The 112,759-nt window shown below is 42.2% G+C and overlaps 8 protein-coding genes across 12 annotated transcripts; 5 read left to right on the top strand and 3 right to left on the bottom strand.

Moving 5' to 3' along the window:
* Positions 1–3,329: 3,329 nt before the first annotated feature.
* On the top strand, positions 3,330–12,501 carry atg4da (autophagy related 4D, cysteine peptidase a). 3 transcript variants are annotated; one of them, XM_070985804.1, is made up of 11 exons: positions 3,330–3,422; positions 5,352–5,619; positions 5,813–5,896; positions 6,252–6,425; positions 7,090–7,441; positions 7,550–7,614; positions 7,740–7,891; positions 7,980–8,058; positions 9,126–9,202; positions 9,379–9,498; positions 11,129–12,501. In XM_070985804.1, the coding sequence occupies exons 2-11, from the start codon at positions 5,403–5,405 to the stop codon at positions 11,306–11,308; spliced, it is 1,500 nt and encodes a 499-aa protein (XP_070841905.1). In that variant the 5' UTR covers positions 3,330–3,422; positions 5,352–5,402; the 3' UTR covers positions 11,309–12,501. The 3 variants fall into 3 exon arrangements, with proteins under 3 accessions (XP_070841905.1, XP_070841896.1, XP_070841914.1); XM_070985795.1 differs by having other exon boundaries at positions 3,335–3,713; XM_070985813.1 differs by having other exon boundaries at positions 3,352–3,499.
* A 1,150-nt stretch (positions 12,502–13,651) lies between these two features.
* LOC139338920 (transcription activator BRG1) lies at positions 13,652–32,765 on the top strand. 2 transcript variants are annotated; one of them, XM_070974275.1, is made up of 34 exons: positions 13,652–13,756; positions 14,317–14,570; positions 15,132–15,264; positions 16,219–16,749; positions 16,873–16,971; positions 17,894–18,152; positions 18,365–18,491; positions 18,614–18,787; positions 18,894–19,067; positions 19,159–19,332; positions 19,423–19,470; positions 20,124–20,254; positions 20,498–20,555; positions 20,632–20,741; positions 21,002–21,149; positions 21,278–21,441; positions 21,542–21,608; positions 21,780–21,890; positions 22,470–22,712; positions 22,814–22,927; positions 23,108–23,215; positions 24,037–24,123; positions 24,339–24,385; positions 24,481–24,647; positions 24,819–24,982; positions 25,294–25,521; positions 25,639–25,716; positions 25,837–26,055; positions 26,210–26,472; positions 27,346–27,454; positions 27,547–27,648; positions 28,187–28,319; positions 28,631–28,770; positions 30,777–32,765. In XM_070974275.1, the coding sequence occupies exons 2-34, from the start codon at positions 14,355–14,357 to the stop codon at positions 30,810–30,812; spliced, it is 4,962 nt and encodes a 1,653-aa protein (XP_070830376.1). In that variant the 5' UTR covers positions 13,652–13,756; positions 14,317–14,354; the 3' UTR covers positions 30,813–32,765. The 2 variants fall into 2 exon arrangements, with proteins under 2 accessions (XP_070830376.1, XP_070830384.1); XM_070974283.1 differs by lacking the exon at positions 13,652–13,756 and having other exon boundaries at positions 14,322–14,570; positions 25,294–25,554.
* A 5,716-nt stretch (positions 32,766–38,481) lies between these two features.
* On the top strand, positions 38,482–51,763 carry ldlrb (low density lipoprotein receptor b). Its single transcript, XM_070978050.1, has 18 exons — positions 38,482–38,738; positions 43,741–43,866; positions 44,372–44,494; positions 44,975–45,352; positions 45,681–45,803; positions 45,961–46,083; positions 46,358–46,480; positions 46,651–46,779; positions 46,928–47,099; positions 47,359–47,586; positions 47,741–47,859; positions 47,993–48,132; positions 48,448–48,589; positions 48,685–48,837; positions 48,928–49,119; positions 49,659–49,733; positions 49,879–50,039; positions 50,152–51,763. The coding sequence occupies exons 1-18, from the start codon at positions 38,657–38,659 to the stop codon at positions 50,188–50,190; spliced, it is 2,628 nt and encodes an 875-aa protein (XP_070834151.1). The 5' UTR covers positions 38,482–38,656; the 3' UTR covers positions 50,191–51,763.
* A 5,972-nt stretch (positions 51,764–57,735) lies between these two features.
* On the top strand, positions 57,736–63,094 carry ap1m2 (adaptor related protein complex 1 subunit mu 2). Its single transcript, XM_070983150.1, has 12 exons — positions 57,736–57,917; positions 59,786–59,942; positions 60,080–60,147; positions 60,242–60,372; positions 60,492–60,639; positions 60,772–60,898; positions 61,006–61,148; positions 61,595–61,666; positions 61,926–62,084; positions 62,244–62,369; positions 62,713–62,788; positions 62,925–63,094. The coding sequence occupies exons 1-12, from the start codon at positions 57,876–57,878 to the stop codon at positions 62,948–62,950; spliced, it is 1,275 nt and encodes a 424-aa protein (XP_070839251.1). The 5' UTR covers positions 57,736–57,875; the 3' UTR covers positions 62,951–63,094.
* A 464-nt stretch (positions 63,095–63,558) lies between these two features.
* Positions 63,559–66,214, top strand: cdkn2d (cyclin-dependent kinase inhibitor 2D (p19, inhibits CDK4)). Of its 2 annotated transcripts, none has more exons than XM_070980536.1 (3): positions 63,559–63,727; positions 64,096–64,252; positions 65,278–66,214. In XM_070980536.1, exons 2-3 carry the CDS (start codon positions 64,112–64,114, stop codon positions 65,629–65,631), a joined length of 495 nt encoding a protein of 164 aa, XP_070836637.1. In that variant the 5' UTR covers positions 63,559–63,727; positions 64,096–64,111; the 3' UTR covers positions 65,632–66,214. The 2 variants fall into 2 exon arrangements, with proteins under 2 accessions (XP_070836637.1, XP_070836647.1); XM_070980546.1 differs by having other exon boundaries at positions 63,571–63,727; positions 64,100–64,252.
* A 5,549-nt stretch (positions 66,215–71,763) lies between these two features.
* On the bottom strand, positions 71,764–77,213 carry LOC139343716 (volume-regulated anion channel subunit LRRC8C). Its single transcript, XM_070981490.1, has 3 exons — positions 77,174–77,213; positions 76,295–76,453; positions 71,764–74,224 (listed from the first exon to the last, which is right to left on the bottom strand). The coding sequence occupies exons 2-3, from the start codon at positions 76,433–76,435 to the stop codon at positions 71,933–71,935; spliced, it is 2,433 nt and encodes an 810-aa protein (XP_070837591.1). The 5' UTR covers positions 76,436–76,453; positions 77,174–77,213; the 3' UTR covers positions 71,764–71,932.
* Positions 77,214–79,500: 2,287 nt separating this feature from the next.
* Positions 79,501–91,191, bottom strand: keap1b (kelch-like ECH-associated protein 1b). The gene is made up of 7 exons (XM_070980124.1): positions 91,081–91,191; positions 86,352–87,599; positions 85,406–85,651; positions 83,301–83,977; positions 81,897–82,102; positions 81,043–81,219; positions 79,501–80,573 (listed from the first exon to the last, which is right to left on the bottom strand). The coding sequence occupies exons 2-7, from the start codon at positions 86,655–86,657 to the stop codon at positions 80,317–80,319; spliced, it is 1,869 nt and encodes a 622-aa protein (XP_070836225.1). The 5' UTR covers positions 86,658–87,599; positions 91,081–91,191; the 3' UTR covers positions 79,501–80,316.
* A 3,574-nt stretch (positions 91,192–94,765) lies between these two features.
* Positions 94,766–98,553, bottom strand: s1pr5b (sphingosine-1-phosphate receptor 5b). Its single transcript, XM_070982876.1, has 2 exons — positions 98,476–98,553; positions 94,766–96,719 (listed from the first exon to the last, which is right to left on the bottom strand). The coding sequence occupies exon 2, from the start codon at positions 96,456–96,458 to the stop codon at positions 95,229–95,231; it is 1,230 nt and encodes a 409-aa protein (XP_070838977.1). The 5' UTR covers positions 96,459–96,719; positions 98,476–98,553; the 3' UTR covers positions 94,766–95,228.
* Between the last annotated feature and the right edge of the window lie 14,206 nt (positions 98,554–112,759).

Here is a 112,759-nt window from a genome sequence, read left to right as displayed (position 1 = left end):
TATTAAAAATCTCCTGACTCTGACAGAGATTTGATTAAAAATGACTGATTCTTTGAAGCACTACAAATGTAAACTGATTCAACCAACAACAGCAACTTCACACCAAGGCAGAAGTTCGTTTATTTTCTTGTGCAAACTTTAGTCTCCATCAACAGTTTTGCTAAACGTTCAAGTTTATTCTCCACCATTTGCTAAAAGCTACACAGAGCTGCAAAGTGGGAAGTTCATTTGTGCAACATTGGCAATATACTTTTTTTTTTTAACCAAACCAGTCATTAATATAAAAAACATTTCTTAATGCATCTTACTGTTAATGCAATATCAGTTGATTTTAATCTATTTACATTTTATGGGAATGATTCTGTGAGCAATTCATCTCACAATGTTTGTCCCATACAACAACCAGTCAGTTTTGTAATTCGGCATTGTACTGTACTGCCCTCCAGTGGCTCAACATATCCACTGTTGAACACGTTTCCATAATATTGATAACCCGTTGGGGTGAGAGTCTCCAATAAGGCACAGACCACCAAAATATTGCAGAATGGATGTCATTAGCCATAGGGTTACTGAATATGCATCGATGTTTCTATTGACAAAACATTTGCAGTAATTATCAAATGAACACTTGAAACATGAATTTATTCCTTTTCTGTTGTGTTCTTCACATGACTGTTAATTACATCTTCTGGGATATTGATTAACATTTTTAAACATTCTGTCTTATATATTCTACTGATAGGAAGGAGTTCTTTTATATCGTGATGTAATAAATGAGTCATCAGGTCAACTCTGATCACCTGATTAAGAAAATTTAACTGTAATGTAATCTTATACAGCTGTCATGCCCACTTTCAGGCCTTTTCCCAATCAGTGGTGTCTATACTAGTGTTACATGTTTGAGAATTTCTTTTTTCTTTTTGTGACTGACAGAGAGAGTAGTATAAATGCACTTTATTTGGGAAAAAAATATATATCTTAATTTGCTGGTATTGTTTCTAAGTTACTTTGAAGAAAAAGTAAATATACTGTATACAAACATTGATACTACAAATGAACACAAAAGTCCAAGTGTAAAAACATTCCACATTTCTTTGTTCACTGAAAGTGTATTTATTTGTACCATGGGGCATTTTTGTTTGTGATAGATGTGATTCAAATGCAGACACCCGAAGTGCAGTATGTGGAATAAAATTCTGAGAATTGTTCCAAAACCTGCTGCCTCCCGCTCTTATTTTGACTGTAATCTGTAATAAAAAAAATCCTGCAGAAACTCTGATATAATCTGATCACATTAAACACTGTTGTAGCTGAGGTATGCATGCAGATAATAATAAACTCATAGTCACAGCAGGCAGCTGTAACTTATGCATTTTATTTCATTTTTTTTCTTCCAAAGACACATATAAGTGGTAATGTTATTAGCTACTGCACTGCAATAATTGCTGTGATAAAGTCACCATTAATGATAAGAGGCTTTTCCTGCTGTGACATGGCAAAATGCCTGCTGAGAAAAAGGTAGTACGAGATGGACAGATTTTTAACAATGAAGAAAAGTAAAAGCTGTGGATGATCATCAAACATGTCAGCCAAATCCAAAACACGAAAACACTTTTGTTCACTTTTTATATGGCATGAGAGCCATTATGTCAGGTGTGCACAAGAGAAACTTCCTTCATGTTATTTCGGTGAACATAATTTATAATTCAGCATATGTCAAAATACTGCACACATGTAGCACATGCCACTTATATTACCAATCATACATATTTTTGTAAATAACTATGATTTTTACTACAATGTGATTTGTAGTCTAGGCCAGGGGTCCCCAACCTTTTCTGCGCCACGGACTGGCTTCACAAAAAGCAATAATTTGCCGGACCGGCATAGAAATGAATAAAAACAAATTATTAAAACTACATCTCACCATACCCTGAATGTAGTTGTTGTAATTAGTGGGAGCCCTGCGCTTGTTTCTCTTCAGTGAGAAGGCTTCATTGCCTCATTTGCGAGCCTGTCGCCACATATTACGCACAGCGGGCTTGGTGAGTTAGAATCACCTGAAGCGATAAACCCGCATTTTAGTTTATTCTTAGTTTATTCTTTAGTTTATTCTAATAATTCTAGCAGTTTATTCTTACGTCTGCAGACGGCAAGAAGAGAGCCCAGAACAGGGAGAGCTGACGGGTTATTTGCAATACATTATCTTGTAAATAGGATGATATTGCCATCAGAACAATGTCAGCACAAAAGGCACGTTGTCCTGATGTGTTGTTCAATCAGGACAATGGTCGATCAGCAGCTTTGACCATGCGAGATGTTCCCTTAATCAGTAGATGAGTACATCCGTGGTGTCATGGTCAGCAGATTAACACATGCATCTAATCAAATGACATAGTTAATCATTTGCTTTAAGGTAGTGAATGCTTGCTGAGTAAAGATGAAATCATTTGTTTCAGACGAATGATAAGAAATCCCATTACATTTCTTAAATGCAGCTTTCTTTTTCTTGGAAGTTGTAAGCTCTTCTTTTTCTGTCTCATCATTTGGCCTTTTCCCCTTTCCGAAGAAGCTCTCCAAAGACGGGACGAGACGGGTTGTTGTTGTTGTTGTTGTTGTTGTTGTTGTTGTTGTTGTCATTGAGACAACTTCTGTTGTGATTTGGCGCTATACAAATAAAATTGAATTGAATTGAATTGAATTGAATTGAATTGAATTGAATTGAATTGAATTGAATTGAATTGAATTATCGTGTGTGTGTGTGTGTGTGTGTGTGTGTGTGTGTGTGTGTGTGTGTGTGTGTGTGTGTGTGTGTGTGTGTGTGTGTGTGTGTGTGTCAGCCCCAGGTACTGACCTCCAGAAGAAAAAACACTGATAGACTTATTCAAAACTCTGCAGCTCGAGTATGAGCCAGAACCTTGAGCACAGAGCACATTAGTCTAGTTTTAGCTGCTCTGCACTGACTTCCTGTAACTGTTACTATTATTAATGTGTGTGTGTGTGTGTGTGTGTGTGTGTGTGTGTGTGTGTGTGTGTGTGTGTGTGTGTGTACAGAGGAACAGGCGGATGTACCTGATTTTCAAAATAAAACTTCTTTCAGACTCTGATGATCAATAAAACATTGTTTGTTCAGTCTCTCTGGGCGGCCCCGTAACAAGTGGCCCACGGACCCGGTGTTTGGGGACCGACGGCCTACGCTACAGATTACATAAGTTAAGAGTTAATTACCCAATAGCACGCTGCTAAAGTCTATTATACAAATATTATCCAATCGGCTTTCTCACAGTTGTCAATTCAACCAATGGCATCGCGTCAGGAAAGGACAACAGGAAGTAAACACCCTCTGCTGTTAAAGGGAGATGCTAAAGCGGTGGCTGGTCAGGGAAGCAAAACCCGCTATGTGTTGGATTATCTTCGCAACAGTATGTACAAATTAGCTCGTTTGTTGAATGAATGGAGAAATGCTTACCGTCCTGACGTCAACTGTGTGTACTGAAAGGTGATTGAAATATTTCGTCTTTGGTCCGAGTCCGGCTTGAATGCTAGGTAGTACAGCTAAGCCGGGGACTAGCGTCTAACGTTAGCTAGCTTTAGCAAGCTAGTACACTGAATTTATCCGTGAAGACTCCAGTCGTGAGTGAAGCGAGACGAAACCAGTGAAATGATTCAACCCACTACAAAGTACCGACCAGCTTAACCGGCTTTTACAGCAGGTACGTAATTGTTAGCTAGTGACTCTTTACTTGTAAGTGAATTAACTACGTTTGAAAGGGGCACGGCTACGGCGGTCGCTTGATTATTAGGCTTGGATTTTATGTTACAAGAAAAATATCTGGTTTATTTGGCAACATTGACGTCGTGACAACAGACGAATGCATTGAAATGACTGTGGGGATGTTGGTAAGAAAGTATGGATTTTATTTCACCGTACGAAGTGTTTAACAGCTTGACAACTGCTGAATAATAACAGCCACCATAATCAGATGACTTTCACAGACGCTGAAAAAGCTGGACATGCCGGTTGTCAAATGTTAATCACATGATGGCTTTTTTTTTCCCTACACACAGCAATGTTCCCATCAGTGCAGCCAGTGGCTTCACACCGAGCTGCTGTTCCCTGTTGAAAGTGCAGCTCATCAGTTTCAGGGCAGGGTGGAAAAGTCATTGGTACTTTCCTTTGTGATGTGTGTATGGTGAAGGCAGATGATTCAAGTTTACACTGACATTGTTGTAGTTATTTATACTTTTTCAGGAAGTGAGACTGGTTATAGTGCTGGATTCCTTTACAGTGTAATAGAACCATATGCTTTTAGGAGTGTGAAACTTCATTCATGGCCTTGGAAATGCACTTTGACTTATCTTTGACATAATCTTGATTTAAGGTCTACTTACAAGCTTTTATGTGGGCTTCCAACAAGGGCTGCAAGTAACAGTTGCCGCCCATAGTCTCTGCAATATCAGAAAATTGTGAAAAATGCAATGCAGAGATTTTGCATTGTTTTTTGTTGGTCAATGGTCCAGTAAAATCAGTTTAATGTGACAAACTACTGTTTCCAAGGTCCAGGATCAACATTTCATACTCATTACAATCTGGTTCATCTCAAAGAAAGCAAAGAAAAAGTGGCAAACCTTTTCAGCTCTGCTGTCAATCATCTCACAGTCTTCATCAGCAGATGGAGCATGCTCAGTTGTCATGAGATTTGATGGTTTTGTGCAGCATGCACATCAGCATTTTAGCAGCTTCTACTAAAACCACACAGCCAAGAAATGAGCTTCTCTGCAAGTTATTCTGTAACATCAGTCTTTAACTTGGTCAGTCACCATCTTCAACTAAATGAAAAGGTGCAAACATGAATGTTAATCAACTGGATCAACCTTATATTTTATATATTAAATGTTCTTTGCCTTCTGGAGAGCATGAGATTGAACAATATACACAGAATTGCCCCAAAACAGTACTATCTAATAGACTATCTAATAGGGAATTTGCTGGAGAAGCCACTTGATCATAGCCTGTCATGTAAAGTCAGACCTTCATTCAGATAAGCAATGACTCCACAAAAAACCTTTTAACAGGAAAAACGCCTTAGGAAGAGCAACAGAGGAGGATACTGTTTTCAGCAAAGCAATATATGTCCTATACAGGAGACAGAAGTACAAACAGTAAAATCATGAAATGGAGAAGCAGAAATGTTAGCAAATATTTGGCAAGAAAGCACACACATATAGTATTGAGTAAATAGTCAGTGAAATGCCGAAAGTTAAAGAGTTTCAAACAGTGTAAAAAGTGTTTGGAGTGAAGATTGTCAATAATTGACCTCATCTCTACTGTCTCTTCTTTCCCCCGTCAGTTCTGTGTTGCAATGAGGAGCAGCAGAGTCCAGCTCTGAGGGCTCAGAGGCATGAACTCCATTTCCCCCAGCGCAGCGCAGTACGTAGGGGGAGTGATGCAGGATGAGCTGGGGGAGAGCCGGAGGCAGCAGCCCCTGGAGCGGCAGGCCAGCTTTGGCCTCAGGCTGCCGCAGACAGCAGATCCCAGCAGAGAGACAACCGGGGAGCCTGATGAGATGGACAAGCTGAAAGCCAAACTGATGTCAGCGTGGAACAACGTCAAATATGGTTTGTACTCAGTCTGAAGGAAGAGTGTGTGGGCGCCTCTGTGTTGAATATTTGTTTTGTAAAGTCTGGCAAGATTTAGTTTTTCATGATCAACCTACTGCAGAACTGTGTGACAAACATCTGACAAAGCCTCAGTTGTTCTTCTGTAGCTGCTACTATGCAAACATCCATTTTCCCGGCTCTCTTTCTGTAGGTTGGACTGTCAAATCGAAAACCTCCTTCAACAAGACATCACCGGTCACTGTCATGGGCCACTCATATCTGCTCAACAGTGAAGGTAACCTCTAAACACACGAGCATATCTTATCTTAAAAATTCAACGTGCGTATCAGTTGTTTGTGTATTTCCGTTCTTGAAAGCGAGATGCCATGAAGAGCAGGCTGAAGGTGTTGTAGTGATGTGTGTTTTGGTGAACCACAGTGGTGTAAACCCTCATCCTTTTTAACATCAGAGAACAAAACTTCCCCCCTCTTTCATTTCACAGACACGTAAAGAGATCTTTTTCATGTCTTTCAACGTGTGGTGAAATTTATAGACAGTTGTTTATTTGAATCAACAGAGTGGGAAAGCTCTCCCTCACGTTCTCTTTCTTTTTCACCTGTCTCGCCCTGCACCCCTTCACCTCCCCTCAGACGAGGTCGAGCGTTTCCGTCTGGCTTTCATGTCCAGGATTTGGCTGACCTACAGGAGGGAGTTCCCTCAGTTGGAGGGCTCCACCTGGACCACAGACTGCGGCTGGGGCTGCATGCTGCGCAGTGGGCAGATGCTGCTTGCACAGGGGCTGCTCGTCCATTTGATGCCCAGAGGTTTGTCTCTCTTCCAGTCACACATACAGTTTTACTTTCACCCGCAGAAAATATAGGTCAGTTTTCAGCCAATCTGGGGTTTTTTTCAACGATGAGTCGATGTTGTCTTTCTTAATTAATGAAACACTAACACTAAGTTATCTCTCAATAGTGTGATGCATAGTACAGTCTCTTCATAAAGCAAGCACTGTTTTAAATTGAGCAGATTTAGGTGAATAAGTTGTCTCATGATGGATATTTGGACCGATCTGATCTCTTTTCATTCATCTCTTTGTCTAATTTCTGTTTTCTTCCCACTTTTTATGTCTCGCTCCAAGTTTTTAATTACTCTGTTTTGCTCGGTTTGTTTCTGCTCTTCATCTCTTTCCTTTTGTCTTCGTTTATTATTGTTACTGTTTTTTATGCCTTCCTAATCCTCTTTTATCCTCTCCCAGTTTCATTTCACTGCAGATAGTGTTTGTCTCATGGCTCCTCGTGTGCTGCTTCTCATTCGGTCTTTAGTAACATTTTTGTCATTGTGTATTCATGCTGATAAGTATGCATTCAGAAGATGTCAGCTCTGATTGTTTAAAGCTCAAGACTAAAGACTTTCTACAGTAAATTCCCCAGATCTTTAGCCTGGCTGTACTTAATTGCTAAATGCAGGCCATTTTGTATTCTGTAGACTGGGCTTGGCCAGATGCTCAGCAGCTCACCGATGTGGACTTTGAGGTGTTCAGACCACGCTCCCCAGCCCGGGCTGGAGGGGTCCCCATCCCCTCCTTTGGCTCTCCACGAGGATCCAATACCCCTGAAAAGCCCCTGCCACGTGATCAGGCACCCAAATGCAGCCAGAAAAAGAGACCCGAGTGTGCGAGGGACAGGCAGGCAGAGCCCATCCACCACAGGCTGGTCACCTGGTTTGGGGATCAGCCCTCCGCACCTTTTGGGATTCACCAGCTGGTGGAAATCAGTAAAAGTTCAGGGAAGAAGGCTGGTGACTGGTATGGCCCCTCGATAGTGGCACACATACTACGGTAAGCACACCTGAAGAGGCAAGGCACTACTATTTCCTTAAATGCTTCCCATAGTTGCCACCTTTTACCTTTTAGCATTGACTGGAGTTATAAATACATATCTTTCAGGAAAGCAGTTGCCAAAACATCTGCAGTCCACAACCTGGTTGTGTATGTGGCCCAGGATTGTACAGGTGAGATTAATAGACATAGAGAGTCTTTCAATTTAACGTACTCTTTAGAAATACCTCACCTGTCGAGATTCTGCCGTGTTTCTATGTGTGCATGTTTTTTCTCATCATGTTTCTGTGCACTGCAGTGTACAAGGAGGATGTGGTGCATCTGTGTGACCTGTCGCTGAGCCAGACTGCCCCTGATCCATCCAGCCAAGCCTGGAAGTCTGTCATCATACTGGTGCCTGTGCGGCTGGGAGGGGAGGCTCTCAACCCATCCTACATCGAATGTGTCAAGGTCTGAATATTCTGCTCACATCTGTAGACCCCTCTGTGTTTCCTAAACAATTGTGTCGCCTAACTTAAGCTCGCTCTCATATTTCCAGAACATCCTAAAGCTGGATTGTTGTATTGGAATCATCGGAGGGAAACCCAAGCATTCACTTTACTTCATTGGCTTCCAAGGTGAGAACCAGATGCAAGAGAATGAGAAACGTGTTCATTCAGGACAAGGTGGTCGTAGTAGCCACATTTTTGGCCCTATCTGCCTGACACAGGAACTTGTAGTATCATTAAGACACAGTATTATTAGCCCGCAGCAGAACATGTTGCACTCCCACTGCCTCCCTTTAATCTTGTTGCTCCTGTTTGTGTCATGCATGATTCACCTGTCAAGGGTTGGTTAACTGAAAACTTAGGCTAGGTAAACATCAGCAGAGAGACGCTGCTGTGCTTACAGCAGGGTGATAATCAGGAGTCTGTTGTTGCGGGGCTGAGTGAAGCCGAGGTGGAGCAACAGCGACTTGAAACCACCACAAATAGCAGTCGCTCTATTTATTATGTATGTATGAGTCCTTTTTTTTTTTTTAACAGTCACAATAATGGCTAATGATAACAGGCCGATTAAACCCTTCACAATACTTTCAACAGATAATGAGTCCTGTATGGTTTTTCAGATTTAAGTTTTTGTTTCTGTGAGTGATCCCCCACTTGATTTTGGGCAAATAGAAATGCACCCCCCTTCTCCTGATATATGGTATGAGAAATAAGACGTCTAATTATTGCATAGGGGTCGTGTGTAAAGCTGCCTTCTTCAAAGCTGTGTAATTGTAGTTTGACAGAAAATACACTTGACCCTCGAACTTGTCATCCAAGCAATCAACATCCAGCACTTCCCAAAAATATACTTGCTGCTGATCATTGATTTCCCCTTACTGGAACATTGTTCATCAACAAAACTCACAATAGAAGTGAAATTTGTTTTGGAAACCAAACCTTGTTACACACAAACACCTTTTCTTTGGTGCCAAAAATTCAGTGATTGTTACAGGAAACGGCAGTTTATGGCACTTGGCACGAGCATCAGCATTCAGTGGTGCCAGCTGCTGCTGGGTCAATGGGGGCGAGATCTAAGAAGAGGAAAGCAGCAAATATATAACATTCATCTGCAACCTGAGGTTGGCAGGTGGTGATTTTATGCTTTAATGCCATATTTTAATTCCTCTTCCTGACTTTTCCTTCTTGTACGTTAGACGAGCAGCTGCTGTATCTGGACCCTCACTACTGCCAGCCTGTGGTAGATGTGTCCCAAGTCAACTTCTCACTGGAGGTTTGTTTCTCTCTCTCTCTCATTGCAGTCTGTCTTTTTCATCTCTTTTCCTCAGATCACGTTGGAGTTTCACCATGTGACGTTCATGCTCAATAGTGTTTTGGCTTTACAGACCATTAAAGATAACAGATGTCCTGTCATTACCTTTTATTGACCTCCGTCTCCTTCTGTCACAGTCGTTCCACTGTAGCTCTCCCAAAAAGATGCCCTTCAGCCGCATGGATCCCAGCTGTACCATCGGCTTTTATGCCAAGAACAAGAAGGACTTTGAGTCTCTGTGTTCTGCTGTTAGTGAGGTGAGTTTTTACAACCTCAGCCTACTATCAAACTCTAAAACCAGAGAAAAAAATGCATTCTGCAGTTGATCTGTAGCTTATGAGACTTGAGTTCCACAGATCAAGTGGGTATCTTCCAAAGTTGCAGTGTTTTCAGTCCAAATCAGCTCAGTGTCTGATACTAAAACTCCCACTGGAGTTTTTTGGAGGTATTTTGTGCTAAAAGCACTCACTTTGAAAGATATCCACTTCATTTATCTCTGTCTGCTGAAGCCTCATATTGAGCTCAGATAAACTTTTGAATGCATTTTTGCACAAACAGCTGTGGATTTTGTCCTCATCACTTCAACCTCGCGTAATGCTCAGCATGAACAAGAGGAATAATGAAAGAAAGCTCAGGGAAACCAAGGCGTAATATGACTCTCCCCTTCCCAGCTTGAACGGCTACCAGCAACAAAGTTTACAGCCCTCAAAGTGGTGGGCCAAAAGAAAAATAACAATAATAATAATGATACATTTCTGAGCTCATGTTCCAAAGTGATTCACACAAAGCAACTTGGTAACATGCTAATCATAAAAACAATGTCAGTAGAGTAGTAAACAGATAAAACAAATAAAAGCAACAAAAGGACAGTCAGTAAAAATCAAGTAAAAGCAGGAAACTCTCTGATAAAAGTATGTTTTAGAGGAGATTTAAAAGAGGTCAGTGAGTCTGCTGAACTGATTTCCTCAGGCAGCTCATCCATAGCTTCAGAGCTCCGCCTGCGAGCGCTCTGTCACCTCTAGTTTTCAGCTGCGCCTCAAAAACAGATAAGAGACGCCTGCCTGAGGATCTCAGGCTGCATTCTCGCTCGTATGTAACTAAGAGGTCAGATATGTGGCATGGAGAGAGGCCACGGAGAGCTTTAAAAGTCAACAGTAAGACCTTCAAATCTGTTCTAAAACATACTGGGAGCCAGTGCAGGGAGGCTAAAATAGGCATAAAGTGGTAATTTCTCTCGGATCTTGTTAAAAGCCTGACAGCTGAGTTCTGTACAGTCTAGAGATGATTAATAGATTTTCATTTGAAGGAGATGAAACTGTTGCAGAAGTGGAGGCATGAGGAAATGAAAAGCTTAAATTACCATCAAACCACAGCTTCTTTGCGGCAGGGCTGTGTTCTGACATAGAACCAGCAGATGGCATGATTTGTCCTGCCATGTGCTGGAGGCCAGTCATTACGATCCCTGATTTGCTTGAGTTAAGCTAATTTTAAAGTACAGCTTAATTAAACAACATACAGTTAGCTATCCAAAAAGTAAGTAAGAAGGCAGCTTTCTTAAGCAGGCTTCTAAGAAAAAGAAAAAAAAGGAAAGGACAAGACAAGAATGTAAACGGGTCACCTGATTATTGTTATAAGATGTGAATTCTTTAAGTTGTATTTGCTGTTTTTCTTTCCCTTTACATCTTATAAATTGAATGTCTTTGTTGGGGGTTGAACATAAAACAAGAAATTTGAAGACTAATTGTGAAAGTAGCAGACAGATTAATTAATAATAGAAATAGTAATTGGTTACAGATCTATTTTAATTTTGGCTCACAAACTGTGCAGAGATATTATTGAGTGTTGTAGGTCAGTTTGTGTTGACCAGGTGTGTTTATGTCCTCTCAGGCCCTCGCATCATCGAAGGAGAAGTACCCCATCTTTACCTTCGTGGATGGCCAGGGTCAGGATTATGGACTTGAGGGTCACAGCAGTAATAACAGTGGACCTGCAGCCCACATCCTTCCCCCGGGCAGACTGGGGAGGAGTAACAACAGAAGAAACAGTGACGAGTTTGTCTTCTTGTAGGCAGGATGCTCTCTCAGTCCTCAGCTGCAGGGGGCAGAAGTGGACACCTCATTTCCTGTCAAAGGGAAGGACTTTGATGCTGTTGCTGGTGCAGCTGTAAGGTGGACACGACTCGTCTATGTTTCATTGCGTGCACAGGTCAAGGGAAATAAAAACTGTGCGGCTTCTGTGATCACCTTTGTGTGGCTGGGTATTGTAAGCTACCAGGCATGAATGGGTTCTGGCTGGAGTGTTGTTTTACCGGGCAAAGACGTGATTTCAAAATGCATCATGATTAAGAATGTTTCAAGTACTTGAAGTATTCTTGATTCACTTTATCGTACACCTAAAAAGCCTCAAAGTCAAGCATGTATGAGTAAAATCGAGTACTCCAATTACACTCAAGTACTGTCTTTGTCCTGGTGTCAGCTGGACACGCTGAAAGTGATGTGTGGTTGACATGATATTTAATTAGCTCACTGGTCAGGTGGGGGTTTGCCTGATGTTGTTCTTGACTTGTATTATGCACCATCTGCTGTATATCTTATTTTTCATTCTTAACATTTATTTATCAGGTTTACGAATGTGTGTTTGTGTGTGAGCGAGTGTGGCGGTCATTGTAGTTTTTTCTGTTTGTCTATAGTAAGTGTGATGATGTGTTTTGGACTCTGTTTTTCACTGAGATTTCAGATTCTTCCAGCAGCATCTGGAACAGCTGTAAATTCACTTTTGTGTTGCAGTCTGGCCCAAATATCACACAGATGACTGAGGCCTTGATCTCCAACATTCTCTGGCTCTTTATTACAGATAGGTAAGAATATGAAACAGTCCCAAACATCTGTGGTTTCACTGCTCCTAAAAAGCTACCATAGCTCCATGGTTGGGCTTGAAGACAAATGTCCCCTTCAGTTTGTGCGTATCTTTACATGGTAAACTGTGGCTTGCCACATGAAGCAGAATTAGGAAGTTATGTTGGGATACGCTTGTTAAGTAAAACCCAGAACAGTGCTTTTTGCTGAAGTTCAGGTTCTGGGTTTTGCTTGATAAAGTCATACAGTCAATGCGACCATCCCAAGCTGAACTGAGTTTTTGCCTGAATCTTCATGAGTTTTTGTTAGTTTCCCTTTTTTTTTCATGAAGGCTACTACTGCAAGTTGCACTACTACTGTTAGGTTTATTGTCCTGATTAAACTTCAGACACTGGAATCACATGTTACTTGTGTCTCATGCTTATTAGATTTGTATTTTTTGAAGGTATGTCTTGTTCTTGCCTGCTCACTGTAAAGTGCAGAAGAAGCACCGTCTGTCTGATGTCACTGTATAATCAGACAACGCAATATTCTTCAGAATGTAGCTCCCACAGAAGGAGGAGTGTCTTTACCAGTTTTCTTGTCATTCATTCCAAAAGTAAATTGCATAGTATGTCATGTTTGATTACTTTGAACTCAACAGATGTTCAATATCTTGACATCTAGGACAGGAAGGCCTTTATAACAAATATACGGACATATTGATGTCTCATATTTGTCAGTGACTGTCCCATCTTTCATTAATCACAGTGGTGAGTGAGTGCAATCGTGTTGAATCAAAGGGCACTGTGGTAAATGGCATCCAGTGGTTTAACGTGGGCTTATTAGAGATTATTACAAATGAATGAAGGCTTTGGATTGGATGAACCCTTTCTCACTCCTTCCAGTCCATTTGAAAGATTTGTTCTTCAGAATTCACTGCAGATAACTTGGAATAAAATAATGTTTGTGTAAATTCTGAAAAGGCCTCCAAACTTCCCCAAGTGCGCCAGACTTCAAAAGGGCTTGACTGTCATCATGCTGTGATGTTACAGGATGTTACAGGAGTCAAATCAGCGGTGTACGGTAAATGTTAAGCTGTGACATGTAACTGTAGTTTATCTTCAGTTTATATGATGTTTTACAAGTCCAAAGAAGAAGTACTGCAGCTGATCATTGCAGTTCAGTGATGTGTGTATTTCTTATTTTGTGGGTGATGTTTGGCAGAACTCTGAGATATGTTGCACAATTATTATCCTTACTGGGTTCCTAAACCCCAATTCATCATGATCTATCAGCCACACGCATATCAATTAATGACACAAATTATACGATAAAATGGGAAAAGTTAAAGATTTGATTATTTTAGCATTGAAAGGTTTTCTAAAAATGCTTGCTTTAAGCATGATAAAAAAAATCTTGCATACTCGCTTTCTTCTATTCCTTCAGGTGTGTAATGAAGGTAAACTTTGAGTATACCTCTAAAGGACTGTTTACAAACTCTGTATAAGTCAAACAATCTACAGTTGATGTACAGCGTGAGCGAAGCCTGGCTGTCGCTGCGCACGCATGCGCACTGCCGGCCAGCCGTGACTAGACATTCGGTCATAGGAGCGGTGGAGGGGGCGCGCGAGCCACGTCGGTGAAACAAATCAACGCTTGAAGGCAGATTACAAAGAGGGTGAGTGGACTAATTGCGACAACTGCTGCGGTTGCTTTTATCTCCCACATATACAAACACGGGAGCGCAGAAATTGAGCCAGGACTGCCTGTCCTGTTGATGCGGGTAGGTCAGTCGCACAAGCAGTCCGCCATTCCCCTTTTTATATTTAACGAGACACCCTTTCATGGTCTGAGTGAGGAAATTCTCAGTAGCATGGGCTCATGTGCATAATTGAGACTGTTTGCCTGTGTCCAGTGCAAGTGCATTGATAGACGCTGCAGCTGCGATTGCATATGCTTGCAACGGGTGATTTGGTGCAGCGCAGCAGGAGAATGTCTTCATCCGAAAGGCGTTTGACAAAATTCACTCATGTCTGCAAAGATTGTGCACCCACTTTGCTTAGCAGAAATGCAGAGTTGAAGGAAGATGTGCACCTTCACTGTCAGAACATTTTTATAAGGTTTGTGTACTGACACCACTAAATTCTTGCATATAGTGCATTGCCACACTTTTGCAAATTTCCTCTTGGCTGTCACTCCCTCCCACCTTCTCTCTGTCATGTCTCTCCGTTCTGTCAGGTCCCTGCTGCTCATTCGGGAGCAGGAGATCCAGGGCGATGTCAACACCTGATCCCCCAATGGGAGGCACCCCTCGCCCAGGTCCTTCCCCTGGCCCCGGTCCCTCCCCTGGGGCCATGCTGGGCCCCAGCCCGGGGCCCTCCCCTGGCTCCTCTCACAGTATGATGGGCCCCAGCCCTGGCCCTCCCTCCTCTGGGCACTCCCAGCCAGGGCCCTCTGGATATGGCCAGGACAGCATGCACCCTCTGCACAAAGTAAGGGCTTTCAAACACCCAGTGCCCCACTGAGACACACCGCCACTCTTAATTCCACTCCTTTAGGAAACAGAGTTACAGTTGCTTTTGAATCCATATCCCACAATTGGTGTGTTATTTATGCATATCAAGGAATTTAAACATCCCATTCATACAGAAAGGGGTTGATCTGTGGACTGTACCGTGCAGCTGGAAGGCATGGAGTAAAATATAAAACTTCATTAACTGTGGACTTTCAAGGCAGATTTGCATATTATATATATTTTTTTTTTGACTGCACAGTCACTTTAATCTGTTTTCAATTCATTATCAGTTTATCCTGAGTACAGAAAAGTTAAAGACATTTTCTTTATGTCTTTACTATTTTATAATCGGGACATGCTTCCACTACATTGTAACATGTACACATTTTAATAAATGCGGCCGCATAGTAATCCACACATGATGAAAAGTCTAACTGACATGTGCTGAAACTGTCGCTGTCATCTCTATCAACTCCTGACATTCCTGCCACACAGGAATTGACAGTTCAATTTTAACACATGTGAATTCCTCCTGCAGCCCTTGGAGAGCATGCATGAGAAGGGCATGAGTGAGGAGAGCCGCTTCAGTCAGATGAAGGGACTGCCTATGAGGCAGGGCGGGCACAGTGGAATGGGCCCCCCACCCAGTCCTCTAGACCAGCACTCGCAAGGTAGGCATCCTACATAGATGCCTCTTACACAATTTCATCCGTTCTAACATTGTGCAACATAAGTTGTGTTCTTATTAGTGTGACACGTCTGCAGTGGTGTAGTCATGCGGTCTAGTCATATGCTATGGAATGAGCCGGAAACTCTTTAAATCTGAAAATCCTGAAATCATCAGCAGCTCAGTCACAAAGGCAGTGTTAACAGTTGGGAACCAACTTTGTAGCGTGGCCTCTGCATGCAGCCGGTTGTAAGGAGGGGGCAGAGGGAATAACACGAGACAGTCAGTCAGGCAGACAGACTTAGTATTGTGAATCAGAGATAAAAACAAATGATGCAATAACAGTCTGGTGAGATTTGAATAGTGTAAGAGAATAACTCATTGTTTATCTGGCTATGCTGTAGGCTTTTGTTAAAGGAACAGTTTTGACATTTTGGTCAGTCAGTTTATTTGTGTTGGTGCTATGAGTAAGATGAGAAGATCCAAACTACTTTCATGTCCGTATGGTAAATACGAAGCTACAGCTAGTTAGCTTAGCATAAAGACTAGAAACAGGGGGAACAGCTAGCCAGGGTCCATCCAAAGGGAACATATTCCACCTGCTAGCACCTGCAAAGCTCACGTATTTTGTTTGCTTAATTGAATTGACTTGAAGCGTAATTTGGAAATTTCCCACTGTGGGACTAATAAAGAATATCTTATCTTACCTTAGTGAGTGTTTTTACGGGAGTTCGTGTTGGAATATTTCTTGGTCACATGCAGTAACCTTCTGGAGTCTTGCCAGTTGTCTGGCAACTTCACAGTGACGACAGAACTCCTGGAAGAGAAGTGTGCCAGGCATGAAAGCAAACACATATTTCGCAAAATGTCGAATTACTCACCCAGGTGAGTAAGTGTCTGCTGCATCCACCCAGTGCCCTGTCATGGACCTGTCTGTCTTTCTCTCTGTGTCCTCCAGGTTACCATTCTCCCTTAGGGGGCTCTGACCACTCCAGCCCTGTCCCTTCAAATGGTCCTCCCTCTGGGCCTCTTATGCCATCATCCTCTTCTTCCTCCTCCTCTGGTGGTCCCGGCTCTGCCTCTACACCTTTAGATGGCCCCAGTGGAGATCAGCACACTCTAGGTTCCAATAACCGGTCTGGCCCTCCAGTTAGCTCCGGCCCAGGCCCCAGCCCTGGATCCAGTCTTGGCTCCAGTGTCCCCACCCTCGGATCTGGCCTTGAATCTGGAGGTCCGACAGGGCCTACTCCCTTCAATCAGAACCAGCTACATCAACTCAGAGCCCAGATCATGGCTTATAAGATGCTGGCCCGGGGGCAGCCCCTGCCGGACCACCTCCAGATGGCTGTCCAGGGGAAGAGGCCAATGCCTGGGATGCAGCAGCAGCAGCCCATGCCCAGCCTGGCTCCTGGAGCTGGAGGTGGACCAGGGGGTGGACCAGTAGGACCAGGGCCTGGGCCATTGGGCTCAGGCTACAGTCGAGCTCATGGTGAGCATGCATGGGGAATGTCTGGAATTCCAATATTTATACCTGTCTGTTACATTGAATCTTCATAGTGTAGTTAACTCTGGATTTTAGACATTAGAGAACCTGTACTTATTGTTTCTGTAGGAATGATGGGTCCCAACATGCCTCCTCCAGGCCCATCTGGTACTCCAGCTGGGATGCAGGGACAAAACCCAAACGGACCTCCCAAGTCCTGGCCTGAAGGTATGTGGTGCTGCTGAAGGCCTTGTGAACCTGTCAGCCTGTTTTGCTGTTGAACTATTGTGAGTTTCTTTGTAGTGACCCAGCATTGTTATTAGAAAATTCCAGTTATTATCCCTCATTCAGGGAAGAAAAGTAATCATTTGAGAGGATTAGAACAGCATATGCCAATATATGAAGCTGATTCTGACCTTTTATTACATCTGTAATTTAAGAATTTAAGGGTTAACAGCTTTCATATGATGTTCACACCACAGGTCCTGGCCCAATACACTGTAATAACAAAGACACTCATTGCCAGCAGATTCTTGCATTCATCCTGTGGTCTATTACGTATCCTGTAATTTATTCCAAGCAAACTGTTAAAGGTGCCCTGTGGAGTTTTCTTGGAAGCAAGGTGTTTCGTACATGATGTGTTTGTTGCTTCTCACCAAAATGTGTTGGGTTTTTCCTTGAGGTCAAACAAACTTGCCGACTACATTTCCTTTCTTAGAAAACTTTTGAACGATTTTTCATATTTTTAAAATCCTGCATTGTTTACATCCATGTTTATTTGCTAGCAGTCGTCTTCTTCCCTGTCTTTGCTGGTGCTTGGCACCTTTCTACCACCAATTGTTGCTAAACAGAAAGGCACAAAACCAACGGCATGTGTGTCTCAGTGCCTGCATGTGTGTCCTCACAGGTGTGCACCATACAAACAATTTGAGGACCCACTTTAAATAGCTTTACTCCATAGTGCTGTTAGTGGTCATAAACTCCACAGGTTACCTTTAAACATAAAATGTCTAACTTCCTGCGTAACAGAAGATTTTAGGTTTTAGTGTCCCGTGGTTTAAAAGTTGCTTGAGAAGAGAAACATTTATATATAAACATTTACAGATTTTTGATGACATTCGACATATTGTCCCACTTCGCTTCCCTCCAGGCCCCATGGTGAATGCAGCAGCCCCCTCCAATGCACCCCAAAAGCTCATTCCCCCTCAGCCCACAGGCCGGCCCTCTCCTGCCCCCCCATCAGTGCCCCCCGCTGCCTCCCCGGTAATGCCTCCACAGACCCAATCCCCGGGCCAGCCAGCACAGCCTACTCCCATGATGCCTTACCACGCCAAGCAGAACCGCATTACCCCCATCCAGAAACCCTGCGGCCTCGATCCTGTGGAGATACTGCAGGAGAGGGAGTACAGGTGTGCCTGGGATGCACAGTTTCCACCATCTCATGTACTTTTTTGAATTTAACTTCAGCTATATGAATCTGCAGGATTAAGGTTACCGTAATATGGTTGTGTTCAAAACCTTCAAAAAGAAGTACATGATTACTACATTTTTTTCCTTGTATACATAGGAAGAATAATACATAAGGAAATAACTGCAGCTCAGTACTGTTGGCTTCCTTCAGGTTACAGGCTCGTATCACTCATCGTATTGCTGAGCTGGAGAACTTGCCGGGCTCTCTGGCTGGTGATCTTCGTACCAAAGCTACAATAGAGCTCAAAGCCCTCCGCCTGCTTAACTTCCAGAGACAGGTATGCAATTCACATTTTCACCTTCATCTGTAAACTTCACAGCTTCACATTTTTGCATGCTGTGATGGTGTTAATGATGAGTCCATGTTTCTTTATCTGTCTCTTCTCTCCGCTATCCACAGCTGCGTCAAGAGGTGGTGGTGTGTATGCGCCGTGACACGGCTCTAGAGACTGCCCTTGATGCCAAGGCCTACAAGCGAAGCAAGCGTCAGTCTCTGCGAGAGGCCCGCATCACAGAGAAACTGGAAAAACAGCAGAAGATTGAGCAAGAGCGCAAACGCAGGCAAAAACATCAGGTAGAGGACAGTTGTTATCTGCCATAACATTAAAAGTTAAATGTGTTTTCTGCTCTGTTTTGTCCTTATTTATCTGTCCTTCACCTGTACTGCACTCTAATCGTAGGAGTACCTCAACAGCATCCTGCAGCACGCCAAAGACTTCAAAGAGTACCACCGCTCCATCACAGGCAAAATGCAGAAACTGACCAAAGCCGTGGCGACCTACCACGCTAACACTGAACGGGAGCAGAAGAAAGAGAATGAGCGTATTGAGAAAGAGAGGATGAGGAGGCTTATGGTATGAAGACACAGTTACACAAGCATACACATGCACACTTACCACTATACACACCCTCCTACACACACTGTGTATGTGTCCATCCTCCCAGGCTGAGGATGAGGAGGGCTATCGTAAACTGATTGACCAGAAGAAGGATAAGCGTCTGGCTTACCTACTGCAGCAAACTGACGAGTATGTCGCCAACCTCACTGAGCTGGTCAGAGCTCACAAAGCGGCGCAGGCTCTCAAGGAGAAGAAGAAGAAGAAGAAGAAAAAGAAGAAGGTATGGAAAACAGCAGGAGAGGTATATGCAAGCACAGTCTGCACCTCCGATATTAGAAAGTTTAATCGTTGACATCTTCTTGTCTTGCAGTTGGAGATTGCTGAGGGTCAGACTCCTTCCATGGGCCCTGATGGAGAGGTGAGCAGATGTAGCAGTGATGGTAGAACTTTAGAGACATTAAACATTACTGTGTATATTTTCCAGTGAGTAGTTAAAACAGATATTGAAGGTCACTGATTCTGTTTATTAAAATACACACTCGCTCTTTTAACTTACTAGGTTGACAATGGAAACCTGATTCTTTGTTTTGCAGCTCTCTGTAATCTCTATAGAGACTTCCTTTAAAACACAGCATAGATCAAATTTCACGCAAAGCTTCAGGGGGTAATGTTTTACTTTTTAGTGCAGTCATGGCAAAAAGCAGAATCTGCATCTGCTCTTTGTTTCCAGGATGATTTTATGTTCACAATTACTGTACAACATTTTCATTAACCATCATATTATACACACATATTTCAAAGCCTATTGATGCAACAGGTGTAAATCTGTCACAGGTGACAACCTTTGGGATGGCAAACTTAACAGTCAAACAAAACCTCAGAGAGAAAATAAAATGTGTGTAAAAGGTGTTAAATTGGCCAGACGGCAGCAACGTTTTCATCACTGATGTGAATTGCACTTAAACGAACAGCCTCACCATCTGATGCTTTGTCTCATGTAATTTAAACCCAGTCAAATGAAACCAGTCTCACTTACTAACTAACTAAGCAACCAGCTGTCCTCCCCTGCAGCCTCTGGATGAGACGAGTCAGATGAGTGACCTGCCTGTGAAGGTCATCCATGTAGACAGTGGGAACATCCTGACAGGAGTGGATGCTCCTAAAGCTGGACAGCTGGAGACCTGGCTGGAGATGAACCCTGGGTGAGACTGGCTGGAGAGAGGAAGAGTGAATTGTGTGTATGAACATGTGTGGAAAAGAGGTGTATTTTTAGTCATGGAAGATCTTTTATTGAAGTAAAAGCACCGGCACAGCAAAGTAAAAACACTCTCTTAAAAGCAGAAGTCCTGCATTCAAAATCCTACTCGAATAAAGGTAGAGAAGTTTTAGCTATCAAATACAGATACAGGGGCTGTTCATTTAATTTCAGCATGTATTTTGTCCAGTTATGAGGTGGCTCCCCGCTCAGACAGTGAAGACAGCGAGGAGGAGGAAGAGGAGGAGGTGGGTTGTTTTGAAAGACATGTTTGAAGCCAGTTTCACATTCCCTGCTCTGATCACTGACCAGTCTGTCTGGCAGGAGGAAGAGGACGAGCCTCAACCATCTTCTACTCCGGTGGAGGAAAAGAAGAAGATTACAGACCCTGACAGCGAAGACGTGTCAGAGGTGGACGTCCGACACATCATCGAGTGAGGACATATATTGAATATTCTACTTGAAAATAGTTCTAGTATCAATTATGTTCACAGGACCACCCCAAAAAAATGCACGTGCTTTTAAGGTTCCCACCAAATTATTTCACACCATTTTTAAGATAACACAAATTTGGGAAAGAGATGATGGCTCGTATGGGGTTCGAACGCTCGACCTTGGCGTTATTAGCACCACGCTCTAACCAGCTGAGCTAACCGGCCATCTTGAGTGATGCTCTTGTCTCTTTGCTCTGCAGAAATGCTAAACAGGATGTGGATGATGAATATAGTGGTGCAGCGTTTGCCCGAGGGCTGCAGTCTTATTATTCTGTGGCTCACGCTGTCACAGAGAAGGTGGAGAAACAGTCCAGTTTGTTAATAAATGGACAACTCAAACAGTATCAGGTGAACAAGCACAACCAGATCAGTTACATGATACTCTCTTGCCATGCACGAAGACGCTTTTGACATGGGATAAAAATACGTTGTCATGCTTGACAGACTTGCTTGCTTATCCTGTCCTCATCTATCAGATTAAAGGTCTGGAGTGGCTGGTTTCCCTCTACAACAATAACCTGAATGGGATCCTGGCGGACGAGATGGGTCTAGGAAAAACCATCCAGACTATCGCCCTCATCACGTACCTCATGGAGCACAAACGGCTCAATGGACCCTACCTCATTATTGTACCCCTCTCGTGAGTTAATGCTCATCGTTTATATATGTTTGAATCCTCCTTCAGTCATGAAGTTCTTTACACGAACATGACTAAATTGTAAAATGTCTGTCATTGACAGAACTCTCTCTAACTGGGTGTATGAGTTTGACAAGTGGGCACCGACAGTCGTGAAAGTGTCCTACAAGGTGAGTTTTTGCAGCTGCACAACCCAAATTCACTTGTTAATTGTCTTGTTTTCTCGTGTGTTTCATATAATGTTGTATTAAGGAAGATGATTTTGATATTCAAGATGTTCAAGTTACTTTACCTTTATGTTCTTGTTTTGTTTTATATTCTTTTTTTTTTTCGTGTTTCAGGGGTCTCCTGCTGCCAGAAGAGCCTTCGTCCCTCAGCTGCGCAGTGGAAAGTTTAACGTTTTACTCACCACTTACGAGTACATCATCAAGGATAAACAAGTGCTGGCCAAGGTGAGACGGGATGGACAAGTAAACACAAGCAGAAGGACACACACCAGCACACCCAGGCAGCCGCAGTGTAATGCTTCCCCTCTGCACATGTACACAACAACATTCTGTTTCTTTTTATGTGTTGTTTGTTAATCATTTGATTTTGCTTGCGGTTTCAGTGTGTTTTTGTGTGTCAGCTCCCACTTCCCAAATCCCCAAAGTCCTTAAAAAGTATTTGATCCTGGCCAATCTGACCTCCCCCTGTGCTGCGTCTCAGTGCTTTCTCCTAGGTGCTGCTGCACACTGACACTGCCTGTATACCGAGTCTCCCACTGTCCTCTGTGGCCGTCATGCTGCTATGCACTCATGTAGTCATGTAGGCTTCCTGACTGTGCTGACAGGTGGGTGTTGTAGTTCAAGTTTTTTCTCCATGTGGAGGCTCAAGGCTTCGGCTTGGGACTGAGCCAGCGTGAGTCATGAGGACAAACTGGACAAGAGATCCTCCTTATGACCACTTCCTGTCTTTCATTGGGTTGGATGCAGTGAGACAGGATAGTGGTAGCTTTGTCCAAAAGTACTCCCCTCCTCTCTTCTCCCCAGATTCGTTGGAAGTACATGATTGTGGACGAAGGCCATCGTATGAAGAACCATCACTGTAAGCTGACCCAGGTCCTGAACACCCATTACCTGGCCCCGCGGCGAGTCCTGCTGACGGGAACGCCGCTGCAGAACAAACTACCTGAGCTCTGGGCGCTGCTAAACTTCCTCCTGCCCACCATTTTCAAGAGCTGCAGCACCTTCGAGCAGTGGTTCAACGCTCCTTTTGCCATGACTGGAGAGAAGGTGGAGAGAAGGCTTGGTTGTAGCCACATCACAAAAAAGTGTTGACATCAATCGGGACGTCCACTGCCTTTTTTGAAGTTTCTCTTTCTTTTACACGGCAGGTGGACCTTAACGAAGAGGAGACCATCCTTATCATCCGTCGTCTCCACAAAGTACTTCGGCCCTTCCTGTTACGCAGATTAAAGAAGGAAGTGGAGGCACAGCTTCCAGAGAAGGCATGTTTCACTGCTTTCAGCACACACAGCAGATAAACTGACACACATACACACACACACAAGCAAACACACAGCACAGAACGATCCAGACGAACTGACGTGTCTTTTTCCAGCCTTGAATCAGCTGATGTCTTTGAACCTTTGTTCGTCTCTGTCCGTCCACTTCTTTCATTCCTTCAGGTGGAATATGTGATCAAGTGTGACATGTCGTCTCTTCAGAGGGTGCTGTACAGGCACATGCAGGCCAAGGGGGTCCTGCTCACTGACGGATCAGAGAAAGACAAGAAGGTGAGAGGATAAACACTGGAAGGCTGGGGGGTTTTAGGTTTCAGTGTCATTTTAGGTCGACGACACCAAAATACAAATTTCTGTAATTCGTCTGTCTGGTTTATGTTTTAGGAAATGTATGTGCCCACCTTCTGTCTCTTTATTTTTCCAACAAGAAGTATGATCAGACTACACTAGTGCATTTGTCTGCATAGAAAAAAACTATGACAACTTCTATCAAGACAGCTTTACAGTTCTGGAAGCTCCAATTTCAAGCATTAAGTTACTCAGACCCAGTAATCAAATCTCGTTAAGAGGTTATAATGTCTCATTAGATAATTAAGGACTAAAAAGCCTGAAACAAGTGAAATGCTCCATAAAACCTGCCTGGTGAGAAGATATAACTTGTCAGACAAAAAAACAAGCATATATTGGTTTGATTTAAGATGTTTCATCTTTTGCACTGTAGATGTTTTATATGGTCAGATTTAGAACAGGTGGCAGGTCTAGAATATAAACTGTGATCTGTGCCAGAAGTTTTGCTTTCACTGTCAGAAAAGATTTGAACTGCTAATTTGACATTCATGAGGCACTTTTAGGAAAATGTTCTCTATACTGTAATTAACTCAGTTTCACAGAACAGGAAAACAAGCTGCCTCACAAGATGACAAGCATGAAATACGAGCATGAAATTGGATCTTGTGAGGTCCTCGGCTCTCACATTAAATCCTTATTGCTTTAATGGATGTCAAGTCTAGAGAGTGACTGTCCTTGAATGGCGCTTTATGAATAAATGTTGACTGAAAGAATAAAATGGCCGTTGTGTTCTTTGTGTTTATCAGGGAAAAGGAGGCACAAAGACGCTGATGAACACCATCATGCAGCTGAGGAAGATCTGCAACCACCCTTATATGTTCCAGCAAATAGAGGTACTCAGTGTGAGGTTCCATGTTTCACTGTGTGGCAGATAGCATTGTCCTGTTAGCATTACAGACCAGTGTAAAATCTTAAAAGCAAATAGGCTTTGAAGCAGAAAATCTCCTTTTTTTCTCTTTTCAGATGAGGTTGACTTTGATTTAAGGCCACAAATGTGTTTGACTGTATGTGACTAAGTTATAGAAAAGATTTTTGATCATTTTCACAGGAATCGTTCTCTGAACATTTAGGATTCTCTGGTGGGATAGTCCAGGGGTAAGTGGTAATTCTACATTGGGACAAGATGACACACGCACACATTAACACAAATTTGTACCCCTTGTCACACAATCCATCTTTCTTGCTGTTAGCCCTGACCTGTATCGGGCGTCAGGAAAGTTTGAGGTGTTGGATCGAATCCTTCCAAAGCTCAGAGCCACAAACCACAAAGTGCTGCTCTTCTGTCAGATGACCTCACTCATGACAATCATGGAGGACTACTTTGCCTATCGCAGCTTCAAGTATCTGCGTCTGGATGGTGAGACCGTTAACTGCTATGTGTTTGCGAATTTGTCCTTTATTCTTATATTCCATTCATTCTTTTGTCTCTTTAACAAAACTTTTGTTGCTTACCGACTGTCTGTCTTACTTTGTTTTTTCCTTTATTTCCATCCTCTTCTTCTGTTTTCCCACCTGTCTTACATCTCAGGCACTACAAAGGCTGAGGATAGAGGGATGCTACTGAAGACATTCAATGACCCAGAGTCAGAGTACTTTATCTTCCTCCTGAGCACAAGAGCTGGAGGCCTCGGCCTCAATTTGCAGTCTGCTGACACTGTAGTTATTTTTGACTCTGACTGGAACCCACATCAGGTGTGATGCACATTTGTTTTAATTTACAATAGACAGCATCAGTGTCTGCAGAACACTTAACCATACACATAACAATAGACATGAACACAGTGTAGACATCCAGCAGCCCAGCCACCAGCTGTCGCTAATTAAACCTTTGTTAGCTTGTGATTTAAATTTTGCATTGTACTTAAAAGGAAAGCATGATTTAATAAAAAGTTCAAGCACACGATCTTCTTGACTTCTGCCTCCTCGTATGAAAGCAACAGGAAACCCACTCCTCTAACATTCAAACCTGATGCTAATTCTCTTTCCCCTTCCCGACCTTCCAGGACCTGCAGGCTCAGGACCGAGCCCACCGTATCGGTCAGCAGAATGAGGTGCGTGTGTTGCGTCTCTGCACTGTCAACAGTGTGGAAGAGAAAATCTTGGCTGCTGCCAAGTACAAACTAAACGTGGACCAGAAGGTCATCCAGGCTGGCATGTTTGACCAGAAGTCTTCCAGCCACGAGCGCCGAGCCTTCCTGCAGGCCATCCTGGAACACGAGGAGCAAGACGAGGTCTGGGGTCAGGAAGTGTGTCTACGCATGAATGTGTGTGCGAGCACCAGCAACACACAATTTTAAAGAGTGAGCTGTCTTATGCGCTGCTTGCCAATGCGTGTTTGCTGTATTCAGGAGGAGGACGAGGTGCCAGATGATGAGACAGTCAACCAGATGATTGCCAGGAGTGAGGAGGAGTTCGACCAGTTCATGGTCAGTGTTTTGAAGATCATTTATAGCTCATAAAAGTCCTCCCCTACAGACTAACTCAACCAAAATCCTCTCCGGACGTACTTGTTTCTTCGCCCTTTGTTCTTCCTCTCCCTCCCTCAGCGAATGGATCTAGACCGGCGTCGCGAGGAGGCCCGCAACCCGCGGCGAAAACCTCGTCTGATGGAGGAGGACGAGCTGCCCACCTGGATCATGAAGGACGACGCTGAGGTTGAACGGCTGACCTGCGAGGAAGAGGAGGAGAAAATGTTTGGACGAGGCTCTCGGCAGCGCAAGGAGGTGGACTACAGCGATTCACTGACCGAGAAGCAGTGGCTCAAGGTCGTTCACCTCATGGGGAAAGGGCAGGGCTGAGACGCAGATGTCAATTTGAAATACAAAATAAGACTTCTTTGCTTTCTGGAAAGAAGTGTTGACTCTTGTTTTGTGATTTAAATACCTTCATTTAATGTCACAGTCTGTCTTTCCCGCGCAGGCGATAGAGGAGGGCACACTGGAGGAGGTGGAGGAAGAGGTAAGGCACAAAAAAACAACCCGCAAGAGAAAGCGGGACCGCGACCTGGATCTCCCTGGTCCCTCCTCTTCGTCGGGGGGGCGAGGGCGAGGGGACAAAGATGAAGATGGGAAGAGGCAGAGGAAGAGGGGACGACCGCCCGCTGAGAAACTCTCCCCCAACCCCCCGGCCCTCACGAAGAAGATGAAGAAGATTGTGGACGCTGTCATCAAGTATAAAGACAGGTAGCAGAAACGAGCCGTACCACAGAATGAGTGGAACACACAGTACATGAGGAGTGTGAGGCCCGTTAAAGGCCTCAGCACCATGTGTGCAGCACAGCTGGAAAGTGATAAATCAATAGTTACACATTCATTGCTTCAGTGTGTTACTTCCTTACTAGATTTCTCTGTGCGCTCTCTGCATGATGAAGTTCAAATCTGACCATCATTTGTTAGTTTCAGTCCCACTTAAGGTCAAAAGAGAAGTGATGTCGCATTTCCTGAAATAATTAGTTTTTTCCATAAGCTGTAAACATAGTGTGAACACTTGTTCTGCTCTCATCAATTTAATTTGACACAGTTATCACTAAATTAAACTTTCTAAATAATATTGTCTTGTATATAGGTAAAGTTCTCCATGACATGTCACACAAATGGCATCAAATACATGGACACCGCTATATATCATTACAGGCTGATGAGTGAACTAAATAGCACCATGTTTGTTATTAATTAGTGGCTAAGCATGTGTTTTCACATCTTATATACAGTCTGTGCTTTGCAATGTCATGCTACCCTAATCAGCATAAAATTATTCACCATATCAAATTTCACATTAACTTAGTGTGAAATTAGTATAACCCTGTATCACCCAGCCAACAACAAACAGGAGAAACACTCTTACTAAATTTGAATCGTACTATGAGGATGAGATATTGGCTGACAGTGTTTTATATATGAAAGCATGGGGCGTGGTTATGAATACCTACCATTTATATTTCACCTGTAGTGTTTATATTTAACCAAATCACAGAGAATTTTCATACTATGAAGTCAGTCACTAATGGGGAGCTTTCAGATGTTTTTGTCTCATCCTGATGATGTCACTTCCTGCAGCACCAGCGGGCGTCAGCTGAGCGAGGTGTTCATCCAGCTGCCTTCTCGAAAAGAGCTGCCAGAGTACTACGAACTGATCCGCAAGCCTGTGGACTTCAGGAAGATCAAGGCGAGATCAGAGAAACATGATGGTCGCAGTGATTATTGACAGATTTAAAGGTTAACAGAGGCGCGTAACTTGCTGCTGTGTTGTCACTGTAGGAGAGGATTCGAGGCCATCGTTACCGCAGTCTGGGTGACCTGGAGAGAGACGTCATGCTGCTCTTCCAGAATGCTCAGACCTTCAACCTGGAGGGATCCCTGGTGAGACTCACTGTGTGCAGTATTCACTCATGAACACAGGAAATACCTGCTGTCCTCGTCTCTACCTGAGACTGTTCAGTCAAAGTTGTAGACACGCCATTTCTGATTTTTAGAAATTAAAACTGGGTCTGTCTTTTTTATTGCAAAAACTTTGACTTTGACTTTTAACTTTCACAAACCATGGCAACAACAAACATGACCCAGCTGTGTGCATCACTTTTTAGAGTCCCCTGGAAACAGCTTCTGTTGATGTCTGTGCCGCTTGCAGCATTTCTCTGTTTGGTTGTGTTTTCTCACGCTGCAGCATCTTTCTAAATAATCTGCATGTTTGTCAAATTAGAAGACAAAGATGTTTCTCCTTGTCTTAAGTTGCATGGTGTTGAGCTCTCAGGGCCACCATACCTATATCATGTATGGCAGATGACTTTTGACTGACTGAAATATCTCTAATCATGCATGAACTGTGGAGCGTTACTTGTACGTACACAGTGTTGATAATAATGGTCTGTTTTGTCCTGTGTTTCTCTCATGTGAGCAGATATATGAAGACTCCATCGTCCTCCAGTCAGTGTTCACCAGTTTGAGGCAAAAGATCGAGAAGGAGGAGGAAAGTGAAGGAGAGGAGAGTGAGGAAGAGGAGGAGGAGCTGGAGGAAGGATCAGAGTCTGAAAGTATGCATGTCTGCAGCAGAAGAGCAAATGTTTAGTCATTTTTTTATTTCTGTGTTTGGTTTGAAATAGTTTTTGAGTGCTAATTTGTTGTTTTTTGTTAAATTACTTTTAGTTAATTGTGTTTTACTGTATTGGTGGTTAGAATGAGATATGATGTCTTATTTCTCTCTGACCGTTTTTCACTTGAGAAAAACTCTTAAGTTACACTGTCTTAATAATACTAAAAGGTCTGTTCATGCTTTAGATTATTCTTAGTTTATTAAAGCCATAAATGTGTGTGTGTGTGTATCTGTGTGCACGCTTGTCTCCAGCTCGCTCAGTGAAAGTGAAAATCCGACTTGGAAGGAAGGATAAAGGTGGAGATCGAGGGAAGGGACGCAGCAGACGAACAGGACGCACCAGAGCCAAGCCTGTAGTCAGTGATGATGACTCTGAGGATGAGCAGGAAGAGGTAACTCACTGTGTGTGTGTGTGTGTGTGTGTGTGTGTGTGTGTGTGTGTGTGTGTGTGTGTGTGTGTGTGTGTGTGTGTGTGTGTGCGCGCGCGCGTGTGTGTGTGCGCGTGTGTCTGTGTGTCTGTGTGTGTGTGTCTGTGTGTGTGTCTGTGTGTGTGTCTGTGTGTGTGTCCTTACCAGAAACAGTTTGAGTAGAAGAAAACTTCACTTTTTACAGCTGTCATAGTTTTGTCCACACGACTCTGGAGGCAAAAGAAGTTTAGTCTTAACTAGTGCTGTCAAAAATATTGCGTTATTAACGCGTTAACGCAAATCAATTTTAATGGCGTCATTTTTTTTATCACGAGATTAACGCTCTTTGTGACCTAGTGAACTTGTAGTTTTTTATAAGCTGTGGCCACTGCTAGTGACGCAAGAAAAACTGCAGGATCCGATTGTAAACTGGAAACAAAACAATCGGCACGCCCCACGCACATGTTTGGTCTTGCCTGCTCGCTAGCTGTAACAGAGTGGCTACTGGTTTGTGTGGATGTCAAGTGCGAAACGCCGAATTGGATGCGAACAAGATTCTGAATGGAAAGTTTAGCTTCAAAAAGTTGCCAGATGGGTCGACTGACAAGACCAAAGTTATCTGTGTGTATTGTTACTTCAAATGTGAATGACTGCTCAAAGTGAGAATGTTAGTGTGAAATAACGCTGCATGTTGTTGTTTTCAATAGAAAACATTTGCACAAAGCAAGGCTATCCACTTTTGTGTTGATAAGAGTATTAAAATGATAATTAATGGGACATTTAGAATAGATAAAAATGTGCGATTAATTTGCGATTAATCACGAATTAACTATGACATTCATGAGATTAATCGCGATTAAATATTTTAATCGATTGACAGCACTCGTCTTAACACAACTACACAAAGTTGGTATTTAGAGGTCTATGCAAACACCCAGACAACAACAACTGTGATCCTTGGCTGAATTAAAAAATGTTATGTTCTTTCAGAGATGGAGGATGTTTTTTTTTTACATTTTTTAAAAATGTGTTTTAGAGGAGGGAACGAATGATTGATACAGACAGCTGAACTCGCTTTGTTTCTACCTGCTTGACCTTAGCAGACATCATGCAGAGATTCAGACGTGCAGAATGTTTTACAATTTCTCTTCATTATATTTGCTAAGATGGTTTTGGTTTGCGGCTGAACGGTGGCACAGCAGGTAGTGTGCGTGCCTCACAGCAAGAAGGTTCGAAGGTTCGATCCCCGGGTCAGGCGGGGCCTTTCTGTGTGAAGTTTGCATGTTCTTCCTGTGCATGTGTGGGTTCTCTCCAGGTACCCCGGCTTCCTCCCACAGACCAAAAACATGCTCATTAGGTTAATTGATGACTCTAAACTGTCCGTAGGTGTGAGTGTGAATGTTTGTTTGTCCTTGCATGTGGCCCTGCAATCGGCTGGCGACGGGTTCAGGGTGTACCCCGCCTCTCGCCCATTGTAGCTGGGATAGGCTCCAGCCCCCCGCAAGGCGGTATAGATAATGGATGGATGGTTTTGGTTTGCTTGCTTCTTTAATTGTTCGTTGGTTTGCAGGATTACTTAAAAACTGTTGACCACGGGTGGAAAGTAACTAAGTACATTTACTCAAGTACTTTACTTGAGTATAATGTTGAAGTATTTTACTTCATTATTTCAATTTTATGTTATTCTTCCACTATACATTTCAGAGAGAATTATTGTACCTTTCACTTCATTACATTAATTTAAGAGCTTTAAAGCTTCTAAATTTATGATCCATTGTTAAAGATTGAACTACCGAAACAAAACTATATGAAGTACAGTCAAAATAATAGCTCCATCTTGAACAACAGCGTACTGGTTTACTTGTATTGGAGTGTTTTTATACTGTGGTATTGCTGCTCTTATTTGATGATTAATGATTTGAATACTTCTTAGATCACTGCTGTTGACTGATTTCAGGTTTTTATACTTTTCTCTTTTCTCTCTTTTCCAGGAGCGCTCCCCCAGTGCCACTGATGAGGAGTCCTGAGCTGTGCTGTAATGTTGGAGAGAAGGGGGCAAAGAGCATCACATGTAGATGAAATGAAACATGCCATCTGTCAACTCCATCCACCCTCAGTCAGATATCAGAGGACTGAAATAGAAGGGAGGTTTGCAATACTGTAAATACAGCAACAGATACATATTATTATTTGACACATACAATATAAAATACACACATTAACTGGATCGTGCATGTTGACGCTTTAAACCTTTTCTGTTTGTCTGCTGAGGCTCAGTTGGGGAAAGTCTTGGCACAGCAGGATCAGATGAGCTTTTTCTCTTTGTTTGCTGCTTTAAGAGAATTTTTGAAAAGTATTCCTGAGACTGTTGTCTTCAGTTAACCTCAATTAACCACACTGCAGATAAGTTTCATTTTGGTACATTTCAGTGCTGTTTGAAGAGATTTCTAATCCTATTTCAGTAATTAGCTCAATATATTACGATAATTTCAACCAAGATAAATTTGCTATTATATATACTTTTTCAGTCCCCTTCAGTTCAACTTAGAAAGAACATTGTCAACACATCTTAAGTAACTGCAACACCTGCAACAATAATGCTTTACTTCAGGTCCCAATATTTAGCATTTATAATAAGTATATAAACCTTTAATAAATGGCTGATAACATGCTATCATGTAGTAGTACACAGCTTTAAGGACATTTTACTTGTTTATTAATGTAAATTAATAAGATTCTCCTGTGAGGACCTATTTTATATTATTACATCTTTAGCACATTGTCAGTTGTTATCTGTTTATGGACCAACAGGAGAACAAACATACTAATACATGCTCATATTTGCTTACAACTACATTGTGTGTAATAAATAATTTGTTAAATTCTTTAATACTGCTAATAAATGCTAAATAGTTGGGCTAAAAGTGAAGTGTTGCCATTACAACTAACTTAGTCTATAAGAAGTGCTGTTTAAACAAGTCACAAGGTTTCCTATGAAGCCTGTTTTTATCCAGATTTTTTGTTTTTGTGGGGGTTTTTTCTTATCAGTCATAATCAAAAATGAGTCCTGAGCTAGCCTGAGGAGGTAGATCTGGCTGTGAAGCGAAGTAAACATTGAATGTAAACAGAAAATGTTTTTAGACGGAGCTGTGTTTTTGCCCAGCGTGAAGCTACTACCTTACCTTCACCTGCCTTCCCTCTGGACATACATGTAAACAAACCTGATGTTTCACCTCTGCTTCACTGTGGTGATGTGTTGCAACAGCAGTCAGCCACTTTGGAGCCTCTGTGATTATCAAGGTGTGTGTACATCACATATTTGTGACCGGGGCTCGCTGTGTGAGTTGGAAAACACGCTTGCTGTGGCTGCTGGGTGTTTCCAGACTTCTCAGAAGCTCTTTAGCCACTCACCGTGGGTATTTGACTGAGGTTTAATGGAGTTGAGTTGAGTCCAGTTCACTCTCCTAATATTGTATATATGGCACAGTATACAAACAACCTGCTCCACCTTGCTGCTGCTTTCCCATCTCACTTCCAATATAAGCACTTCTAACTGTTGATTGTAGACTTAAAGAATTATGAGCTGGTAATTCATCAACGAGTACTGTAACTTTAATTGCTTCTCTTTCAGTTGTTGTGTGGTGATTTTAGGATTTCAGAACATGTTCAATGTACTTTGCACTTTTTATGTTTTTGATTTCAAGACAAAGGACCAGAGGGACAGTTGCTCCTCTCTGCTTGTGAATGCCTCATGGCTGTATGGTGTTGGATATACTGTATAGGGTATTTTTTAGAGTATAATGTCAGTGCACGTGTGTACAGCTCGCAAAGTTCAGTGCTGTGGTGGGTAACTAGAGTGAAGAACATACAACCAAAGCATCGACGTTTTCTCCACTAAATTATTGGGATCTGTCTGTGTTGTTGCTGTTGTGTCATTGTTGCTGGAACTCAAAACGTAGAAATAAATCACAGCAAAAGTGGATATTGTCATTTGCGTGATGGAATGCTGAAACGACATTGATCGGTCAACCGACAGGAAATTAAGTGGTGGCTTTATTGATAAATGATTTAAGTCACTTTTTCCATAAAAATGCCATAAATCTGGGAATTTGCTGCTTTTCTTTGTTTATATTTGAGTTTTAGACAGTTAAACTAAAAGCTCTTTTCTGACATTTTATACACTCATAAGCCAATTAATCAATAATGAAAATAACTGTCAGTTACAGCCCTCATGTGATGTATTTTATTTGTCCAGATGAATTTACTTGCATTTGTTATATTCCTAGTAGCTGGAGGTAAATGGGAAAGAATCCGAACCAGGTAGCTCAGGTCAAAGGTCGTATAAAGTTCTGCTGCAGTGACTTTCACTTTACTCTCAGATTTGATCCTTTAAGGATAATAAAAGCCTTTAAGCTTTGCTTTAAAATTTAGGCCGAAATAAACCCACAACAGCTCAATCTTCTGTTATTAAATCTGTGAGATGTAATGTCTCTGTTTGACCAATAGGAGGAGGTCTCGTACAAACAGGTCAGTCAGTCATGACACTGCTGCCCATGCAGCAGGACAACCTTTAAACATCTCATGATTGTAAACAGTTTTCCTCAAAAGTGAATTAAAAACCCAGTTTGACCTAATTCCCTCCCTCCTAGTGCCTCCAACATAACACAAAATATGAAATCAACATCTCCCTCGCCTCACGTCTCAGTTAGTTTGTACGAATAAACGAGTACAGAAACTCTTCATCCAGATGATATGAACAACCTTACTGTACTCTGTATATTTGTGTTTATTTTGTAAGGAGGTTGGCTGGCACAGAGAGAAATGCTTTGAATGGACAGTGTTTTGGAGGAGGGAACTCGGCACATGTTTGAATGTGTGACAGTGTGTGGTTTTCAACAGAACCTCGACAGAGAGGTCTGTGTTGAGGGTAGACGTGTTTGCTCCTTACAGGGAAGTCGGAAAGGAAGGGAAGCGGACTCGAATTCTAGGAACTCCTCATCTTTTCAGTAATTGAAAACCAGCTGTTAACATGTGTCGGGTGGGCAAGGCAGCTGCTCCCAAGGTCCTAAAACAGTACACATTGAGGTACCAGCAGCAGCCAAAGACTCAGGCTTCATTCACAGCCACTACAAATAAAAAGAGAAAATACAGCAAGCACATGTCACGTTCACATGAGCCTTGCTGATAAGACGGATCGCTGTCCACTGAAGTGCATCAGTCAGTGTGATATTTTCAGGCTTTGTTTGGACAACTGATTTTTTCTTAACCCAAACTGAATGTAAAGGAGTAACAACGACCAACGACAGACTTTTTTTGTGTGACAATACACAATACAGTTCTAATGTTTTGACTTTAATTTCATCTATGCCTGCTGGAATCTAGGCACCATTATCATTACTATCATCACAACTGTCCTTCAGGCTCGTGTGATTCACGTTGTAGGGACATAAATCTGTTTATACAGTCACAATGTGAGGACTCGCCTTCCTCATGGGGAAAAAACACAAGTCCCCATAATGTAAGTCAAACTATTTTAGAAGACTTGGGTTCAGAGTTTGGTAAGAGTTAGGTTTAGGCCAGAAGTGGTTATGGTCAGGATTTGTGTGTGTGTGTGTGTGTGTGTGTGTGTGTGTGTGTGTGTGTGTGTGTGTGTGTGTGTGTGTGTGTGTGTGTGTGTGTGTGTGTGTGTGTGTGTGTGTGTGTGTGTGTGTGTATTCATCAGATCTGTTGGCCCTGAGACATTGGACATGACTTTCACATGGCTGAGCACATGTTGTGAGGGGCAGAAAACAGACACAGACCGCAGGCACACAGTCAGTATTAGATAAAGTAGTATACGCAGTGAGGCCTGTTCTCTATTTGACATTAAGAGAGAGAAGTGGTGATATGAAGTGGATGATAAGGACACAACGCTCTGAAGGTTTGCCTTTGTAACTGGATGAATGTGTGTAAAATGACTGGTTAATTTCTGCTCATATAACCCCAACATGCTCTTTTCTTCAGCAGCTGAAAGTGTAATAATGATGCATAAGAATTAGGTGAAACTAAATTCAACTCCATGCGATTAACAGGTTACTGGTTTATTAGGAGAGAATGTTGGTGGATAAGCATAAGCTGTCCCACATGCTGTAAAAGGTACCGCATGCGTCGAAGAATAAGATTAAGATTAATACGATTTTTGCCTATGCAGCATTAGCATCCATGCACACTGTATCTGCTGTATGCAGATAATAAAACCATTTTTCTCAGCAGACATTTTGACGTGTCGCAGCAGGAAAAGCACAGGTGTAAATAATGACATGAATGATGGCTGAATTCCACTTGGCTGCTTCAGTTTCGGGGTCCTGTCTTACTGGGTCATTTGAATAGAGCAAAGCCATTGTTAATGTCATTAGTACCACATGCGTTTCCTCCTACAAGCTGATGTAAGTGTGAAAAAGTCATGATGTCTCTTTTCATGAGTCTCAGAGGGGAATTTTTTTTCCCAGTGATGTAGTCCATCAATTTATTTAAAAGTGTCAAATTTACAAAATGTGTATGTGATTCTCAGGCCTTCGATCATTAAAGCTGCAGTAGGTAACTTGTATAAAAGTAATTTTTTTTTGTCATATTTGATAAAACTGTCCCTATGCCCAGACAGCAGTACATGAAACATGTAATCTGTGAAAAAACGGCTCCATTGGTCCCACCTACTGCTCCTACTGTGATTTGAAAGAATCCACAAAACAACCAATCAGAGCCAGAGGAGTGTCTGACATCTGTCAATCACTACTCACACACGATGAAAACCGCCCCCTTCCTCCGCTCATGCTGCCGGCCCCTGCCCAGTCAAACAGCTCTGTAAGCAGCATCAGGAGGCTAGTGAAAGCTATGGCGGAGCAACAGCCACCTGCAAAGGTGAAAGTGCCCATACTGCCGCTGCCAACAACAGCATATATGGCCAAGACAACAAATAACCATAGAGCTAATATGGTGATTGTTACAGGCAGGGAATGAGTGCAGCGAAGAGGGCGGGGGAGTGACGTGGAACTTGTGTTGGTTCAAATTTTCAGGCTGAGTCTGCTCTCTTCTCCATCTCACCCACTGCAGCTTTAATAGAATGTAAAAGAAGATCTGATTCACATATGACTCAGATCCTCTTTGGTGACTGCCCTCTTCAAAAGTCAGTGAAGTTGAGATTTAAATCATGGGAAGTGTAGTTAAAACACACACACACACACACACACACACGCACACACACACACACACACACACACACACACATGTTGTGTTTATATCACTTACATACACTTACACATCTTACATAGACTTACATTCATTTCCTGGAGCCTTACCCTAACCCTAACCACTATCTGCCTATTCCTAACCCTGTACCTAATCTAACCTCACCTAACCCGTAACCCTATCCCCAGTCTGCACCCTAAAATTTAATGATGACATTAAGGGGACCTGCATTTTGTCCCCATAAGGGAGGTCAGTCCCCACCATGTGACTGTGTAAACAGATTTTTGTCCTGACAACGTGATAAATACCTGGTCACACACACACACACACACACACACACACACACACACACAGAACACTTTCTGCATGCCTCTTTGTGGATGTGTTCACAGTGTGTGTAGCGATGGTGGGTGTAGCAGAATATGTAATCCAGCCGCTATTTCGACATTCCAGGAATACCTCCCACAGCTCCTTCACTGCTTCCAACAAGAGCCAGGCACACACACACACACACACACACACACACACACACACACACACACACACACACACACACACACACACACACACACACAAACAGGATCCTCTTGTGGAAGCAGCTCCTCTGATTCACCCCTTAAATATTACCATGGCCATCAACCAAAACTTCACAGCCACTGTAACTCCATCACTCTTCCAATCTGTGTAGTCATAACTTCCGAATATTTTTATCGTGGTCCAAACGGAACAAACAGTCTGATTGTTTGGGAAAGTAAGGAAATCTCTGAATCACTTTCCCGAGATAAAATGCTTAGGAACTGGATTCTCCATTTAACTTATTGGAGCAGCAGAACAGGAGGGATAAGAAGTCAGAGTGCTCTTCCAGTGAAAACACTTCCCTTCCTGCTGATGATGATATTTTGTTTTGCAAATTTTTTTGCTTCTTACTGCAGCGATTTTACAGCCTGGCTGCAGGGAATTGTTCCCATCTGTTTGCTTTTGCGGACTGTGGGTACAGATTAACCTAATGTTTTACATTTGAATACTCTGGTTCAGTGCTAATGTATGATGCTGGAGCAGCAGGTCTCTCACTGTCAAATATCCAGGCTAATTCAGATTCAGCATCAGTAAATTCTGCTGTGTCACAGTCCAGTAAAAAGAGCCGAGGACATTTTGACTGGTTTTAATTAGGAAGGAGTCATCCTTGTCAGTGCATGTAAGTGTAAGCGCTGTGTTTGGCTTTTCCCTTGAAAGGGTTGATTCGTCTGAGTCTGAGTCAGTCAAATTAAATAGTTGTACACACACTCTTACTGTTGCCTCTTTTGGTGTGCCTGGATGTGTTACAATTACTGGCTACACTAAAACTTTACCATCAACTAAAGGGAGACAGAGAGAGAGAGGTGCAACCCGAGTTATAGCTGCTATCTTTAAACAATTAATTGTGTGTCATTTTTGTTTTCTCTATACACTTTGGCTTGAAGTGACGTATTAATAGCTGTTCAAATATTAATGATAGTAATACCTCGGTTATTACTGATAAGCTTATCCTCCAGCGGGGGGCCAGGTGTTGCCTTAAGGCTAAAATAACATTAATTGAATTATGTTTGTATTCTTCTCACAGAGGTTTTCTATTTGTACATTGCACACATACTTCTCATTAAAATTTGACCACACAGGCTCTATCAACCAAAACCAAAAGTGCTCCATCTCTCCCCCCAAGAGGCTTACAAACAAATCTAGTAGAAGTAGAGGTAGAAGTAGAAGTGTATGTGAGTCTGGCAGCTGTTAGGAAAGATTTGCCTCCACCTCATCCTTGTGGGAAACAAAGCTAGAGTATGCATCACCCTTTGGTTTACCCACAAACCCCTGCTGCTGCAGAGGGCCCTCAATGTGTGAGCACATGCTCACGTGCGGTTTTATGTTCACAAAGGGTTTCTTTCGTTGCCTTCTGCAATGTAAAATTGTGACGTTGATCCTGACTGTCAGGCGTGACTGGAGTTTTTGAAGACATGATCCAGCTATGGCATCAATACCAAAGCTGCTCCTTCCTACAGAGGCTGCACCAATGGTTGTCATGTAAAGTGTGAAGCGCCTTTGTTAATTGTGTTCAGTTTTTCCACTGCCTTTCCTTCATTCTTGCTCTTACACTCAAACACACACACACACACACACACACACACACACACACACACACACACACACACACACACACAGGAAAACACACCGGTTTGGGAGGAAGAACTGGGTGGATGGAGGGATGATGAAAGGACGACACACGCGCGCGCGCGCGCACACACACACACACACACACACACACACACACACACACACACACACACACACACACACACACACACACATAAACGCTTTCTTAGTGATACAGCAACACTGTGGCTCCTCCCCCGGCGGTGCTCACGTCCACTTTCAAACATCACCCCATTGCTCTGGCACCGCCCCGCTGTCAGCCTCGTTGAAAATCGTCAGATGCGACCCAGACCCGATAATATTTTGCCGGCGCTCGCCTTTTACGCACAGCCGCAGCGTGACTCTGCTGTCTGCCTCCACAGTCTCACCCACAGGCTGTGACGCGCGGATCCTGCGGTGAACTGCCTCCATACTTACGCTCATAGCTGACTTTTCTTTAGCTGTCAAAAAAGGAGACCAGGACATGTTTTGTACGTGGAGGGGATTCGTCGGACTGTCCTCATGTTGGTGTCTGCTGATACTGATTCATCTTTCGCCCCAAGCAGGTAAGAAATGTGATTTCCCCCGTTTCTCCTGTGTCCTTACAGAGGGATGCTCCAGTGTTTCGAAGTTTGCGAGGTTGATGAGCCGCACATACAAAATATCAAGGATATTGCCTGTGTCAATATTTAAGCCTCACATTAAATGAGAGCTGCACGTTTATTTTGACAGCATTTCGGTTTTTTGTTTGCTTTTTTGCGGGGAGGGTTGTCTATACATTATAGATGTAAAGGTTTCCATGAGCTCTTGCAGTGAAAATGACCAGTGAATTATTAGAGTTACTTTGAGAGGAGAAACATTTGGTTAATTCAGAATTTTACTTTATGTTTTTCTGTAAATTCAATAATTACAATAACTACGATAAGGAAATTAATAATAAAGTAATTTAAGCGATAACGCGACACAGTTTCGGCATATAATGAATGGAGTTTTCGCACCGCGCTGTGATTGGTTCATTTCGCTGTATAATATAGCCGAACAGCCAATCACGTTCGGCCGAGCAGCCGGTTTCAAGTATCAGGTGGGCGGGACAAACGCGGAAACGGGCCGTTGTCAGCGAGGAAGGGTGCGGCTAAAACATCAACGATTTATCATACCCCTCTGCTCTGCCCGCTGGAGGAAATGACATGCAGGGATGGTTGCATCTGGAAGAAGTAAAGGGGAAAGAGGGAGATGAAAGACACATAGAAGACAATATAAAAATAAGTGTACAAGGCTGGTGGAGAGAGAAAATACAAGATGCAAAGTCAAGAGAAAACCAAATTAAAAAAGGGTTTTAAGATGCTTTTTTAAAGATGTGTACTCTTTGACTTCTCTGAGATAAACACAATAAATTGTGGTTAGTTATACATATTCAGTGTTCCTGCTTCATAGAGAGGCACTAACCATGAAACAGATACGAATATCCAGTTCATATTGTATGAAACAAATCTTGATAGAATTAACCATGAAATATTGAAATCCTGTTTAATTGGAGTCTCACATCACAAAGTGATTATTACAATGTGCCACTGACTTTCACACAACTAACATGACTGGTGAAGGAGTGAACCTCATGCCCTGTAAGGCTAACAGTGTGCTGAGAATTAGGCTTCAGCCCCAGTCTGCCAGCTGCTCCACTAATCCCCCACACTCTCCTACAAGAGCTTTTTTAGATTAAAACTTCAGTGTTTTTTTTTTTTTTCTTTTTCAGTTCTTGGCACTCGGTTCCACTCATCAGATCTGCTGGTGTGTGTGTTAAAATGTTCATGTGTGCTTTCTTGCTTTTTTTTTTTAAGGTCTGGCTCTGGTTTGTTTAAGGTAAAAAAGAAAAAAAAAGAAAAGAAAAAGAAAAGCCACAGGTGTTTTTAGTATATGGGAGACTAAACTTTTAGACTGTGATGACTCAAAGGCATCAGTCATCTTGAAATACCTCTGAACAGTGGTGCAAGAAGAATTCAGATCCATCACTTAAGTAAAAGTACCAGTGCAACAGTGTGAAAATAGTTCTTTACAAGTAAAAAGTCCTGCATTCAAAATCCTACGTAAGAACAAGTACAAAAGTATCAACAGGTAACTGAGTGATAAATATTGTATATTATATTATTGGATGATTACTGATGCATTCCTGTATACAGTGTGTATATTTTTGCTGTTATAGTTGGTTGTGGCAGAGATAATTTCAATGATATCAAAATGGTTATGTTCACTTAAGAATAAAGAGTAATTGTCTATGATTTTGGCACATGAGCTTTTTTGTCATTTATTGTTTCCCCAAAAGCAAAGTAAACAACCAAAACAACACTCTGACCCAATTCATGAGACAAAAAAGAAGAAAAAGAATTACTGTCAGGAGCTGACAAATTCAGGCCCATTTCTACTGTCAAAGAAAGAAACTCATTTAAAATCAGCATGCTTCAACTGGCTCAGAACAGACAGGCTGACAAACAGCAAGATATTTATACTGATCACAGATCAGCAGCTGTCTTTCCATTAAAAAATGATTCAGTCATTCTTGTTTTGAGACAGAAAGAATAAAACAATTTGCTATGCACATCTTTTGCATGTCAAATCTTAATTTGTAAAGTAACTAGTAACTAGATGTGTCTGATAGAGTAAAAGTAGAAACACATGGAAATACTCAAGTAAAGCACAAGTTCCTCAAACTTGTACTCAAGTATAGTATTGGAGTATGTGTACATGGTTATTTGGTGTCACTCATACTTCACTTACACACTTCACTCGACATACCTGCAGGGGTTAAGATACTGACATGGAGTAAGAGGAAATTTGCAGCAGTTTGACTCGTCTTTATTTGTCCACATTGCTGTACAGCAGTATTAAGGTATGACCCGGTGCCCCCAGGGAACTCATCTAAAATAATTAAATGAATAAATAGAGCTACTGGAGATGACTGAACCAGCACAAACCCAGATCCAAAGCAGAAGTGAACAGCTGTTGGTCCTCGAGATGCACATGCATGCTGGTTATTTATTAACTGCTGGATCTATGTTTGAGTCGATAAACACACCTCTTTGTGAAGGTTGTTGGTGTGTTTGCACTGCATGCGTGTGCCATGAAAAGACAGCAATGCATTGTTAGCGGACAAAGTCACATGTGGTGACAAAGGAAGATTGTTGTAACATCTCGAGAGCGTCTGCCATTCATTCCCCTCGCTGCTGTCACAATCAGTTTTCATGCATTCTGAAGGGAACTGTAGCAGTCTGGTGTCTGTGTGTGAGGTAGTACTCAAACTGTCCTAGATGGCAGTTTTATGGCTGGATGGTTTGATGGTTGTCAGGTTCATACTGTGGCTATAAATAACGTCAGAGTGATGCATTTCTTTGCAAGAGGTACTGTTCAAAGCTTTCATCTGAAGTTTGCGGTCTTGTGTCTGGAGGTGTAAATGTCTGCAGCGTGTAGATCGTTCCACTGTTCAAATTAAGATGCAGTACTACCAGTTTTTGAGATCTGCTTCTGCTTCTGCACGTTTTTTGATATGAGAGGAAACTGTGGCATGGGTGAACCAACTGAATATTCAGAGTAGCTTTAGGGACCGAAAAGGTGCTCAACAAGACATCCAAATTGCTAAGAGGGATTACAAAGCAGCCTATTTGGTTTTGCTTGTTTCCAGTGAAGATTTGAAGTAGATCTTGAAATACTTATGGCTAATGCTCAGGACAAAACGGAGAATATCTTCTTCAGTAGGCAACTAAACCTGAACTTTCCACCACAAAGAAGACTTACTGTAAAGAAAAAAATGAAACCTCTTTTTGCTGAACAGTATTCTTGGGAGGCCCGTGACCCATATATGGAAGATTAGCAGTGGAAAATGAAAACACTGGAGGGTCAGGAAGTGCTCGTGTTTGACCTACTTTTGCCTCATCTTCTGCAGATGGAATGAATGAACAGTTCTCAAAAATGGAAAGTGAGTGAGAGTCGAAGGGAAACTCCAATGCCTGAGTTGCGTTGTAAATTTGTCATTGCGTATCGTCAGGGGCAGTTGGAGTGTGCTTCAGAAACTTTATTCCTGGAATCTGTGCTGGCCTCCCACGCCATCTGCATGTTTGTGGTTTCCCTGAAAGCATGAGCGTGTGGTGTACACAGGATGATCCTCTCTTGATCAGCCTAAGGTTTTCCCTAATCAGTGAAACCCAGAAATGAATGAGAATAACTGAAGGTGAGATTGAGTCAACCTCTCACTTGTTTCTGGTTCTACATTTTCAGAGCAGGAGGGAGGTGACTCTCGGTGGCAAGCCCAGTATTGAGAAAGCATCCTGTCCTTCTTTTTCACAATCGGTCGGACCTGCTCTGCTCATTTCAGCTGTCATCACTCCTTGACAGACTCCTGGTGACAGACTTCCTTGTGTTTGGAGTCTCCGCCTCGGCCTGTGGGTCACTGTGGTGATGCTGTTATGAGGAATGGTACTCTGGGGCCAATCAGCTCCTGGTGGTGTGATTGTTCGAACTCCTCCCATGCTATTGTCTTAAAGGCATAGTCTGTCATGTCCCCAGCCTCCTGGTCACAGGAGGGACTGGCAGTGCAGAAGGTTATGGAGGATGACACACACACACACACACACACACACACACACACACACACACACACACACACACACACACACACACACACACACACACACACACACACACACACACACACACACACACACACACACACAGTGACAGCTCAGCAGTGTGAATGGCCTGTGTTGGTTTCACATGTGCCTTGATGTTGATGCTCTGAATGGAGCGTTCACTGAGGTGTGATCGCCTCTGGACGAGACCCCTGGCCTCAAAATAACCCCGGGTCAATCTTAGGTCATACCTCTTCATACTTTTAAAGCTCAAGCTGAGTGGTGGAGCCGTTGACACTTACTTGACAGAGAAACGTGTGTGAGTCCTATTCCATACCTGAAATGTGTCAAACCAGTGAGAAGCAGGGGTGTGTGTTTGGGTTGAACTTGCTTCTTTTCATTTAATGTTAATGGTTGCTACTCTTCAGTCTACACCGGCAGGAGAAGGTGCAGATCAGATGATTACAGTAACATGTAATAACGAATGTGAAATAAAGAGAGGTTTGATTGATTTGTGGTTATGGGTGTGACTGCATGTTTGTGTCACGAGGAGAAAGACAAGACTTTTCATGGTGTGTTCTCACAAAGGAAGACTCCTCTGCTGGCATACTTCACAAGACACAAGTCTTTTATTACACCATGTCTCATTTTAACAGGAGTTAGGGAACTCCACAGTGTTGTTATCTTAATTTGGTAATCTCCCCTGAGTTAGGCAATGAGTAAAAGGTGTGTTTTTCACACTGTCAGTTATCTGAATGTCATTGCCCTTCAATTGTGATTCTTTGTGTGATTTTGAGTTGAATATTAACCTCACAAGGATATCAGTTCTTTGTGTTGACACAAGCTCGTGTCGCTACACAGTGATCACTCGCCGCAAAGTGTATATTGTGCTGTGAATGGCAGCAGCTTATCCTCACATCACACTGAACTCTGTAATATTCATTGTTTGCAGATGCAGCCTTCACATGCAGCTCCACTCAGTTTAAGTGTGGAAATGGGCGGTGCATCACCCGCAAGTGGGTCTGTGATGGAACTGAGGACTGTGGCGATGGAACTGATGAACTGCCTGCAACCTGCGGTATGGTATTTTATCCCTGAGCACCTATGATTTTGATCTACCTTGATAATAAAAAATAAAAAAAATGACACAGAAAAGTGTCATATCTTCAAATTTGAGAACCTGGAACCAGAAAATATTGGGAATTTATGCTTTGGAAATTAAGTATAAAATTAATCAACTGTCAGAATAGCTAATATTTAGAAAATGTATTATCTCAATTTACTATTAATCATCTTATTGTCACAGATCTACAAGTGAATGTACATAAATATTAACTACAGTCATATTAATAAAAGATATGAAAGTAATCAAGTCCATTATGATTACCTGAATGTTTGACCTGCTGACGGGCTCATGACATAAAATCAACTGCAGCAGTTACAACAGGCAATCACTGATGCCACTGTTCAACAGTAGTTTCTACAAGTGAATGATTGTAGTGTAGTGTAATGTAGTCACAGGACTTATCTCTCTTATCTTCTCTTAATACATGAAATCATTTGAGTCCTGCTTCTGTCCTCAGCAACCAAAACCTGCCTGCCATCAGAGTACAACTGCGGCCCACCCATGAACCAGTGTATACCAGAGGGCTGGCACTGTGACGGCAAAGCTCACTGTACCAACGGGGCTGATGAGAAAAACTGCAGTAAGTACTGCAGTTTGACACGTGTCTGGACATGCTCAAACATCACAAAATTAAGAAATAAAGAAAAAACAGTCAGGGTTATACAGGAAGACACACTATCCTATATTTTATTTAAGATAAGACAAACTTTATTGGGGACATGGGACATGGATGGAGATGCATAGTGTTGATCAGTCGTACACTTGACCAAAAGTAGCATTTTAAGCATTTTAAGGACTGGAATCAGGCGGTGGCTTATGTGTGTTGTGTGTGCAGATAAAAGTGTTAGCAGAATTAAATACAGTTATTTCACTTGTGGCAGCGAAAAAACAAGAAAGCAAAAAAATAGAGATCCTATTCCCTGACAGTAAATACTATGCTTTTATTAGAACCAAATAACTCTACTGTTGTCTTGTCTTTGGTATGAAATCCACATTTGAACCATTTCCATCCTTAACATCCAATTAACTGTCCTCTTCTCCCTCTCCTGCCTCACCACAGCGGCCAAACAATGCAAGCCGGACGAGTTTAAATGCGCCAACGGCCAGTGTATATCCACCACCTTTGTTTGCGACAAGGACAACGACTGCTCAGATGGCTCAGATGAGGTTTCCTGCCCCAAACCCACCTGCAGCTCTCGTTCCTTCCAGTGCAACAACTTGGTGTGTGTTCCAGCCCTGTGGCGCTGCGATGGAGACAAGGACTGTGCTGATGGGTCTGACGAGTGGCCGGAGAACTGTGTGGGCCAGAAGCCGGACAGACCAGCAACACGTTGCGGCGTCCATGAGTTCCAGTGTGCAAATGGGGATTGCATCCACAGCAGCTGGAGGTGTGATGGAGGCATGGACTGCAGGGATCAATCCGACGAGGTCAACTGCAGTAAGTTGGCTTTCTTGGAGTGTTTATTCCTTGGTATTTCATTGCATCCTCTTCTGCAAACCTATTTCTCTCTGACAAATCTCTGACTCTTCTTCAGTGCTCACTCAATAGAAAACTTAACCTAACAGATATAGACTATTCATGCTTGAGCATATACATAATATACCGTTGCTATCGACGGCTGCCTGCACATACTCAGTATCTTGACACAAGATGCACAGCAAATCATATCAGCGGGGATTTTCTCCTCCATCTGTGCCATCTCATTCCTCTTCCCATTTCTCACTGTCTCCTTTTCTTCTTTTCAACCATTTGTCTTATTTTCTAGGTCGTCCTACTTGCCGCCCAGACGAGTTCCGGTGTAATGACGGCACCTGTATCCATGGCAGCCGCCAGTGCAACAAAGAGTTCGACTGCAGGGATCTCAGTGATGAGATTGGCTGCCACATAGGTAACTCTCACAGACATCCAATCATGATTCACCGACACTTAACTGTCTACAGATGTTGATAATGTCTTTCTTAAACCAGTGGAAAAGTCTTAAGGTCTTTGCAAAGTAGTCTTAAACCATTAGATCACAATTCATTCTCGCCTGTTCCTCTCCACAGAAAATGCATGTGAAGGGCCGACCATGTTCAAGTGTGGTAGTGGGGAGTGTATCAGCATGGAGAAAGTGTGCAACAAACAGCCAGACTGCAGGGACAGATCTGATGAGCCTCTCAAAGAGTGTGGTGAGTGAGGTTTTATTTATCTGTCAGCCCAACAGCCAAAAATCATCAGACCAGGAAGTGTATAGGTATATACTGATATATAGAAAATGGAAAAATGAAACCACATCAGGGCCTCAAAAATATGATCGGAGCAGCTAGTCATGCAGCCTCGGCTGATTGGCCTGGATAGTTTGTGGTTTGAATGAATGAGTTCACCAATGATTAGAGCTACCATTAGGAAAAAATGGTTGCCATGAACACTGTTTGAAAGCTCTGCGTATCTGTGTCTCCACAGACAACAATGAGTGTTTGACTGGAAATGGCGGCTGCTCGCATGACTGCAATGATCTGAAGGTTGGCTTCAACTGCTCCTGCCCTGCTGGATACAGCCTGAAAATGGACAAGAAGACCTGTGAAGGTTAGAGAGGAGGGAGTCATTTGAAATGTATTTATTACATTCAAATTTATTTTAGAAGAAGGCTATGACCAGCTCTGAACATGCATTTTAAGAAACTCAGCTTTGCAAGAAAAGTTCCCAACTTGCCAGCTCTTAGTTTGTCCCTCTACCCTCTGTTCCTCCACCTGCAGACATCGATGAATGTGTTGAGCCGGACACTTGCAGTCAGATCTGCATCAACCTGCCTGGCACCTACAAGTGTGATTGTGAGGAGGGCTATGAGATCGACCCTGTGAGCAAGACATGCAAGGCTGAATCAGGTAATGCTCGAAAGAGAGGCTGTCCTTACTCAGGACTTCTTCTCAAGAGACGCTGCCTCATCTGACAATTGATGGATTGCTTATGGACTTGTAGGTTGGTAGTGCTGTCTGAAAAATGGTTTCTTCTATTCTCTTCTGCCTCGTCCAGGAACTGTACCCACGCTCTACTTCACCAATAGACATGAGGTGAGGAAGTTGACAGTGGACCGCAGAGAGTACGTCCGTCTGATCCCGCAGCTGAAGAATGTGGTGGCTCTGGACATGGACATGCCTAACAAGATGATCTTCTGGTCTGACCTGTCTCTGAAGAAAATCTACAGGTTAGAAAGACAAACTTTATCTGTCTGTGTCCAGTCAAAGATGGTTTAGTAGAGGTGTTTAAGTACGATCTTACCATTAGGTATGTGCTGCACCAGAAAGCTTTTATCTACAACTCTGTTTTGACTAGATGCCAGTCAAGACAAAATAAAGATTACTCTGTCATGTGTGAGAGACTACAGCGTAGGCTGGATTGCAGATTAAGTACTGTAATAGCTGTCTCTTATGTGAACCTCTCCACCCTCTTATGCCTCCCGATAGCTCCAAGATAGATGTGGCCAGTAACTCCTCTCACCACACGGTGGTGATCGGCAGTGGGATTGACTCCCCTGAAGGCATCGCAGTGGATTGGATCCATGGCAACATCTACTGGACTGACAGCACTTTTAAGACTATCTCTGTGGCAAGGACAGATGGCAGCAAGAGGAAGACCCTGATCACAGAAAACCTGGAGAAGCCACGAGCCATTGCAGTGGATCCCATAAACAAGTAAGCAAACACTTCAGATAGGTTGCAAATGTGGGACAGACTCGTAAAAATTGCTGAAATATATTTTTTGCCTTTGGGATTAATTGGAGCTTTTTGCTGATTGTGCTCAGGCTTGTGATTTGCGTTTTTAAAAGTTTGTCTGTGTCGTCTTTAGCTTCATGTACTGGACAGACTGGGGTGAGGAGGCCAAGATAGAGAAGAGTGGGTTGAATGGAGTGGATCGTGTTGCCTTGGTAACAGATAACATCATGTGGCCCAATGGCATCACACTGGGTAAGCAAAACATCATAGATGCTGTAAATGGCAATCAATAACTTCCATTCAAAGTGTGAGCACTTTGAATGGAAGTATGAGCACACACTTATGACCAGTCATTTACTTCTGCTTTATGTGCCTCTCTGGACAGATATGGTTAACCATCGTCTCTACTGGGTGGACTCCAAGATGCACACTCTGTCCAGCATTGACGTGAACGGAGGGACACGACACACTGTCATTTTCAGCGAGGAATTGCTGTCCCACCCCCTTTCCCTGACTGTGTTTGAGGTTAGTGATGAAGTCAATGTATCCGCAGATGAAAATGAAGTCACTGTCACAGTTGTGCAGTTTTAGAAATATTATCAGTGCATTTCAAGTCAGTTAGTAATCCAGTTCATGCATGGTCGGCCTCATCTGGCTGAAATGGTTTAGAGGCATTAAGTCAAAGCTGAGCGTGCACTTTATTCCCAATAAGTTTGGATCAGTGGTGCTAATTCTTAATCAGCCTTTGTGATTAATCCATTTGTGTATGAGGAAACGTCAACAAATAATGAATTAATTAAAGTAATCGTGTTACTCAAGCAGCATTCCTCTTTTGAACAGGAGAAAGTGTTCTGGACAGACATGAGCAACAATGCTGTTTTTAGTGCCAACCGCTTGACAGGAAAAGACATCACCAAGCTGGCAATGGACCTGGACCAGCCAGAGGACATCATACTGTATCACAACCTCAAGCAGTCAATCGGTACAGAGACATCTGGTATAGCTTAAGAAACAACCAGCTGTTATGACCACATCATGGTTTCTAATGCTTATTGTGCCCACTTTTTTGCCTTGTAGGTACAAACTGGTGCAAAGAGAGTGTCGATGTGAATGGAGGTTGTGAGTTTCTGTGCCTCCCTGCCCCCATGATCAACCAGCAGTCTCCTAAATTCACCTGTGCCTGCCCTGACAACATGATCATGGCACCTGACATGAGGAAATGTGCGACAGGTAAGTGTCCCCTGCACGTGGTACTACAAAGAAACTGAAATTTAACATTGAATCCTGACAGTTATTAACCATAATTTACTTTCCCCGCAGCCTCAGTTGCCTCTTCTGCCGAAAACAAAACTAGCGCACCGCTCCTGCCCAAAGCTCCCACCAAGCCTACTACACCCAGGCAGCCTGTCTCTACCATAACTACAACCACCACCAGAGCTACCAAAACAACCACAACTACCTCAGCTAACCACCCCATACAGGCTACACAGCAGCCTGCCGCAACTGCTCAAGGTACAGGGAGAAGTTCTGGATAACTGCTGGAAAATTACGTGTTTGATGAAGTGATAACCTGCACCAAAACAGACACAGCTGACAGAGACGGAACTATATGTTGTCTTTAGTGCTAATTAGCAAATATTAGCATGCTAACAAGCTAGATTACGATGGTGAATGAGGTAAAGATTGTGATGTTAGCATTGTGAACATGTTAGTATGCTGACGTTAGCATTTATCTCAAAGCACTGCTGTGCCAGGGTGCGCTGGTTATCTTAGCTTAGCATAAAGACTGGACACAGGAAAATTAGGTAACAAAATCAGGTACATCTGAAGTTCACAAATTAACACAAAACACCTCATTTGTTTAATCCAAACAAGAGTGTAAAAATGACTAGTTGTGGCTTTACAGAGGTTAAGTGTGGGCCAGTATCTTGACTGGCGCTGTCTCCACTGGTTGCTAAGCGAAGCTAACAATCGCTGTAGTTTCACACAGTATTTATCATATAGGCAAGAGTGGAATTGATCTTGTCATCTTGTATTTTCTGTGTTCGCAGAAAACAGACTGGCTGCCATGCCTGAAGAAGCACCCTCATCCCACCCTGTCGCTCTCTACATTGTGCTGCCAATAAGTAAGTGCCTCATTTCAGCTCCTCCTGCTGAATACTCAGCCCAACCCACTCAGACATACAGCTTAAAGGGCTGTTTAATTTGCACGCATTCTCATTACTTTGCTTGATCTCACCAAATGACACTCATTCTTTTTGGACTCTGCAGTGGTCATGGCCCTGCTGGTCTTTGGAGCAGCCCTGCTGTGGAGACACTGGCGCCTGAAGAACACCAACACCATCCACTTTGACAATCCTGTGTACCAGAAAACTACAGAGGATGAGCTTCACATCTGCAGGAACAGCTCTGAAGGCTACGTTTATCCTCAGGTATCTTCACTTTGATACCAAGTTACTTTATAATGAATTAAGTAAAGTCTCTATCAGAAATGGACTGTAATGTGCAACTTTGCTTATTCAATGTTACTTTTTTTTTTTGCAGAGGCAAATGCTGAGCATGGAGGACATGGATATTGCATGACCCAAAGATGAAGACTAGGCCATTTTTTTCTTCTGCTGCTGTTTAACATCCCTTTCCCTCTCCCCTGTGAGCTCATTTTGTGGTGTATGTTTCTGACCACAGCACTGTGCCGTCCAAGTCTGAAGTAAGAACTGAAAAAGAAAAAAAAAAAAAAGATCTTTCAAACTTCACTATGACAAAATGAAGCATAATTGCAGGAAGCCATTTAGTCAGACCACAGAATGGTTTCAAAATGAAGGACTACTGCACGGTTTCAGAAGATGATGTTCTTAATCCCAGAGTCTTTAGTCTTTGGAAGCAATGTGAAAACTGTCTGTCTAAGCATTTTGTTATTTAACGTGATACAGATGCTTATTTACTTTGCCACCAACGCATCCTGTCTTGTTGATTGCCTAAATGCATTTAACACAAGCCACAAGTTCTGCAAGTTTGACTTGAAAAGCCTGACATGTACTGTCTTAAGAGTCATGGGGGCCTCACATCCACACTTTGGCTATTTAGTAAAGTTTATTGGATGTACATAAATGCCTTACTGAACCCACTACTTTCCAAAGCAGTTTCTGGTACTTAATGCCATCGTGCTTTAGTCTGGGCAGCGATGGCCTTCATGATTATACTGTGGCCTTCTCTTCTCCTGCACACAGAGTTGCACATTTGTTGGCTCCTTTATCAGAAGCATTTGTCTTTACTGTCATCCATCATGGTCTGGAAGTCACACTTAAATCAGTGCTGTCGTGTTTTTTTTTTTTTTTTTTTTTTTTCCTTTTGTGATACACATTCAAACAAGGTCATCTGAGTGTGGAGAGTCACAGATGGTTTACATTGTAAAAGGAAAAGCTGCTGAGTTCTCGGGAGTCAACCAAAATGCAGAATTTTTTTTCTAATGAAGAAAGTCAAGCAAAAGTGATTGTAGGTGATTACTTATGATAAGAATGTAAATAGTTCCTGTAAATACTTTGTAAAACACTCTTAAGTTCACTCTGATGCTGCCTTTTTACATTTGTAAATTTTAATCAAGAAGTATTGTAAATATGAAAGAGATTCTTTTATTTATTTATGAAATTATATAAGAGAAGGTTTTTGATTGTTGGCACGTGGCTGTAAATACAGTAACACTATATGTTGGTGCCTACCATGGTGAATTATTTTTGTTCCAGCAAAGCCAGTCTAACCATTACATGGTACAGCTTTTATTTAACCTTTGGACACCTCTGCAGTTTTGTGTGTGCAACATCCTGTATGAAACACTGCTGCAGGTAGCGCTTTCCATTTCTAACAGTGTGCTACATGTTACAGAGAAATACTGAAGAAACTTTCCTCCACCAGTGTTCGTTTCTTTTTCAGTGATAAACCACATAATTTATTTTTGTTCCGCCTTTATGTTACTTCAACTTTTTGTTTTCACTGTGAGATTACGACACATACTGTAGTGCACAAAGCCAGAAGTTCTCCGTCACAGCAACATGTATGTATGGACAAGGATTGAGGCACGATGGCCTGCTTGTTAATGCATATTGTTTTGTTCATTTTTTTGGTTGTGTTGGTCTTTTTTAAATAAAAGAACAATTCTTAACCTGTCTTTCACTTGAGTGAGGGTCTATTTTACAACTGGGAAAAGTGGTGTCAAAACTCAGATCATATTAGAATATGAGATATATCCCCAATGTCCATCTTCCACACACTTCCAACACTGACAGAACATGATAACCTACTGATCCTTTTTGACCTTCACTTGATTGAACAGTGCAAAGACAATATATTTAATGTTTTCCTCATCAGCTTCATTGATTTTTGTAAATATATGATTCTTCTAAATTTGATGACAGCAACACGTTTCAAACAAGTTGGTTTAGGAGCAACCAGAGTTGTGGAATGCTCAAAAAGCACCTGTTTGGAACATCCACAGGTAAACAGGTTGATTGGTAACAGGCGATACTTTTATGAAATTGGTGTTGTACAAACTGATCTCAGCACTAAATGTTTTTCAGAACTCTCCACTGACAAATCATCTAAGTCTTGCCACAATGGATGTCCTTGAAACCTGTTCATGTTGGTAACATGAAAACATTGCCGTCATATCTACACCACAATACAAACATGCACACAGAGTGAATGAGTGCTTTAACTGATCACCATCAGATTCTTGTCCTTCCTCTGTGCTTTTGCCTAAGGAGCAGATTTGTTATCACTTCACCTGATGGGGAACTGTATGTTCTTGTGCTGAAGCCATCAAAAACAAAAGTGTTTCATCTCATGTGTTGAATAGTCCTAAATGTTATAATATCAACAGTCTCGACTTTTATATGAACTCTAAATGAATAGACTCCCCATTCTCCTCCACTCGTTACACACACTGTAATGTTCACTCTATTTCTGTGGGTAAAATGGGAAATATTTTACTTTTACTAATATTAACATCAATGGGTGGTTTTACTCTTGCCATCCCCATTTTAAATGACTGAAACTGATCTGGCTTTGGAAAGGATGTCATGAACAGTTTCCTTCATATCTCTCAATCCCTATAGCAGAAGGAGAAATGAAATAGTGATGTATAATTCAGCACAAGTAATTTGAAAAGACAGATATCAACTCATAAAAGGGTCCTGTTTGAACAGGCCAAAGTGGCCACCCATAAAAGCGAACAACCACCAGACATCCTCTTACTAATCTAATAAACCTCCTCCTTAAACCATGCCTTGTAATGATTCCTCTGTGTAATTTAAAAGCTGCAGCAGTGCTCTGTCTGCCACAGTGCGTCATGGTGCTCAGTGAGGAAGCAGTGTTGCGGCATCAGTATCAAACTGGGAAGTGATTTATCAACAAGATACAGCCACGCTAACAGAAAGGGAAGGTGTTTGGTTCTATGGGGTTCGAAATGTAGCAACCAGTAACATCACAAAGAGTTGTAGAGAAATGATCATATAAAACAGGATGTGCATGGGGGAGTGCATGCAGGACCCAGACTAGACGAACAGGACTTTCATGCCAGAGGTCAGTAAGTTGCAAATGTGTCACCTCAAAGCTGGTTGACTTCTTTCTCAAAGCTCCACTCTGATGACCCGAAGGAGTAACATTTATATCAGGTCCACATTTGATTTTATTGCTGTGTTGCAGCAATACACCTGTAGACGAGATCTTACAGAATAAAAGATAAAAGAAGGTACAGAAAGAAAATGTTTAAAAATTCATTAATTCAAAATATCTCATGACGCAAAGTTGAGTTTGAAAACAACACTTTAGAGGAATGAAAAGGCCTGAAATACACTTGTGTGTGTGTGTGTGTGTGTGTGTGTGTGTGTGTGTGTGTGTGTGTGTGTGTGTGTGTGTGTGTGTGTGTGAGCGTGTGTGTGATGTGAGAGAGAGCAAGGGACAGGCTGCATTCAGGAACATGCCGCACTACCATCAGCTTACTTCACCCTGTGGTATGTTGTCTGTCAGGAACTGGGATCCACATTCCAGCGTTAAGGTCACCATATCCAACAGCGTCTCATCTGATGAGCGCTGAATGGTATCTGCGTTGTTGTGACGTGTCCACTTTTCTTTTGATTGCGTTTGACTTTGTTAATAAAATGGTCATTTCAGCCACTGATGGGGGTAATTACATCAAAGCATCACCAGCAACATCATTGTTGATGGTTTGCTATTTTTAACAAATTAGAGTGTCATAATGTGTTGTACCCAGGAGACAATAGGCAGGTACACCTGGGGCTCAGGTGACAAATGACACAAGCTTGCTGTCTTCCTATTGGCAAGCTGGTGGCTAAAGGGTGGAGCTGCATGTCACACCACTGACTCGCAAGTGAAGGGGAGTGTCCTCAAAAATTGACATCAGATAGCTGAGGCTGGGGTGGGGTGGGGGGTGATATTCCCCTGTCAGGTTACCAGTGAGGATGCTAACTGTCCTGATGATAAGGTAACAACAAGCTCTCTGCCTGAGGGCCAAACAAGCTGAGCCACAGCGTCCCCGCCTGCGGCAGGCAGGAGGATGCAACTGATACTCATAATGGAAAAAAAATAAGCTGTTTGTTTTAATCTGCTGTACACTGAGAGTGCATCTACTCTATCAGAAAAAGGTGGTGAAAGTCATGAGCATCTCTGCTGGGTATCACGTCTCAGTTCCACCGCCAGCACTTGCAGCTTTTGTCAAGGCACGTTTCACAGGAAGTCTCACCAGTATCTCTTCCACTCTGAGCCACCATGCTGAGCTCTGACCCACAGGAGGCTACAGGATACAATTCAAATTCTTTCCCATGATACCATAATGTTGGTCTATGATGGATTTAAGGGATCTTTGTGTTGAGATGTTTTAAGAAACCCAGGTCAGTAAAGCCACTGAGGAATATAAAGGAGTAGACACATTGAGTGGGTTGTGAAAATTTGTGTTAGCTTTTGTACCCTTTTAGCAGTTTTCACCAATGAAACTTAGCTGTGTTCCAATGAATCAGTTGCTGCTTTACTAATACAAGAGTAGCAGTATTTTCTCTACCAAGCGGTTGAATTGGCCTGGATATGGATGAACTTCCGTCAGCCTAATATCAGATTACAGATTTAACAGGGTTAGAAAGATGATAGAAAGGGCCATAGATACACTTGTCAGCCTTTATTATTACTGAATTCAACTTTCAAAGGGATGCATGTTAAAATAATAATGTAGTCACATGTTTACAGTAGGGAAACAATAGCGCTAACATTAGAGTAGGTCTTTACTGCAGCAGTAAAGGAAAGAAAAGTCACGTTTTTTTCTTCTTGACCTCAGCGTTAATTGTTACCATATGTATGTAATGGACCTCAGCCACTATAGGGGGATCCTGCATAATCCAGATCACATGAACCAGTGAGGGAGAGTCAAACACATACTACACATAGTCAAAGCTGAAGAGAATACGATGTTGATAATGTTTTTCATTGATATGCTTTTCCTGTCACTTCAGACTGATTTGACATTTAAAACCCAAATATTTGTAGATACTAACCTTGACTGCAAAAAGTGAAAAAATGCTGACAAACTGGGAAGTGGGTCAGATGTTCTGGGTTCTATAAAATGGCTTAAATTAGGTGACTGATTTCTGATTTCACGCTGAACAAGTGTGTTTTGACTAATCCTTTAACAAGGTCTTCATGATGGTCTTCCCATAGCTCCTATCCCGTGTAAAGACAACGTGTTTAAGGTGTGGTTATCTCATTTATAGCTCAGATATGGCCATGTCTCATTAGATAAACAGACAGAACCAACCCTATGTGGACAAAAGGAGTGGGATACTGGAAATGATCTCCATCTGGACCTGAAAGGCACACATTCACATGCCTCTGTTATGGCTGTGTTATTCTTAGTCACTGCCTTCCTTCACAGGAAGCAGACATAGGAATACAAATCAGGATCTGGGGCATAATACACACAGAGAGGCCTGGGGGTGGTGGGGGGAGGGTGGCAGGGGGGCTTGGAGATCTTGTGGAACAAGCTTTATGGCTTAAGAAGCTCCCCAAGCATGTGAACGCTTAGTGTTCCTGCAACCCTGAGGCCAGAGGCTGCAGGTCACACAGTCTCAGATATAAGTAGAGCAGACCTTTCAGAGAATAAAAACCTTCCCAAACACATGAAGACACCCTTTCTTCCTTACAAGTCAGTTTTGTTGCCCTGTTTGACACAACAGAAATACAACTATGTACCCCAGTTTAACAAAGACTATTGTTCTTCTAAAAAATGGCTTAATTCATATTCACTTAATTCATATTCGTTGCTCAAAACACAGTTTAGAAGAGGGACAATACTTAAGAAGGTAAAAAAGTTACAAACAACAACAATATATTTCCCATATATTTATATTTGGATGTATAAAAAACAAATCTGTATTTCTTTTTTTGTCTTTTTCTCTCCTCTTATCTTACTGGACGTATCTTATTTCACCATGGACCATGTGGACACACTAAATAAGGAGGTTTGTAGAGGTGTGTCAAGGACAGGATCCCTCACCAGTTTCCCACTCTCCAACTGCCTACAATGTCTGATGCAGTCAAGCCAGGAGCTTCACTCTTGGGGACTGGCCCTGGTTTCTCTGGTGGTGCATAAGGGTTCTTGCCTGTGCTCAATCAGACAACAGTGTTTGAAGTGGAAAGAATGATTGACAGCACTCCCCTTAGTCACACTGGTATCATTACAGTACTCCATTTTTGAGTGTATCAAAATAGCAAATTCCCTCAAATAATGAGGCAGAGATGCTACGGCCACCAAATTAATGTTCAGTCTCAAGGATGTTTATGACTCTAACAGATAAAATGACTTTACAAGGTCTTTGACAGGGTATCTATTGTTTGTAGGAAACAGTAAGTTGTTATATAGTACAATCTCAGATGACAAGTGGATTCCTGATCAGAGACTCTGTAGTGAATGGATGACTCCTGTGTTGGTGCACAATGTTTATCTTATGGATATTGTTTGTTAAATTGCAGTCACATGGATTTCATATCACAGTGGTGTCACCAAACTCATAAATGTGGTTGAAAGTTGCTTTTGGTCTTATTTCTGAATTAATTTTCTATACACCTACACACATGACCTGTGAAAGACACATTTTATCCCAAGGATACTATTTCAATTAAAAGAATTGAGCGTAATTTCATTGTCCTGCACTTTTTGCTGTTCCATGTGGTTGAAAAATAAACGTGTTGAGATGCAGAATTATAGAAGCATCCTGTGTTCTTCTGTTGGAGAGAAGCTGTGCAACATGATTTTATTTTGATGGACTCTGAATCCAAAGTAGCTGAATGGAGTTCATCAGTTTTAGTATTTCCAGCTGTGCTTTTCCTATTGTCACATAACTAATGTCTGCAGTGGAAACAGTCCATTGTAGTGTCCTGTATTCTGACAGAAACCCCACATTACCATGGCAACATGATGACATAAACTGTGCCTTATTTTTCTACAGAGCTCTTTAAAAAACATTGCATTCTTTTCTTTTTGACCAAGTCTATAAACACAAGCAAGAAACAACAAAACACGTCAAACCCTCCACCCACAGAGAGAAAGAACAGGATCATCACATTCAGTCAAACCTCCTACGTCTTATTTATGAGCACAGTTTAAGCACACAGGCGTGCACAACAATAAATAGAAAGTAAAGCCGGGGATAGGCAACACTGAATTTTATTAAAAAAAAAAAAAAAAAGCATAGCCTTGAATAAAAACATTGCTGGACATACTGATACTATGCTTTTTGACAGCTGTTCTGTTTGCAGATGTGTTTTTTACTTTCATTGACCAGAGCAGGGACAAAAGATCTGCGATAAGATTTTGTCAGCTAAAATGTCTGATTATTATTCCTGCTGTGAGCCAAAAACCCAAACCAAACATCTTCCCACGGAAGAGTCAATGGATCAACATGCAGTTGCTCTTTAGCCCTGCTCTGATTTGTGGGCCTACAGCGCCCTCGGGTGGATATAACGAGCAGCACGCCGTCCTCTACCACCCTCTCTTTCCAGGTGAGCTGGTGAATGTTTCACCTGCGTGCAGTGACGTCACGGCACCTTCAGGAAAAAGACACGGTGGAATCCATGATCACCTCGGGCTGATGAAAGTGTCCACTCTGCATGAAATGAAATCAAACTGAAAGCCGTGAACACTCGAGTCGGACTTTAAACTTTATCTCCTTTGTAGAGTCGCATGTTGCGCTCCTGTGGCTCCAAACACGATGTCTGCCTCCGCTGTGTTTGTGCTGGATCTGAAGGGGAAGGTAAGATTAATCCTGGAGCACACTGTAGACACCCACGGTTGCTTATTTGGCTTTGCGCGACAGGTGTAAAATGACAAAAACTCACGCTTACGCATTATATTGGCTGTTTTTAATTACGTTTGTTAGCTGTTGCTTTAACTGTTAAACATTAATGCGTCGTTAAAAATTAATGAAGAGCTTGCGACACACTCATTCATTGGCCCTTTTCTTCTTTACTTCCGGATACATGTCTGCCAGTGGAAAATGCACGCTTCATCCTGAAATAACTTAAGTGGGAGTAACCAATTGTGCTTCAACACCTGTCCTCCAGAAGCTTTCAGCCATGACATTTTTGTCACCTGATTTTTGTTGTCACAGTGCCTGGCTCAAACATCCTTCTTCCCTGCAGACAGGAAATGTCACCTGACACTCAGGCCATGTAACAGAGAAACGGGAATGGATGCACACATGGTTTTAGATGTTCAGTGTGTGATACTCCTACAACACCATGTGTGACATTTCATTTGATCTGATCCAAGCAAGATGCTGCTTTTCTGACATGCACTGGTCTGTGACCTGCATTGGCCCATAACCTGGACTGGTCTTTAACCTGCGTGGGTCCGTAGCTTGCAGTGGTCTGTGACCTTATGTTGTTACATCTTGAGCAGGTTTGACCTGTTTTGCGTCCATCTAATCTTAAATCATTACTCTACTTACAGTTGAAAGTGTCTGCGGACTTAAAGCAGGCACTGACAGAACTGGTCTGCACTGTTATGCAGTTTTCCTGTACTAATATCATGTATCTAGAGCTGCAACCAGTGGTGGAGGATGTATTCAGATCCTTTACTTAAGTAAAAGTTCTAATACCTCACAGTGAAAAAAGTCCTGCTTTGAAAATGTTGCTCAAGTAAAAGTACACAATTATAATAAGGAAAATGTACTTCACGTATTAGAAGTAAAAGTATTCAAAGCTACTTTTTTTGTTGTAAAAATTCTGAAAATAGAGAGAAATACAATTACACAATTACTCAGAGCTCAAAGTGACAGAGCTTGTTTTGTCCAACCAAAAATACAAACCCCCAAATGATTAAAAACAAATGAAAATAATTAAAAGGAAAAGCAACAAATCCTCACTTTTGTGAAGCTGGAACTGTGATTTTTTTTTTTCTTTTTATTAAAAACTTGCAAGAGCCTTAAATTACAAAGTCACTGAAGTGGTCAAATAATTGTAGTGAATTAAAAAGTACAGTGTTTCCCTCTGAATTGTAGTGGAGTAGAGGGAAGAAAAAGTGGCATGTAGTATTTAAGTACAGTTCTAGCAGTAAATGTACTCAGTTGCCTGCTAATGATAAATGATAAAAGCTAATGATATTTTTAATTTTTGATTAATCTGCTGATTGTTTCCTTAGTTGATCATTTGGTCTATTGAATGTCAGAAAACAGTAAAAACCAAGATGATGTCATCAAATTACTTGTTTTGTCCCACAAACAGACACAACACCCAAATATATTTAATTTACTGTCACATTAGAGAAGGAAAAACAGCAAATCCTCATAACTGAGAAGCCAAAACTAGAAATTATTACTGTTACTGGGAAATAAAGTTCGATTGAATATTGTTCCATCTTCACTGGTAACGGCTTTTCCCTTTAGATCCGCAGTTCTGGTCCAGCAGCAGGTCACACGTCAAATTGTTTATTGTGACAGAGAGTTAATTCTACATTTGCCACATTGTTTCTTGTCATTTCTGGAGGAAGCGGAGCATTTCTCAGTTTCTTATTTCTCAGCTCTACTAAAGAGTAAAACTTTCCATTCTGTAACTACTAACTGCTATATTCAGTTGAACATGCAGATGTCTGATAACCATGTGGTGTTACTTCCCCGCTCAGGTGTTGATTTGTCGGAACTACAAAGGCGATGTGGACATGGCGGAGATCGACCACTTCATGCCTTTACTCATGCAGCATGAAGAGGAGGGCCTTCTCTGCCCTGTGCTGTCACACGGCAGCGTTCACTTCATGTGGATCAAACACAGCAACCTCTACCGTATCCTTGTCCTAGATGTTACCACTGCCTGCTCGTTATGATAATACATTCAACAGAGTTTCATTCATAGCATTGCTTACTTTGACTGTAACAAAACATTCATGTGTGAAATACTCCTTGACCTGGTCTCTGTGTAGTGGTGGCTACTACAAACAAGAACTCCAATGCCTCCCTTGTGTACTCATTTCTATACAAACTAGTCGAGGTGAGTCCCACATGCAAATTTATACTTGAAATGTTTGTTGTAAATATTTGTTGAACATTTTCAACACAGATAAAAAACTCTGCATGCTATGCAGGTGTTCACAGAGTACTTCAAAGAGCTGGAGGAGGAGAGCATTCAGGACAATTTTGTGGTTGTCTACGAACTGCTGGATGAGCTGATGGACTTTGGGTTCCCTCAGACTACCGACAGCAAGATCCTACAGGAGTGAGACCCTGCAAGACACACACAGACATGGCACATGTAGACATGGGAATATGCTGTGTATTTGGTAAAGAGTGTGTTTAATCACAGCTGGTAATCTCTTCTCATCACATCTCCGGCAGATACATCACTCAGGAAGGCGCCAAGCTCGAGGTGGCAAAGTCCAAGGTGCCGACCACCGTCACCAACGCCGTGTCCTGGAGGTCAGAGGGGATCAAATACAAGAAGAACGAGGTCTTTATTGATGTCATCGAGTCCATCAATGTCCTGGTAAGAAGGAGTATAGGGCTGATTTATTATCACTGAGAGCTGTGAGCCCCATCTTAAAATCTGATGATTTATTTAATTGTCTTAATACATCAGATTAGCGTGATTTATTCCCAAAGTATTTTGTTTGTTAAGGTGAATGCCAATGGCAGTGTGATGAGCAGTGACATCGTGGGCAGCATCAAGCTGAAGACCATGCTCTCTGGGATGCCCGAACTGCGGCTGGGCCTGAACGATCGAGTGCTTTTTGCTCTCACTGGACGTATGTTTACAGCCTCCGTTTAGCCACATCCGTCCGTCATATGTAGCTCATCTATCTGCCTTAGTTATGTCTAAGTAATAGCACTGATTGTATGGTTTTGTGTTCAGGTGACAAGGGAAAGACGGTGGTGATGGAGGATGTGAAGTTCCACCAGTGCGTCCGTCTCTCTCGCTTTGAGAGCGATCGAACAATCTCTTTCATTCCTCCAGACGGGGAGTCTGAGCTCATGTCCTACCGCATCAACACCCACGTTAGTCCAATACAGTACCTTTGTATTTGTCACTTACACCACGTGCTTTAAGCCTGAAGTCCTGTAATTACATATATGTTTAGAAGGTCAGAGTTCAAAAATTGGTGTTATGATGTTGCTCATGTCTTGTTACCTGTTAGAAACTGCGGGATATAGAGTAAATAAACATGGCTCTATTGATCCCTGGAGGGGAAATTCAAGACACACAAACACAAACTTATTCAAATTACTTTCAAAAGCACTTGCAGTACTTAAGGCTGTATGAAGTATATGATTTATTTTAGAATGTGCAGAAATAATGAGTCTAGTAATGCAACTCGAATAGTGCTATGCATGTGAACACATTATTTAATATGTCTGTTGAATAATGTGCATATTAAGAAAGGCATGTTTTTTTAATTGTAAAAATGGTTGTATGATGACGCCCTATCCTTCATTTGTGACAGGTGAAGCCTCTGATATGGATCGAGTCCGTCATAGAGAAATTCTCTCACAGTAGAGTGGAAATCATGGTGAAGGTACTGACCATCTGTGTTTTTGACTTGACTGACAACAAAGTCAGAAAACTTTTTATTCTGATCATTTTGTGACACTGAAGATGTGTCTGCCAAGAAAAGCCTTAAAGCACAAGAATCGGACTGATACTTGTGTCTCCAGTTGTTGTTCACTATGATACCATGAACTACCTTTAGAGTAACAGCTGATGGTGCCTTTGAGCACCAGCAAGAAAGAGGCTTTCACATTATAACATCCTGTGATATTGTGTTGCGTTTTTAGGCAAAGGGACAATTTAAAAAACAGTCTGTAGCAAATAATGTGGAGGTGAGGGTCCCCGTCCCCAGTGATGCTGACTCACCCAAGTTCAAAACCAGTACAGGCAGTGCCAAATATGTGCCTGAGAAGAACCTGGTGGTGTGGACCATCAAGTCTTTCCCTGTAAGTAATTCACACCTGCATTTACTTCAGATTATATGACTTTCTTTAATGTATAATGCATCGTATTTTACATTTTGATCTAAAATTTTAATATGTTCTGTTACGTCTTTCTGCTTATTTGTCTTATCCTTTCATCTGTGTGTGCGTCCGTCCATCCAGGGAGGTAAAGAGTTTCTAATGAGAGCTCATTTTGGTCTGCCCAGTGTGGAGAACGATGAGCTTGAGGGCAAACCTCCCATCACCGTCAAATTTGAAATCCCATACTTCACAGTCTCAGGAATACAGGTGTGTGTGCTTACAGGTCTTTAATGCCAAACAGCTGAAGAATATGGCCTGTGGTGGTATGAGTCAAGTCTGTATGAGAGAAAAACATATGATTCTGGATCTGAAGCATGTGATGTCTTATTTATATCAATATGGACATTTTTAAAGCTCTGAACATCACCTGAGAAACTCCCTGCTTTGCAGAGGGCGTTTCCAGCCCGTGGATAGTCATGTCGGGTCCTGTGAGAGCTGATACTGTGTGCTCAGACTGGCAAGCTAGATTTGATTTTAATTGGCGATGCGCATTAATGGTTCTTGCCTCAACACGCTGTGCCTCTCTGTCTCACTCACTCTTTTTCACTAGGTGCGATATATGAAGATCATTGAAAAAAGTGGATACCAGGCTTTACCGTGGGTCCGGTACATTACACAAAGTGGAGGTACACTGACAATGTTCCACTAGACTTCCATATAATGTGACACACTATTATCAGAACATATTGTACTATTTAAACAAGTGATCAGATTCACATGGATGTAGAAATGTGTCCTCACATTTGTTATCTTTTTATTTAGACTACCAGCTGAGGACCAATGTGTAAAGCCTGAGGGATCACTGTTTCCTCCTCACCTCCAGAGGAGCATCAATGATCACTCTGACTGGACTCAAAGAATGTCTTTAAATTTCACCTGCTCTGTTTAATGTCACTGATCTTGTTTTATCAAATGTGTGTACAACTTGATTTAAATGTTTCCATTGTTGGACCACTGCAAATAATTTAAATGCTTAATGAAATTATTCCTGTAAAACAATTTGTCATTAATAACCTTTGTATTTTTGTTGTGCCCCTTTGTTTTTCTCATGAGTTTGCTACATGACATAGGGCAGATTTTGTCCTCATACTGTAGAAATACATTGTGCAATCACAGTACTAAATTCCGCCTAAAATTAAAAAGTTACACCCGCCTTTTTTCAACACTTGATTCTGGAGAAATCAACCAAAGGTCAGAAATGTGAATGAACTGCCTTTGAAGACCTCAACGTATACAAATCGCCCGCTTTCTTTGATGCGAGCTCCGATTGGTCGATTGTCGCTGTTACCACAGTGATAGTGTAGTAACGGAGTTGTAACCCCGCCTCTTTTACCATCTATGGAAGAGCAACACCCTATGGGCGAGTTGTGATTGGCCAGCGCGTGTTCTCTCCAATGTTTGTAAATTGTAGTCAGGAGACACCGCTGTGTAGATCTCAGCGCGCAAATGTATTTTCTAATGTTGATAAATCTTCCTTGTTTGGATTGTATTTAAAATTTACTGGTCGTTAGAAACAGCGGGATTTGACTCTTGGCGACGTTGTGGACTGTAAGGAAACGAACACGGTATGCAATGCAGCCCCTCGGTTTGTTCTCTTTTTTATGCTAGCGGTTAGCCGTATGCTAATTGTTTGTAAGATTCAGTTGACGTGACGCGTCTCTGTCGACGGACCGTTTTCACTCAGCTTTGTTGTTCAGTGTGGTTAAACGACCTGGTTCAACATTACGTGTAACACTACGCTAGCACTTTCCGATAACATGGCGTCAACAGAGAACTGAAGCTTACGTTAGCCCGACGTTGTAGTAGCTAGCTGTAGCCGTCTTCCTGAATCCTGGTGTTACCTTTGTGCTGTTCATTACACTGTTATCACCATCACAAGGAGCCCGTGGCTGAGTGTCCGTGTTACTGTGGTTGTACATCTCTCACTGACCAGGCAGAGAGAGACTATAATGGTCCTTAGTCAGATGGATGCCGGTAAAGCTTTGACGGGGGCAGCAGCCAGAGGGAATACAAGCGAGGTGCGGAGGATCCTGGAGGAATGCAGAGTGCATCCTGATACTCTCAATGAATTTGGCAGGACTGCGCTTCAGGTGAGCAGCGATCTCCGGGAATGTGGATAAATGATCACATCGACTCATGTGTTGACTGCAGACATGCATTAGCGTTAGTCTCATCACGTTTCCTCTTGACGTAACAGGACATAAGGCTGTGTTGAGTTTCCTCTCGAACAGTTTCCTGTTATGAATATGTCACAGCACGGTGTATGAAGACATAGTGTTTTTTTTTTCTTTATGTTAGAATCTAGTAGTACCAGATCACAGTACCTGAGATGGCCTGGAAACCAGGTCAACTCCAGCAAGATGTGGAGTATTTGATGATTCGTTTAAAATAGAGGACACACACTCACTTGCCAATTTAAGTTATATAAATAAAGTTCTAATGTTTTTTTAGTCAGCCTTAAGGTCATTTTGGAGGCTGTACTCTTTACTCTGGTGCTGTGGAGCAGTGTTTTTATGCTGAGAGGTGTTTCTAATATTTTGTCCACACCATTCATACAAATGAGGGTAGACTAAATGGCGAGCCTGCAATTAACATTTGTTTTCTCTGTCAATTATGCAGTTGATTGTCTTTTAAAAGTCTGAAATGTCAGAAATGGAGAAAAATTCCCTCAGACCTCAAAAAGTGTTCATTTTGTCGAACTAACAGCCCAAAAACCAAAGATATTCATTAACTAGTAAATAACGACAATAGAGACACACATTTGGATGGCTTGATCCAGTCAATGTTTGGAACTTTTGCCTGATAATTGATTTTAAACTAAAAGTTTATTATTCTGGCTGTTGGCAGTTAATTTTGCCAGTTAGTTACTTGACCAGTCGTTTCAGCTCCACCAAACAAAGACATCTCTCACTATGTTAAAATAGACCAGCTTCTCTCATAATCACCTTTATGAAGACACTTTCTGCTAAACTGCTTTTGTTTCACTTTGATGTGATAAATAAACACTAACTGCTAATCTGTGGAGACTGTTAAAGTCCCATTATTATCTAGTCCTATTATCTAGAGTCACACAGGTATTGAGCTCTCTTCCAATTTCCTCTGATATCTCCTCCAGGTGATGATGATGGGGAACTCCAAGATCGCCAGGATGCTGTTGGAAAAAGGAGCAGACCCCAACGTGCAGGACAAACATGGGATAGCGCCTGTGCACGACGCAGCCCGGACGGGGTTCCTGGACACGCTACAGGTTCTGGTGGAGTATGGCGCCTCGGTAAACATCCCGGACAAGAGCGGCGCCCTGCCTATCCACATCGCCATCCGGCAAGGCCACCGGGATGTGGTGGAGTTCTTGGCACCGCAGTCCGACCTGAAGCATGCCAACGTCAGTGGTCAGACAGCGATTGATGTGGCCCGAGCTTCATGTGTGCCTGATATGATTGACTTGCTTTTCGCTCACATTCATATTTAGTCAGATGTCTGGGTGCTGTTTTTTTTTTTTTTTTGTTGCTTCAAACCTGGTGACTTGAATTCATTGCTGTGTAAAAGATTCTATTTTTTGTTAACAGTGGCTCAGCATTAATATGTGTCACAGGACATGTTGTCTTGGCAGCTTATTTTCAGTTGATGGGTGGCTACATACACTAGACACCCCTTTTGCACAGTGCAATTTAGGCACCTTATATATCTGTTTTCCCTATTAATTGGGAGTGCACATTTGTAGATAGTTTCCCCAGTGTTTTCTAATTATTGCATTATTTACATTGTGTAAGAATTTTAACAGTTGTATGTGTTTTTAAACATTTTTACAAAAACTTGACATGGTGCACCCTGATTGCTTTTCATAGTTTTGTTTCTCTTAATTAGATGTACTTAGGCTTTGAATTTACTCTTATTTATTGTTGGAATTGGACTGAATATTCCTGTGACTCTGTAAATAGCAACATTTATTGTGATTTGTTGAAATGTTATTTATATAAATACTTTTAAAACAAAAGTGAGATTATTCACTTTAATATTTGAAGAAGAAAGCACAAAATAAAGTGTTGAACTTGAAGCTTTGAAGTCATGGTCTTTTTTTTAGGCTCTAAAATGATTTAGCTTTCATAAAGTTCACAGGCAAGTTACACTTGGTTCATCTGTGTATTTTTCTGGGATTTGGGGACTTTAATAACCTGAATTTACATTATTATAGTACATATTTTTTTATTATTGGAATCTTTAGCCTGTTAAAAAATATCTCAATAGGCTAAAATAAAGTGATAGTTTGTGCTTTTTTTGAGAAATACTGGAATTTGTTTTACCTCTTCTGGTCTATAAGAATGATCTAAATGTGGATAATCACCAATGAAACAAGGGGTCCCAAGTAGACATTGCTTAATTTTCATAAGGGTCATAAGGTCATTTGGAACATTTTTTCATTTTTCAGATTTTAAAGTCTTTATGTGGTTGTCCTATAAGAACTTGCAATGAGAACCAAACAGACAAAAAATAGTACAATTGAAGCATAAATTACATCAATTCATGATAGTTTGGTTTGTGCAAGCTTGGCTGAAGCCGAAGGGGCGTTTATTTTAATCACATCAGTGTCATTTTCCTTTCCATTCATAACCATTGATGCATTCTTCCTTGGGACACAAGGCTTTGTGTGCTTCGTTAACTGTGCCACATGCATTCTCAAGTGTTCAGTGCTTCCTCAAGGTGATTCATCAAGGGCATTTATAATAACTCCACTCTGGAATGTGGAAACCTTCTCAAAGGCCGCACAGATAGCTGGATTGCAACTGAAAATGAATGAGGGCCCTGTTTTGTTGAGGCTAGGTAAGGGTGGCACAGTTTGCTGATGTTTGTGCTCAGGGCTCTTACAGTACAATGGGTATTTTGTTTGCTTGTGTGCCACGGGCAGCAGCCGAGAAAGCAGATACAGCTCAACTGCTATGCTGCTGGACGGCTGTTCACAGAGCCTCATCATGTCGCAGAAAGACCACACATTGTTTATGTGTGCTTCATGAGCATTTCTCACTACATCAGCAAATCTAGTCTGAAATATTTAAACTGAAAATCCATCCATTATCTACACTGCCTATCCCTTTCGGGGTTGCGAAAATCCAGCTACAATGGAAGAGAGGCGGGGTACACCCTGAACCAGTCGCCAGCCGATTGCAGGGCCACATGCAAGGACGAACAAACATTCACATTCACACTCACACCTACGGACAATTTTAGAGTCATCAATTAACCTAATGAGCATGTTTTTGGTCTGTGGGAGGAAGCCGGAGTACCCGGAGAGAACCCACGCATGCACGGGAAGAACATGCAAACTTCACACAGACCCGGGGATCGAACCGGCAACCTTCTTGCTGTGAGGCACGTGCACTACCTGCTGCGCCACCGTGCAGCCCCTAAACTGAAAATCAATTTTCTAAATTGATTTGACAGCAAAATTGCAAAAACTTGCAGTGAGCTTTCTTCATCAGTGGCAGAAAGTAACCTAAAAGTACAAATTTGAGGTAATTCTACTTGAGTATTTCCGTTTTCTGATACTTAACACTTCAGTTTCAGAGGGAAATATTGTACTTTGTACTCCACTATATTTATCTGTTAGCTATAGTCACTAATTAGTTTACTGATAAAAAGTTTATACATAAACTATATTATAAAATCTGATTTGTTGTTAGACATTTTTTACAGTGCCCTGCAAAATATAATTAGCTCAAATTAGCACCACCTGGACCAGCATTGAACATTAAGATGCCACTTACACGTGAATGTATGATTACAAAAAAACAAAACATTCACAGTTCTCTGAGTACATTTTGCTGATAATACTTCTGTACTTTTACTCAAATAAAATTTTGAATGCCGGACTTCTACTTCTATAAGAGCTTCAAATACTTCTTCTACCCCTGGAGTTAATATCCTGAAGCCTGCTTTCACCTTCCTGACTCGGTTTTCCATAGTCTCACACACAGGCACCTGCTGGGAGCTGCACAGGCCAAGCACAGCATTCGACTTTTCAACAGCTCTATTGCAGCAGCCTGACGCTAAATGCCTCCCTTGAGGGTTCTTCAGCAGTAGTTGCTGCAGGAACAAAAAAAAGTCACTTGTTATCCCCACCCATATTTTCACAGTTAGTCTTGGATTTTGAAACCTTCCGGTCAGACGTCCCTCTTTTGTGCTACCACTCCCTCATTCTTGTGTAACAAAGACACCCAACTACCAATAATATTTGCATATGTTTTCACACCCAATCAACTCACCCTGTTTACAGGACAGACCTGCCTCCAGCCACTAGGTAGAGCTCCCTGACTTCACTAAGCACAAGTGTGGGTGTGTTGTTGGATGTGCAAATACCCCCTGTGCACTATAAACATTGCTGTGGTTTGTTTGTTCTGCAGCTGAGGGAGGTGCAGTTACACTGACTCGTTTGCAAGAAGGAGTAGGAGTGGACAAGAAAAACCAGTATCAGCTAACTCCCTCACAATTGCAAGCATACGCAGACAGACGTGTAGGAATACATGATGATAACACAGAGGAAGCGCCTGATGGGAGAACTTTTGTTCCTATTAGAGATGAGAGAATATGAGCAAGGGATGAAATGTTTAACATACATGTCTGACTGAGTGCACACAAGGGGTGACAGTTTACACCTGTTTCTTTTTAAAATATTTTTGGCAGCTTTTCCCCCAAGATTGAATACTAGACAGAGGAGAGCTGACAGGATTTGAAGTGAGAGAGAAATGGGGGATGACTTGAAACAAAGGCCATCAACTGGACTTGAACTGGGATCCACATCTTAGACCTCTTTTTCACAATGATGCCCCTTACGACATTTTTAGAGGTGCATCAATTAATTGGTTGGCACACTGTGTGAAAAGTAAATAAAAACAGAATGCAAACTTCTTCAAATGTTCCTGAGTCCATGTACTAATATCCTTTATACAATCATGTGTTCACAAAGTGGTGAACCAACAACTGAGCCTTTCCATGATGCCCCTTTCATACCCAATCATGATACTATCACCTGTTACCAGTGAGGGAAAACAGTAGATATATTGTCTTTGTATTGTTTTCAATTGAGTATATGTCAATAAGGACTAGAAAGATAGCACATTCCGTTTTATGTCTGTTTTACACACCATCCCAACTCTTTCAGAATCAGGGCTGTATTTTGAGATTTTTTTTTTAATTGTTGTTGTTGTTTTTCAGGCAAAAATGGCGAACGTTTGATGGTTCCAGCTCATCAAATGGGAGAATTTTTAGTTTTTCTTTGTCCTAGTCCAGTGGTTCTCAAGCTTTTTCTGGTATGCCCCCTTCATAAGCTGAAAAAGATTCATGCCTACCACTGCACAAATTTTTATCATTCCCTATCCCAATGAGAGGGGAAGCAATTAATAAAAAAAGTTGAATTTCAGTGAAATAAAGATCAACTCTTCTTTGTCTACCCAAATAAATCATATTCATCCCACAGTTTTCTCCTGGTCATCCATGTAAATTAAACTTAAAATTAAAATTGACATATATATTCAAACGTGTCCTTTAGGTTACATAGAGTTCTCCTTCATGGGTGTTTAAATTAAGGTGCCTAAGCACTCAGTGGTAAAATATTAAAAACACGTTTGCTAAGTTATGAACTTTGACACCAATGTGGAGTCATGAATGGTGAATAATGTAAACTTTCAACACTTCAGACACCAAAACATGCTATGCAAACCTAAAAACTGTCTATACTTCACCTCCCTTCATCAAGCTGCAGGGAATCACAGCCGGCAGGAACTGCATGTTGACATTTTAGATGTCGGGAGAACGGAAACTCACAAGGCAGGAAGAAGCTTCCCAATCTGATTTTCCTACTCAAATGTAAATACTGCATGAGGACGTCCAGGCCTTAGGACACACCCCACAGGTATGCATTTATAGCATTTCACACTCAAGATACATACACCTCTAACTGAAGGTATCGCTCCTAACTACAACCCTCTTGGAGACATAACATGTTGTCATTTCCAGCTGAGACACACTTGACTGCCATCCTCAGAGCTGAAAAAATATAGGTAAAAGACTGACAAAGCATTATGCTATTTGGTATTCACTGTCTCTGTGCAGCTGTAAAACCTTCAGTGCCATACTCTGCTCAAATCCATCGAAATGATAAAATAGAAAAGAAAACAGCCTTGGAGGTGTGTGGCAGTGTGGGCAGATCAATGTGTGCTCCAGTATTACTCAGGTATGTCCCAAACTTGTAGCCATGCAAGCCAGGACATGACTGCTGCAGTTCGGGCTGGAAAGTAGAAGCCATGGCTGAGGCATAAAAATGTGCTCATGTGTGTCTTGACTCAGTGAGGGAACACTGGGGGAAAGAAAGAAAGAAAGAAAGAAAGAAAGAAAGAAAGAAAGAAAGAAAGAAAGAAAGAAAGAAAGAAAGAAAGAAAGAATGCAGCAATGAAGAAAGTGTGTGTTTGTTTGTATGAGACCCAGCCAAAGAATTTCAGAGTAAAAATGTATTCAATTTACACTGACCGTAACCTTCATGCTAAAATCAAGCACGTGCAACTGCAATGACCTCCACTTAAGCAACAGAGGCTTTTAACTCATTTATTTCCTTGTTTCAGTGTGTTCAAAAGGCACTCAAAATATATCTGCATTTTTCAACATTTTTAGGTAATTTCACAATTTACTACTTAAATTTCACTCGCTTGACAGCATTGCGTAGAAATCACATCCTGCTTTCTCCATATTTTACTGTAAAAGTTCAATTGTCATACAGAAATTGTAAACAAATAAACCAGAGAAGCAAAATCTCCACTCTGGGGAAGTCAACACTTTACACATAATGCGGTGAAAGAATGTGTATATGTGCAATGTATCACTCATTCTCTCTGACATCACTACACTCAATATGTTACTCATCCAAAAGGTATCTTGAAGACAGTAGTTTTCTCTGTAAATGATTAATTCTTGTGTCCTCTGCACACTGAATATCAGTCTGAGGACTGTCATCTGATTCATAACCTCATGTATGATTTCAGCCTGTTCTCCGTTTCACCGGGTACGTAAACAGAGAGATGAATACCTTTTATTGTGCTACTGAAAGGCTTTCTCTCCCTCCACTTGTTTAGTGTTTGATGGGGAGCAACATGAGCCACCACAGTGGGGGAAACACTTCTTCATGCTGTACAAACCTGTCCAACAGGATAGAGAGCAGTTAGAAATCCCTTGACCTGTGCTCTGAATAATCCACAAAATAATCAGTTAACAAAACTTGAGTCTGAGCGAAAATGTTGGTCCAAAGCAATTTGAGGGTCAAGCCTTGTCTCATCTACGCAACATGTCTGACTTATTTCTGTTCACCATCAAATTACTGAGTGATCAACACCAGTGAAAACAGCTATCAAAAAATCCAGTTGTTTAAAATAAATGCATTTACAGGACACCTATAAACCTAGTGAAATTTTTATTTTAAAAAAGTTATTTTTAAGAAAACATGAAAAAATTTTCAAAAACTCGCGCAAGTGATTTTTCACTCATTGACACAGATTTGAACCCACATTTCATGGTGACTGATTTTATCAATACATTTTTTTGGTGTTTAGTCATCTTTTTGTGGTCAGTTATGTTTCCCTTGTAGTCCTGTTTTATATGAAAGATCCCACCTGGTTCCATGGGTTCATTCCCTGTTAATACTCAGATTTCTCCATACAAATCAGACCTCTGTTGACCGCCATGCTACACTGTGAAGAGATGAGTCAGTGACAGCACTTTGTTCTAAAACCTCAGCCATTAGTCAGCCTGCTCCGTACATCTGACGGCAACAGATCCAGCAGGTTGTCCTCGACCACCAGTCCACTGACAGTGAGCAGGGGGCAGTCCCCTATCTCCAGAGGTAGAGACTCCAGACGGTTCCCTTTAACTTCCAGCCGGACCAGCTGGGCCAGGTTGGCCACTCTGGAACTAAGAGAGGGCAGGCAGTTGTTTCCAAGAACCAACGTCTTGAGCCTTTTACAGGAGAACAGCTCCTCTGGCAGCGTCTCTAAAGAGTTGAAAGCAGCAGAGAAGAACTGGAGGCCCTGCAATATGCCCACCTCAGGAGGAAGAGAGGTGAGCTGGTTGTGGGAGACATCCAGGTGTCTGAGTTTGGTGCAATAAAACAACCTAGAGGGAAGCTTTCGTAGCTTGTTCCAGCTAACGTCCAGCGTCTCCAGGGAGTGCAGCTTACTGATATGATCAGGAATGTAAGAGATTTTGTTGTGCCACAGTCGGAGGGTCACTAAACGCCGGCAGTGCTGTAAACTCATAATCTCCTCCACAGTGGTAAGTTTGTTTTCCTTCAGGTCCAACTCCTGCAGATTGTTCAGGCTGAAGACAGCACTTGGGATGCGCTCCAACTCACAGCCCACTAACTCCAGTGAGACTATGTTGGTTAACTTCTTCAAGCTGCTAAAAGCTTGGAGCTTGACACCTTCATTATAGATGCACAACCGCTGCAGTTGCAGCGCAACATCCACTATGCTGGGTGGGATTTTACTAAGGTTGGAGTGGAGCGAGAGTACTCTCAGGGCTCTAAGCTCTCGAAGGGAGTCCAGAGTGGCACCTCTGGACACCTCATTGGTTAAAGGACCATTCAGCTGTAACTCCTCCAGGCCATGCAGGGTGTACATCCACATAGGTACCTCTTCTAAACTTTCAAAAGCTAGATGAAGGACCTTTAAATTTGCCTTGAAGTGGTTCAGGGCAGGCAGCTGGAGCTTGGCGGGGCAGTAGATCAGTGATAACTCCTGAAGAGAGTCCAGTTTTGCCACACCAGCTGGGATGGTGACATTTTTAACTTGCTCCAGTTTGAGTGATTCCAGTTCAGGAATCTCAAAAACTGTGTCGGGGAGCCCCGGCAACATTAACAGGTGCAGCTCCAACCGGTTACTCGTGTTCCTGGCGAGACGGGTGCGCAGCTTTTTGGCAGTCCACTCGTAGTTGAGGTTGAGCTGATGGAGGTGGCTCTCACTGACCTCAGAGAGAAAGACAGCAAATCTTTTAGAGTAAAGAGCATCATATTGGTCCACAAGGTGCAGCAGGAACGCAAAGTCATTCTTCACATCCGGTATATCATTAATACCTGTCTCCAGTCTGACCTGCTCAAAGGAGTACTCCTTCAGAGGTCTGTGAAACAGCCAGTAGAGGGTGTAGATGCACAGAAGTCCATACACTCCCACAAAGCAGATATAGCAGTAGGCAAGCTTGGAGAAAAGATTGGCTTTGTTGTGGTTACAGCAATAGATATCAAAACCAGTCAGCTCAGGAGGAACATAACAGCGAACCACTATCTCAATGTTCGGTACCAACACTGCAGTGTAGATAATGATTAAAAGGAACTTGAAAACTTTCAGTGATGTTTGTAGCACATACATGAGATACAAGAGGTCTGCTTCCTCGACATGAGTTCTGAACTTCTTCACTTTTTCAAACAGAGCTTTGGCCTGTTCTCCTTCCTTCTTGTCCAAGACGGACAGGGTCGACTGCGGCTCTGGACTTTTCTTCTCTGGATTAGACTTGACGGACGAGGAGCGAAGAAGTAGACCTGTAGTCTCCTCGTCTTCTGCGCGTCGATCTGTGGGCTCTTTTGATATGGTGTTCCTCCTCCAACTCACCAGTTTCTCCTCTCCTCTTTCCTCAGAAACCTCACTCAGGGCCCTCGTGGTCCAGGGTGAATCAAAGCACTTCCCGAGGATCGTAACAAAGAGGTCAATTTTAGAAGACGTCCCAGGGAACTTGAACCAGAAGCTGCTCGCTACCATGAAGATCATAGTGTGGATCACAACGAGGTACGGGAAGAACTTTGCATACCAGTGGACAAACCTCTCATAGCAATAGTGGTTGACAAACACGTACTGGTGGATGTCCAGATTGTTTTTGCGACCATCCACCTTCCGGATGATGGGGTCCACAGGTTTGACCAGCGTGTGCTGCGACGTCTCATTCTCCCTGTAGGTCCGGATGTGGCTGCAGTCGATTGCTTCAGGCGTTGGGCTGGTGAAGTGGCTGGGCAGGCAAGCAATCTTGTCTTGGGTAAGCTGTGGAAAATAGATGAATGAAAGAATAAATGATGGGTGGAAAGAGGAAGACAAGAAAAATAATAGGAACTTTGCAAAAACCATGACAAGACTGTTTAATTGCATCATTCAAGTAAAAGCATACCTGAATTATGACAATAAGACCTCCTTGTATTCACTATTAGGGGTTGCAATATGGCCCTAAAATAATACACAATATATGACAATATGACAACACACGGTGTACAACTTGCCAAAGATTCAGCGAATGCTTTGCTAAGCCAATAGAGGTTGTCTGCTTGGTTTGGACCTCACAATAGCTGTTGAGCTCTCCTTGTACTCGGGTACTTCTGCTTGAGGTGGTGAAATAAGTCTTTTGTATTGTCCCCTTTTGTTGTTTGTTCTTGCACTTCTTACATATTACCATGGTTTGTTGTACATCTGACCTTCTGCATTCAAACCACTTCCACACTTCCGAAGTCGACCGTGGAGGTGGAAGCAATGTTACTTTCACTTTCAGCTGTGTTTGTTGTTGCTGTATTTAACAGTATGATGTCATTATCTCAAGAAGTTGGAATATTGCTTTTATCACGATATGATTTCTTTTGCATATTAAAAGTCATACCCATATTATCATGAATAATATGATATGGCATTCCTATTCACCATCTTTTTAAAAAACTTTAAAAGACAGTTTCTCAATAAATTTAAGCAAATGTACAAAAGAGTATTAGTAATGTATCTTTAAAACATTTGACTATATTTAAACTGCTATATACTATCAGTTAAACTTGATTTGGAAAAAAAAAAAAAAAAAAGTGAAAGAAACACACTGTAGATGCCCCCATACAGGGCATGACAGGACTGCTGAGTATGATATGATATATGAGGACACCAAATGAGTGAATATCTTTTGAAAGAGTGGGTCAGTGGGGGCCTCACCCTCACACTTTATTTTGGTTTTTCTGTTCATTTGTCACCCATCCGTACCTTGGATCTAAATTACGGTGCCCATGTTCATTATAACGAAGGAATATGTCATCCAGTGCAGCACTGTGGCTTGTTGATGTGTTTTTAATATTTTTTTACACAACAATGAAAGTCTGTGGCACAGAGGAATAAGATTTATCAGGCTTTGGTTGCTTCTTGTATGACAAATCAATTGTTTTATTACAGGAGTTGCTGACAACAACAAAAAAAAATCCTTCAAAAGAAGTTTTGTGATATTTTGAAAATATTGTGATTTATATTGCAATATAAACTTGAAACCTAGATAGATTATTTTAACCATATCGCCCACACTTACTAATCAGACGTGTCAGTTCATTAAGACTATTTAATCTTTCTCTCACTCACACTTACTGCCTATTGGTAAAATTACCTCACTCCAGCCTTACTTCAGTGTAGCCTCTGTGCTTTCTATGAGCCAGAGTTAAACCTCTTATCCTGTAGATGGAGCAGTGGTTTACACAAGATACCTCTGGGTCCAATTTACTGGTCTTGTCTAGGATGTATCCTCTGTGCTGATTCTGCTGTCAGTGTGTCTCACTGAAGGTGCAGCCCATCTCTACTTTTGCTCCTTAGTAAAGCAACACAGACACCTTTCTCACCGTCTACACCGTGTTAATGAAACAAGGAAATAAGTAGTTGAATTTGTAAGCTGTAATCACTAATTACATATTAATTTCTTTTCTTTCCTTCTGTGCTATTTTAACGTGACACAGAAATGATAATCAGGTGCTGAGAGACACATTAAGCAGCAAGTTAGTGATCTGAATCTGCAGTAAGTGGGTCAGGAGAGACAAGTTACTTCGGTTACACTGTCTGTGTTTCTGCCTGACACCAAGGTCTGACAATACAGGAGTCACTGTGGCATGTGCCATTAGACAGAGATAGAACAAAACATTACTCTAAGTTATTCTGATATTCCACAAAAGATACAAATGATGCAGATGTTTTCCCTTCATCAGGCAAATTAGGGTACATTAGGTTAGTAATAATTATGTTTCTACATCTGTTTCCACCCATAGGCTAACATTTAAGGATTTAAGAGCTTATGATCACAAAGCGGCTGGTTTGTTGGTGCCTCACCTGTAAGGTGCACCCAAAGACTCCAATCATAAGCATAGCAACGCACAGGTACTCTGAGAAAACGTCCCACCACGGTTTGAGGACCCGAAACTTTGAGTTTTGCTCTGAGCCGAGGTTCCTGAATTCACCCACTGGGATCATCCTGGCTGCTGCTCCACACTGATGAAAGAGAAGAGTGACTGTGAACACTGAGGCTAAAATGGGCTTTCAACACAGCGCAGTCTCTGGAGAACATCTTGTCAAAGGTTTTAAAGTTATATGACACAAAAAAAGACAGAATATACAGTGCTGTGTGCTTTCCTCGTGCAGAGACTGACTACAAGCTTTGGGTATCTATGGCCTTTAATGAACGAATGAATGGTCTGCTTCTTTCCTGTAGGTGGATTCAAAGTGGATAAACTAGTCTGACAACATCTTAGAAAACCAAACAGTGACTGTGCTTCTGTGAGGGCTGAGGTATTTTCCTGGATAGTAAGTTATAAGGTAAAAAACTAATCTAACCAGCACTCCATGCCTATAATAGCACCACTACATCCACATTTAGCAATTATCCTCTCTAATGTATGAACTGTTAAAATGTGACAATAATAATAAATGAACGCTGCAGCAGGCCAAGACGAACTTTTTGATGTTTTAATAGTCTTTCCAAACAATAACTGTTTTTAATTAAAAGTTTGAATAACTCATCATCGAAGGTCAATAACAGCATATTTGCGAAATCGCACAAACCTGAAGTGTCACATGTTCATAAAAAACATTTCATCAACTTTTATCCTTTTTTTTTTCTTAAAAATTTTCAGTTCGTCCCTGAAGTATCCGCATAGACAGCGCAGTAAACAACGAGTCGAATTCAGCTTTAACTAGGTGAGTTTCACTTACCTGCGCCCGAAGACGATCCACTGGTGTCCGGTGGGACTCGGGAGCCCTTTTTCATCGCTGAAGGCGAGCGCACCGGTGTCAAGCTAGCAACAAACAACACGACACGTCCGGGCAAGTTTTCCAAAATAAACCCATCGTCAACAAGCCCGTTCAACCCTTTGAGCGCTAACTTTACAAACGATAAATAAAGAAGTGTCCTGCTGTAAACTGTGGGGACATCTGTAGTACATTAATATATGTTCAATCACCTAATATTTTCAGAGAATATACCTCGGTGCAACACTGCCGGTTTAACTCTTGTACTCTGCTGCCTGGGCATCCTATAATATTATTGTAGAACCACATGGATGATGTTGTCTCCTGAATCAAGGACTCTATGTCTGAAACATTTATTGAATTGTGTAAAATATTTAATGAAAAGCATCTATCTGAAATATATTGAAAGACACATTTTCTTATTGAGGACAGTTACAGCAACAGCTCAAACATTTTTTTTCTCTTTTACCAAAAAACCCTCGCTTTGTTGAGGGCGGCTGTGGTCTATGTTTGACAGGATTGTCTTGATCCACCTGGAAGCCCACATAATCAGGTGTGTTTTCCTCTTGGATAATATAATAATGGTCCATCTCATCCACCTGCCAGGTTTAGCAAGGAAATGAGACACATTAGCAACAATCATGGGTGGTCGATTAATGGCCTCAAGTTTAGACTGACTGGAAGACAAAATAAAAGCCACAGAAAAATGTGACTTGGCCTACTGGCACCTATAATGAAACACAAATTGGTAATATTGTGTTAAATATGATAGTAACATATGAAACAGTGAACAGGTAAAGTTTTTGTTCTGTAGATAAGACCTTTAGCTCCCTCCAGTGGCCTCTGCTGCTGCTGCTGCTGCTAAATGACTAATATGTCTTGATGGGGACTACAGATCAGAACTAAGAAAACATTACATGACTCCAGGAGTACAATAAACATATATTTTACTTTACAATGTATTATTGTACAGGCTGGAAAAAAATAAAAACCTTAAATATTTTTCCATTCCAACGACTGATGGACAGGAAAAAAAAGTCCCTTTCGAAGTGAAGCAAATTTTTACAAACATTCAAAATGAGCATGAACAGGCATTCCTACTTAGTTACAATGCATGCTAGTTATTCAAAAACACAACACCAGCGTCGAATTCAATACAAAGGTGATGTCAGTTTAGAGGAACGAGAAAACCAAAAGGATCTGAACAAATAAATAAAAAAAGTGAGCTCTGAAATTCTGTACAAGACTTCTTAGAATATCAATGTACAAAATGTCACTTAAAAACCTTTGTAGCTTAAATTGCTGTTACAAATACACTTCTTTAAGCAAGTTTCTGTCATTAGCATACAATATCTGAACACTAATGCACAAACATGGTCTCTTCTGTTTCTGAGGTCTGGTGGAAGTGAAAGCCACAAAGTCAAGGGGAGGTTCTCAACTGGGTCAGTAATTAGTGTTTTTCCAAAAACACATTCAGTGAGATGTTTGAATGCACGTTTCTAAATGCTACAGTATTCCCTTCCCTCTGAAACCAGTTAAACTTGTGTCTTCATTCTCTTGGCACTCTACATACCGATCACACTGGAGCTTTACAAGAGGCAACACTCAAGCTGCCTCCACCTTTTCCAAACATTTCACATTTAATGAGCCTACAAGTGGCTATTAGTGAAAGACACATCTGTTACTATGCCGTTACTGTAAAGTTAGGCTTCTCTTATTCCAGCACTTGAACTTGAGACTTTGGGTCTCATGCAAAAAAACGATCATCAGAATAGTTTAAATCTCATGTGCTGATTTAAGAGAATTTGTGGCTGCTGTTTTTCTCTACGGGGAGAGTGAATGAATGCAAAATGAATATTTTGTACACTGTATTAGTGTGATTTGCATCACGGCATGCCAATGGAGGTTTTATGGCCATATATTGGAAGACAGTTTCTAGAATTCAGCAGTCATTTGGAAAACACACACCAGGGTCTTCATGCAGGTGAACATCCTCGGTTGTAAAGCCCAGCAGTGTCAAATTCACCATCATATACTCTCATGTCCATCTCCCCAAGTGTGGTGCTCCATTGACTGCAGCATCTCGTTTTAGCCATGGACTACTCTGCTTTTAGAGTCTGACTCCATATCAAACCATTTCTGTCACAGCACAGCTCCATAATGACATAGAGTTGGCAGTCATAGTAATCTAAATTTTTTTCGGCTTCACTAATTATGACTACAGACATAAATTTGTTATTTGATCATCTGCTGATTTCCAATGTCAGGGCTTGAAGCTCCACAGTGTGAAATTAGTCTTGGGTGATGATTTTCTGAATGAATGTTGCCCACAAACCGAGTTTTCTGAATGTGACTTGGAACATGCACAAGGTTTCGGATGAGAATGCAGAAACTGCTCTTGCATGAGGCCCACTGTCATGTTTAAGCTTCATCTTGTGGCTGTGTGGGTTCACTCGATCATTTCTGCGCACCACGGTGCCTTTCCATCAAAGCACCTCAAAGACAATATACTGATGACAGTAATGCCCACAGGCATCGTTAATGGCACTTTGAACTCTACTGTCTATGCTGACAAAAGCTACTTTTTGTCTTGTTTTTTTTTTCATACAAAATTAGTTAGTTTAATTTTTTTTCTCCCCTCAGATTCAATTTTTGCACAGGCTGCACTTGAAGTACAAAGAGCCCCTGATGACTCTTTGAGCTAATAAATGGCCCTTGTTATGCAGCCCTTTCCTCCCATGGCTCAAACCTGGGAGATGATGACTTCGTACATCAAATCTGAGCACAATTTGCCATCAACAAATTAATCAAATTTCAGGTCTAGAAAACCTGACTGTAGGATCTGGGGTCTTACTTGATTTGGATAGTTCAATGCAGATACTCAGATGAGTAGCAACACTGCACTTTCAAAATAAAATGTTACTGGTACTGTTTTTAGTTTATTCATATCAAGTATGATGTCTAGAATCAGTGAGGCAGCACGTGGTGTTTCAGCTTGCCTGTCTCTAATCAGATGTGAGGGTCTTTATTTGGATTTGGGAAGACAGAATAGAGTTCCCGGTGCTTGTCTGTTTATGTGCGTGTGTGACAGGGTCTAGCGATGAGCCTCATGTGCCTTTGCCGAAGGGCCCGCTGTGCCGCTGATTGTGGTGACAGCCAAAGCCAGAGCTGGCTGACTGATAGGGCGGTGACGCAGCGCCATTCTCCCTCTCAGACTGTGGCAGTTCTTTCTGGCACGGCTCCATGGTAACGGCCACACCCACGCCACTCCGCCCTGACGTCATGTGTGTCACCTCTGCCCAGGTGTCCTTCTCTGGGTCATAGCACTCTACACTGTCCAGGAAAGTGTTGCCATCGTAGCCTCCTGAAAACATAACATTTTGTTCTATGAATATAGTTTTGTCAAAAACAGGTGCCTTCATTACCCAAACTCAAACACCAACAATTGGGTTGGAAATTCTAATGTGCTAAGCTAGTAGTGGCTAATCTAGTCTTGAGCTGCTAGCCTCAAGCAGGGATGAGGAGTGGGCTACAGAAGTCTGGTAAGGTCACTTCTTTCTATCTTCACACGCCAAGACTTTATTAATTTTTAAAGACATAGCCTCAGCTGATGCTGACAAAATGCATCAAGATAACATACTAACATTATTTAAGTGGCCAACGTCCACAGCAAATGTGGTCAATCTATAAGACTAAAATGTGCCTGCAGCTGCAGCACAGACAAAGCAATCATGTTCCAGTGGCCATGATCGTAAATGAAGTGCAATTTCTAAATTATTTTGGTTTGGTGCTTTTCCTGTCAATAGGCAGTTCCCAGTTTCACTACTACTCACCCATTACATAGATGCGTCCATGTAATGCAGTGACTCCCAGAGCGCTGCGTCGGTGCCTCATGGAGGCAGCAAAGCTCCACGTATCGGTCTCCACATCATAGCGCTCCACTGTGTTCAGCTGGTTGGTGCCATCGTAGCCGCCCATCACAAAAATGTGATTCCCCAGTGAGCACACACCTAAAAAGGGTCAACGGTTATCTTATGTAAGTGTTAGATTAGTTCATCTAGATATGAAGTAGATACATGCCTCTAAGATGTAGAATGTTAGACAGCCGATCACCAGCATTATTAGATCATGGTACGACCATGCTGCACCCTTACTGGCTCACTGGATATCAAAATTTGATGGTGAATGACACAGCATTTTTTGATGCTTGATGGTATCGAAGTAATTCAGTCGGTGCCATAAATGTATTGAACTTTGGTACCCACACAGACATGCTGACACATGCTGACAAACAGTTATATGTAAATATCATAACACCAACTCATACATGTAACTGACATATGACACTGTTGGCACTACACCTGCATACACACTACAGATAATGCTTCTATGATCTAGGCAAGATGTTTTTTTCAATAATTGTGACTCAGTGAGAGATGAATTTTGCTTGATATTGCAGGCTTCGTATGATCAATACAACAGTTTTTCTTCCTGGCTGGTTTTGAAATTTACTGGACAGCTTTGTACAACATGTGACAAAGTTTTCCAGCTGGAGTCAAACCAGTGACAGAGGACAAACCTTCATGTATCTTTTAAAAACAGGAATGGAACTTGGACAATTGAGAGTTGTTAACTTTCCAAGCTGGCAAGGTTTTCATTAGAAAGCAGCTCTCTTCCCCTTTCTTACCTGCTCCAGAGCGCACAGTGTTCATGGGGGCCATGGTCTTCCACTCATCCCTCTCAGGGTTGTAGCACTCGCAGGAGCTGAGCCGATTGGCCCCGTCGAACCCGCCCACAGCGTAAAGCAGCCGGTTGATGACTGCAACACCCACACCGATACGCCGTGTCAACATGGGGGCGACCAGCTGCCACTGGTCCCTTTCTGGATCATACCTGCAGAGCAATTAACACACATGTTGATTTGTTTTATTGTTATTTCTGGGATTTCCTTGCACAATTTGTCCTAATTTGGAAAATGGCATGCACTCTGCTAACCTGTGTCACTACCAAACCAGCGAGGGCTGCAGACAGATGCATCTGTGATTACACTTCACTGTTTAGTCACCTCATTTTTTTGAGTCATTGCACTCAGGCAGGTTAAGCATGTTCCTGTTTCACAATCATAGGGATTTGTCTGGTTAAAATGTATCTCTGTCTGCACCATGTGGACCAAAGTCAGAGTTTGGGTAAATCTTCAACTGTGGCTTACGTCAACGTATTACAGACAATCTGTCAGGTTAAAGATTGTGCGAGGTGAGGTTCCTGTCTGGGTTTGAGACGTGCCTACACAGCAGAACACATACATTAAACACTTGGTGCTTAATGTCCTCCAGCCTTTCATAGTTCATTAAAATGTATGTGGTTTCTGGCTCACCGGTCAGGCCAACCGTGGAGAAGCTGAACAAACAAAAATGTAATTTTCCACTTGGGACTTATGAACTGTGAAGGAGGATGAGTAGCTAACACAAGGCTTTCTTTTGCATATGACAGCTAAAGGGTTTTTTGAGAAAAAGCAGCAGTTGTTAGTTTTAGCAATGACAAACCTTTCTTTGGAGTTTTATAACCCCTCAAATTTTCCAGTGAATTAAAGCTTCCTCATCGAAGCTTTTTGGGAACTACAAATGTGTTACGGGAAGTAGAACAAAACCAGTTCATTTCCAGGAAGTTACCTGATTCCTGCTCTCATGGCATTCATTGACTACAATAAACATACCAGAGCCTGAGCTGGACTTTAGTCACATATTATATTGCTTATTTCTTACTGAACCAATACACTAAGCCAACCCACAGCAACACAGACATAATGATGGTCAAATATATCTGAATTCAATGGGCTCTTAAAACAACCTGGCTGAAATAAAAGCACACCTACAGCACACTGACAGTAGTTGAACCTGTTGCTAGTTAAAGGATAAGGCCAGTGTTGTATATTTCTGCTACTGTCAACAGTAAAAAAGGCTGAGGGTGACTATACTTGTTGGCAGAATACATTCAGAATAAATTGGCTTCAGGCTCTTCAGGGGAATTCCTTAAGAGAATATAGAATATAATACAGCCTGAGTGTATTCTATCAAAAGCTCCATTCTCTTACCTTTCAACACTATTGTGATGAATGCACCCATGAGACCCACCAACTGCATATATCATTCCATCGATGACACCAACTCCGATTCGGTTCCTGGGCACGCTCATTGGTGCACATGGCAGCCAGCAGTTGTTCATGGGATTGTAGCAGTCCAGTGCATTTGAGTCCATGTTGCCATCAGGTGCGTTGTTTCTTCCACCAACAGCATAGAAAAGCCCACTGATCACACAGGCTGCGAGGCCGCTGCGGGGTACCTGCAGGTCAGCCAGCCTCAGCCAGGCTCCCGTACAGGGATTATATGCCTCCAGGTAGCTGAGAGACTGACGGAAATAACCCCCTGCTGTATAGATGAGCTGCGGCACCTTGGGTGTTCGGCAAGAGATGACTTTGGTGGGTTTGTGGAGGGTGAGGTCCTGGAAGATCTGGGCCAGGTAGTCTTTACACTGGGGGTCCCAATCCAGAGATTGGAGCTGGGCCTGCAGGAAGTTGGGGGTGAGGGAATGGCAGCGAACAGCCTGGAGTAAGGCCTGGACGTACGGCCGCCGGTTTTCCCGGTCGTAGCGAACCCAGGCCACACACGCCTGGAAGACTTCAGACTCACAGCGCACATTGAGCTCATCGCGGCTGATGAGGGTGACCAGCTGGCAGTGGGACAAATTGAAGAACTCCTCTTGGGTCGCCACCTGGGGACAAGAGAAAGGCCGAAAACTTTTTATAATACAAGCGCTGAGCTCAGATCAGTTCAATATAGAGAAGGAATCCAAAAAAAAGCATACTTCTTTTTTTTTTTTATTATTTTTTTGGGGCTTTTTAGCCTTTATGATAGTGACGGCTGAAGGCATGACAGGAAATGGGGCAGAGAGAGGGGAAGACATGCAGCAAATGAGCCGCAGGCAGGAGTCAAACCTGCGGCCGCTGCACTTTTGCTTAAAAAAGTTGTGGCATTATGCAAGAAGGAAAGCGAGTGTTTTGTGTGAAACAGCCACGTCAATGTCAAATCTCAAGATTACGTCGGAGACAATACAGTAACAAGATAAGACATACTTAGACTAGCAAACAGAATGTATACCCAGGACCCTGGCTTCCTGCCGTGAGAGGTGTAGCACATTAGAAAAAAAAAAAAAATTGACAATTAAATAAAGGGAAATGATGGAACTCACTTGAATTCTTCTTGCAAAATAAAAAACACAAAATATGTAAAAGACTGAACCACTGACAGATTTACATCTGTAACATCTGTGAGCTGCCTAACTTGCCTCGGGCTCGTCTAACTTATCAGGGATCAAAATTGTGTGCCGCTTCCTTTCTTCTGTGCTGCATTGTACTGCTATCTTTTGCAGTTAGGTACTGTACGCCCCAACCACAGACAAACCCTTATCCTGACTCATAGCTTGCATTCTTGACATTAATCACACCATGGCATGGGCCAGTTGTTCGCATGTCTGAAGTGGAAAAGTGAACCAGCAGAAACCATGCTGGAATGAGTGAAACCGTGGAGCCCTTCACCTGGTACAAAAATGACTATAAACAGGAAAGCTCTGGATCTTTTTGCAGTTATGAGCTGTGCAGATAAATCTATAACACTATGTTCTATGTTTTATAAGTAGAGATATGATTACTTTATATCACTTTTAAATGACATGAGCATTACTTAAGCTGCACAAGCTTTTGAAAGGAGCACATCACTGCCCTCAAATTAAGTAAACCCAATAACTGTTTTGCTGACAGACTAGACTCACACAGTACTTACTCTCACAGTAAAGAAAAGCCACGAAATGGTGTCATTAAAATTCAGAAAGAACTCACTTGCAGCAAAGTAACAGTTAAAGAGCACCTGGCAAAGCTCCAACCACTGTTCATGACAACAGGCAGGTTTACAGTACAGAGTTTATGGAGCATCCTGGTTAACTAATGGTTGAGACACTTACCACAAAACCACCATGTCCCCCAGCTGGGGACCTCTGTTGCATGTCAAGCCACATTTCTTTCCATTTCCTTTTTCCTACACTGCCAACTATCAAATATGGCAAGACAATCTTAAAACAAAGAAAAAATGTCTGATAACAGAGAAGACAGTGGAGGTTTAATCAGAAATTCTGCTTCAGCTTTACCTGGCTGAAGTTCATGTAGATGTATTCCCGGGCCTTCTGGTGCAGCTCTGTGCAGCCAATCTGCTCAGCAAAGTTGGCGATGCCGATGGCATTGCTTGGGTCGAGCTGCTGGACGAGGAAATCGCAGCAGGCCTTGACCACGCTGTCGATCTGGTACATGACAGCGCCGTTCATCACGTGAATCACACACTTCTCCCCCACGGAGATGCTGGCCGTGTATGCAAACTCTATCAGTCGGTCCATAACCTGAATGAGTGAGGAAGAGAGAATAAAGGAACGGGTGAGGTAGAGAAGAGGGAGGAAAAAGAAGAACCTGGTGCTATATATTTGTGTGTCTATTCATTTCTAGACAGACAGATTGGCATCTCGCAAGCTAACAAGAGGCTGATAGAGTATCTGTGTGTATCTGCACACGGTTAGTAAACATCCAGGGTAAGTAAAAGAGGTCAAACTAAGCAGACTCTATTCGCTGTGTATACTTCAACACACTTCAGCTGCTCAGAGGGACACCTTAGCTGGTATACGATCATTTGTTCCTCATAGTTGTAAAAAGTATTCATATAGTTACACTGAGGTATAATCAGTAACAAAGAGGAGACAACATTCAAAGTTGTTATACAGACCTTGATTTCACACCAACCCACTGTGATAATTCAAATGTTTTTAGGGCATCGCCCATAAAACCCACTTCTGTCACTGCCATGGCAAGAGGTTGAAGCCTTTAACTTAAGCAGTGGTCTATGCGACAGATGTTCTCAGTAAAAAATCTTGTTTCCTATCTAATGTCAGACAAATAGAAATGCGTCATTATTCTAATGTCTTAAAATAAATAGACATGTCCAATCATCTAAACTGTGATGAGACGCTGGGTCATGTTTCATGCTCTGTGAGTGTCTCAAATCAAACAAAGCAAACATTCCTGAGGAAAAGATGACATGTTACTCACCCTGGGATGGATCCCCTCGATGGGCACCAACTCCATACCGCACTCCTTCAGGCCGTTGGTGAACATGGCCCTGAACACCGGGGACGAGGAGGCCAGCACCACCTTGTGAGCCACGAAGTCCACTGCCTCCAGGTCTTTGTAACGCACACGCAGCGTGACATCGCACAGCTGGCGCTCCAGACGCAGCTCGTTCATGATGGCGAAGGCGGCTGCCGTGTGGCTCTCTAGTGTGTAGCTGAAGACGCGGTGGCCATTGCGCGTGGACGGAGTCACCAGCGCTTTGCATTCTGTCAGGCACTCTGTCATTTCCTACCCGTTCTCCTCCTCCTTACTCGCCTTCTCAAGAACAGTGAGCAGTGTTGTGGGGCATCCTCGCACCAGGTGCTGGCATAGGTAAAATAAAAGCAGAGTTTGAAGAGAAACTTGCCGGTCGGCTTAGCAGAGAGATGCAGGCTCCCCTGTGTTTTGCTTGTGTGGAGAAGCTCTCGTTTAAGTCTGATTTATGACGACGTGAGGATTTCCTTGCTCCGTTCAATGCTTGAGTCCAGCCATACCGCTCATTATGGCATTACTAGAGACTTCTATATGAGCTGCCAGTCATGGCTGGTTGCACTTTTACATCTTGCAGTTCCAACATAATCAAAATGTCTTGAGTGCAGGATTCCTCTGGCTTTGTCGCAGGGTTAACTTTGAAGAACAGAGTGAGAGAAAAACAGCCGCGGAAAGCTTTTAAGACAGGACAAACCAAAGAAGCGAATGACTCAGTTCAACTGTTTGTGTTGTCAACAGAAGTATTGGGGGACCTTCAGAGGCAGTCAATCAGGCCTGACAAAGAAAACTTTCTCTTCTCTGAGGGATCATCCCTCTGAGGTTTTACAAACTAACCTAAATGCTTGTGAGATTCACCGCTGACACGGGTCAGTCATGCATACTGATTACTCTACAGAGGAAAAGTCAGATTTACTGCTTCAATTTCAAGAGGTAATAATTAAAGCTCCTTTCAGAGGGCTACACGTATGCAGAGTCAGACAGATGAGGCAGTAGAAGGCTTGTTGACTTTGAAGGGGGGGGGGGGGGGGCAGGGTCGAGTGCCAAAAGTGACATAAGCGTTACTTGGAGCCCTTGGGAATGGGGGGCTTGTGGGGTGGTTCGGTGGCTTTCTCCGAAGACGCCTTCCTCGAGGTTGCCTGGCTCAGGAATTTGTTTGTGCGGCTGTGTTTACTCGGAAGCTGTTGGCTCAGCTGACAACTGGGGGAAAAGAGGGAGAGAGACAGTGAACACATATACACCGTAGACACATACTTTACTGAGCAGGGCTGCTAATTATGCTCATTTCAATTAATCTTCCAGTGAATGTATTAGTTAGCAATTAATCATTTTGTCTACAAAATGCCCTAAAATTGTGAAAAATGCTAATCACAGTTTGTCAGAGCTCAAAGCTACGTCTTCAAACTGTCCGACCAACAGTCAAAAACCCAAAGACCCTTCATGTACCATCACAAATGACAAGAAAAGCAGCAAATCCTTACATTTAAGAAGCTGGAACCAGCAAATGTTTGACCCTTTTGCTTGAAAATGACAGAAATGATCCATTGATTATAAAAACAGTTGATGATTAACTTTCTTTCTTAATTAATGGACTAATGATTGCAGCTCTATGACTTAGTGACTGGAAGTATTTATAACATACAGTTTCTAACTCCTGCTGACAGATACATTGTCTTATGTCACAAGTGACTCAGGACCAGTCACTTATCAACCTACACAGCAAAAGTTCAGCTCTGCAAAGAGACTCTGTCATCATGCCTTTGGCACCCATGGTGGACTCTTCCTGGTACCATTCAGTGGGGTCAAGGCTTCGTCCTTGTCATGATGAGTATCATCACAGCTTTCATATTTAGTTATAAGTGTCTCTGATAAGAAGATTCAATCTCACCTTCCCATCATGTAACAAGAAGCTGAACAAACACGTTACCTGCACACCTGAAGATAAGACTGAATTTAAAAGTGCCGCACCACTAAAGAGACTTGCAATATTGACAAAAATGGACAAATAAGAAAACATGTGAAATCAAGCGAGTGCGCAAGGAACAGTGAGAGAGTCGTTCCCATTTTGCAGGACGATGGAGTAACTTAAATGAGGCTTGAATTTAGCTGGCCAGCATGACTGAGTGATTTTACTCTGTCCTGTGGCCAGTCCAGCTGGGGCTTGGAAAGGGGGGGGGGGGGGGGGGGTTGTGCAAAGGGCAACAACATCCAAGCTCACCCTTACTGATTATTCCTCACAACACAGCAAATGTGTGTGCACACAAGCATGAAGAAATTTAAGATTTAAAAATCTTACAGTGAGAATCAAAGACAACTTTGCTTTTAATTTTTAAGAAATCTCAAGAAACCCATCGCAGTCGACGATAAAACAAGCAGGGGGTAGCCACGCAGACTGGGTTTGGGATTGAAAAAGTGGGCTCTGGTCCACACCGGCTCTGTTGCAGACCATTAAAATGACATCCAGGGATGCTGCAAAAAAATAATGCCTCTCTTTTCTGCCAATCGAACACCTTCTCTTCAGAATATGAACTGCTTGTAACAGCGACATACAGTACCAAGAGCAGTCAGCAGTCACTAATTAGCGACAGAAGAGTCAGAGTTACTCAGCAACAATTTGAGTTCAGACTTACATAACAAAGCACACACAGACACACGGACGCAGCAATCATTACCTGAGGTGATGATAGGAGGACACAGTGCACAGGCCAGGTTATAAGACCTTGCTGCTTCTAATTATGCAACTAGGTTATTGTGTCCTCTTTAATCAGTTAAAGAGAAGCTAACGACACATTTATCACGTCTAAGCGCTTTTCTTTATCAACAGATGATGACACTCGAGTCATAAGGTCAGACAGTCAGCAGTGAATCCCACTGTAATATGAAACACACTGCGAGTCCCATTTACTGCTGTGCTTTTCTCCCTCCAGCTTTCTGGGTGAAACAGTTTCACTGGAGAGCATATTGCTCAACTGGCTCGCTCTCCGAGGCAGACAGAAAGTGCTTGCTGACAAACAGGCTCCCTGAGTCTACATCTGGGCCTTCTCCATATCTCTGAGCGTTCCTGCGCTCCATGTGTACAGCAGCAGCAGCATTTTCAGGTTTGATATTAAAGGCTGATGCTCTGCAGAGACAAGAGCAGGTGTTCCCTTTTCTTCATGCTGTGCTGAACAAAAAAGCATTGCAGCACAGGCTAGGGTGTTATGGTCCAAACCAACCCAATAAAGCTTGAATACAGACCCATTAGAAATTAAATGATTTGGTGATTTAGCGAACAGCAGAAAATTTGTCTGTTTTCATTGTTGTTTAAATGACTTTGCAAGCAAAATCTGCTGGTTTCAGGGTGGCAAATGTGACAGCTCCTACCTTTCTTTGTCTTTTTTGAGGATTTGGATGTTGTTTTATGCACAAAATAAGATAGCTGAAAGCATCACCTTGTACTCTTGGGAATTTGTAAGTTCTGCTGCAACAAAGACAGTTTTCATTGTTGATTTATCTGAAGATTAGTTTCCTCTATCGGTCGAAACTCCAGGGTGACATCTTTAGGTGTATTGTTTTGTCTGATCAACACTCCCAAAACCCGGTACAATTTACAATTCTATACAATGATCTAGAAAAGAGAAAAGCAGCCAATCTTCACAACTGCTTAGCTGTATAGGAAAAAGACAGTATTTTGGATTTTCACTTAAAACATGACTTTCAGGATTAGTGGATATAGTTGCCAGCTCTCTTCCTTTTGTCAATCAACTAGCTGTTTTAAGATCTACAAGGAAAAAAATGATCAGCAGATAATGGGAATAATTCTCCATCTAACATGCAAACTTTATACAAATTTAGCTGAAATGAATTTAGTAGTAACATCAGTGGGGTCTCAGTGTTCAGGGATACTAAACCACTCCTCAGTATTCGGGGACTGTCTGTAACGTCTCCAAGGACCCCTGGTAGATCCCCGCACCCTACCACAGCTCAGGCCTGCAGTCCTTGCATGCCATTCAGCAGGGATTGCACAACAACTTGTGCGATTCACACTTTCAAAGTTGATAAGACCAAGTTTAAATGAGCGTCACGAACAAACACGACTGCGTAACGTGCTCTATGGGCATGTTGGCTGAGGAGCTTTCCTCGGTGACTCATCCTGAACTCTTCACCGAGCAAACAGTGGAACTGGCTGTACCAAAACATGACCCAGAAGTGAAACCAGTCCTTACATAAACCCAGATGGAGTTAGATTTCCCCGCCATCTCCTCAACACTGTACAGCTTTGACACAAAGCGTCGCTTCCCCGCCGGTGTGATCACGAACATCCATCGTTTCTGCGCTAGTTTTGATCAAAATACTCCACAGCGCTGGCATGCAGCGAAAATACGGCAGGTGAAGCAGAAACGACAAAACCCTGTTTGGTTACAGACTTAAGTGAACTCAACACAACCATGGCAAACAGCCGAAGACACCATGTATTACAAGTGAAACGTTTCGGACACAGAGCTGACAGCAAAACAGGCTCCTAATAATAGACAGCAGCGTAACGGTTGTGAGCCGACCCGAGCACAAAGATGCTAACAAAGCGGCAACTTACCGTGTCCATTTTCCTTCAGCTAGCCCCTTCCACCCTCTCCAATCTACCCACGTTACAGTTCGTATTAATGCCAGCTAATAACGCATACATGTAATAAAAGAAACTCACGTAGTCTAGTTCAATTCCTCCATCGCGGGTCTGCCGAGCTGTACGCCACATAGGAAGGAGGGGGGGGGGGGGAGCTGTAACTCACCGTGACTAAGCATTGTACCGGCCTCCTCTCGCTTTCACAATAAGAGCCCGCCGCCACAGCGCCCGACCAGCCTCAATTGACGAGCAATGGCACTGACATACATACCGAGGGAGGGAGCTTTTATTTCGAAGGAGTCTTCTCAGTGAAAGAAAAGCGAGGCCAATTGATGGCAAGGTGCCAAAAAAATGTGGCTTTAATGTCAATCAAATGTGTGATAAACAATACAAATAGCACCTACATGATAAACTTGCCTCCATGTGTTCACTGCACTTCTTATTTGAAAGCGATATTCTGTTTTGGTTAGTATAAGTGAACCTTGGTGTAAGTAAGCCATAGAGGAATTCGTAAAGCAAATTCAGTAACATTACTTACATTTTAAAATTCCAACAGGAAATTGCTGAAATTCTATTGTTAAATGACTCTAAACGAAACAGTAATAGTGCTTGAGAGACATGGCTTTAATGTCCCCAACTTGCCCCATAACCCAAATTGTTTCCTCATTTCTATGTGTAACTCACCTTGCTTATGCAGCTTCCTTCTAAAAAAAACAAAACAAACAAACAAACAAACAAACAAACAAACAAACAAACAAACAAACAAACAAACAAACAAACAAACAAAAACAATCCATGTTAGTGAATGACTCCTACGGCGCATAGCAGCTTCAGGGAACAAAGCTTGCTCCAGGCAGGTGCTGACACACCACTAAGTTTTCCTCCCCTCTTGGAAAATACGTAATTCAGGTCAGTACAGTATACGGCATGCTGTCTTCTGGCCGTCAACCACAAGGTGGCACTAAAATTCAACTGTGATTGCAGGCGCAAAGACCCACATCGAGTTACTACCTCAAAATATATTCCATGTTGTCAAATTAGTTTTAATTATGTGGAAATGAGCTGCCAGGAATTATATATTTGGAAAATATTTAAGATTTGTTGAGCCCCGTGGCCAGAATTCAGAGCTGATTAAACTACATATTTCATGCTGAGATTGAATCTGTGCTCCCTCAGGGTCACTGAAATGCATGACAAAGCATCAGCAGTCATGAAAAGCCCTTGATATGATTTGACAAGCCTTGAATGCAGCTTTCATCAATAATTCCACAGCTGAGCGATGACTCTGCTCCTCACTATGTGCACAGTTCCAGTCAGAGGACTTAGGCGAGGTTAGCCTTGGGGCACCAAATGGACACCCACTCGAGCGTCATTTTGTCTGTCTGCTTCTCATGCAGCTACTATTAAAGCTGCACCCACAGACTGCACCAGGATCAGTTTTATCATTTACTCTCAGATGCTTTACCATGTCTTCTGTTTATCATCCACACGTTACTACTGTGAATTCTCCCAACGCTCTGCTGGAGTAAGGAACAGAACATCTGTAATACAAGCATGCAGGTGGGACTGTCCTTGGTGATCATGACATATGACTTATGACTTCTACCTGTCCACTTTGTTATATGATTTCAGCAGCAGAAAGGAAGCTGGGGGCCAGGAAAGATTCCCTGCCTTGTTGACCTTTGTCAGCAGGCGTAGTGCTGATGGATACAGGAAACATCTGGAAGAACACCTGCACCCATACAAATCATATCAAAGGTATCCCATTGCCATGTGGTACCTTTTATTGTTGCTAAGCGTGTATTTGGGTCACTGAGGGTTAAATCAAAAAAGAAACAACTATATAGTTTGTCTGGCTGCCTGTTTGCCACCACCAGACTTTGGGGCTGCACCAGAAGCTATTCAATGTGTGTTGCATTGCACATCAGTTTCAAAAGTGTCAGAGGTGTCAAAAGTTAGTCTATGTCTTTAAATAGGTTACTGCACATACTTTTCCTGCACAAGCTAAAATGACTTGCCCAGTCATACCACACCACACTCACACTTCACTCCACACTTGTTTAGAGTCAGAGGATTTTGTAATACAAATAATGTTTTAGAGCTGAAAGAGGGCCAACAAGCAGCAACAATTACTCCAGCACTTGTGGTTTCCAAATAATTAATCAGCTCAAGACTTCATTGCAAATTTGTCAACCTTGGAATTTGTTGCATTCACTAATCACTCTACAGAGCTTAAATGTACTAGCCAAAACACCAAATAAAAACCACACAATATTTCCCTTTAACTACGCCCCACAGTTGAACAATAACGCCTCTTTCATTCCTGGGTAATGTTGGGAAATAGACAAACTGTAGTTGAAGTAACAGCCTGTTGAGTTTGTCCTGATGACTGAATGTACAGCTTCCAGGGAACATTAAAGCCAGCTGCATATGATCTTTCTCGGTTTCAGCCATGCCAAGTGTGGACAACAGGTCACAGTGAGGTGATTACCAGTCTTACCCACAGGTTGACAGAATAAGGAAAAAGAAAAATTGAGAGTGCAATGTTTGAAATAAAAGGTGCATTGTGTGGTGCTGGAGGCGTCCTCAGACATGCAGAACTTGTAGAAGAACACTGTATCTAGGCCAATGTCATTACCAGATGTGAGACAAGGGGGCTGACTTCCTGTGGTGTTTCTTCATGAGCTGTTCTTCCACACACACAACCTCAGGCATGCTTAGTGTATCTGAATGCATGTTCCAGTGCACACACAGTGAAAATAAACCCCAAACTCTCTAGAATCATTTAAGAAAACATTTTATTTCTTTTATGAAAAGAAAGGTAAGCCTTTTCTTGATATGAAATAGATATAATTTACAATACAGATGGTATGAAAAGTCTTCAGGAATACAAAAAGTTCACTACATTAATTACAGTACAAAAAATCACATTGCCTCGTTCATCAATGAAGGTCCAAAGGAAGACTGCACTAAAAAGAAACATCTGTATAAAAAGACTGGTGTCAACCTCATTTTATAATAAGAAAAATTCAGTACCTTATACTGTAACCAGAAATATTCTGTTAACATGATGGATAGTGAAGGGACATACTGGAATAATTGCACCGATTCTGCATGATTTAACTAACAAGTGCAGGCACATTCTTGTCCCTAAAAATCCTGATGCATCGGCATTATGATTAATACACCTACAACTTTATTAGCAAGTTGACGTTTAAATCTCTGAAGTAATAACTTACTGGGCTTATGCTTTCAAGTACTGCAAACTATCAGCATGCCATGATGGAAATAAAGATTTGTATCACATTATATGATGACATTTCATCGTAGTTTTTTCCTGTAGCAGTTTTCCTGCAGATGCCAGACTGACATTTAAAAAAACAGACAGAAAACCCAAAATCTTTCCACTCGGCATCAGATAGGTTAACCATCTGTCTTTTCAAAACAATGGGGGGTTTCAATGCTGCGCTTGCAGCCCACATCTATGCCTCAGCATTCTTCACTGAGCTGTGTTTGTAAGAGCAGTTGAAAGTGGGTGCCACCTCTCTCTTTCCTGGTATCTTTGTGTCTCCCTGTGCATCTCCCTGCGCCACGTATGCACATATATGCAGGAGTGTTCTACACTGTTTCATCTGAACAAATCTAGCACACCGTGGGGCTCTCGAACCAGCGAAATCCAGGTGTCTGCAGATGCACACTGCACATATTAGAAGTGTTTAAGGCTCTTCAGTAACAAACTGCAAAAAAGGGAAAATCCAACCACAATTAACACATCAGGTCTGGGAGAGAAAGTTAAATTTTTTCAGTCACAAGAGTCTTTGACTTTACACGAGTCTCCTTCCAGACTTCAACACAAACTACAGAACCACAGGAAAATGGAATCCAAGGCTGCTCCATTCATTCATTGTGATATTTCAGTGCAAATTAGTTGGTGAGACTCGTCACTAGCAAGTCTGCTTGTTCACATTTGAGCGGCATCCTTGTGGCATTTTGTTTTGTAGCCATCTCACAATGAAGTTCTTTCATGTGGTTATATTGCTATAACTGCACCACATCCTCTTTGTCAAGGTGAGACAGTCTAAATTTGAGTCTCTTGTGCCTCCATAATATTTCATACACCCTCTGTTTCTGGCTATGCTCCAAATGTGAGAATATCACAACTGCTCCTTGTCTATAGATGACGTGCTACATGTCCTCTGTTCAGTGGAAAACCCATTCAGTATTAGTCCTTACGACTTGAAGAGTTTGGGGTAAAGGGCCTTGATAGGAGATGGGGTGGTGATGACGTTCCCAGAGGAAATGGTCGTCTCCGCTCCCCCCTCTAGCTTCTGGGATGCCACCTCAGTTTTACTGAAACTGCACTCCAGGAATGGCATCCCAATCTTCTTCACCTGGCCATCTCTGGTCATCAGACACGGCCGACAGAGCAGCCTCAGAATAGCTCTCCTCATGTCCTTACTGGTCAGAGTGTAGATGATGGGGTTAAGGAGTGAGTTGACCATTGCTACTCCCAGGAAGTAATCAGCCTTGTAGAGCAGGCCACAGCTGCGGGTGGGACAGAAAAAATCCAGGAGGAGGAGGAGGAAGAGGGGCAGCCAACAAGCGATGAAGACACCCAGCACAATGGTGACTGTCTTGAGGAGGGCAATGTACTTCTGCGACTTCCTAGCTAAGCCCTTCCTCATGCTGCCTGACAGGCCCAGCCGCTGGCGCTGTGTATTGGTTCGGACAATGCGAAAAACTCTGGCGTATAGGACCACAATGGCCAGGAGCACTGCACTGAACACAGATACACAGAAGAGGATGTAGCTCTTGGCATAAAGCGGAAGGACTGTTGAGCACTGGTCCAGTCTGTGGATGCAGTTCCATCCCAAAATTGGTAGGACCCCCAAAAACACTGCCAGGGCCCAACTTGCACCAATCAGTGCCAACATCCGTCCCCGCTTTGCCCCATGATATGGCCTCATAGTCACCATAGTAACATGCCGTTCAATTGCAATGGCCAGCAGACTAATTACCGAGGCAGCCAGAGTGATGAAGACCCCTCCTTCCCTGAGGAACCATAGCAATGGTGTCAGTTTCAAAGTGTTAGGCCCGGACATGATGATGTTGGCCATATATGTAATCCCAGCCAGCAGATCAGACAGAGTCAGGTTACCAAGCAGGTAATACATGGGCAGGTGGAACTTCTTGTTCCTCCAAATAGCAATGAGAACCACAGCGTTCTCCAGGACGATGAGGAGACACACCACCAGGAACGCAATACCCTCAGGTTTAAGCCCCTCACGGTAGCGGTCTTTCTGCAGCTTACCGGTGTAGTTGTAATGCTCCACAAGGACAGAGTTATCCTGGTACTCCCAGAAGAACTGCAAATAGCCATGAGGTGGGGGGGTAGGGGAAGTGGGGAATGTGGGCGTAGAGCGGAGAGTCCCTGCATGAGCAGAACTTGAAGCCTCCATGCTTTATGTTGGTTTTCTTCTATTCTGCCTGCAGTCAGTGGCTATAAAGTCATCTTTCTTGACATGCTTTTGGCAGTAGGAGCTGTGAAGAATTAGCCCGAGTACAAAAATGATACACAAAGAAATGTCTGAGCTCCTTCAAAAAATGGAGGGATTACATGAAACTGCAGATGCAGAGTAATCCACCACAATCCCAATATGTTTTCTTTTTGGCCAGAAGAAGGTGCTCTTGAGCTCTGTTTGCTCTGCAGGGTCCAGACACTGCAGACAGAAAAGAGGAAAACAGTGAAAAATTATGGAAAGAATGGATGAAGAGCCACTGACAGCTGAAGCCATATTTCATTTAAAAACATCCCATAAAATTAATGTAGTGGTGGAAAGGAACTTATACATTTACTCATGTGCTGAACTTGAGTGCAATTTTGAGCTTCTTACATTTCTGTGACTATACTTCACAACCTACGCAGCAAATAAACTACATAAAGTAGTTAAACCACCTTACCAGCTTCAACATTAAAGTGATGAAAAATAATATATATTACTCTGGAATATGCCATTCTGAATAATGAGTTCTTTTACTTTCTGTACTTTAAGTGTATTTTGATGCTAAAACTTTTTTCTTCTGCTTAAGTGAATGCACGACTTTCACTTGTAACAGTATATCTGTTGCTTCTTTAACTTAAGTACAAGATCTGAGTAATTTTTCAACTCTGAATTAAAATAAGTGACGCATGCATACATTTTGAAAGAGTTCAGGATGAAGTTATGTGATGCTGACATTTAGTCACATTAAATGCAATGAGTCAGACCTCATGAACCACAATTCCACTGAAAAGCAAAGTGTAGGCTGGTGGGGGGAATATTCAAACAGAAAATGTTAAGCATATTGTGGTAGATAAGTTCAATGCACGCCTTCATTTGGGCGTAAGCTGTGGTAATGAAACTTAAATTACAGTCACAACCTCAAGACTTGAGATGAAAATGAGTGAATGTGATACCGTGGGCTGGAAGGACAGACGGACCATTTTAATGTCAAACAAACATTTAGTCTTTCCAACTGTGTTTAAAGTGTGTGTCAGTCATTGTGAGGTTGTTAGACAAGAACCATCACAACATGTGCACTTAATTTGGCACACATGCAGCTGCTTTTCACAGCATAGATGAGGTGTTTTCTGAAGTGTCCCACACACACAAATACACTTAAACAGCTCGCATGCAGTTTATGGCTTTTGCAATTTCTAATCGAAAATACTTTGAAGGTTGCGGTTCAGTTATTTAGCTTAATGTTGAAATCAATCAGAGGTGATTAGGGCTGCATTCCTCTGAATCTCTGTCGCGTGAGGGAATGTTCGTCTAGCTTTTTGAGTCATATGTTAACATTTAACAAATGGTCTGGAGACTTTAACCCATTCAGTGTGTTGCCAAGAATTCGGGGGATGAAGATAATTTGTCCATATTGGCTCAAACAGCTGTGTGTCGGGTCCCTCAATAGTATGGATAAAATAATGAATGAGATCATGAATGAAAATCAGTATCTGCAGTGTCAGTTACACATGATGAGATTTGATCCAGAGAATATGTTACAACAAAACCACCTGCATTTGTGTTAAGAGTTTTCTTTCAAAAAATACTGACTAACATTTAAATCAAATATCAGAATTTGCTAAAGTTAATTTTCCAATTTTTTTCCTGTTACATATCGCTTCAAATGCAATCTCCTACAAAGATTAGTTACAGTGTTTCAGCAGCCTTTCTTATTCTCAAGTGTAAACATTACAGTAAATTATCCATACTAGCACAAATCACAAAAATCCCCAAACTCTAAAGGTAGTGATTCTCCTAACATTCCTGTCCTGTGTAACAACAACACAACCATATGAACATGATCTGAAGCAGTATTTGCAAATAATAAAATCATCTATCACAAACTACAATCACACACACACACACACACACACACACACACACACACACACACACACACACACACACACACACACACACACACAAAAACTACCTTGGAATTGTTGCAGCGTTGCTCTTATCCTGCACTTCATCAGCTTCTCAGTGAGGAGAATCCAAACAAGAGCACCAAGTGACTCACAGTCAAACTGACAAGGCTGAGGGAGTGAAGGAAGACCTTAGTTCAAACATGCAACAGCTAAAAAGGGGGTTGGTCTTAACCCAAAGTCTCTCTCCCCCTCTCTTCCACTCTCTTTCTTCCTCTCTCCCTCCCCCCCCTCTCTCTCTCTCTCTCTCTCTCTCTCTCTCTCTCTCTCTCATACATTTGTGTGCATTCTACAGGATACAAACTATAAGTTCATAAAATGTGTTCTTGATGACTGACAGATAAGAGGGAGCTGGAGCGATCATCACTCTAGGATGTCATTGATGGCTGTTGGTGTAATCAGTGGCGCAGATTGTCAGATTGCACAGCTGCAACAGTTGTAGCCGTGACACTTCTTTGTATTTCAAAGTTCACTGACATGCTAACACAGATGGGTGATTAAAACTAAATCTTCCTGATGACATCATGAAGACTCCTCTCTTCTATGTGCAATGCTAGCACAATGACAGCAACAGAAATGCAGTTAACTTTGCTTACACTGGCCCCCTTCTCCATTTATCCTCACATCCAAGGTGCATGTGATATCTATATGCAATATACAAAGTGCTGGATACAAAAAGTCTACAGATGTTGCCATTGTCATCAGCTTGGGAACAGAAAACTTTTGCAAGATTGTGAAAATGTTGCTAATGTCAGAAAGTGCACTGAGAACAGTATAGAAAATAGTAATTTATGAGAAAGTTTGTTTCCAGGTGTTCCTTTGTTCTAGATAAACGTTCCAACTTTCCTAAGAAATAAACTTTGGCAGTTTTTTCTCCCATTTCACTGGACGAACCAGTCTTGAAAGGACATGACTCAGAAACAATTCCCCAAACTCCTTGAGTCAGTTGAAATATACACACTAAGCTTCCGTGTTTCTCAAGTTCCTTCGTATTTAGATTTATTACTCCCATGATTATCTATTCTACAACCCCCGCTTATGCAGGCAGCGAAGTAAAATGATTCGCATGGTTCAGGTAGTAGTGATGGCATCCCAGTTCCCAGAGCCTGTCAGTGAGATTGCAGCATGCTTTGACATGCTTCAGCGGCTCACCTGCGAAGCCTCCCCTGCAGGGCCTGCACAAAACAATGCAGGGGGAGGTGAGAGGGATGCTGTATGAGCCTCAAATAAAACTTTTATGTGTTTGTTGTGTGTTTCAGAGCCAGTGCTCGATGTGATGCACACGTTGTCCTGATTGTTCATAGCGCACATACAGAAAAACAAACTCATTGGCCCCTGAATGAATCTGACATGGCTCTGACTTTGCATTTACTGTTATACCTCCTTTACTCAGGAAAGTTATTTCAGCAACTTTCTGAACCCACAGTTTCGGCAGTTGGAAATCCTGCTCTTTATCCGGTTGTTCCTCTGATCTGTGACGCTACAGTGTTTGACTATTCAAACAGAGGTTTCCTTCAACTAAACCTGCTTGTTGTAGGATTACCTGGTTTAGCTGAAGACTCCTCTGGCTCCCTTGTGTCAGTCTCTGTGTGTGCACCTTTGTTTGTTTCTGAATTTCTTTCTATCTTTTCTTTCTTTCTTTCCTTCCTTCGCTGTAACATATTTTACTCTGACTCTCTGTCTTCATTAAACTTGGTGTTCTTGTGTGACAGGTGTCTGTCATTATGTCAGTGAAGTGTGACTGCTGACATACTGACACACATTACTGAATCAGCAGATCAAATAGTCACAACACCCTGAGCCAGCTTACTGGAAACATGCTCAGGGCCTTGCACAAAAAAAGGGAACGGTCTGAGCCGTTGGCTGAAATAAAAACATGAACTTCTCCAAATACCAAAAATGACTATGGCCTATTTGTGTCACCTAGAAACAAGAAAGTTAAGGTGTTATTTACTGTATTGTGTCCACTAATTAATTTTCCTTTTTCTCCGGCACACCCTTAATTACAGATAGTCTTGTAATATTTGCATGTGTATGCATGCACATGCATCTGTTTGTGTGTTTGAGTGTGTGTATAAATGTTACGTGTTTCACCCACACTCCCCGCTGTCTGCACCGCTGTGTGTAGGAGGGGAGCCCTGTCAGGAGATCATTAAAGAGTAATATCCTGTCAAGGTGGATGCTGAAGCCTCACATCAAAGCCTCAGAGAGAAACGGGGGTCTGACACTGGGGATGAGTGGTCTAACAGACGGACAGGACTCACAAAATCTGCACAGGAAGGAAGAGCTGTCCCCTTTCATCTCTTCTTCTTGATCATTTAGATGATACGTGACCAAGTGTGTTTTCCTGTTGCTGTTTCATCTGTCTTTATTACACTTTTCCTGATTTTTTTCATGCGTCACTGTAATTTTCATCATGTCTTTTTAAAGCTCCACTTTCTGCACAGCAACTCTGGAAACACTCCCTGCATGGATTTCCCTCTCCAGCACTCTTAATGTATGTTTTCGGCCACACACGCTGCTGCCTTTCAGCTGAGCCAGCTCCTCTTGGGTGTGGAGGTAATGTTGACCTTGATGGACCGGTTATGTGACCAACAGGACCTGTTTGTGGTGCACGAGGGGTTTATTTTTGTGGTCAAGCCACAGCGCCCTGCTGATTTGATTCTACCTGTCTAGTGATGTTATGATGGCTTCTCTAAACTGTGGCTACACATTTCAGCTGTAGTGTTTTTCCAGCCTTGATATTTCTCAGGCTGTGTGGAGGGACATGTGATGGACATGGTTGTCAAAAGTCTGAAACTCAGGACCACCTATGGTTTGAGTGTTGGAAACAAAGCTCTTGTGTCACGTTTGAAGGGTTATTTTGGCCTGTGTATGAACCTGACCCGTATTTCCTCTCAGCGCAATAAAACTTTAAAATATCCCAGACACTATTTCACAGCTTCAACTTCTGCCTGTCAGACATTCATAAGGGTTGAGGTTTTGATTAGCTAAGAGGCAAAGATATGAGTTTGGCATACTGGGCTTTAAAACACCATCTAAATGGGCTTTGCTTGCCAAGTTTTCTGTAGTCCTCTTCCTCATCACCTAAACACTTCAGACTGGGGTCTTTCTAAGGCTATCACACTGCTGACCCCTCCTGCAATCTATCACCACTCAGTCTTCAGGCCCAATCCACTGATAAGTCCTCAAAATCAGACTAGCCAGACCAGCTCTGTGACGATAAGAAAACATTCCTCACTGCTGCAATTCTATCTCTTTTTTGGTCATTTATTCTGTCCCAGCAGTAGATTGTCCCTCTCTTCTTCAATTTTATCCTCCCCTCTCCATATTTCCATATAGCCTCACTGAAGCATTATGTTTACTTTCCAGTATCCAATCACTCGATGGGCTCAGGGGGCTGCATTGCATTGCCTAAGAAAGTCCAACCCCCTCATCAGCGTATTGTTTGTTTGGATTTTCCAGCCAACTTGCTGTGGTTTGGGGGCCACTCAAGGGCGATTTATGAGGATCTGTGTTCTTTTGAAGTGCTCGCAGGACACGGTGGCTTCAGAAGGAGGGATGGGTTGAGGAATGAGTTCAGAGGAAAAGTTGAGGGAGGGATTGTGGGAAAGGGGTACAGGTGATCTGGTCTTCTGACGATGGTTGAGCGGTTGCAGGGAGCTGCATCGAGGAGGAATGAGTCATCACAATTAAGCTCCGTTCTCGCAGGAAATGACCCCCTATTGCTCCAATTGCAGTGATAACAGCAGATAACACCTTGGACAAAGAAGCACCAATGATCTGTGTGTGTGTGTGTGTGTGTGTGTGTGTGTGTGTGTGTGTATGTGTGTGTGTTCATGCATGTACGCAAGTGTGACCGTTCATGTTTACATCTATTTTCTGTGGGGGTTTTTTCACATGGAGACATATGAACCAGTCAGCAGTTTTCACCCAGAGGTTTCCATCTTCTGCAGGGGTGTTTCAGGTCAGTGGGCACTCCACTGGTGACCCAGTATATTTCTCTTGGCTTGGCTGCATCTTTGTGCTGGAGCTTTGTTGGGTGAGTGTGGCGGGATGTGTTCACTCCTGTACTGGCAGACTACAGGCCTAATGAGAACCAGATTTGAGAACTTGGTTTGGAGTGTGATACTGACACCCCTCTCGACTGCACGGGGCTGTAACCGTCTCATTCAACCCTCAGGATGATGTGTTCACTCTCTGCGATGCCAGAATTAACACACAATGTCAACCGAGGCTTAGCCCCTGAAGGCATCTGTGTGTGTGTCTGAGCGTTTGTCAGTTAGAGGCTTTGCATACCCTCACACTTTCACACACGTACACACACATCTCTATCCACGAGAGGATAATGAGGCTTTGTTCAGACTGCAGGCAAATCAGATTTTTTTTTTTCTCAAATCAGATCTTTAAGGCTGTTATTTGCAAGTGATCAGATCAGATTCATGTGTCCAAATATCACCAACCTATCTGCAGGGGTTGCTGTGGTAACAACGTGGGCGTTAGTAGCTACATATACTGCTGATATGCCTTTCCAACATGGAAGCACGAGATGTTCCAGCGTTGCCTGTACAGAAGCTTCCTGCCAAAGTGCCAGCAGACAATTCATGTCAGTGTCTGTCCTCAGACTGTTTCAGTACTGTCCTCCATACCGCTCTGCTGGTAGCAGCATGGATTCTGCTCAGCACTCTAATGCATTTCCATCACTCTGGATTTGACATTGTTGTTTTGCGTTAGGTTACGAATGACACAAAAGACACTTTCAAATCAGATTTGAGCATCCAGACTGAGACACATCTGTAGAAATCTGATTGGAGTTGAATTTCATACCCACTCCAAATGTGGCTTGGATCTGATTTTCTCACATTTCACATTTCATGCGGTAAATGCTGTCCAGACTTTCTAAAATCAATCTGGATACAAATTCTGAAAAACGGACTTGGGCTGGAAGTCTGAACAAGGTCTAACTGACTTTTGCAGTCACTGCTCCACCTTAGACCAAATTTTTTTTACTTCATCAACACATGTTTAACCTATCACCCAAACATAAACCACTGATAAGTTTAACTCTAAAATGAAATGTTAACCACAGTTACATTCCACAGTCTGGGGTTTGTTCATTTTTCCTGTAATGTATATTATTATTGTGCATCTCTCATGGAAGATTTGTCCAAACAGTATTTGTATGCAAGAGTGACTGTGAAAAGGTTTTTAACCAGGCAGATGCTGTTGTTTTCTAAAACTAAATGATGTGAAACTACCTTTAAACATTTATAGATAAACTTAATCAGAAATATCAAAGCTGCACTAATGAATATTTTTGTATTAATAATGGAGAAAATGACAACATGTAATGCCAGAGGTGTCTGACCCACATACAATTATCATGCACCTCTGTAGTGTTGCTCTGTAGCCAGTGAATAAAATGGTGGTAGAGACCAAAACAGAGAAAAAAGAAGTGAATATTGAACTTCTGTTGATCTAGTAGGTATATAATTTCATCTTAAAGTTATATGATACTTTTCTTTTTTACTTTATTTTTTCCACATTATATCAGAAATGCTGTGGTATTATCTTTCAGGCATACTTTTACAAACACACTCATTGACATTTATGCAAACACATGAACACACACGAATTCTGCCCTCATGGACCCCTCTAGAGACATGATGGTAATCAGAGGAGATGGGCGGACAAAGACATTACAACCACACGGCAGCCACACGGATCCCTGTGGGACGCTCACTCAGGGATTTTGTTGCTTGACTGATTCCTGCTCTGTTTCTTTTTGGCCCCTTGAAATTCCATCTCGCTCTCTGTTCTTGATGGAAAAAAAGAGCAAAAGAAGCACAAACCATTTAGAATGTAAATGAATGCCAGATCTCCAAGTTTTGGCCCCGTTCTGCATCCTGGAATAATTTGTTAAAAAAACGTAATGCCAGGACGCTGATAAGGTGAGATTGAGGAGAAGGGCGCGGGACAAGCTTGGACCTGAAACGTGCCATCTACTTTTCACTTGTGTTCCTTCTTCTTTTCAGTCTTGCTTCTCATTTTCCACATTTGACCTCAACTCACTTTCTCTCTCAGTAACTGTCTTCTGCTTCCAGTCAGACGGTGTTTTATAAAGAGAAAGACTCAGGCGAAATGGGCAGAGAACCAGCTCAGTCAACCAGACAGTAGGGCTAGCGTGACTGGAAGTGATTTGAAATAAAGTCTGGCTTCCTCCTTTTTTATTATTCCTTACAGTGTTTATTCTTAAAGAGCATACCACTCAAAAATGCTGAGCTCATAAGAAGAATTAGTCCCTCACATCTGATTCAAACCAAACCAAATGATGGCATTAATGGTTCAAAGAGTCTTTCCTTTTAGTGGTACAGTCAGCTCAACGTTGCCACGAACATAAAAGAGCAAGTTTGAGTTAGGTTAACTGGCACTGGTGCAAGCAGATGACAATCATTTAAAGGAATAGTTTGACTTTTTGAAAATATGGATTATAAGGATGAAGCTAAAACCAGGAGGTGATCGACTTCAAGTTCAGCAACCAGGCTTCATTTGGCCTTCACCCATGTTCCACCTCTTTAGCCATTTTTGGATTAGCTGGCAGTTAGGCTGAATCAGGCACTGCTAAATGGTGACGGCCAGAGCTACGTCACCAAGCTTCACAATGCTTCTTCAGAAACCTATGGGTGATGTTCCAGAGACGACATCCATGTTGTGTAAGGTCTAAGTTGTTTCCTGGCTCCTGTCCTGTTGTCCTGTTGTTTTATTAGGCCAGCCTAAAAAATAAAATAAAATAAAATAAAAAATAAATAAATTTTGGCCTTTTTTTAAAGAGAAGAAAAGTGAATTGCTGATTGGATTTGTGTAACAGATTCCCTGTTAAATCCTGTTAACAAGAACCTGTTCCTGTTTAGCACATCTTGTAAAGTGTAAATCTTTGACTACACTCACAAAAAAAACGTTAACTCAAAGCATTGCTGTAGCACATACTCGCCAGAATCAAAGCAGCTGGATTTAGCAACAAGCCAAGCATGTTTCCTTGATCTGAGCTGTTGTTAATGCTTTGGCATTCTGCCATCTAATGTTTGTTATCCATAAATCATTTCAGCTGCTCTGCTGTTCGAGCTGGCTTGTTCAGTTTTACAATGGGATGCAGCAGCACATATTTCAACCTCTTACTGTTCCCGCAATGTTTGTCACACCTTACACCGCATCCTTGCCAAGATGCCTGAGATCTCAACAGATTACGATGAACAGTGATGATAAGAATATTCATTGTGAGAGCATAATCATCATGCTTTTTCATTTAGACTTCTGGCTTACAAGCTAGTGCTGTATTGTGTGTAAAGCTCCATGCATGATCTCTGATCGCCTGCTCTGTTTTGAACAACACTCTGGATCTTTCAGTAAGGCCATGAGTGGAAGTCAACGCTCTGATGTCACTCAAGCTCTGCAACCAATTATGTGCGGTTCAGAGAAATTCAAATGCAGAAACTTAATGTCTTCCTCAGTTTCTGAGCTTCCACGTCTATGTGTCAGTCATCCATCTCTTTTCCCCAATCCTACCCCCGCCACCACCACCTCTGCCACCTCCCCTCCTCCAGAAACCACATTTCCAAGCTGCTTGTTCCATTGCAAGCAATTAAATGTCAGGTCACAAGCGCACCAGCAGCTGGATCCTGTTTCAGTGTGCCGTGGTGCAAGTTCAGAGCAGGTTTCAGTAAATGGGGTATCATGAGTGCATCAGCAGACTGTGCACAGATACAAACCAGCTGGCCCCTTCAGCTTATTTGCTCCATGGTGAAAAGTCAAAGAAATGAAGGGAATTTTAATTTTATTTGAAAAGTGTTCTAAATGAGAACTGCAGGGTTTTCCCTTCCACCTTTAGGGACTGCAGTGGCAGAATAATCACATCAGCCTACGTACTTACATGTATAGGCATGTGCACACACTCATTCACACACCCGCTGGGGAGTGGGGTAAATTCTTCCAAAGCCATGTTTGACTCCTCATTTTTCAGGCAACCCCTTTTTTTGCCCTCACGGCTGAGTAGATCAGAAATAGACCCAGCTGACAGCCAGAGGGGACAGAAGAAATCTCCAGAGTCACAAAGTTCCCAGTCAGACATCCTTCTGTTCAAAGTCAGTCACTTTCTCATATTTTCATCGGCGTCCCAATGAGGCTCGACTTCTGATTAAACAGTTTTCATTTGATTGCGACCCAGAACCGCTTAAGGCATCAAGTTACTTTGCAGTTTATGTCCAGAAAGATTCAGATCGTACAGTTTTATTTGTCAGAATTGTGCAGTTGTAATCAAAGCTGTCTCAGCAGAGAGGTTTCAAATCAAGCGCTCGCTCGCCTTGACCAAATATCCTCACTCTGAGGAGATCACTCGTCAGTCCCACAAACCCTTTGGCAGGTCAGATGTAAGCTTTGCTCAAACCCACAGAACTTGTAAATTCTAGACAAGATGCCAAAGTATCCAAAGACATCAAAAGCGCCGGGATGAATTACAGGGGAATGTGTATAAAATGATGCAAAATTCTTTCCATTTTATGAAATAATATTTCAATCAACATAATTGTAACTTCAGCAATGTGTTGAAATAAGCAGATCCAGTATGTGTATGCAATATCATGAAGCTCTAGTTTTAGCTCATTTTGAAACTAGTTTTGAGAAATTTGTAGAGAATGAGAATAATGCCGTTGGTGCGTCTGTACATAGTTGTGTGTCAGTACCAATCAGCACTGTGGGACTCCAGAGATCAGCAGGTCACTGTGAGTTTCAGCTCCATGTCTTATTTTGGTGTTTTGTTTGGGTGCTTTTCAGGAGGGAGGGTATTTTAGTTTTCCCAGTGACTGATAGGCCTTGTTGTTTACGGAAGCACAATTATACGAGCGACTGGGCAGCATACAGGTCCCAAACGAGTCCCTACGGGCCCCCTAATGGCCACGCTGTAACTGCTGAGGTTTGGTGAAAGGGCAGCTAGTGTCTTTGCTAGCTGCTATAAACGATTTTACTGTTTGCTAACACTCGTGACATTGTGCTGGGCTTCTGTTTGCGAGGTCTTCCATGTTTAATGTTAGGATTGAGAGGGATTGATACAGGCAGAGGTCTTTTCGCATGTGGTGGAATGCTAGAAAAGGAGCCAGTGGCGATTGATTTCACAAGCTTCCTGATGTGCCTGTGACATTCCCACTGGGATTTGTCTGCTGGGACCTTTCCCCTTTCCCTGCTCTAAAAGGTGGGATGCCAGGAGCAATTAAGAGGGATAGATAGAGAGTTGAAGAAGGAAGAGGGAGGGCCAGTCATGGAAAAGTAAAGGGAAAGTCACTGTGAAGGACAGAGGAATAGAAAGCTGGACAGAGATAAAAAGGACAACACTAACAAAGACGACGATATATGGATTTAAACACTAGCCAGTTGCACATTTCTTTTCTCTTGCCTATAACAGCTTTAATGAAAACATGGAAAATAGCTGTGAGTGCCTCTTGCAGTGAATAGCCAGGAATATGCCAGTGCCTGAAGAGAAATGGCACTCTTCTTTCAAGCTTGTTTAGACTAGTGAGCAAAAGATCGTCCATAATTCCTCACGCTGTCATCTTGTGTGTCTTTGTCTACTATAACCTAAATTTTTCTCCCTCTAGTGAATACCCTTTCTTCTAGTTTTTTACTCCCTGTATCGGGCTCTGAGGTTAGAGGCCTCCTCTCGCACATCTGTGCTTATGTTTAGACAGAGAAACATAAAATCCCTTGCAACACTGAGGTGACTGGTCAAGGAGGCCAACATGCTGCATCAGCTGCAGTGCATCTTTTAACATGGTGTTTGATTACCTAAGAAAAGACAGGCAGTGTACAGAATTGACACTTACTGTGAGTCTGTGGGTTTGTGTGCTTGACTGTAAATCAGTTGGTTCTAGTCTGTATTTATATGTTCTGCAGCAGAGTACAGTATGTATCACTGCCAGCTGACAGGGACATCAAGACAGAGGGTTTGAAGGAGGAGGATGGGAATGGGCTGGGCTGCATCCTTGTGATGAAATACAGTATTATGGTAGCGTTCAGTATGCATGTGTGAACTCAGTGGGCCATGCTGAAAGGATATTCCCCAACCAGTGTGTGTGTGTGTGTGTGTGTGTGTGGGGGGGGGGGGGTTACCGTACAGTCCACTATTCTCCACTTCCTTTCTCACCCATGGCTCCATTCCACTTTCCCTCTCTCTGTTGCCTCGACTTCAGCTCTGTACTTGAGTCTCTCTACTTTTGCCCAGCTTATTTCACCCATCAACTAATGACAACAGATGAAAGGACACACAGGATAGTCAGATAGTTCTGTCCCAGTCATTTCGAAAAAGAGGAAAGTTTATAGGCCGTTATTTTCCCATGATTAGTGCCTCTCTGTCCAGCTCAGTGCAAAATTGTGCTGGCTGGTAATATTTGGACGAGTCTAGTGGAAACAGAATACAGATGGTGACTGAATCTCCCTCCAAGGCTATCGCCCGGGACAGCTGAAGATTTCATGCCCATTTGTGGACATCTCTATTCGTGTATCTATGTTACACAGAACAAAACAGGCAAACAGCAACATGGTCAGCAAATGTGATCATCACGTTTGCTTGTCTCCATTCAAATGCTACAGAAAGCAATTGTTACAATCACATATTGAAACACATTTTGCTCCCGATCGCTATCTCCTGTCACTCTTTCTAAGTATACATGTCATGCCAGCGTGATGTGAAAGAGCGATTAAGTGAACAAAACAGATTACATCTGTGTGTGTGTGTGCACGTGTGCGTGTATGTGTGTGTGTGTGTGGCTGTGATGTTGCCCCAGGCCAGAGAGACAGGTAGAGTCATGGTCTTCAAAACCAAAATATTCTCAGGAAACAAAGTTCAGCAACAGTATCTTTCAACTTTGACCTTTGGCTCTTAATGGTGATTCCTGAGAGCTTGTTTTCATTCTTTACATGTACCTCATTCCCTCTCGAGCGCCCCACCCACTCCTTGTTAAACCCTTCATCTGAGTCTCAGGTCTCAGACTTGTTGTTGTTAGATGTGACCGCTTGTTTTCCTCTGTGACCCTCTGCTTTGGCTCTTAGGAGCTGCATTAACATCAATTCACACAATTAAACGTGAATGCGTGAAGAGTTAGCACGTTGCTGCTCTCCAGCCAAATATGTAATTGAGCTAATAGCAGCTGTTCAAGCCGGATCTTATAACAAATTCACATGTTCCATTAGGAGCTGCTCTCATGAGCCAGCGGTGGAGTGACTGGCTCCAGATGTTCTCCGTGGCAGTGAAAAAAAGCCTCACAGGATCCATCAGGGGAGATGAGGAGATGTGTTTTCTGTCACAAGAGCAGGATGAGAATTGTCCCTGGTGACTTTAAATACCCTAAAAGGACCTGTTTTTTACCAGCTCTGAAATTATTCGGCTGTGTTTAATCAGACAGCCGTTCTGTGCCAAATCCTCCTGAGTAATCATGTCCTATGAGCTGCCCCAATGATAACACCTCAATGATTCTGTTATAATGTTTTGGTTCTGGGAAACTGAGCATGCTGTGGTTGTGACTGAGTCACATTTGTGGTGGAGGGATGTAAACAGCTTTGGGTGGTGGTTCGAAAACAGAGCTGATCAAGGGAGACTCTTCTATCAATGTGATTTTCCTGCTCACGCCTTACTGTTGAAAGAATATTTGTCTGGTAGTCTTTGTGTGTACTTGTCTCAAAACCAGGCCCTCCTGTGATTTCATCAAATGTAAAAAAAAAAAAAATGTTTGTGCAGAGAGATTGGCTTCTGATTAGCAGTAAACTACTGTTGCAGATTCCACTGCTGGTAAACTTTGTCCAAGCAAGACAGCTGTGTTCTCAAGGGAAAGTTATTATCGTCACCGCTCTCCTTAGGCAGTTCATGTAGATTCAAGCTTTCAGGCTTCTCTCTCATGACTCAAGATTTCTCTTTTCCAACTGCTGAACATTGTAAACTCACTGAATCTCCAGCCAAGGCGGAGACAATTATTCATACACTTCACATCATCACTTGATCATTAAAAGTGATCCAGAATGCTGCTGCTGCTGCTGCTGCTGCTGCTGCTGCTGCTGCTGCTGCTGCTGCTGCTGCTGCTGACCTGCCTGGAAGTACTAGTGATTAACCCTAACCATGGTCTGCCCCTTGCCATAACAACTGAAGTGTTTTAGCTGCCAAACCAAACCAAACCTCGACCATGATCATATGTTATTTGCCCTCTTTGTCTAACCTTAACCATAAAGTAGTTACCAAGTGTAAATATTGTAGAAAGTGTGAATTTCTAAATATTGGCATTGTTTTGGCATTGGTTTTGGCAGAATTAGCCACTGACATTTTGGTCTGGTGATGAGGTTGATTTATTATGGTGATGTTCTTTATGGCATCTGCTCCTGAAAGGTACAATACTTAGAAATTTTACTTACTTGTTAATTGTTAAAGCTGCATTATACAATATTATCATGCCTTCATTTACAATACATGTCTGCTATAGGTTATATTATGAGTCTCTGTGTTTGTGTCTCTCTGTCTTCATGTCTGTAATTGGCCTTTTGATGGTTTGAAGGATATTTCAGAGGTATTTCGTTTGCTGTGGGCAGTTAAACTAACGGTTAAACTGGGATGCAACTCTCCAGATGAGACTTAAGTAGTTGCAACACATGAAAGTGCAGCAACAATGGTGAAGGAAAGCAGTGAAAACACTGAAGCACATCAGACACTCATGCTCTTTACTGTATATCAAATCACCTGCATTGTCTCTTTTGCTTGTTCATCAGTTTTGGTGGCATTAGTCATGCTGGTTAGCTTAGCATCAGGGATGATGACAGGTCATCAAAATAAGAGACAGGTGGTGAAATAGAAATTTCAGCAAGTGAGAGGTAGGAGAGTGTCAAACACTCATTGCTTTTAAAGCCAAATTAAGTAAGACGGTCAATAAATCAAGTGCTCTGACAAAAAAAGAAGAAAGAAAAAAAAAGAAAGAAAGGCTGTCACAGGCCTATAATAACCCAATCCAATCATTTCATTCAGGTTGAATGAAATGTCTACCGACATATACATTGCTCGTGCACTCATTGCCCATGACCAGAGTCTTCCACAAGGTTAAGCGCGCTAGTCGTGCAAGCGTGACAGTGAAAGTGCCGACAGTTTCCCATTATTAACATGCTAGCTTGACATCATGCTAACAGCAGTCATGTTCGTTGTTTACCTTCATCGTGATAATGATTTGATATAGTTGGATGCGGTTAGCGATGACAGCGATGCACTGCGCCCCGGACACACACTCTGAGCTGACAGACTTGTTCAGCAGCTAACCCAGAAACACAGTACACACACCCACAGCAGCGAGCTGTGACTGCCAGGCTGGGGAGCACAATCTGAATAAAAGACTGACGGCTGCGTTCGTGACGGCTATCTTGCATGAGTTTATATGATTTTAGCATTTAACAGAGTTGTTTATTCATGTATTTATGAAAAGAGCGCCTCGTCCTCCAGCCACTGTCAGGCTGCGTGCGTTCGTGTGTTTTGGGGGGAGGGGCTTTGGAGGGAGCCCTGAAGGGGATTCTTTGGCTGGATACTTTAAAAATCCAGCTTACTCTTCCTGGTTTCTCCATTGATATCAACTCCAGCTTTTAGATAACAAAAGCAGCCCTACAAGATCATACAAGTGATTTAGAAAATTTTAGCCCATGTGTTTTAACTAGAAATCATGTACATGTGTCATTTATTACTGTTATGTTTCCTTCCATCCAGAGAGGCATGATTTCTACTCATTGTTGCTTGCCAAAAATTAACTGACAGAATCTCAATATTTTACAGAAATTAATGGCAAAACAAACGCCTGAAAGGGAGGAAGAATACTATAAAAACCTGCCACTCAAGACCTGAACTTCCAAAACAGTGTTAACAGTGAACTCTCTGTTACCTAAATGACTACTCTATAGTCATTTATGCAATCGCTCATCTCTGAAGGGAAATGAAAGAGGAAAACCAGAGAAAGAAGAAATTATTTACTCAAGTCAACGTAGCAATACAGCATTACAAAATACTCTAGTTAGTTACGGAAAAGCATACAAGGATTAGCATCTTTATTTCATTATACTGATGTGTTGATTGGTTAATGTGGAGCTAATGTATGTACTTCATATAGTGCTGGGCAGTTAAATCTGTTAATAATACATTACATGTACATGTAAGCTAATCATATATTTTGTGTGCAAAATTTTCAGTTGAACATGTAACTACAAACTATAGCTATCAGATAAATGTAGAGG

Source organism: Chaetodon trifascialis, chromosome 2, assembly GCF_039877785.1.
Source record: "Chaetodon trifascialis isolate fChaTrf1 chromosome 2, fChaTrf1.hap1, whole genome shotgun sequence".
In the NCBI taxonomy this organism is placed as follows: Eukaryota; Metazoa; Chordata; class Actinopteri; order Chaetodontiformes; family Chaetodontidae; genus Chaetodon; species Chaetodon trifascialis.
The sequence above is the reverse complement of the archived record's forward strand: the minus strand, read 5'-3'. Positions and strand labels throughout refer to the sequence as shown.

Coding starts and splice junctions, on each gene's coding strand:
- ap1m2 (XM_070983150.1), top strand. CDS start 57,876: ATGTCTGCCTCCGCTGTGTTTGTGCTGGATCTGAAGGGGAAG. Junction 60,899..61,005: donor GCTTTTTGCTCTCACTGGAC/GTATGTTTACAG, acceptor TTTTGTGTTCAG/GTGACAAGGGAAAGACGGTG. Junction 61,667..61,925: donor GAGTGGAAATCATGGTGAAG/GTACTGACCATC, acceptor TTGCGTTTTTAG/GCAAAGGGACAATTTAAAAA.
- keap1b (XM_070980124.1), bottom strand. CDS start 86,657: ATGACAGAGTGCCTGACAGAATGCAAAGCGCTGGTGACTCCGTCCACG. Junction 82,103..83,300: donor CATCACAATAGTGTTGAAAG/GTAAGAGAATGG, acceptor ATTGCTCTGCAG/GTATGATCCAGAAAGGGACC. Junction 80,574..81,042: donor TGGACGCATCTATGTAATGG/GTGAGTAGTAGT, acceptor TTATGTTTTCAG/GAGGCTACGATGGCAACACT.
- atg4da (XM_070985804.1), top strand. CDS start 5,403: ATGAACTCCATTTCCCCCAGCGCAGCGCAGTACGTAGGGGGAGTGATG. Junction 5,620..5,812: donor GTGGAACAACGTCAAATATG/GTTTGTACTCAG, acceptor CTCTTTCTGTAG/GTTGGACTGTCAAATCGAAA. Junction 7,892..7,979: donor CCTACATCGAATGTGTCAAG/GTCTGAATATTC, acceptor TCATATTTCCAG/AACATCCTAAAGCTGGATTG.
- LOC139338920 (XM_070974283.1), top strand. CDS start 14,355: ATGTCAACACCTGATCCCCCAATGGGAGGCACCCCTCGCCCAGGTCCT. Junction 21,442..21,541: donor CTCATTATTGTACCCCTCTC/GTGAGTTAATGC, acceptor TGTCATTGACAG/AACTCTCTCTAACTGGGTGT. Junction 21,891..22,469: donor ATAAACAAGTGCTGGCCAAG/GTGAGACGGGAT, acceptor TCTTCTCCCCAG/ATTCGTTGGAAGTACATGAT.
- LOC139343716 (XM_070981490.1), bottom strand. CDS start 76,435: ATGATCCCAGTGGGTGAATTCAGGAACCTCGGCTCAGAGCAAAACTCA. Junction 74,225..76,294: donor TCTTTGGGTGCACCTTACAG/GTGAGGCACCAA, acceptor TATTTTCCACAG/CTTACCCAAGACAAGATTGC.
- ldlrb (XM_070978050.1), top strand. CDS start 38,657: ATGTTTTGTACGTGGAGGGGATTCGTCGGACTGTCCTCATGTTGGTGT. Junction 47,587..47,740: donor GCAGTGGATCCCATAAACAA/GTAAGCAAACAC, acceptor TGTCGTCTTTAG/CTTCATGTACTGGACAGACT. Junction 47,860..47,992: donor GCCCAATGGCATCACACTGG/GTAAGCAAAACA, acceptor CTCTCTGGACAG/ATATGGTTAACCATCGTCTC.
- s1pr5b (XM_070982876.1), bottom strand. CDS start 96,458: ATGGAGGCTTCAAGTTCTGCTCATGCAGGGACTCTCCGCTCTACGCCC.
- cdkn2d (XM_070980536.1), top strand. CDS start 64,112: ATGGTCCTTAGTCAGATGGATGCCGGTAAAGCTTTGACGGGGGCAGCA. Junction 64,253..65,277: donor TTGGCAGGACTGCGCTTCAG/GTGAGCAGCGAT, acceptor TATCTCCTCCAG/GTGATGATGATGGGGAACTC.